The sequence below is a fragment of the Mesoplodon mirus genome (assembly GCF_964341445.2).
Source record: "Mesoplodon mirus genome assembly, chromosome: 9".
NCBI lineage: Eukaryota > Metazoa > Chordata > Mammalia > Artiodactyla > Ziphiidae > Mesoplodon > Mesoplodon mirus.
The window spans coordinates 72,921,733-73,051,985 of record NC_138985.1 but is presented as its reverse complement, the minus strand read 5'-3'; the positions used below and the strand labels follow the sequence as shown (position 1 = coordinate 73,051,985).

The following is a 130,253-nucleotide window of genomic DNA, read 5'->3' as shown; positions in this document are numbered from 1 at the left end:
ACTATGCATAATATTCTAAACGTAATTTTTACTCCTTACCACAATGCTGAATCCTCCCTCTTTTTCTTTCCCTCCTCCTTTTTTTTAAAAAAATTAATTTTTTAAAATTTATTTATTATTTTTGTCTGTGTTGGGTCTTTGTTGCTGCACGCTGGCTTTCTCTAGTCGCGGCGAGCAAGGACTACTCTTCGTTGTGGTGCGCAGGCTGCTCATTGCGGTGGCATCTCTTGTTGTGGAGCACGGGCTCTAGGTGCATAGGCTTCAGTAGTTGTGGCTCGCGGGCTCTAGAGCACAGGCTCAGTAGTTGTGGCACACGGGCTTAGTTGCTCCACGGCATGTGGGATCTTCCTGGACCAGGGCTCGAACCCATGTCCCCTGCATTGGCAGGCGGATTCTTAACCACTGCACCACCAGGGAACCACCCCCCTCCTTCTTCTTTATGTACAGGAATTCCTTGATTAAAGGAAACATAGAAATCAGGTTTGACTTACAGGACAATCCGAGGATGCTGGGTGAGTGCTGGTCACCCAGCAACCCTGAGCTTATTACAAGTAAAAATGATTTTTGTATATTTTATGCCTTTCTACCAATCTATTTGGAAGAAGCAGGTGAAAGTTTGCAATTTTAACAGAAAATGTTTACTTTAGAACAGAAGCTAGATTAAAAGATCAGCTGGGGCCCAGAACACACATATTTTTCCTGCAGATCCAGCCAAATGTGAGACCAGGGACTGGGCATAATTCATCAGAGCCAAACTATATTCTGCAGGCAGGCTGTATGGTACCCACATACCTTTGCAGTACTGTCTGCCTTCAATTGCAAACACAGCCAACCAACTCATCAGAGAAGGACTAGAGGGAAAGCCAAGGCTGGCACCTCTTGGTGCCAGAAGCCACCTGCACACAGCACGGTGTAGAGGAATAGCCAGAGCGCCCTGAAGCGAATTCCTTCTAGAAACCAGCCGTGGGGCTCATCCACCTCCAGCAAGGAGGAGCTATCTTCAGGAGGATGTGGAAGGTGGAGGCCCCACTTGCAGAGGGCTTGGGCAGTACCTTATTCTTGTCTGGTCCCCAGGGGCCACAACTGTCTGGTTAATACTGCATTGAATAGAAAGAACTGATTCCAGCCCCAGCTCCACTGGGAAGTTCCTGAGTGATCTTGGAAAGCGAGTTCTCTTAGAGCCTGCTGCACAGCAAATCCCTCCAAACTTAGTGGCATAAAACAAATGAGCATTTATTGTCTTTCACTGTTTGGGAGTTGATGGAGCCCAGCTAGGCGGCTTTTGGTCCTTCTACAATTACAGTCACACAGTGGCTGGGCTCCAGTTTTCTTGAACTCTGCTCCATTCATGTCTGGCAGCTGGTCTGGGGAGTCCTAAACAGCAGGGGGCTAGAACATCTGGGGCTCCTCAGGCATTTCTCCCTATCACAGTATGGTCTCTCCACATGGACTCTTCATCATGGTGGCTTCAGGGCAGCTGGACTTCTTACACGAAGGCCTGGGCTTCAGGGGTACTTGTCCCAGGAGAGTGGCAAGTGGACATCAATGGCCTTTTGTGACCCAGCCTCACAGGTCACACCTCATTGTTTTTGTGGAGGTGTGAAAAGTCATGTCTATGTTCCAGGGGAGGGGATATAGGTCCCTCTTCTTGAAGGCAAGAGTGTCAAAGAATTTACAGGTTTGCTTTGAAACCTCCATGGAGCCTGTGTTTCTTGACGTGTTGAATGGAAATAATACTGCTTCTTGGGCTAGATCTTTCTGGGGGGAATGGGAGGATAAAGAGGGCTAACGCGATGAACTCACAACCAAAGTCACCTAGCTGACCAGGTGTCAAGGAGCCAAAATGCCCCAGTGGAAGCCTCTAGATATCCTGGGAGAAGTGGCTCATTCTTCCCCCAGTGCCTGTCATTTGTTGTATCAAAAGGGAGAATTCTCAGCCAGGAGTGATTTGATCTTATACAATAAATATTGTGGCTTCTGGGACTTCTGTCCTGCAGTCTTGACCAGCTACAGGGTGCCCTGAAGTTTATCTCTGCAGGCTCAGCTGCAAGAATGTGATGTGTATGCTCAGCTGCAACAAAGTAATGTGTATGTTCCAAAGCCAGCTACTTTTCTTGCCCCCTTTTCCAGAAAGGCACTAAGCTGGGATGCCTGACACAAACTGCTGATGTCTAGTTTCATGTACCTTCCAGCTACCTTTTCCAACCCAGTCACATAAATATCTTCTGCTTAGGCCTATTTTCCAGGCTGGTGGTTCCCACCAATGGTGGTGTCACAACCCACCGGGGTGTTGCAGCAGCCTGTCAGCGATGGTGCAAGTCTTCTGTTACTAACAATAGAGTTCCCAAGTCTGCCAATGACTTATATTGAAAACAATATACAAATTAAAGAGAACTCAAGTTAATCCCCATGATATGCCACACTCACTTACCCTGAACACACTTTCTTGTGAAAGCCTGTAATTGTTGGATAGCCTTTATTTTGAAGGAAGCAATTTTTAGCTCTTAAAGGAAACCATAATTCACGGTGTCTGTCTTTTATGAATGTTCCACCACACAAGACAGCATAGACTCAAGAGTGAGGCAGAGTGGCCCCATCTGGGTTCATATCCCAGCTCCATCTCTAAGCAACTCTGACCTTGAGCAAGTTACCCAGCATCTCTGTGGTTTCTCCCCTTTAAACTGGGGATAATAAAAGTGTGCACCTTGTAGGTTGTTGTGAGGATTAAATGGTGTGTATAAAAGACATAGAACAGTGCCTGAGATCTGGCCAAGGCTAGTTTTATAGTGGCTACTATTATTTGTTATTATGGGCCTTTTCTTTCTTTCTTTCTTTCTTTCTTTTTTTTTTTTGCTGTATGCGGGCCTCTCACTGTTGTGGCCTCTCCCGTTGCGGAGCACAGGCTCCAGACGTGCAGGCTCAGCGGCCATGGCTCACAGGCCCAGCCGCTCCACGAGCCTTTTCTTTTTTTGAGGGTTTTCCTTGATGTTTTACAGTCATGTTGTTTTTGGGTGCAAAGAACAAATACATCATTACTGCTTTGCACCGTGCCTGCATATAAATACACAGGATGCCTCGGCCTGGATTTCTTTTGCTTTCAAGATACTTAAAATTTCTTGGCTGGCTCCAGAAATGTGTCTTGGGCTTGGGTAGCTCCAGGAAAAATGAGATTTGGCACGAGGATCTTTTCTCCCAAATACTTCATGACTCTCTTCACTGGCTTCTCATACTTGCACCTTGATTCATTGCTCCTTCCCTACATCCATCATTTTCAGGCTCTTTCTGTCTCTGGCTGGTCCGGGGTTAGGCGTAGGGGGAAGGGGAGATTCCTGCTCAGGTTTTCCAAGCTGTAGGAAAGCCGGGGCTGGGCTGAGGGGAGGAGCAGGAGTTAGGAGATGAACCCCTGGCTTTCCAGGTTGAATTTCCAAATACTTTTTCAACCAGTGCTGTGTACTACTGTGCTCTGCAGTTTTTGTTTTTGTTTTTTTGCGGTACGCGGGCCTCTCACTGTTGTGGCCCCTCCCGTTGCAGAGCACAGGCTCCGGACGTGCAGACCCAGCGGCCATGGCTCACGGGCCCAGCCGCTCGGCGGCATGTGGGATCTTCCCGGACCAGGGCACGAACCCGTATCCCCTGCATCAGCAGGCGGACTCTCAACCACTGCGCCACCAGGGAAGCCCCGTTGCTTGGATTTTAAATGCAGGAGCAAAGCCAGATTGAGGTGATGACAAGAAGCAGGATGGGGCCATTGGAGTGGGGCAGTGACATGGAGTAAGAATGCAGGTCACCAGAGATGAGGATATCAAGGAGCAGAGAGGTTCAGTGTTAGGTGCTCAAGTCATTTGCAGCAATAGTAGGAAGTGAGAGGACCGGGGCCCAGGGCTACCGTAAACGGTGGGGGGAGTGTTACCAGGTAGTCTGTAGAGGACAGCAACGATTGAAGGGTAGAGATGACAAGGGCTTCAGAGGAGCTTTCCAGAGGCAGAAAGGAGCTCCAGGGAAAGAAGGGGGTGGAGATATGAGGGAATGAACCTGTTACAGGAGAAAGGGCCTCTGAAAAGAGCCAAGAGGTACAGACCACTGAGATGAGCTGAGTGTATTAGGGATGGATTGTTGGCCTCAGGGAGCACAAGGTAAGGTTGGGTTGAGGAAGCAGCTTAGTGGGGAGAGGATAAATTGTGTGATACATCCAGGTGCTTACCCTGGAGAATGGGCTCGGAGGACTGACCATTCAATGTTCAAACGAATCAGTCCCCCACCTTATCTGCATCTGGCGGCCGGTGAGGGGGAGGCTCAGGCTATGAGTCAGCAAAAGCCCGCTGGATACCAGCAAGTCCCTGTTCACATTAGAGGCTAACAGTGGGATTCATTGGCTCCCAGTGTTCCTAAGGCCACGTGTGTGTGTGTGTGTGTGTGTGTGTGTGTGTGTTTGCGGGGCAGAGGTTCTCAGCCTCATTTGGCGAGGAGTCTGCTCAGGTGTAGATAGATTCGGGGGCTCTGAGACCCAGGATCCATGTCGGGGCACTCTAAGCATTTCATGCTCCAATCTCTTTAATCCCTTTATTTATTCCTCAAACTTACATTAGTTGTTTCTTCCCTTCCTCATTCCAAAAAGGATTTAAGATGTTCCTGTTAGCACTTACTATGGGCCAAGCACACAAGGGTTTCGGATATATGTTGCTCCCTCTCTATAACGTGTTTTCCAAGTTTCCTTCTGTTCAAAGATCTATCGTTCCAACAAGGCCTAGACAAGTTTCATCTCCTCCCTGAAAACTCGTCAGTCGTATCAGATGCGGTCTTTTCTCTTTGGAACTCTTTCAGTACTTGTGCTCTGAATTACATATTTCCCTACGCAATCATATTTTCTCCTAGCTTACCCTACCTCTCCATTGAAACTGTAAGACCTTTGGGGATAAGGACTTTATGTGAATTTTTTTTTTTTTTTCTTTTCAGTACGCGGGCCTCTCACTGTTGTGGCCTCTCCCGTTGCGGAGCACAGGCTCCAGACACGCAGGCTCAGCGGCCATGGCTCACGGGCCCAGCTGCTCCGCGGCGTGTGGGATCCTCCCGCTCCGGGGCACGAACCCGTGTCCCCTGCATCGTCAGGGGGACTCTCAACCACTGCGCCACCAGGGAAGCCCTATGTGAATTTTTAATGTCTCTGAAATCCACTAAGACACCAAGGACATAGTAAGCCCTCAGTAACTGCATTTTAGGGAGACAAGCCCCTCTGTAATGGAGTGTTTCTTGACAGTGCACTAGAACTAGGACTAATAATGAACTTTCTGAGTTTCTCAGGAACAGATATTGGAGCATGAACAGTTTAAATTACAAGGTCAGCTACCAGAAAGACAAGATAAAATTTGAAAAGCAATAAAGTGGCAATTTATATTTGTTCTCACCAGACACTAAATAAATATTCATTATAACACAGTGACAAGCTAATGTTGGGGCTTTGTGGAAAGTTGAATGTTATACAGATATACTTTGTTGCACTCATTTTAGGTTTCTGTGAAGTGTGCCTGGATTATGCAGGTTCCTCTCTTGATATGAGCAACTGCTGAGGGACCCAACTGTCAGAATCTAGAACTTGACCCCCAGACACTTTTGCAATAAACAGATCAAGTGACCTAGTTCAAGGAAATGAGAAACAGATGCCACAGTCAAGATCCTCCTTTTGCTGTCACTCTTGTGGGTAGGAGAGCGAGTGGGAGGAAAAGGCGGAAATTTGGAAGTTTTAATTAGGGCCTTGAAAATGCAAATGTAAAGAAATAAGGAAATTGGTTCCCGGCAGTCTTCCCTTGACCAAATTTTGCTTTTCATTGCCCATTTAACAATGTTTCCCTGGTCCCTATACTTTAATATCGCTAGGCTTTATTTTGGGGCATTTACTTGTCTTTATTATTTTATGTGCATTTCCTCTTTTTAATTTCCTATTTCTCCATCCCCAAAGCTTTTACAAAATTAGTTTTTTAATTTAAAATTTTTATTTCAAATGCCCAATATGTAGCTTTTAGTGAGAAAAGGATTGGGCTTGTATTCTGGTGACCAGACCAGGGATTCTTCATGAGTGGTTGCTCTGTAGGGTTTCTATCCTTGGAATTTGTCTGCTTTGATCCAGTATTTCTATAGTGTCACATAAGGAAGTACCTTTCTGGTACATCTGGAACTCCTGAAAAAAAGGCATTAAAGGTGACCAGTAATTGTAATACTTCAATCTGTATTCATTATAATCTTGAATTAATTTTTAGGATCATCTACACACATTTTTTTTTAAAACAGCTTTCAGTCCCCCCCCCCTTTCTCTCTCTCTCTTTAGCATCCACCACTATGTGGCAGCCCTTAGCCTAAAGATATGAATATGAATAAACTGCATTCTCTGCTCTTTTGGTCTCAGAGTTATAAAGACAAAATGAAATCTGGCACATAACTTTCATGGCTATTCCATTTTTTGCTCTACCACTCTCCCTGTGTGAAACATCCTCCTTTCTTGGGGGGAGGGGAGAGAGAAGTAAGAGCAGTTGCCTACTATTTTATCCAAGCTTAATGACCCATGAAATGGTCATCCTTTGTTAAGCAGGTGTGGGAAGCAGGAAACTTCAAGGGGAGGAGCAAGTGCTCAGACAGCTGAGAAACTTGAAGCTCAGAGCGTGTGGGTCTGGTCTAAACATCACACAGCTGTCCTTGCTCCTCAGCACTATATTCCTCTGCATCTTCACATCCATTCTGGACTGTCAGCTTCAGGCTTCGGGAGGACAGAAGACTTGCCACCCTCCATATACAGCATCCACTGCTTTGAACATTTATCGAGCAATTACTTTGATGGAAGTAATTGTTACATACCTTACATAGACCGTCTTACTTAATTTTTACTAATCTGTAGGGTAGATGTTTTTGTTACTCTTATTTTAGGGATGAGGAGACCGAGACTCAAAAAGGTCTGGTAACCTGGCCAAGGTCATAGGGTTGGTACACGTCAGAGCAAAGACTGGAATACGGGCCTATTGTCACCATGTGTTTTGACCAATATGCTAGACTGCCCCCACTTGGTCGCCAAGAAGAGAAGGGACTCCTCAGCACTGGTGGAACTGATCAAAACCCACTGGGTATGGCTTAAACAATAGGTGTTCCTCTTTCAATACAGTTCAACAAATTTTCACAGTCAGGCTCTGGGTTAGGCTCTGTGGGACAATATGAAGTTGAGTAGGAAAGCTTCTTTGTTTTCTAGAAATTCGAGACCATGGGAGAGGAGGGCTAGAACTAAGTAACTTTCAACTGCACTACAGAACACAGCATATTTAATCTTCATCTGATTATGTTATCTCCCGCATTCATTCACTCAATCACTCATTTATTTTTTCAACAAGTGTTTTCTCTGGCAAAATGGTACCAGTTGAATCCAAGAGGGAAACACACTGGATCCATCTGACACATAATTTCAGAATACAAGCATTCTGTAATATCACTTCAATAATTTTAAAAAACCAGTGTCTAAAAATAGTTGTTCCCTGTTCTGATGAAAGACAGGTGAAAATTCAAATTCACAAAATATAGAGTATGAGGGATTATTAATTAGCATGGCAAATTTTTTCCCTTTACAAAATAATTAATTGCCCTTAAAAAGGCATAATAGTGAATGGATGCCGATGTTAATTAACTTCCTTAAATAACGAAATCACTGGACAAAGAAACTTAAGGGCAAGGATCCACAGCCACGTGAAGCGCCTGGAATTACAATGGAGATAATCAGAACGATGTGGCTTGATTTACAAAATTGGGAATTAAGGACAACTTTTTGGAACAAGCCCACCGGACACCGCAAGGAAAGGAACTTAGTTATCCACGAGGCTGTAGGGTTTTGTGCAAAGAATGCAAGGGTGGGTGTGGGGGAGAAGGGTAACTGGGATCTGCCTGGTTTTCCCAATCTTCCTGGGCTTCCTTCAGTCATGCCTTCCGCTTGCTACGTGTAAGAAAATGCGTTTTCGACTAAGGTTTTGTATTTTAACAGCAAATAAAGTTTTTCTGCTTTCTTTCAAGCCACAAGGTTACAGCATTTAAAACTAACAGAACATACGATAATTTTTTCTTCTCGGTCCATTCAATTTTATCACCCTCAGCCTGGGCTCCTACCCTGGTTTTCGGTCTTACTGTCAGGCTGCACTCGGCAGCGCTCTAAACTGCAAGGCCACACATTGTGGAGTAACGTGACCCAGTGGCTCTACTTTGTTCTGCTCTTCTTCCAGCGGCAGCGCCACCGAGGCTCCCGAGCGCACGCACAGCGCCCCCCCGTGGTCATTCCCGAGCGTCTCCTCCCCGGTCCGGCCGTCCCCGCGACGAGCTGCTTGGGCCACGCGGGCTTTCCCGGGGTCCACTTGCAGCCTTAATCGGGTCCGAAACTTCGACCAGCGGCCCCTGCCCCGAGAGGGCCCTTTCTTCTTCCCGGCCGCTCCCAAAGGGAGGGACAGCCGCTCCCGGGAGGCGATCCGTGCCCTCGCCCTGGCTGAGTCCTGCGCGGCTCCCACGCAGGACCGGGGTCGCCGGGATGCCCCAGGTCGGCCCCCGCCCTCGCCGGAAGCCCGCGCGTGCGCGCTGGCTGTCCGGGAGCGCGCGTCCGGCGCGGAGGGGCGGGGGGGGAGCGGGACCGCGGCCGCTCACAGGGTGTCCCCGCCCCCGCCCCCGCCCCCCGGCGTTCCGCGGTCGCCGTGACAACCGGAGCAGCGGCAGCGGCGGCGGGGCGCGCGAGTCCGGCGCCGCCTCCCGGCCGCACCGCCAGGCAGGCAGCCGCTGCCAGGCCTTGCAGCTTTCCCCGCCTCCCCGCCGGCGGGGAGGGGCCGGCCCGCCCTCCGCCCGCCCGCCGGAGAGTGAGCGGCGCCGGGGCCGCCCCGCCAGCCCGCCGTTCCCCGGCCGCCGTCCGGGCGCGCGCAGCGAGCGGGCGCGACTATGCCAAGATGGTCCTGCAGGCACGGAACAAGCACCGGGAGGCGGCCCCCAAGCCGCCCCAGCCACCCCGTGCCTCGCAGTCGCCGCTGAGGGGGGCACCAGATGTCGGAGCCGGGGAGCCCGGGCCCGAGCGCGCGCCCCCGTCCCCTCGGCGCAAGGGCGCCGCGGGCAGGAAGGGGCCCCGCGCCGAGCCCGCCCCGCCGCTCGCCCGGGGCGGCCTCGGGGGGCGTTTGGCGGCCGGGCTGCGCGGGGCGCTGGGCCTGCGGCTCTCGGGGCGCGGCCGGACCTGGACAACGCTCCTGCTAGGTGAGCAGCCCAGCGCGCGGGCGCCGCCGGGACGCGGAACTTTGAGGCGCGGGCCCCCCTCTCCCTTTCCCCTCCGCTCTCCTCCGGCTTCCGTGCCGCCGAGCCCCGCCGGTCGGTCCCTGCCGGTTCGCAGCCCTCTCCGACTTTTCCTGGGACATCCTTATCTCTTCCTTCCGTCTCCCTCCCCTAGGCTCAGTCTTCCTCGCTCCCTTCCTACTTGCTCTCTGTCTCTGCTTTAAAAAAAAAAAAAAATGGCCCCGAGATCAACAGCTGCCCGGCCTGGCCGCGAATTGGCAGGTCTGCGCTAAAGAGATTGGACGCTGCTGATTGGCGCGGGCCGGCAGCCTTCCAGTTATCTCGCCTCCTGTCCGGGAGAATGGTTTGCTTTGGGTTGGAAGCGATTCCGCTGAACTCAAAGCAAGAGCACGTCCCCTGTTCTAGAAAGTTGCTAAACTTATAATTAAATTTTGGCGTGCTGTTTTTCTTCTTGGCTGCAGACACCGCCGATGGCACTTTGTGATTCCCTTCCGCACGTCACCTTCCCGGTTGTGTTGTGTTTTGGGCCCCCAAGCTGGGACCCTGCTGACCTGGGAAAGATTGGCATGGAGGGCTTCCCTTCATCCGCTGCCTTGACCTAACGGATGATATGTAATGTGCTGAAAAGAATAAAGTTGAAACATTCACATGTTGTGGACCGACTTCAGTTTTCCTTTGTTTTCTGATCGACATTCTGATAAGGCAAGTTATAGCAGTTTGGATAATAGGCCTAATTTTTCTAAGTCTAAGTCAGCAAGTAAAATGCTGTAACACTGCCTTTCCTATATAATGTCATTAATGGGCTTTGGCTACTGAATTATTTAACTCTTGGTCCTTTCAAATTCCTTTAGTGACCCCAAAGAATTTGGAGTTCAGTATAGACCAGGGAATAAAAAACAACAAATCGGCTTCCCCTGAGATCACAGCCACTCAATCATAAAAAGCCAGTCATCACCATGTGTGTGCGCCTGCACACACACACATTTTAATGGGCTCAGAAATGTTGATATTGCTTTTGGGGTACTTTTTTTTTTTTCTATTGTAGATTCAAGCCTAGCGAAATTCAGTATTTTCAGTACATTTCTCCTTTTTTTCAGTAGCGAGCTTGAAAAACCTTGCCAGTGTGCAGGTTAGTTAAATTCACCTTGGGGAGGCAGCATGGTACAGTGGATGAGACAGAGGCTCCTGATCCAGTTCACTGTGTTTAAGTTTGGTTTAAGTTTCAAGTTATTTCCTTGGCGAGCCTTGCCTTCTCTGTGACATGGGATTATCACCTGCCCTACTTACTCCAGGGCACATCCTGAGAAGCAGAACTAAAAGGAGTGGGTACTATATGGCTAGACACTTTGTATCTAAAACATTGAACAAGTTTTAGTTGCTATTAAACTAAAAGCACAAGCATAATATTGATTCGATATCTGGTGACAGAATGAAGTTGGATTTTTCTTGAATAGATAGCTACTATAAACATTAACCACTTTGTAGCAAAATATGGAACGGCATCACTCCTTCAGGGGGGTTACAGTAACAAATCATACAATAATATCTATTGCCATTTTCTTATGTGCATATCTTCTTTGCTTGTAATTTCATATCCTTTGAATCTTATATTGGATGGCTTATATTTGGATCTAGTAATGGTTCATACCTAAGTTTTGTATTAAGGTAACAGTGTGACACTTTACTTGACTCATCCCTTTGGGTATTGGAAAGAGGTACAGTGAAGGTGCTGTCCCACATTTTTGGATGTACTCTGGACACTGGCCATCAGATGGATGGAGGTTGGATGACCAGACCAAGGTCTAGAGACTTCTGTCCTTGCTAGCTGTTTACATGAGGACACGGGGCAGCTTGAAAGATGATTCTGGAGAATAACCACACCTGGAATGTTTGGTTCTTTCTCTGGATCTGTACTCTCAAAACCTGTAAAGAGGAGCAGAGTTTAGACATGTTTGAAAGCTGCCTCATTTTCACTCTTCGTCCCTCCCAGAATGAGTGAGAACTGAGCTGACGTGGTATGGTTTTTTAGTACAGGATTTTGCTATGACAAAAATTGTTTCATTTGTATTTTGGAAGAAATTTTACAACTTGAGGCTCCCTGATAGAAGCACACCTTTTAAAGAGAGGCTGACTAGGGGTCCCTAGTCCCTCATCTCCTCCACATGTGTGAAGCACTGATGGGGAACTCTCTACCTACCAGGATGGCCCTTTCCACTGTTGGGCAGTCTTAAGCCCTGTAAAAAAATCCATTTTAATAAACGTGTTTTTCTTTTTTTAGACATTATTTACCATTTAATGGTAACAGTCATAAAGAAGGTCTTTGAAATGTTTATTTTTAGATGTTTCAACCCAGTAGCTCCCTGTATCAGCCAGGGGAGGCAGTGGTGTAGTAAGAAGAACCATGACAGTGTTTTCCTAACTTTTTTGACCACAACCTGCAGAAAGCAACACAATTTATGTTAAACTGCTCACACTTCTGAAAATCCAACCCTGTATATTTATGCATGTGTCTCTCTTTCTGTCAAACTGTTTATGTCAGTGTCCTGGCAGGAAACAGATTTAACAAGTGGCCTGTTTTCAAAAGTGTGAGCAGGTTTAAGGAACCCACAAAGAACACTGAAGCACCCAGGGATTGTCACCAGTGGGAAGGTGCTACCACCTCTGGGCCTGAAGGGGAAAGGGAGCTTCCTCCGGAGCTGAACCCAAGGAGAGCTGTGGAGTGGGGGCAGGATCACCCAAGAAGAGTGACCCCAGACACTCTGCCCACCCTCCGATCTCCCACTGGTGCCTCTCACTGGCTGTCCAACGGGAAATCCTTAGGCAAGGGGCCCAGCTGAATCATTCTGTAGGGTCAGCCTCCTGGGGCTGGGAACAAGGCAGAGAAGGGAGGGAAACGGATTTGAAAAGGGAAATGGAGACTAAGAGCAGTATATGCATACATTTAAAATAAAAAGGTCATGCACTGTACTCACTCTATAATATACAGTGCGTTTTGATTTTCTGCTCTGTCCTTTTTTTTAAAAAAAAAATGCTGTTTATAAACCATTAAGCTGATTTCACAATCTAGTATTATGACCCACAGTTTGAAAACACTGCCTTAGAGGAACTGTTTTCTGATTCTGTACCTGTTTCAAACTCATTGGTGCCTGAGCAAAGCATTTAGCTTTTCTGAGCCTCAGTTTGTACACATGTAAAAATGGGAGACCTGGACTAGACTAGTGGTTCTCAACCTTAGCTGTATACTAGTGTCACCTGGAAACTTCAAAAAATCCCGAAAGCTAAGCCACACATCAGGCCAATTAAATGAGAATCTGGGGTGGGGTGAGGTGGAGGGAAGCATTAGTAGCTTTAAAGTCTGATGTTCTGCTTCCCTTTAGGAGCAGACTGTCTAGCATCACAGAGCTGACATTCCTACTTGACAGCAATCCCCGGAACTAAGTGTATCTACCCCTCCCCTCTTTTAAATGGGGACACAGCCCAGTTTGCCAAAGTTTCTCCTAATCTCTATTGTTTTCCCAAAACGGGCAGTGAGTTGCCATTTATCATCTGATATGTCTGTTATTTTAATTGGAGTAGCATTCACAGAGATGGTGAAGACTAGGGGTGTGGTGAGGGGACAGATTTAAGGGAAAAGATCAAGAATTCTGTCTTGGACATGTTACCTTTGAGACATTCGTGAGATGTCCAAGTAGAAATGTCAAGTAGGCAATGGGACATCAGAGAAGAGATCTGAGTGGGAACATAAAACAGGGAGTCATCAGCAAATGGGTGGTATTAAATTCATGGGAATTGATGATAGTATCTTCTCCTGATACGGGGTTTACTCTGTGCCAGCGTAGTTCTAAGTATTTTAGATTAACTGACTTATCTCAAATTCATTTAACTATTAAGTCAGTCCTCACCATGACACTGTGATTGTCATACCCATTTTACCAGATTGGGGACCTGAGGCACACAGATGTTAAGTAACTTGCCCAAGGTCACCCCTAGAATGTGGAAGGATCAGGACTTGAACCCAGGCAATGTGGCTCCAGAGTTCATGCTCTTAACTGCTATGCTTATATTTCATCTTCTCTAGGGTGAGTATAGCAAGAAGAGAAATGAAGCCCCAGGGTCCAGTTCAGAGAAACCTCAACATTTAGTGCTCAGTAGGCATTAGCTTTCTTGTTTCTTCCTTCTTCAGGGGAGATAAGGAAGAGAGGGATCATAACTAGAGATAAGGGAATAGAAGTGGAAAAAGAGCATATTGGGGTTGGCTTAATGGACAAGAAAAGCTGAGGAACCGAGAGGCACAAGGGCCACTGGCCATCTTGTGGGATGGCTTTCAAACAAACACTTAGACGCACCTGAGCACCAGCCCTGAGGGTGTGTTAATACATAGATGTTGGGCCAATACAGTTCCCTGAAAGCCAGTGAGTTGGATGGGTATTTGGGCTTTTAGAGAGTTTCCTCTGTTTAAAACCAGTTTTTTCTTTCTAAAGTACACTTCTGGTTAACTTTAAAGAATGTTTATAATCACTTAAATATATGTTATTATTAAAATATACAGTTAGGAGGGTTCTGAACATGTGATATTCATGAGAGCTCAAATAAATAACAAATGTGATAAGTTTAATTTGTGTAAATATAAGGATATATTACCAACTTGTGATTGATTTTTGGCCCATAATATGGCATCAATACTGAAAGCAGATAAAATTTTATTATCTACATGTGTGTATTTGGATGTTGCTAAAATTTGCACTATAGCTATTTTTGTAAGCTTTACACACTTTGTATGTAAGATTAGGCTATATTATAATGTCTCTTAAAGCTTATGTTAATGAGATATTTACATTATCATAGAGACTACAAGCCTGTGTGCTTGTTTCCAAATGGGGTAGCATAGGCTTTATAATTTATATGTTTAGTCTTAAATTCTTGTTTTGCTAGTTCATCTTTTACCATCAGATTATACTTTGCCCAAACCATTGGAACATTATTCTTCCAGGGAAGAGTCTGCTAGTTTTCTTTAGTTACCATTCTGATGATTACTAGTCATAAAAGTTAGTAAAAATTGCACCTCTTTCTAGGTCAGAACCTTTACATTACTGTTTAATCCCATAAAAAGCAGTCCTGTTTCATAGGAAAGATCAGTTCTCCATGGGTGATCTTTCATAATTCAAGAATCATTGAGTACGATTAAGTTTAAAAAGTGGAAGAATTAATTTTTGGAGTACATAAATCTACAACTATTGTAACTTTTATTTTTGTTTTAATACTAATTTTCATTTTCTCAGCATTATTACTGTCTTCCCCCCCACCCCCGAATGCATTTAAGAGCTCATATATCTTCATGTTTTCCTGGCATATTTATTTCCTCATATTTGACTTCCTTTCCAAAGTAACCAATTATCAAGTGTGTTTTTCAGTACTTTCACTACACGTAATTGATTCTTGGATGGCATTTTGTATTTTAATCATAGCAGCAAATGTTAACATAACAGCATAGTCACCAAAATCAGTCACAGAAGTTCTGAGTGATTCATTGTACTGACCAAGGACGGAGGTGATTTTATCTTCTAGTTTACAGTAGCACCAACTATATCTTAAAACACAGTTTATAAATCAGTTGGCCAATAACGTTTGAAAACTTGCCATCTTGACAGATTTTTAATTTGAGAATACTGTTATAATTGAGAAGAGTGAGGCTTTATTCGTATGTTGACGCCAACTCAAATTTGCCTAATATACTACTGCTCTGCATTGCATTTTCCTATTACTTCCTAACAGTAACCACTGCTTTTTGTAGTACAGCCTTTCAGTGCTGCAAATGTCACACCTCAGAATATTTTCCCCACGTTTTAATACTAATCATAAAGTACTTACATAACCAGCAGAGAGCTACTGTTTTCTACTGCGTTTAAAAGTTTTTAAAAAATAAGACCTGATTCCTCACTCTTCTCATCTTTGATCTTCATGGAGGTTTCATGGGAATCTAGAACTGAAAAGTTAACTCCTGGAATTTTATATGTGAGGAAACTAAAGTGGGCCAGGTGAATGGTCTGACGTCTCTAGTGAGTTCACTGGGTGAAGTTTGGGATTAAAGTTAAGGTATCTTGGCTTGTTAAGCACATCTGTCAAATCGTAGGTTTCAGATCTACAATCTAAGGCAACTGTCACAGATGCTTTAATGGGAAGATGATCTCATGTGTTCCAAGACCTGATAACTTTTTTAGCAAGAGCACTACTTTGGTGGCTTATGCTCATTTGGGGAATTGCTCTGATTGTTAAATCCTTATGGTCAACCTGTCAGTCTCCATTTTGTCTTTGCATAACCTTTTTTTGGAAACTACTAAATTCTGAATTGTTTTTGATTGTGTTAGTTGGTTGTTTAGCATTGTTACAAAAAAAAAACAGAATAAAATAGTAAAAAACAGTATCACAGTTTTCTTAATCATTTTAAAGCTAAGCAAAACATTGTGCTACCCAAGGGCAGTTTGCAATTTGGGGAGGATGCATAACCTTGAGAATCCATAACCATAGCCTTAAAACTTTAAATGGCTTATCGATTAATGAACTTGTTAAAATCTCTTGCTTAATAATATGCTGGGCCTGGGTGTATATTGTGTATATATGAATCTTTTTTTTTTTTTGTCTAGTGAAGAGATGCAGCTTCTACATTTTTTTCCATGAGATTTATTAAAGCTTTACAGTTTCACTATGATTGCTCAGGGGCATTTAATGAGCTAGCGTATTATTTCAGGTGTATATTTTATCTAGCTACTTGTTCTTTAAAAACTGAAAGGGAATTTTTTTTCAGTAAGGAGAAAGTTACTTTATGAAAATTGGTAATGTAGGTGGCTTTTTGATTTAGAAATATTTGTGTCCATTTTATGTGAGGATACGATTTTAAAAGGAAGTTAGAATTTATTGCTTTAAAAACCCATATGTTGGGTAATTGTATTAAGTATTGCCTGCTTTAATATATGTATATACATAAATATTTTAAATGTGAAAATTTTCTTTGTCTATTTCTTTGTTTAGAGGCCTAATTTTATACTGTTTGGGGTTGGTGATATACATTTTCCAGGTTCTGTTTTCATAATTTCCCTTCAAAATAAACCTTTGTCCTTGATTTTTAAATTATTTCTAAGAAGTTTCCTCCTTTATGTCAGTGTACCCTTTTGGTTAAATGTGCTTATTAACATTTTTTAATGCTTAAGCTTCCAATCAGAAGGGCACCAGAGGCATAGAACCCAGGCAATCCGTGAGGCCTTGGTTTATCCCAATCATGTGACCTTGGGTCTCATGGGAAAATAAGAGCCATTTTTGCCTCAAAAGGGCTCCTGGATCTTTTTGCTTAATATGTGAAAGTGCTCTGTGAACTGCAACTGATAAACAGTTGTTAGACTTATTCATTATAATGGAGAATTTCTTAATTTTTCCCTAACTGTTGTAAGGTATTATTTTGCTCAATGCCAAATATATGGAGGAGATTCAAATTAACTAAGGTCAACGTCACAAGCATTATTACATAGACCACTGTGAATTCTACCTAGGAGCTATATAGTTTCTTCCAATCGTGACGGAATTTTAAAGTAGCCCTACTTCTCACTTTGAGACTTAATGTCTCTATTAATAAATTGAGTGCATTCCTTTTTTCCCTATTGAAAAAACAAATTAAAAGAGTCAAACCTGCCAAGCCTTTTAGTTTGGGGAGCAGAAGGATCTAAAGGAAAACAGAAAATAACCATGGAGGCCCCTTGGAGAGTGTGAAGTCCTAAGTATTAGTAGTAGTAGTTGTAGCTATACAAGGTCATTACATGCTAGGAATAGAGATAACCAGGTGAAAACCCCTCATTTCATATTTGGTGAAAATGAGACTGAAGCTAAATAAGTCATATAAAATCTACGGAATATTTCTTCTTAAGAATGACTTTCTTACCATGGAAGGTAAAAAAGAATTCAATTCTTAATTTTTTTTTTCTTTTTTTGCGGTACGCGGGCCTCTCACTGTTGTGGCCTCTCCCAGGCTCCGGACGCACAGGCTCAGCGGCCATGGCTCACGGGCCCAGCCGCTCTGCGGCATGTGGGATCTTCCCGGACTGGGGCACGAACCCATGTCCCCTGCATCGGCAGGCGGACTCTTAACTGAGCCACCAGGGAAGCCCCGATTCTTAATTTTAATTATTTCCCTTTCTTAATCTTTATTTGCAGCTGTCAAGATTTTGACACTTTTTCCTTCAGAATATCTTTTGAATTTATATTTGCCTTTTCATAATAAAAATTGTTAAAAATGTAGATTTCCAAGCCCCAAGTGAGATCTGTTGAATCAGGAACTCTGAAAGTGGGGACCCAGGAATGCAGTCTTAACATGCCCCCCTCCCCCAGATCAGTGTTCTCATCCCTGGCTGCATGTGAGAATCATCCCCAGTGCTAGATATAGCAATGTTCAAATTTCCCTGGTGATTCCAGTGTGCTGTCAGTGTTGAGACATTGCCCTTAAAAGTGTTTATAAATCACTTGAGGGCTCAGAGGATTTGGGATGGGACCTGAGAGTCTGAATTATTAATAAGCTCCCAGGTGACCCAATTATTGCCGGAAAAACATGTGCAGTACAAAGCAGCGAATTCTTACATTAAATTTTGTGAACAGCTATGGAGATTTTGCTCCAGTCATTTCTGTACCAATGATAATTAACCTTGACCGTGTATCAGAATCGCTCAGGTATTAAAAAAAATCCCTGGAATTTCAGATTTAGGAGCCCTGGATTAATACTCAAACGTTTTATTTAGTGCCACGGACGATTCTAATGCAATCCCACGGTTTAGATCACCTTGGCTGTATATTGCTGCTTTATGATGTTCTCTCTGAAAGTTGCTCTTTCTCTTTATTGACTAGCTCCGTGCTTCTGAACCTTTTTTATATCATGGCACACATAGAAAATGATACCATTTGTGTGACATGAGCAAATGGTCTCTTCGAGGCGCAGGGTTACTGGCCCGTGGGGGACTCCGGTGGCTACCGTTCTTTGTTTGTTTGTTTGTTTGTTTGCGGTACGCGGGCCTCTCACTGTTGTGGCCTCTCCCGTTGCGGGGCACAGGCTCCGGACGCGCAGGCTCAGCGCCCAGCCGCTCTGCGGCATGTGGGATCTTCCCGGACCGGGGCACGAACCCGTGTCCCCTGCATCGGCAGGCGGACTCTCAACCACTGCGCTACCAGGGAAGCCCTACCGTTCTTGATACCACTGGTTGAGTGGCTCTGCCAAACTCCCCTCCTGGTGTTCCTAGAGCTCTGAGAGCCTGACACACTATATATATAGTGAGTGAGCCTTCAGTTAATGTCTCATTATTGTCAATATCATGTGTATTCTGTATCACCAGTATCAGTGATGGGAATTCTTTTGTGATGTTGGATCAGAGTCCACATACAGCCTTATTGTAACTGTCTTCTTTTCTGGCTACGCACCATAAATCCTCGCCTAAATTGTAATGAAGTCCTGTAATCCATCCCCCCTCTCCCCCCAATCCCACTTTAATAAGCCCTGTGCTGAGAGGGCCACTATTGATCTGCCTTCTCAGATTTCTTACAGTTCATAGACTTTGTGCTATTTGCTTGGGGGCCTAATGTGTTCTCTCATTATTTTATGCACCTAAATCTTCTCAAAGATTTTATCTTTAAGGGCCCAGATGCTGGCTACTATTGCTTTAATGTCCTCAGTTTCTAGGAAAATGTGTTGTGCATCTAGGAGGCATTTAGGTACTTGTTGGCTTTAAAGCCCTAGATAACACACAATCTAGGTGTAGAAAGAAGGAAGGGGCCAAGCCTGAGGTATACACGACCGTTTTCTCTTTCCCAAACTGGGTCCTAAAGAATGTCTTTTTACTTATTAGTTTACTACACAAAAACTGGGCTTTGATTTTTTCTAGGTACTGTAGACTAGAAACATGATTTCTTTCAATATATTAATTTTGTTATATCTGTTTTACCTTCACATAATGGGAACCCTTTGAGCAGTTTGGAATGCTTAGATATTGTCTTTAGATGTTTAGGTTTTGACTTAATTGAGTATATTCTCTAATTTCTCTCACATGGTGATAGTCATTTAACAGTTCAATCCAGTGAGGTACCAGGCACAATGCTAGAAGATGTAGATATTAAGATGAACTAAACACAAGCTCAACCTCAAGGCTTCGCATCCTAGCATAGGGAACTGTTTAGGTGCTCTAATATAAGTGTAATAGCTATGTTGGCAGGACAAGCTTCACAAAATGCCACATTTGAATTCCTTTGACTTTGAAGGATGAATTAGTAGGTTTCAGGCAGGAGCAAAGGCATAGCATCATTAAAACACTTGATAGGGACTTCCCTGGTGGCACAGTGGTTAAGAATCTACCTGCCAATGCAGGGGACGCGGGTTCGATCCCTGGTCCGGGAAGATCCCACATGCCGCAGAGCAACCAAGCCTGTTCGCCACAACTACTGAGCCCACGTGCCACAAGGACTGAAGCCTGCGCGTCTAGAGCCTGTGCTCTGCAAGAAGAGAAGCCCACGCACCTCAACGAAGAGTAGCCCCCACTCACCGCAACCAGAGAAAGCCCACATGCGTAGCAATGAAGACCCAACACAGCCAAAAACAAAATGAAACAAAACAAAAAAACACTTGTCATTTTAGGGGATCATTGCCCAGAAGACTCAATGCAGCCAAAAAGAAAACTAAACAAAACAAAAAACACTTGTCATTTTAGGGGATCATTGCCCAGTGCAGCCAAGCATGAAGGGTGTGTGGTGGGATTAACTGGAAAAAGGCCAGAATGTGGACTCCATGGTGTGAGCCATGGAAAGTCATGGGACTTTTTAGACAGGGGAAGGAGATGCTTAAGTCTACATTTAGAAACTGACTTCCTTCTCCAGGATGGATTGTTGGTGTGGAATAGGGAGACTACTTACTGGTGACTTCATCTTCTGGGAAGAAACTTTTAAACTCTGAACGGACCCTTGAGAGCAATTGTTAGTAATATTAAGAAGAGGTTGAGTGTGGAACTTGTCAAGGTTGATTTTAAAACCTTGTCCAGTGGATTTAAGAAGAGTTCTTAACTTCTTTTTATGTCATTTTGTTACTTGAGCATTAGGGAGGCCAAAACTGTGCAGAATGCTTTAAGTATGGATTGACCTCAATTTAGGAATAAGATGTATTTTTATATTTTGCAAGTCATTTTGGATTTACAATATATTTCTCTCTAAATATTGTTACGAGATGAGGTCATCAAATGCCTACAGATGGGAAGGGAGGCAGCTCTGTCACTGTGGAAAGAAACTGAGGCTTGGAATTAGAACTTCTGGGTCCAGGTTCTTGCTTTTGGGGAAATAACCTCTCAGAGGCCCAGTTTTTCATTTGTAAAATGGGAATAAATACAGGATTGTTGTGAGACTCAAATAAGAGGGCTTGTGAAGGTATTCTGTGAATTAAGTCAAGTACTAGTTATGAAGTACACGCGTAAGGGATTAAATGTAGGGTAGATGGGAAACTGTAGTCCTGGCTGCGGTTGCAGGAGGGTGGCTGGCAGGTTACCAGAGAGGGGCAAGGGGAGAAGCAGCCCACCCTGGCTTCACAGTTCCTGCTCTCCTGCCTCGAGGAGGAGGAAGAGAGAAAGGACAGTGGGTCTCCAACTTTAGCGTGCAGAAGACTCAGCTGAGGAATCTTAGGAAAGCAGATCGCGGGGCTCGACTTCCCAGCAATCCTAACTGGGTGGGTGGGAGGACTTCTGAGTCACCTGCTGGGGCGAGGCGACCTGGGGGAAGGTAGGAGGCTGGGAGAGTTGGTGAGAGAGGTCTGGGGGATCTGGTGCTGGTTGGAGAAGGGATGGGATCTAGGAGCCCTTGAGGACCGAGCAGAACAGCGTGGAAGGACCCCCTCCTCCATTTCTTTCCCCGTTCCTCCTGCCCTCTTTACTGCTGCAAAGCTCTGCGGGCCAGGCAAGGTCGAGGGGGGGAAGCAGGGGGCGTCCCTTCCCACTTTCCGAGCTGTGGCTGGAAGGAGGGGCGTCAGAGGGAGCAGAGCTGGGGCAGGACCTCGGGAACTCCACTGCGCTGGGTTGCAGACTGAGGATGGGAGGCTTAGGCAGCGGGCTGCGCGTAGGCGAGGGGTCTAATACGCACTGATCACTGGGACTCTATTTTAGAAAAAAAAAAAAAAACTATTATATGCACACGAGTGTGCGTGTGTGTGTGTGTAGCTATCCATCAATCAAAGTATATTCAACTCTGGTTTATTATGTGGACATGGTTTAGGCTTATTTAATTTCCCACCTTAATTATATGCATTAATTCAGCAAACATTTGAGTCTGGCTATGTGCTCAGCTTCTTGCTAAGTACTACTGTAGTAAAATTCAGTGAAACATTGTTTGTACCCTCAGGGAGTTACATTCTATTTTGTTTAAACAAGATTCTAATAACAGGAGAAGAATAATTTTCAGTGAAGAAGCAGCTCAAATTGCATAAGGCTGAAAATTGATATAATGTGACATAGAATCTTGTACAAAATTTCTTTAATCAGAAGGAGTGGCCAATTTAGTTTCAGAGTATTGGTAATTTGTGTGCTTCTAGCAAAACTTAAGAGCCTTTCAGGATTCTCAGCCACAGGATTGCAATCTTTTGAATTAGGTTACAAAGCAAATCTTCTTTCCTTGAACACCTTTTTCTTATAGAATAGTTTTGGATTTTTTGAAAGTTTTCTTTATCTTCTGATTTTTTTTTTTAATGCTGTATTTACCTCAGTACCTCAGAATAACAAGAATAGCATATGTGTTAAACTGGAAAAATTGGTTATCAATTTTGTGACACTCCCAAAAGACTATACACAGGATTGATAATCACTGGAATACATTTAGAGAAAATCATTTATAATCTTTTCTGTAGGCAAGAAGGCAAGAAAAGCTCTTTAGGGATACTTGAGGAAGTTTTTGTCATTTTATGTCTTTATGCTTAAATTATGCTCACAAGGCAGTATCTGCTTTACTTGCTGGGGCTTTCATTTTCAAATGACACATGCATATAATTTATCTCAGTTTTGAATAAATTAAAGTATAGCTCTACACTTATTAAAAAATTAATAGCTTCTGTATAACATACTGCCTTTATCAACAGATGAATTGTAACTTTTTTCTTTTGTCTTTAAAATAAAAAAAGAAAGAGGGAAGGGGAATAAGATACTTAGGGTAAGGAGGCTCTGGCCTTTGTGTCAGCCCCTCCCTCCTCCACAAGAGGCCACACAGTACAGGGATCTTAGGTCGGAATTCCTGCTTCCAACCTCCCTTTCTCTGTTTATCCACTTTGTTTCTTGGGCAAGTTCCTAAAGTTCTCTGGGAATCAACGTATTATCTGTATACCAGGGAAGTTTGGTACCTAACACATCAGATGGTTGTGAGGATTTATTGAGTTAGTTCAAGTAAAGCACTTAAAAATGCCTGGCAGGTAATAAGAATTCAAATGTTAGCTGCTTTATTACTATTATTAAATTGAAATGAACAAAGGACTTCAAAACATTGGGCAGATTATGAATCGACCCTGGAAACTATGAAAGAGGGTCATTCAAATGCCAAGAAATCCAAGAATTGTCTAGTGCTGCATGGATTGAATTAAAGGAAGGCACCAAAAGGCACTTTGTATCTTCCATCCTTCTGAGAAGTTGTAGTGTTCTGAGGAAGTAGAGAGATGATGATCTTGAGAATCCTAGGTATCGCTGCAGAATTGTGAAGGTCAAAGGCTAATTTAAAGGCATAATGTGAAATGCATTTCTGTTAAAGTCAGCAGAATACTGGATGCCCTCTTTTACCAGAATTACTTAGTATTATTCTAGAAGTTTATTATTATTGTCAGATGAGAAGAAGAAACTAATAGTAAAATTATAAAACATGAGCAAAGTTATCTTTTTAAAATATTTTTTTTAAATGGAGAGTTGAAGATGATAAACCAAAAAAAGAAAATAAAAGAATTAATAGTTTAGTAAATGAGCCCAAAAGAAATACATTACAAAATAAATACACTTCAAAAATAAATACATTAACAATATCCAGTAAAGTATAATGAAAACAAAATTTCATGGTTATTAGCAGGAACAAAAAGATGTTAAACTCCCAGGAAAGACTTAATAAGAAATACGAGTTAACTATGTATTATGTATTAGCTCTACTGATAGGATTTTTGTCGACGGCAGTTGAAAAGAGAGTTGAATAATTGAAGTTATATATCATGTTTATGGATACTAACATATACATATATATTATAAATATGTAGATTCTTCCCATATTAATTTATGAATGAACTCAAAATTATAATCTCTAAGGGATTACCAAAGTATAATGTGATAAGTCTTCAGTATGGTAAGGTGGTATTTACATTCTATGACAGAAGAATGATTTATTCAGCAACATGAGAGTTAGATCATTGAGAAAATAAAGCCCACATTTTATTATGGTGGTGTGAAGTCTTTAAAGGTAAAAACCAAAAAGGGAGTGGATAGTAGATTTGTCAATAAGAAAAAAAATCAAAATTTCAAAAGGTCAAAGTACCATGTACAAATAAATATCAAATGACAAACCTAGTTAAATATTTGTAGTTTCAGTGATCTGGAAAGAGTAAGTCTTTTTCTTTTGTAACCATTAGTATCTTCTAGGTAAAATGCATTTTTTAATTTTTAAAAATATAAATACTTCTTTAAAAATAAGACAATAAGATCTGAGCTGTTTGTCTTTCATTTCTAAGAGTACTTTATAGTTCATTTCCTTAGTAGTTATTTAATCAGAAGCCTGCAATACAGTAAATCTTGTGATACAAGGAAACTGAATGGTATTTTCTGGATTCATTTTAATGTGTTCTTTGTACTTGTACAGAAAGCAAACTATTGATCCTCATATGAGACTGGTTTTATTACTAGCTTGTTTTCTCTCTCTTTTCTATTTTCCTTCCCCCGCTCCATCTCCTTCTTCTTTTGTTTTAAATTTGTTTAAAAAATAGTAAAATGTATTATAGAAATTCAGATATTGCAGCATATATCGAAAGTGATAGTTCCCTCTTTTTGTCCGTCCCCAGTCCTGTTCCCTGAGGTCACCATATTTCTTTATTCTGTTGCCTCTCACCATTGGTTCTATTCGCTTTGCAGTTGAGTTTATGGAACTTTCCATCCGAGGGTTTCTTATGTAGTTGTTGGCAAATAATAGCTCTTCATTTATTTTGTTGAATGAGTGTATGAATGAAAATCATAGATATATGCTTAATTCTTTTATAATTCAGTCTACTGGTATTTTAAGCAGAGCCCTGGGACTTCTTTTGAAGAGTCCTTATTCTTTGCCCAGTCCCTAAGAGTTCAAGATTTACAGTTCCCAAACTTTACCATGATTATCTTTGTAATGCTTTTCTGTAGGGTGAAAACATTTTTTAATGCTAAAATAATAATTTACATTTCTTTTTTCTTGCAGCTGCCTTTGCAGCAGTGTTGCACTGGTAAGATTGTTTTTCTCCTATGTTATATCTTATGCAGATGTTTATAGCTTACCAAACAATTTCTCATATATATATGAATAATTTCAGTTTAAGGATGAATGTATATTATTACATGCAGCACACTAGTCTGAAAATGTAGTTTAATTGATAAATCAGAGCCAGAATAATGCAATTTTTTAATAAAAAAGATCTATTATTAAAGAGGTTATATTTGAGACTCTCCTTCCCTTAACATTAATACAGTGTTCATGTTGAGAGGAAGATTCATTCTTTTAATTTTCTGGATAGAAAGAAATATGAATTTCATAAATCAGACATTTCTGAAATGGTAACCCAATGACATTTATAGTTTAATCTATAATTTTATTTTACTTGGCTTAAAACATCATTATTCTGGTTCATTCTAATTTTAAAATCTAATTTGAATTAGATTTTAAAATTCTTATAGAGAGAAAGTTTAGTAGAAATGTGAGATATACTGAGTGGAAAAACAAATATGCATACCATTGTGTTTGAGTTTTATCACAAAATGAGCTGCAAATATATAGATTATTATTTTTTTTTTGCTTTTAGAGTTTCTTTTAAAATTATACTTAGTACAAGTTTCAACACTGTTGCTTTGTTACTCTTTTGTTTCACAGGAGCCATATCACACACCTCTTTGAAAATGATCGTCATTTTTCTCACCTCTCAACATTGGAAAGGGAGATGGCTTTTCGCACTGAAATGGTTAGTTTTCATGTAATATTTTATTATAGTAGTTTAGTAATCTAAACATTTTAAGCTTTTCATCCTGGAAGTTTTCAACAATGTTCCAAAGTAGGAGGAGTAGACAACTCCCCCTACCCATTCTCCCAGCTTCAACAACTGAGGACACATACCCATTTTTCTGTCATCTACATCTTCACACACCCATCTCTTTTTAAAGGAAACCTCAGATATCGTTTCACCTGTAAATATTTTTCGTATGTGTCTCAAAAGAAAGGACTTTTTTTTGTTAACCACAGTATCATTGTCACACTTGAAAATAATGAACAGCAATTACTTAATATCATCAAAGATCAACCAGTGTTTAAATGAACTGGGGGAATGGGCATTTAATAACCATAATTCCTCTGTAAAGAAGAACTTTCCCACGATACTTATTTGGTTTGTTTCTCTGAGGCACACTTCACAGGAAAGACAGGAAAATGCTTGATTCTTTCTTTTTATTACAACTTTTCAGAAAAATGAGTTGGTTCCCTAGCATCTCCTAGTGGTGACCAATGGAGTTCTGTTGGTACTCCTTTGGAATACCATTATGGCCTGATAGATTTTAACATATTTTTTAAACTTACCTGTCTTTAGCTGGTGAGAGCCCTTGCAGTTCTCTCTGTCTCCTTGCCATGACCTCACTAGTATTCTGTAGCTTCCTTACTTGATGGTACTACAAGACATTTTCTCTCCAGACCTGGAATCATCCAGTTTTCCAAGGCGCCGTGATTCCTTTCAGTAGCACGTGGTATTTAGAGACCGCAATTTTGGTTCTAGAGGTGTTCACTGATAATATTTTATATTAGATTGGCCATTGTGTCTAGGCCTTTTTAGTAAACAGAATTAGGAAACAGTTTTTTAAAAGGAGAAAATAAATTATTGATTTATATTTCTAAATTTAAATTTAGTTTTAGGTGGTTTTTACTTTTTTGATATTAAATTTGTATCTTTTCTGTTAGCTTGAGAATCTTGGTTTCAAATTACTTATACATGAGGAATAAAAGTATCAGAGATATTATTAAAAATGATTACTGAAAATAATTTAAAACTTTCTTGCAGTTCTTTTTGACTTTAGGATATATTCCATTAGGGGTGTACAGTAAAATTACTATTGATATATCTTAAAGTTGTTTGAAATCCTCTCCCAACTAGATAAATAATTAATTCTTCTTCTTCTTCTTCTTTTTTTTTTGCTATTTAGGCATGTAAAATTTTTTGTTTTTAAATTTTAATTATATAAGATATTTACATGGTTCCAAAATCAAACCTACAAGGTAGGTTGTAGTTTCCTGGGGCTCTCATAACAAAGTACAATAAACTAGGCACCTTAAAAGAGCAGAAGTTTATACTTTCACGGTTCTGGAGGCTAGAAGTCTGAAATCAAGGTGCTGGCTGTCCCATGATCTCTCTGAGACTCCTTCCTAGCTTCTCATGGTTCTGGCAATCCCTGGCTTGCATTGAAGGTACAGTCACTCCAATCTCTGCCTCTGTCTTCATGCAGCATTTTCCCTTATGTCTCTGTGTTTAAATTTCCCTGCTGTTATAAGGATACCAGTCATTTTGCATTTAGAGTCCACCTAATCCAGTATTACCTCATTTTATTTTGATTACATTTGCAAGGAACCTATTCCACATAGGTCACATTCACAGGTTTTAGTGAACATGAAATATTGGGGGACATTATTCAACCTAGTACAGTAGGAAGTATTTAAAAAAACAGTGATATGAGAGCTAAATGCCATGGTATCAAGAACCATTCTTTTCCTTTTCTGGATAGGCAAATCACTTTGATATTTATAAACCTTAAGGTGAGTTTAGAGTTTGATAGCTAATGGTACTGGCTACCAGGGGAGCTCTAGACAAAACTGTATAGCAGATGGAATTGGTTCATCTGTTTTGCCCTGTACTGCCACTTCTGCTCCCTCATAAGGCTTCTAGTACTTGCTTGTTTTTTGTCCCATGTAGTATTCCAACCTTGATATCTTTCCTAATTAGCATGTCAAAGTAAAAAATTATTTTCCTCAAAATGGGAGTACTACCACTGTCCCTCTCTTCCACCCTCAGAGCCCTGGTCCTGCAGGGTACTTACCTTATGCTGAGCTGAGAAGAAGGAAAATAGTCTGTAAAACTAGCTGGCATCTGAATGTAACTTATATGTAATACATCAGTGTGTAGCCTTCCTAATATATTTATATTTTTACATATAACTCTGGAGGAAAGGCGGCTGATAGTACCATTTTGAGGATTCAAATAAGCATTTAGGGGGAAACGTTTTTGGCCGAGGATGATTGCTTGGTTCATGGTAAACTTAGGTTCCATAGTAAACCACTCACTCATCCTGTTCATGAGATAGCCTTTACTAACACTTCAGTTAGTATGGGTTATAGGGGTTTCTTAAATGAAGTGTGCTGTCTGAGTTATATTACTTTTTATTTTATTTTTAATTTTTTTAATTTTTATTTTTTTTTGCGGTACACGGGCCTCTCACTGTTATGGCCTCTCCCATTGCGGAGCACAGGCTCCGGACGTGCAGGCTCAGCGGCTATGGCTCACGGGCCCAGCCACTCTGTGGCATGTGGGATCTTCCGGGACCAGGGCATGAACCCGTGTCCCCTGCATTGGCAGGCGGACTCTCAACCGCTGCACCACCAGGGAAGCCCTATATTACTTTTTAAATGTTGAAACTATTTTTGAAGCTATTTTTAGATCAATTGTTTCAATTAAGACAGGGTTATACTAAGATATGTAAGTTTTTGCAACCTGAGCATTTATTAGTGATCAGAAACCTGTGAAATTAATTGTAGCTGTTACTTTTTTGATTGCTTTATTTTTCAAAAACAGTATATTTATGATTTTTTGAGCTAATAAGAGGCATAGTTATTATGTACTTTCAATCATAACATGTGCTTATTTCAGGGACTATATTATTCCTACTTTAAGACTATTGTGGAAGCACCCTCATTTTTGGATGGAGTATGGATGATTATGAATGATAAGCTGACTGAATATCCCCTTGTTATTAATACATTAAAAAGGTTCAATCTTTACCCTGAGGTAAGATACTTTTTCAATTGTGATTTTTTTTTTTTTACTTTTTAAAGTATTACTTATATTAAATGCTGATTCTAAATCTAAGATGTAATTCAGTATATTAAATTTTTATCTTTTTTTAAAGAAAATGTGTATCTTTTCTTGGAAAGGAATATGGAAAAAAGATCATTATTAATTTTGGGGGTCTTTAACTGATTTTATGGGAATGATTAGTATGATTGCATGGTTTACAAAGTATGAAAACTGTCTAGATTTGGTATGTTTATAGGGATTATAGCAGAGGAGTGTCATTACTTGTACATGTCATTTGCCAAATAATGTTTCTTCCTTATCTGGGATTCTTCATTTAATTGAATGCACATTTCCCCTGTGGGAGTGGAAGAAAGGAGCTGAGATAGGAAGGCAGTGGTATCAGTAAACTTTGGCCTCTCCTTCACCATCCCTCCTTCATTTGATGCATCCCTAAACATTCTCCAGGACCAACCTGAGATGTAACTTCCTCAGTGACTCCTCCTTGAGGTTCTCCTGTTAAGTGCATGTCCCCTGGGCTCCCCCTTCTTAGCATGCTGATGCTGCTAGAAGGCGTACTGCCTAATGCCAGGGCCATGGTCTCTGTGGGATCTCAAGCCCGGGCTCAGTACCAGCACGAAGCAGGGCTTTTGGTCATTTCCCATTGAGTGAGTGGAGTCCCACTTCCAGATCAACTGAGTTAGCCTGATTGATTAGTAAGGCAATAGAGATAGAGGAGATAGAGACCAATAAATAATCACCAAAGTACTTATTGAGTACTTTCTATAACCATGTACACATTTACTTTTACAGCAATGGGATCACACAACACATAACATTTTTTTATAAGGGCTGAGCACAGGCTCCGGACGTGCAGGCTCAGCGGCCATAGCCCACGGGCCCAGCCGCTCCGCGGCATGTAGGATCTACCTGGACTGGGGCACGATCCCGTGTCCCCTGCCTCGGCAGGCGGACTCTCAACCACTGCGCCATCAGGGAAGCCCTGTCTTTTAAGAATATTTAAAACCATCTTCCTAAGTCATCTTTTCTTCAACAGCATCATGTTTTATGGCTGTATATACAATCTACCATTGTTTATTTAGTCCATCTTTTATGAAAACTTTGGTTGTTTTCAACTTTTAAAAGATCTAAAGCTGCAATAAGCATCCTTGAAGCGAAATCTTTACATATATTCTTATGTTGTTTTTTTTTTTTTTTTGCTGTACGCGGGCCTCTCACTGTTGTGGCCTCTCCCGTTGCGGAGCACAGGCTCCGGACGCACAGGCTCAGCGGCCATGGCTCACGGGCCCAGCCGCTCCGCGGCATATGGGATCCTCCCAGACCGGGGCACGAACCCGTATCCCCTGCATCGGCAGGCGGACTCTCAACCACTGCGCCACCAGGGAGGCCCCTTATGTTTTTTTAAACTATAAATATGTTGATGTGGAACTATTTAGTTCAACAGAATATATGCTTTAATGATTTTGGTACATGTTGCCAAACTGCTTTCTAGATAGGTTATATTCCCACTAGCAGTTTTTCTGAAAATGCTTGTTTCCCTGCGTCCTTGCTAATTTCATAGGCTGAAAAAAGTTAAGATCACATGAAGTATATTGTTCATTGCTGTATATATGTGTGTGTGTATATTTTATTCAATGCTATATCTTAAAATGCATTTTCACTTTTAAAAATAATTGCTTATTCATGTGCCCTTTGTCTATATTTTTATTGATATTTTATAAGAGCTCATTTATTATATGCAGGATGTTAATACTATGCTATATGATAAGATATTTTCTCCAGCTTTTTGTTGCCTTTTAGTTTTGAGAATGTATTTTTTCTGTTCAGATATCATATCTATGAAGCTTATAGATTTATGGTTTTTATTCATTCATATGTAAAAAATCTTCATTCTTAATTGTTATAATTACGTTTTTGAGATTTACATTTTTAATTTATCTGGAATTTGTTTGGATGCTCAGTGTTGGGGTAGGAATCTAACGTTATATTTTTTCAAAGTGGTCTTCTGTGTAACCTAACACTTGGATGAGTGGTCCGTCTTCTCCTGGCTTCTTTATTATATCCAGAATTATTATACATATATGCTTGCATCTGCTTTTGGACTTTGTGTTCAGTGTTACCTTAGGTTGAGGTCCTGGGAAAGAGGAGATCTGCACACAGGAAGTGTATAGGGGAAAGCCCTTGGGGGCAACATGTGAAGGGGGATGAAGGAAGTAGGAGGAGGAGGAGGAGAGCTGAGCTGTGATGCAGTCACAACAAAGGCCTCAGCCAATCCCCTGGGAAGCTCTGGAACTGGGATGACCCTGCAGAGTTCTCCTACCTGAGGCAAGGGCCCCCGGCCTTTATATCTCCCCCTGTTGAGTAGTTAGACATTGGATGCAGTTGCCCTTGGGAGGAGGTATGACCTTTAGTGAATTTACTCTCTTCAGCAGAGGGTAGCTCCCAGAGAGGGACTCAACTGGGAGCTGTTGGCCACCAACCCTCCCAGCTGCTAGGGGAATGAGTGCCTCAGCCTTGAAGGGGGATCTGGGTGGCACTCCACTGCCTCCACCATGGTTACTTTGATCTGTCTGGCTATTCTTGTGCCAGCATCACACTATTTAATTATGTAAGTAACAAATTTTGTTATCTGTTAGGACATTTTCTTCAGTTATCTCCTTTTTGTTATTTTTCCATATAATACATCACAGTAGACACTTGGGATTTTGCTTAGCATTGTGTTATGTTTGTGAATTAATTTGAGGAAGAATTCACATCTTGAAAAATTAGATCTATTCAGGAAGACAGAGTATCTTTCTATTTGTTCAACTCTTCCTTTATGTCCCTTAGTCGAGTTTTATAGCTTTTGAAAATTACAGATTTGCATATTTCTTGTTATATTTTATTCTTACCCATGAGAGGCCATGCACTGGTGAAGACTGACCAGTGAAGAATCTACACAGGGGATTGTGAAGGTGCTTTTACTAGATTTAAAGGGACCCAAGTGGATGGTACAGGAAGGGAAAGTTTGATAATTATCAAAATATCTCAAAAATATTCTAGTAAGGAAACTGTTGAGGATAATATTTTTTCTTATGGTGTCTCTCTTTTTTTAAAAAAATTAGGTAGTCTTAGCCAGCTGGTACAGGATTTATATCAAAATAATGGACTTGATTGGTATTCAAACCAAGATATGTTGGACAGTTACCAGAGGAGAAGGACTCAGCCCTATTGAAAGCTGTGAAGGCAAGTTTCTATGATATTGTCCAGTTGTCTGTTGCAGCATAATAAATTTCCTGCAAACTTAATGGTGTACAGCTTCTGCAAGTAGGGAATTTGGGCAGGGTATAAGATGGTTGGTTGGTTTCCACGATGTCAGAGGACTCTGCTAGACTCAAATGGCTGGGAAGACTGGAATTAACTTGGGGCTACTTCACTTACAGCCAGGATGTAAGTACCTGCATGGTACTTGTACCTGCAATGCTGGGCCCAGCTGAGACTCAACTGCGACACCTACATGTGCCCTTTTCATGTAACTTGGGCTTTTGTGTAGCATAGTACCTCAGGATAGTTAGGCTTTTCATGTGGTAACTCAGGGCTCTAAGTTGGATACTGCATGGTGTCTTCTATATGGCCTCTGCCATGGTCTATTGAAGCAGTCACAAGCCCAGCCAGACTCAAAAGCAGGGACATAGACCCCATATCTCTACAAGAGGAGTGTCCATGAATTTGCAGCCATGTTTTGAAATCACAGTAGCTACTACTCTGCTCTCATCTATGTTCCACACTGGTGTCATGTGTTCATATGGGAACCAAGGCAACCATTTAATATATATGGCAACCATTTTCAAAATAAGCACATTTTAATGTAAATTGCCAGACACATAATTTATAGTTAGAGCATGTTTTTTTCTTTTTTTTTAAAGGATTGGGAGATCCTGCTTGCTTTTATGTTGCTGTAATTTTTATTTTAAATGGACTAATGATGGCATTATTCTTCATATATGGCACATATTTAAGGTAAGACCATTCATTTTTAATATGTGTTTATAATATTATATACTAGAATAGTAAGAATAGTGAGATAATGATTGATTTATAGTTCAGTTTTATAACAGTGTCATTTCTAATATATCTATTTGTAGATACAAAATTATTTCCCATTTGAATGATTTCATCATTGGCATAGCTAGCCAAATTTAAAATAATTTAAAAGGTTTAAGTAGAGCAGGATGGGGATATTTGATAAATATTAAATATTCATAGGCATTTGTACATAAGCAGTATATACTGTTTACATAAAATATAAGGGAAAGAACCACTCATTATCAAATGGTGTTAATGACTATTTTGCTGATGTTAAATAGAAATATATTCTATACAGATATTTAATATCTGACCTCATTTACTTCATAGTTGAGCAACATTTCTCAAACTAAAAGATAGACAAATTTTCTGAGTTTTGTATTTCTGTTTCTTTTTTTTTTTTTGACCATTCCTTACATTACTTGCTTGAACTATTTTACCTTCAGAGTATCTTTAGAATTTTCTTTTTTACTTCTTACTGATTCTTTGTGGTACAGAAGTATAGCGTATGTATGTGATTTTCAGTTTGGGTTAATGAGTGTGAATCTGCTATTATTCTGTTATCTTCTTTGCTTTGGAAGTGTGGCATTCTTAGTTTAGTGCCTCAAAGAGTCTATTGCATCCTAGCTCAGTGTTTGAGTGTATAGCAGTTGCTTGATAAATATTTGTCAAATGAGGAAGCTATTAGAAGATCAACTCAAAATATATTTGCATAGAGATTTAAGATACTTAGAGCAAAGTCAGAAATATTAGCATCAAAGAAAGTTCTTTTAATTATGTAACTGGGGGAGACCGAAATGAAAACTCATGATTAAAAGATGATGTGAAAATTTTTGCTTTTGAAACAAGACACACAGAAATAACTTAACCAACAGTATCTGGTCATCAGGAGAGGAGGCTGACTTGAAGGAAAGCAAGGCCAGTGTGCTTTGTCTCATGAGAAGCCAAAGTTAGATGAGTTTGAGGGGATCTATTCATTTTGCTAAGTACTGCCGAGCTGTCTTATGGATAGCTTTATTACATTTGGGAAATTAGATTTTAAGTAAGAGAAGTTAAAACATGGAACATGGCATTATTACTAAATTGCTAATCTATAGTTATGCTGTTTTTTAATGGAAAGAATTTCTAAACATTTATTAAAGTAAACATTCAGTATCATTTTCATATAATGCTTGCTATAACAACTGTTTCAGAGGCTGAAGGCACAATATCTGCCACAGAGAATATGAGGTTCTAGTTTTGGTTGAGGGATTCTTGGTGTTTTGGGCCCTGGCCTGAGATTTTTTAGTCCGCAGACAGCAGTATGCTCCCTACATGTTCATTTGTTCAGTTGGCACATACAGTGCGTACCAAGTGGTCTCTTTGTGAGACTGTGTGTTTGGGTTCTAAGAGCATGGTGGTGGGGTGAGGTGCCAGATGGCAGTGGTGGTAGGCGTGTGTCAGTAGAAGATAGACAGCAAGGATAAAGTGCTTACAGTTCTGGAGGCAGGAGAAATTTGTTCTGTGTGGAGCAGTCGATTTAGCTCCGCCTTGGAGGGTCAGAGCATTTTGGATAGGTGGAGGAGAAAAGAATCCCAGGGAGAAGCAAAGGTGGAAAATCTGGGATATGGAGGGGTTAGCAAGCAGATCAGTTTTACTGGGACGCAGATGATTGAGGAGGCGTTGTGGAAGATTAAGATTGGAGAAATGAGTTGGGCTGGTTGATGAATGACCTTAATGCCAGGCTGGTTTGAAACCTCTTTCAAAGCAAGTGAAGGAAATCAGAAATTTGACCAATAGAGGAACAGGATTCAAGCTGAGCTATGATCTCATGTGACCCTTGACACCCACCTGCCCCCAAAGTCAGCCAGTGACTACTTCAGCACAGAATCTGTCAAATTGCAGGGCTTTACCTAGGGGATTTTAAAATCAATTTAGTGAGTTAGGCCCAGCAACTTTTTTACATGAAAAAGAAAAGAATACAAATGTAAAAAATAAAGTATACCATTATAAAATAGGTGTTATTTAGAGAAACTTCTGTTTGTTGCTTATTGTATATATGTGTGTAGACATACATGTGCTGAGTTGTGGTGTAAAGTCTAATTTCTTATTGTAGTTTTCGGATTAAAAAAAAAATCCATAGACCATTCACTGCTTAGGGTAGCAGGAGGGAGTGACTTTACCTTAAGAGGATTTGGGTCTTTCCAACTAGCTGTCTCTGGTTCTTCTCCCAGCTCTGAGGGCTGAATCCTGTTTGAGCTTCACCCACTTTACTGCTTTGTGCCCCAACTGGCCCCTTTGATGTTGTCCGACTCTTGTACCTGGTGGTCTACCTTTTGGGGCTGTGCTTGGATATAGAGACCCCATTAGTGTCACACATTTTCTTTTCTCTAAATAATGTCTTTAGTCCTGTCCAAACACATCCTAAACTATAGGATCATCCACCCATCCCCAAATGACACCCAGTTCTTGTGCATTGTGGAGCCACTTGTATTCTCTTGACTGTTGCACTGCACCCTGGGGGCCCAGGTGTGTAAATTATACTCCAGTAGTGACCCTGGTTTATAATATGTTGAATCAAGTCTTCTGTCACTTTTTCTATCAGTTTTTTTCATTGCATTTTTAAGTGTTCTTGACATGAGTATTTTTAGAAGTGTCCAATTAGAGGTAGTTCTTAATGTTTTCTTCCTTGATTGTTAGGTTTGTCACCCTTCTAATTTTATAAAGTGGGATAAAGCTGCAGACTTCTTAACATGTAGGTTAAGAATAAAGAGGAGGATATCTTCAATTGAGTTTAGAATCATTTTTATAAATTGTGTTTCTATTGAGAAATAAAAGTTGATATTTGTTTAGCAGATTAGAAATTTATAGGCAGATTGAGTATGATATTTTAAAATCCAGAAGTATATTTATTTTTAAACTATACACACACACACACACACACACACACACACACACACACACACACACACACACACACACACACACACACACACACACACACACACACACACACACACACGTTTTCTGAAGTCAAATAAGCCAGTTCATTTCACCGGAAATGGAAGTAGAAGGGAAAATAGAAGACATAGCCAAATGGTGAAATGGGGCTGGGCTGTCAACCTCTGACTTAAGGAGATGAAGTAAGATGTTTTTGCAAACGCAACCTATTTCTGATGTACCTTTTTGTCTGGAATTCTCAGGATTTTGATATTTCTTTAAAACACCTATTGTTGATTGTTTTCTAAAAGCTGTGTTGTGAAGACATAGTTACAGTTATTTATTTCATAAGATACCCTGGTTATTTCTCAGCCACAGACTAACAGTTTCTGGAGGCCAGTTTCTCAAGACCCTGCGTGTGCAAGTCTCTGTTCTGCCGGGGGGAGGGAACGTAGGAGAGTAGTTAGTAGGCTGTTAGGAAAGTCCCCATTGCTTCTTTTGAGGGGAATTCAATACATTCCTGAGGAGAGAAATCTCTTATTGATAAATGCAAGCTTTTCTTGTTGGACCTGAAGGGCAGATATCATGCAAGTAATATTAATCCTTTTGTTCTTTGTCATTCAGTTTGATTTTAGTATTATTCTGGAGTGTGGGATGCTTCTTCACCAGTCCACTGTGCATTGTTAAGTAAGAGTAGATTGGATGGTATGTATAGCTATTAATATTTACCCTGAAGCAGTGGTGTGCTGGTAAATGTTTAACAGCCAACTCTTGGGAAAAAATATACATGTACCTAAAATTTATTATAAATTTTATTGATATAAAAGATATGTACAGGGCTTCCCTGGTGGCGCAGGTTGAGAGTCCGCCTGCCGATGCAGGGGACGCGGGTTCGTGCCCCGGTCCGGGAAGATCCCACATGCCGTGGAGCAGCTGGGCCTGTGAACCATGTCCGCTGAGCCTGCGCGTCCGGAGCCTGTGCTCCGCAACGGGAGAGGCCACAACAGTGAGAGGCCCGCATACCGCAAAAAAAAAAAAAAAAAAGAAAGATGTGTACAAATAATAACAGAGTTTCTAAACAGGATTTTTTATTTCTTTTTGGAAATAGCTCACCAGAAATACTCTGACTAGCTCAAATAAAAGAAGGAGTGTGGTACTGGGATACAGAGGTCTTGTGGTATTAGGGACAGGAAACAAAGTATTTGGGCCTCATGAAAACTGAAAGTGGGAATTTGAAAGCCCTTTTAAACAAGGAGGACTGTCCTCTCCATATCAACTCTCTCTCCTTCCCTCCTTCTACTCCACGTGTTTCCTGTCTCTATTACTTCTGATAGAGGTGTCTGTCTGGGCATGTGTGTGTCCCAGAAGTACATGTATTTCCCCAGTTAATTGGTTTCGTCCTTTTGCCTTGCTTTGAAATTCAAAGGAAGTCAAAACAAACTTTGTTTTTTGAGGGTGAATATTTCTATTAGTGGAAAATTAATTTAGGACAGAATTAGTCCTGAAAGAGGGATGTCCATTTGAAGATGTGTTTTTGTTTTAAGGCTCATCCCCCTGTTGGTGTTATAGAGTTCGTCCCTACTTGCTACCACGTAGTTATTCTTTATTTGTTATTCTTTATTTGTCACCATCCTTCAGTCTGTCTATCTTGGTTCCTTCCCTTCTGCCAAGGAATATGTGCATCTGTTACCTTTCCCTCTCAAAGGACAAAATTGAGGCAAGATTTTTTAATTGGACTACCCCTTGGGTATCCTTGTCACCCCCAATCTAATCTTTAAAATTCCTGTTCCTTCCTCTACTGCAATCTGGTCTCACCAATGGTGAGGATGTGGTCCCATCCACCTGTACCACCTGCCCCTTTTACAGTGATTACCTGGCAGCCAGCCAAGCCATTCTTTTGTTTGGTTTTAATCTAAGGATGGTAAAATAATGCATAAAACCACTCAAGGTTTTCATGGAGAAGTGCTGTGAACAGCCTATAGGGACTCTGTTTCTGTCTTTTTGTGCTTAATTTTCTCTTTAGTCGCTCACTGATTATGGCTGCCACCATCTTTAGAGTTTCTACACCTCTCATAAAAACTGTAGCTGAAGGATGGACAAAAATTCCTTTCCCACAATTCTTTTTTTTAAATTAATTAATTAATTAACTAATTAATTAATTAATGGCTGTGTTGGGTCTTCGTTGCTGTGCGTGGGCGTTCTCTAGTTATGGTGAGCGGGGGCTACTCTTTGTTGTGGTGCGCAGGCTTCTCATTGCGGTGGCTTCTCTTGTGGAGCACGGGCTCTAGGCACGTGGGCTTCAGTAGTTGTGGCACGTGGGCTCAGTAATTGTCGCTCACAGGCTTAGTTGCTCCGTGGCATGTGGGATCTTCCTGGACCAGGACTCGAACCCATGTCCCCTGCATTGGCAGGTGGATTCTTAACCACTGTGCCACCAGGGAAGTCCCTCCCACAATTCTTAAGACGAGAAATAGAGTAGAATCATTAAAGCACCTAAGTTTGAGTATGATTTTTAGATCTTGTAATAGAATCTTTGAGCCCTTTTCCATTCACTGTTCTACTGCAGGGTGCCCAGAAAATACCCCCTTTTGGTTTTTAGGCTCTTTCAGCATGTAGCTCTCTGTTCTAGATCATCTGAGCAGATCTTTAGAAATCATTGAGCATTGAGTAGAGTTGATGACTGAGTCCACTTATACAGTCTGGTAACTCTCCAGGCCCTGCTGCCTACTTGCACACTTGCTTGTTGTCCTCCATGGAAAATACTTTTACTGAACGTTACTTTTGGGGTCTTAAAAGAAACAGCGATATGAAATTCCTTACTTTATGTTTCGCGCATCTCTGTGATTTGAGTACGTTACCTACTGTAGTACCCACTATCCTCGCTTAGAAAATTTTTTATGTGTGAAATGTGTGTCCTACCTGTGGAATTGTATAAAATATTTACATATATTTTTAAACAATAGTAAAGTGAACACCTGCGTACCCATCACTCAAATTAAGAAATGTCATTATTGGAAGCTTTCATTCACTTAAAATTCCTCCTTAATGCATTTTCTTCCCTTCTCCCAGGCCTCAGAGGAAATGGCATCCTAACTTTTGGTCTAAGTTTTTCCTTGCTTTTCTTTGTAATTTTACCACCTATGTATATATTCTTAAATATGGTATATTGTTTAGTTTTGAAAAACTGTGGGCATTGTTTTTTTAGTTTGACACATATAAGTTTACTCTTTTTTTTTTTTTTTTTTTTTTTTTGTGGTACGCGGGCCTCTCACTGTTGTGGCCTCTCCCGTTGTGGAGCACAGGCTCCGGACGCGCAGGCTCAGCGGCCATGGCTCACGGGCCCAGACGCTCCGCGGCATGTGGGATCTTCCCAGACCGGGGCACGAACCCGTGTCCCCTGCATCGGCAGGCGGACTCTCAACCACTGCGCCACCAGGGAAGCCCTACTCTTTTTAATATTACTATTTTTTAGGATCCTATTTTGCTCTGTTTATAGTACTCATATATGTGATTTTGTGATCCGTTAATTTTTCTTAGAATCATTTTGTTGACACATTACAAATTGAAATGAAAGGTAGCAGACTGTGTGTGGCATTTCAGTTTCCCTGAATGTGTATTTCTTTGATTGCACATCTCTCCCCAATTCATCCTCCTCCATATAGAAGTGTGCCCCATAGTTTTGGATGGTCTGACGATTGGTGATGTTTCCGTCTGTTTTTTGAAGTTTCTGTTTTAATGGCTTTTCAAGCCAAAATTAATAAAATATACTATTTTATTTCCTTTGGTGATGAATAAGAACATCTGTTTTAATGTTATCTGGAAGATTTTTATGGTTGTTTTACTCATAGCTCTTTGTCTGACAAATATCAACAGGTCCCCAAATAAGTTTATTGAACTACTTTTTTATTATATTCTACACCTGGGTAAGAGACTTATTAGTGTGTTTTTAAAGTTAATTGTCATTATTTTGTATGACCTTGGCTTATTGGCTTTTTGTGATAAAATGCAGCAGCAGTTTCTTACCCTGTCTGTCTCCATAACCCATCCATTCCTTTGTGCAGAGAAACCACTTTCACATCTTTGAAATCTCAGCAATTCTACCATGGAAACCAGTAGTCCATACTTATGTTATTATAACCAGGTAAATATTGCTCAGTGCTGAGTCAGGTAGGGTAATTAATTGTTTACGTGGTAACAGTTTCTTTCCTGTAGTTAATAATTGCCTATTATTTTGTTTTCCTTCGGTTTCTGTATACTGATTAACTCTAAACCAGAATTAAACTGTAAAACACTTAATTTATATGTTGCCAAACGTGTAAAATTCACCATTTCAGTTCTCCCACCCCTACTCCCTGGGGCCTCCCTCATAGAGTCCTCTGTCTTCTGGTTCCACACTAGACTGATCACTCTCTAGGCTTGCATGTTGGAACTTTATATTTTACTTTTTCACTTGATTGCTGATTTGACTGATTTTAGTATTTTATTTTTCCTCAGACTTTGTTCCACTGTCTTCTAAGATTCAATTTGGCTTTTCAAAATTAAGTTCTGTTTTGCCATCAATTCCTTTTGTACGTGGCTTTTTATCCCCCTCTGGCAGCTTTTGGGTTCTTCTTTTTCATGTCTTAAATAAAGGTCATGATGTGGTAGATTTTGTTTCATTCTTTTCATTGGATACCCTGTGGGTTCTGTTCATTTGGACATGTACATTCTTCTGTTCTGGGGAAAATTTTCTAGTATTATTCCTTGGATGACTTTCTCTTCTCCATTGTCTCTGTTTTTCTCAAAATCCTATTGTTTGGATATGGAACTCTTGGATTGAAATCTAATTTCTAGTTTTTTCCCTCCCTTATTTTATCTGTTATACTTTATTGTACTTTCTATGAGATTTCCAACTCTCCTAAAGAGTTTTTTTTTTTTTTTGAGGTATGCGGGCCTCTCACTGTTGTGGCCTCTCCCGTTGCGGAGCACAGGCTCCGGATGCGCAGGCTCAGTGGCCATGGCTCACGGGCCCAGCCGCTCCGCGACATATGGGATCCTCCCGGACCGGGGCACGAACCCGTATCCCCTGCATCGGCAGGCGGACTCTCAACCACTGCGCCACCAGGGAGGCCCTCCTAAAGAGTTTTGAGCTTGAAGTTTTCTTCTGCTTCTTGCATTGTCTCTTGACTGCAGGTGCCCCTTCAATTTGTATTTGTTTCTGTTTTTCACACTGAAAGCTTCCTCACAGCCTGGTGATCCTTAGCTTGACATTTATTTTTAAGAACGAGGTAGCTTGTAAAAGCCGGTTGGAAGGGTGTAAGGTGGATGGGACTTACCGACTAGTGGCTTTTATTATAGAATGAACAGGTCGGGATCATCTTGTAGCTTCTTCGTTTACCAGCCTCAGAAGCCTCTGTATACAGAGAGTGGAGGCACATTGGATTCCTAATCACTTCAGTGCAGAAGTGACACCAGGTACCCGTGACAATTGCCCACCCCCACCTCCTGTGGACACTTATGTGTGAGGGCTCAAGTGCACTCACCAAGGCAGGAAGCAGTATTCCCCGTCTCTCTTTTCCATTCCCTTTATTGCATTAAGGGAGCTTTTTGAGGAGAACTTTTAAATGATTTTCTTTATGACGGTCTCTACATTTAATGTTTGCTGCTCAGCGTCTCTGTGACCACTCGGATCTGTCCCTGACTCTCCTCCTCCTTTGAATATTTACCTTTCCCTACCTGTTTCTGCTAAGTTCTTCACTGCTTCTCAGCTTTTGTGAGAAAAGCCTGGCCACTCTTTTGTAGACATAGCTACTTATCGGAAAATGCCTTCCACACGAGGAACCAACCACTCACAGAGCACAAAGAAAATACAATTCTGGTTTTCTGTTTCTCTCTATTATCTTTGGCCATTGGAGTTTCATAGTGGCTTCTTTGATACCAGAATTTTTTTTAGAACTACTTTATTTCTAGATAGGTTCCAGAAGCCTTGAGGAACTGGAAGATTAGTCTGTATGTCAACCACCCCTTTAATTTTGCTTAATAACCCCCTTTCTATCCTGAAGTGAATAGTCATAATTAATATAACCAGTTTTCCAACTCTGTCTTCTCATGATCCAACCCAAGTCACCTATGAAGTGACTCAGTGTTTTTTTTTTAGGCTCTGTGGCAGAATAGACTAATTTTTTACATCAGTTTCTTACTCCTTCCCCGCCCTCCACCTGTTTTAAGGAAAAGTTGAATTTCTTATTCTGTATGCTAATTTCACTTCCATTGTTTTATTTGACATTTTTTTTGTTCTTCATTAATAAATCAAGCATTTACTGTTTATGCAGGCTGGATTTTTGGTTAAAAACGTGTCTTAAGTAGCCTGTGAATTGAACCAGCTCAAACTTTTCCAGCTCCACCTTTTTTTTTTTTTTTTTTTTTTTGGTTTTTTGAATGTTCTATTTACTTGGCATGCTAAGCACATCTTTAATCATTTGGTCTAACAGTTGTATACGAATATTTAAAAGATGTGTATTTCTCTTCAGCATGTCTAAATTGATGAAAGTTATTGGTTGAAAACATTGCTGTCTTTTCTACAAAATCTGCCCCCTTTTATGTAATTATCTCAGCAAATGACATTTTTTTCCATTTTTTTTTTAATTTAAAATTTTTGGCTGCGTTGGGTCTTTGTTGCTGTGCACTGGCTTTCTCTAGTTGCACAGGCTGGGGCTACTCTTGGTTGCGGTGTGTGGGCTTTTCATTGCGGTGGCTTCTCGTGGCGGAGCACGGGCTCTAGGTGCACAGGCTTCAGTAGTTGTGGCATGTGGGCTCAGTAGTTGTGGCTTGGGGGCTCTAGAGTGCAGACTCAGTAGTTGTGACACACGGGCTTAGTTGCTCAGCGGCATGTGGGATCTTCCTGGACCATGGATTGAACTCGTGTCCCCTGCATTGGCAGGCGGATTCTTAACCATTGCACCACCAGGGAAGTCCCTCAGCAAATGACACTTAACCACACTATTTGTTGTCCAAGTCTAACCCTGAGAAGATATCCATGACTATCCCCTTTAGTTACCTCTGAAATCCAAGTAGTCACAAAATCCCATTGGTTTCTTCCTTCAGAATATCTCTGGCGTCCTTGCACTTCTTTCTTTGTACCCTATCATTCTGCCTCCCCAGGACACCCTGACATTCTCCGTCTCTCTGGGACATCCCAGCATCTCTCTTACTAGGATACCATGGTATTCTCTCTCCCTAGGACTGCCTCAGCTCTGCCATCAGTCCTGTCCCCCACAAGGCTATTTGCACACTGTGGGACTGTGACAAGGACAGTGCAACTGGAGTACAGGTTTTGGGGAAGAAGGAAGAATAGTGAAAGGGGTCTGGAAGTGTATGCAGGACCAGATCCCACGTGGCATTTTAGACATGTTTAGGGGTTTGAGTTTCTTCCTGAGAACAATGGGATGCCAATGAAGGACTGAGTGGATAGTGTTAGTGTGATCGTGTTAATTTATTTTTAACGATGGCATGATGTAGAGAATACACTGTAGGAGGAGTGAGCCTGCATATAGTGAAGCTGTGCAGGAAGGTGCTGCCATTGTCCATGTGGAAGGGGATGGTGGCCTGAGCTAGTATAGTGGGGGTGGGATGGAGAGACGCGGACAGACTCCATGATATTTGGGAGGCAGAGTTCATGAGGCTTTGTGATTGAGTCGTTCTTTTTAAAATAATTTTAGGACAGCACAGGTTTGCACGTTGGTGTAATTTTCTCCAGTGGTGCTCAACAGAGGGTTAAGAAGCTAGGTGTGCCTGTGAGGAAGGAGAAAGCTGTGAATAGTGGGGAATGAGCTGGAGTGTTGGAAGATAACAGCCCTGAGGAGGGCAAGTGAAGAAATGAGCTGAGATGAGCAGGGTTTAATGAAGGGCTCAGGAGCAGTGTCTGGAAGTGACAATAGAGGTGGCTGCTCGCCTCACCTCCAGGTCTAGAGCCAATATAGGAGCATGACAGAGTGACTCTCACAGCAAGGTGAGGTTTCAAGGCAGGAGAAGGAAGCATCTGGGTAGAGGCTGACGCTGATGGGGAAGTTTTTCACCATGGAATGGAGGTCCCAGTAGCAATGACGTGAGATGTTGTATGTTTGACTGCAAGGTTCCCCCAAAATGAATGCCAACAGTCTTATGATTGAATAGTTTTTATGTTTTCACTTACTCTTCAGATACCTTTTGAATCTCTGCCCTAGGAGAGGCTCAGTATTAGGCACTCCAACAGCTGCAGTGATGTATCGAAAGTTCACAATCTGGTAAATAAAATATTCTTTTTCTTGGCCCTGGCAGACAAAGAGTTAAATTAAAGGCATTAATGATTTGCTTATAACAGACTGGCAGGACCAAGCTGAGAACTTTTCTCAGCCTTCCTGATTCTCATTCTCTTTCTCACCTTTACTTTCTCTTTCCTTAATGCTCCAAAATTTCCCTGCCTCTAAGTTTAAGGGAAGATGCTCAGCTCTCAGCCAGGCCTGGTGGGCTAGCAGGTGCTGAGGATTACATCTCAAACTTGAGACTGGAAATTCTCTTAATTGATTTCTTTCCAAAATATTCTCTCATATTCTCTTTCTTAAGCATTTACACAGCAAGACAACTCACTCCAAGGGTAATTTAATATCATTTTGAATTACTACTTTCGTTTTCTCTTTGAACTTTGTGTGTTTCATCATTCTTTGGTAAATAGAGGTAAAAACCTCTGGGATTAACACAGCCTACCAAAATGTGATGATTGGTTTGAATCTACTTCACTGAAAGGTTTGGGAAAGAAGAGAATTATAAAATTATTAAACGTTAGAACTGAAAAGTATTTTTAAGATCTTTTACATTCTCACCCCCTTATTTTATATCTAAGGAAATCAAGGCTCAAAAGATTAATGGGATGTATGAGTAAATGTGGTAAATGTTTGCCAAGCTCAGAATCCTTTCAAATTTGCACAGTAGGAACTTTCATATTTTCTGACAGGTGGTGGTTGGTAATATTGCAGAAGAAACCTTTTTTTTAACCACTAGGGAATGCTGAAATATCAACTGATCAACTGTAATGGAAAAAAAATCAATTTTAAGTATTCTGATTACTACATCTTTTCTGTTTAGCAAAATAAAACGACCTATGTGATAGTCATTAAGGATTGGAGGGTAGGAAGGTAAATGCTGGGAACACTATTTTGGATTTATTGCAAGTCGCATCATTTCCTAGTGATTGTAACTTAGAACATTCCTCGTAGATAAGCAAAGTTTATTCTCTCCTCCTGGCTATGCAGGGCCTGAATATACCAGAAAGTCTGCCTCCCTGCTTTATTAGTTAAGCAAAGCTGTCTATATAATCATGGAAGATGGCACCATAACCTATAGTATATTAGAACACTATATAATTTTGAGGTAAGGAAGACCTTCACAGACAGGAAATGCAGAAGAAATAAATTAAAATATTGACATTTTACTATGAAATTAACTACATAAAATTAAAATTTTTTTTCTGACAGAATACACTGTAAATTATATCAGAAGATTTTGTCACACATGACAGTAAAAAAATTTGTATCCCTAATCTTTAAATAGGGAAACAGAGAATCCAATAGGAAAACAGACAAGAATGTGAACATACAATTCACAGAAGAGTAAATGAAGAAAACAGAACAAAACAACCCACTAAAATGATGCTTTGTTGTAAAGCAACTATACTCCAATAAAAATTAATTAAAAAAAATTTTTTAAAGTAAAATGATGCCTTGTACAAATAGGCAGGAAGAACAAATCAAAATAACAGTGAGAAAAACATTTTCGCCCTTCCTACAGGCAAAATGTAAAAGGATCTGGGCATATTGGGTGCTGTGTTATAGAGATATGGACCCCTCATACATTGGTGAGGGTGTGGACTGGAATGGCTTCTCTGGAAAGTTCATGTTCTTTGACTTGGCAGTCTCACAAGTCTATTCAATAGAAATAAAGGCACCATTTTTTTTACATGTACAGCGATGTTATTTTAACATTTAAAAAATTATAGCAAGGAATTGAAAAACATTCGTATGACCAATAACAGGAAAAGGGCTGAAAAAATTGCAGTGTGTTTGTACTGTGCAATATTTGACATCTGTTACAATAAAAAGAATGCCTTGGGGCTTCCCTGGTGGCGCAGTGGTTGAGAGTCCGCCTGCCGATGCAGGGGACACGGGTTCATGCCCCGGTCTGGGAAGATCCCACATGCCGCGGAGCGGCTGGGCCCGTGAGCCATGGCTGCTGAGCCTGCGCATCCGGAGCCTGTGCTCCGCAACGGGAGAGGCCACAACAGTGAGAGGCCCTGCGTATCGCAAAAAAAAAAAAAAAAAAAAAAAAAGAATGCCTTGGGTTACAAGTATTGATTAGGAATAATCTTCATAATAGATTAATTAGAAAAGGAACATTTCTGAGAGATATTAACAGTACGATCACATTAAAATATATGTTTGTATGGTTATAGAGAAAGACTTGGAAGGATGGACACACACAAATGTTTTTACTGATTATCTTAGGTGAATAGGCTTGGGGGAGGGTTGCTAGGAGGAAACCAGTTTTTTAAATATATAGACCTCTGGACTTTTTGTCTTGTTAGAATATGTTCAAATTGTTAAAATATATTTATCTATTTAATATCTAATATTTAAACATCTAATTATTTATTTAAGCCCATAACTCATTCTTAAGCTTTCTAAAGTCTCATCACTTGCTCTGAGGGCCGGGGTTTGCCTATTTGCTGGTCTTCTGAAGTAGCCGTGCTGTGCCTCTGAGAGAACTGACTTCCGCTTCCTGGCCTGTACTACTTTTTAGCTCCTTTATCTGTCCCTCTTATTTCTGTGATCCATCACTTCACTACTGTCTGGCCAATATGCTGTTTCTTTGCCCCTTTATATTTCATTTATGCCAGTCCAGGTTAATATCAGTGGAGTAAAATCACACAGTCCTACCATTAGTGTCTCTATGAATTTGTGATCTTGAACATAAGTTGATCCCTTAAAGATGGCTCTACAGTCCTTCTGTTTTCCCTCCTTACCTCTCTCCTTAAATGCAAGTGGTATTTCAGATATCCCCTTCCCCCCTTTCCTCAAGCCTTTAGCCCTGCTACCTGTTCTCTTGAGCAGCAAGTGGCTCTGTGCCCTGACTCTAGGGAAAACAACAACTCTGTAAACTCCTTGCCACTAAACATGCAAACTTCACCTTCCTCTTGGCTGACTGGCCCCATGTGCTGGGGATCCCAGCCCTTCCTTTCTCCTTCTGGGGGTGATGCAGAGGGTGTATGTTCTTGCTACATGGATTATCCCTGCCATCTCATATATCTCTTCTGTGTTTCCTCATTCATACATCCTGAAGAATAAATATAATGGCCTAGAATACCTATGTCTGATTCTTTGTTACTTCTCTGTGTTATACACGTATTTGCTGGATGGATAGAAAGAAGGAAGAATATTTGGGTAAAATAACAAGAAAGCAGCATGAGCTAAAGAGAGTAAAAAGACCTCAATAGTAGAGATGAAAGAAACGATGGAACAAACCTAAAAACAGCCTTACTTTCACCTGCCCAAATCTTCTGGCCAGGGGAGGAGGAGAATGGGGATGTGTTTCACTCTTACCTGATCAAATGAAGGTTTAACTGTTAGGACTGCCAAACTATACCATTGTGGTTTCTTAGCTAGAGTTATAAGCCAGATTCTCATATTTTGATATTTGTGTTGTATTTCCCAATTTTTGGAAAACAAATGAACGATAAAACTTTATCTGTAAACTAGGTTTCCCAAGGATGTATAAAAGTAGCTTGGCTTTGGGAAATACTGAATTAATTAAATCTTTAATGTGCTAACATGCTTTGTGAATTTCCAAGAGCAGGATACAGTGTGATTTCCAGCTTTATGACCATTAAGCACTTTTCTGTACTTGCTCCCATCCCCTTTTCTGAATATATATTATATGCCAAGAAAAATACTTTGAGAAATGCTGAGGGACACAAATTAATATGTGTACTAAAGGATTAAAAAAAAAAGAAGAAAAAAAAAGGTCAGATTGCATGACGCACAGTAACATGACTATTAAGAATTTTTTATTTCTTGTCAGTTTGTGTTTTTCTGTACATTTTGAAGATAGAAAATGATTTTTTAAAATATAAAACTTGTTTTGACTAATGATACCTTAGAGGAAATAAGCTGTTTTGTAAATAAGTATAGTAGAGTTCTAGTGTGGCTAAAACTTCTTGTAGTACTGGCAGATTATCATGCTCTGTTATTTCAAGGTTTTATTAGGATTGACCTGCTTTCTGTTATTCAAGTTACGTTTTCTTATTCTCTTTTCCAGCGGCAGTCGATTAGGAGGCCTGGTTACAGTGTTGTGCTTCTTTTTCAATCATGGAGAGGTAGGTAGTCAACAAATATTTTCAAAACCTTTAGGGAATTTTACTTCTAGAAATAGGAGTTTCTTCTTTAGGTAGTCAGTCAAGTATTTTTTAAAATTTTAGGAGATTTTACTAATAGAAATATAAATTTCTTCCTTAATTTCTTTAAATGTAATCTATAGTAGCATTCTTTAAATGTTTGATCTTATTTTGATTCATTTTTTTAAACACTAGCACTTATCTTTAGTTAGCTTTTCATGACCATTATATCTTTTATGTGATACATCTCTTAGTGGCATGAAGAAATAGTGGGTCTGTGTTAATTGTATATATAATTTAACACTGTGTTTTAACTATGACTCAAATAAGCTAGCCATGTATCCATTAACTTCCTGTGTCGGGGTAACTTTTTGATATAGGAGCTATAGCGTATGTTTCTAGTTTAATGCATTTCTATTCAACTTTGATACACTTTTGAGTATCCTTTACAGAATATTTTATTGTATCTATAAATTTTCACATATCCAAGGGCTTTCCAAAGAGAACAGCATTGTAAAAAGCATAGACTCTGGATCCAGGTTACCTGTGTTCAAATCCTGGCTCTGCCATTTAGTGACTGAGTGACCTAGGCAAGCCATTTAATCTCACCTTAGTTTCCTCTTTGTAAATGGGCATAATGATGTTATCTATTTCATGGGATTATTGGGGAGATTAAATGAGTTCATATGGTAATGTGCCTAGAACAATGTTTGACACACAGTTACTGCTAAGTAATTATTAGTTTGTGTAATTGTTTATATTATTATAACTTATTTTAGATTAAATTTTAATATAAATTCAAGATGCCAGTGAAATCCTTCCACGAAATTAATTGTAGTTGTAAATGAATTTCTAGTAATATATCTCTGTCCAGTTTTCTTTCATGGTAAGTTTTGTATGAAGGGAAAGAAAAGAAAGGTCAGGTTGCTTTGTGTGAAGTAACTCATTCCTTTTATGTGTTTCTACACTGTGTCTACAGCATTTGAATATGCACATGTTACAAAGCTCTAAGAGTAGTCATGCAAAAACTTAACTGTAGACTCAAGGTTGAATTTTTTATTATTCAGTGGATTACTTATGGAAATTGAACTACCACATGCTTAGTATTTAGAATCACAGAAATTTAAAGCTTTATGGATTAGAGCATTTGACAAATGATTGCAATATGACATCAATTAATTGATCTGATCTGAATTTTGAGCAAAGAAAAAAAGAATTATTTGGCTCTTTTTGACTGTGGATGCTGCTCAGTGCTGTCGTTGGATCATAAACCTTTTGGAAGCACAGATCTGTGAGAATGACCTAAGAAATAGGAAATAACTGCTTAACAATGGAAGAAAGGAACATTGAGTGTTCACAATGAGATGCTGAGGGGAAAGGGACTGTTGAAAATTTTGAAGCCAAGGCACAGTTTTAAATACTACTGTCTCTTAAGCAGAAATGTCCTCAGTGTAAATTAGAGGTTATTAATTCCTGATCTTACATTTTTCTAATAATTTTGATACTCATGTAGCATGAACATCATTCTTGACAAAGTCTTTTCAGTTTTTAACAATGAAATTCAGACAATTCAGTTCATTTTTCAGGTTGAGAGGTGTTTTTTTTGATACTTTTCAACTACTTGGTACACTGAAACATGCTTAAGGAACACTTTCCATTTAGGAAAAGGTAAACTAAATGAGATTAGAATTAGAATTGTGGTTTTACTGAATTAGTCAAGTAGATAATTGTACTTATATCAGTAACTATAGCTTTAGAGTAGAAAAGTAACCATTTTGAGTCATGACATATTAAAATTTAGAACATAAACTGCAGTTTGGGGTAAAATAATCTTGAGACCTCAAGTAACTAAAAACTATTTTATTATAATTTTATATTTATTTTGGTTTTCAGATTGTACAATTTTCAGACCCTTGTTTTCTTCTGATTTTTAAAAATGTTGCCTAAAGTACATAGTTTTTATAAGGGGGGAAGCATCTACTCTGATAGTACCTATTCATGCATTTAGTGAACTTTTCCAGAGAGTCGGTGTTTGCTTCACGGGAATTTCTAGCCAGTTTCTAATTGGTACCCTTATTTCTTAGAAGAGTTATTTAAATCATGTGAGTGAGTGGTTTATGTGCCAAAAAATAGTTGTGAATTGTTACCTGCTTTTTTCTATTTCCATTATTTAGTTTGCTCTGTACTTGAGTCTGAGATAGTGTAAGATGTACTTTTTAAAATATTTTTTTCTCAGGTGATTTTACAAGGGAAAATATTTGCTTTAATAAAAGAACTGCAAATTATGTAGTGTAAATGATTAATCAAATTATTTAAAACAGAAATTAAAAACCTTCAAATCTGAAAAATGTGAAAACACAATAAAGGAGCTATTAATTGCTCATAGTAATGATCAATAATATTGAGGTTATATATTTCATAATAAAAATTATGCAGATGTTTTCACTTATCAAGCTCTTTAATTAAATGTTGATTCTGTCCCTGTTGAGAATTATTGCTAAGATGAAAGCTAACAATTTTGCTTAGCTTTTAAAGCATTTAGATGGGTACATTAAAAAAAAAACTAAATGCAATGTTTTTCTGCAATTTTTTTTTTTTTTTTTGTGGTACGTGGGCCTCTCACTGTTGTGGCCTCTTCTGTTGTGGAGCACAGGCTCCGGATGCGCAGGCACAACGACCATGGCTCACAGGCCACGCAGGCTCGGCGGCCATGGCTCACGGGCCTAGCCGCTCCGCGGCATGTGGGATCTTCCCGGACCAGGGCACGAACCCATGTCCCCTGCATCGGCAGGCGGTCTCTCAACCACTGAGCCACCAGGGAAGCCCTTTTCCTGCAATTTTTGACTGTTAATTTCTTTTCCTTCCTCCCTCCCTCCCTTCCTCCCTTCCTTGCTTTCCTTTCTAATGATGGTAAGGTTTTGGCCAGGATATTTATTCTGAGTCTTCTGTTTATTCAACTCAATTAAAACAACATATACTGAGGTCCTACTGTATGTCAGGACTTGTAGATGCTGGGGATGTGTCAGTTAGTAAAACAAAGACCCCTGTCCTTGTGGTTAATCATGTGAAGGTGGGACAATCTTCTGCTTAAGGTGGGGGAGTACTGGTTTATTTGGGGAGAAGCAAGGAGGCCATTGTGGAAGAGCAGAGAGTGGAAGGGATAAGGCCAACAGTGAAAGACGGGAGGTGGCATGTGGAAGGAGCTGATTCTGTAGTCTTTTCAGTCATTGTAAAGTTCATTTGGAGCACATGGAAAGGCCATGGAGGGTTACCTGCAGAAGAGGGACATGATTTAAATATTTTTTACATTAATTTGGACTATAGTGTAAGTGCAAGATGTGTTATTTATTCAGGCTATTGAGTGGTGTGCCTATTTGTGAAACTTACATTAACTCCAAAAGTCCAAAAACAGAGAGTGTGCTAGTCTTAGCTGGAAATGAATCTGTTGATGTAGATTTGAAAACTAGCTTCTAATGTAGTAGAAAACTAGCCTGCAATATCTTTCATGACCTGGCCCTTTCTGCATCTCACCACTCCAGGGCATTTTCTTTTTGCCTCAGTCCTGCTATCCTTCCTTCCTCTAGTTCCCAGAAATGACTGTTCCTTTTCCTTCCTCAGGGCCTTTGCACATGCTGTTTCCTAGCCCTGCATACTTCCCTCCCCCTGTATCTCCTAATCTGTGCCTAGGGCCTTTGCACATGCTGTTTCCTAGCCCTGCATACTTCCCTCCCCCTGTATCTCCTAATCTGTGCCTAGTTAACTCTTAGTCATCTTTAATAACTGGATGTTTTAGTTTGGGTTTCAGTGGTGTTCTTCATTTCTTCCTGCAGATCTGGGTTTCCATCTGGTATAATTTCTCTTTAGTCTTAAGAACTTTATTTAGCATTGTGGTGAAGATCTGCTGCCCATAAGTTCTCTTAGCTTTTGCCTTTCTAAAAACATCCTTATTTTGCCTTCATTTTTTTAAAGTATATTTTTGCTGGATAAGAATTCTGGATTGAAAGCTTTATCTTTCAGCACTTTGTGTCATTCTTTTGTATTCTGGCTTCCATTGTTTCATAAGTCATCTGTCACTCTTATTATTGTTGTCCTGAATGTAATGTGTATCTTCTTTGGTGGTTTGAAGCTTTGTTTTTTTTGTTGTTGTTTTTAAAATTAATTAATTAATTAATTATATTTTTGGCTGTGTTGGGTCTTCATTGCTGCATGCAGGCTTTCTTTCTCTAGTTGCCGTGAGCAGGGGGCTACTCTTCATTGTGGTGCGCGGGCTGCTCATTGCGGTGGCTTCTCTTGTTGTGGAGCATGGGCTCCAGGTGCACGGGCTTCAGTAGTTGTGGCTCGCGGGCTCTACAGCGCAGGCTCAGTAGTTGTGGCTCACAGGCTGAGTTGCTTCATGGCATGTGGGATTTTCCCTGGCTAGGGATCGAACCCGTGTCCCCTGCATTGGCAGGCGTATTCTTAACAACTGCGCCACCAGGGAAGTCCTTAAAGCTTTGTTTTTATATTTGATTTTTATTGGTTTGATGGTGATGAACTTAAATTTGGTCTTTTTTGTATGTATCCTGCTTAAGTTTCACTGAACATCTTTGTTCCATGGGTTTTTTGTGGTTTTTTTAAATCAGTTTTTGGAAACCTTTTAGCAAATATCTTTTCTTCAAATATTTTGTCCTCCCCATTCTCTCTCATTGTCTTTGAGGATTCTAATTCCATGTATGTTCAACTTTTAACGTTATCCCATAGGTTTTTGATACTCTCTTCATCTTTTCTTTTTTATTTTCATTTTTTCTCTCTTTGTCTCTATTTGGATATATTATTTTGCCATACCCCTGAGTTCATTGGTATTTTATTCTGATATTCAGTCTGCTTTAATGCCCATCCGGTGACTTGTTTATTTTAGATATTATAAATTTCAATTTTAGAATTTCATTGTTTTCCTGAGCTTCCATTTCTCTGTTGAAAGTTCTTGTCTGTTTACCCATTCTGTCCATCTTTTTCTGTAAATTTTTAAACCTAATTATTGTTATTTAAAGTCCTTGTCTGCTAATTCCAACATTCACGTTATCTGTGGATTTAACTAGTATTTACCTTTTGATTGTGGGTTATATTTTTGTATTTTGCATGTCTCATAGATTTCTCTTTTATGCAAGACATTTTGTATAAAAGAATGATAAAGCCTGAATTAGGTAATTGTTTTTGCTTGTTTTTTTCCCAGAGAGGGATTATCTTTTCCTGTGTCAGGTATGTAGGGTAAGGGCCTGAGCAATTTGATCCCACCATGAGTCTTGCTAAGCTGGGCAGGGCTGTGGTTTTAATTTGTTTTAGTTTACCTCCAGTTTCAAATGAATTAAGGAGATTTCTGCTCTGTGGCTCAGTCTCCAGTTTCCCAGATGCTCAGCCCAGGGCATGATCTCTTTGATCTTACCAACAATTGAATTTGGAGGGGGTGAAGTTTTAGCTTTTTAGTTTCAGTCCATCACTGGCTTCGACTTCAGCAAGTTCCTGGAAGCTAAGCACTGTGTGAGATTGTGACTTCTCTCTGCTTCCTCCCTGTTCTTCACCCAATCTGAATATCCAGTTAACTTAGTACTGTTTGTTGAAAAGACCATTCTTTTCCCATTGAATTGTGGTGCTTTTGTCATTAATCAAGTAACTGTAGATTTGTAGATTTGTTTTTAGACTCTCAAATCTGTTCTATTTTTCTATTTATCTTTAAGCCAGTATCACACTATCTTAAATATTGTAGCTTTAAAAGTTTGATATCTGGTAGTAAAAAGTCTCCAACTCTGTTCTCCGGTGTTGCTTTAGCTAGTCCAGGTTTTTGTATTTCCGTATAAATTTTAGAATCAGCTTGCCATGATTCCCCTTCCCCCAGTAGATTTACAACCTGCTAGGACTTTAGTTATGATTGCCTTGATCTCTAGATCAATTTAGGGAGAACTGACATTCTAAATATATCAGATCTTCCCATCTATAAACATACGTATTCTTTCATTTATATCAATCTTCTTCAATTTCTTTCAGCAATGTTTTATGTCTTGCAAATATTTTATTAGATTAATTCCTAACAAATGTGTGTGTGTGTGTATTTTTGGGGGGCAGGGGTACTGTTCCCTTTTGATATGTCCTCAGTGTTCTTTCAACACTTACTTTCTTGCACAAAAAGGTGTTTCAAGATCACCTCGTACTGTCTTGCCCCCAAATGTGGAAACAGCTATTTTCCAAGGAATCTTGGATCCTGTTAATGGAAAATGGTAACTAGAGACCACAAGTGGGGTGCTTGATGTGCTTATTACTGCTTGGATGCAATCACTTTTAGGTCCTTTTAGCAAAAATCATTAATTCATACTGATTCCTCCAATAATTCTAATCTAGTAATCTAGTAGTATAAACCCTGCCTTCTCCCACTCCATATTTGTATCTCCTCCCTTCCCACAATCTAAATGTATTTACTTACTTGCTTTAGTCTATAATATACACAAAATAGTTTTAGAATTAATGCACTACGATTACCAATAACAAACCTACTAAGTAAGGTTTAAGATTTCTTTGCTGTTCTTTTTTTCCCTAAGATTATATTCTACTAAGGGGGTACAGAGTTCAAAAATAAAACAGCTCAAAATATACCTAGATTATTTTTGCTTCTCTGTTGTTGCCATTTAATACAGTTAGAATCATTTGTTTCAGTTTATATTTATACTGCCTTTGTATCTTGACAAATACCTTCATACTGTATACAGAATTCTGATTATGTTGATAACCTTGAGAAGTTTAGTTTACAACCACATGGTAAAGGTGGTAGAGTTGATATTGATAACATCTTGTCAGCTTTTTATATTTTAAATAAGTAAGGAATGGTCAGGTTGCGTCATTGCTATAAAGGATAGAATCATGAAGATGTAATTTATTGCTTATCCAACAAAGCTGACTGATTTCACAGAAGTTCTATGCAAACTTTATGGTAGGATATGGTGATATCCTAGAAGTTCAGAGACAAAAAAGGTAAATGTTTCTTTTCATAGAACCAGTAGAAATTCTTTATTAAGATGGTAAAGCTTAATAATCGCAATTATACATCACTGAAACATTAATTTTCGTGTGAGCCAAAATTGTATTACAAATTCAAATTGTAACTGACTGGTTATTTGGGCAGCATGTCAGTACACGGTACAGAAAGAGACAAACTCCAAGAAAGCTACCTGACTTATTATCAAGGTGCAGTCCCATCAGCCTCACAAAGCCAAGCTAAGGGTCTACCTAAACAATGGGACTGCTCTAAGTAACATCAGATAGAAGATGTTCAAACGATAGCTGTTGCACCTAGCATTATTATGGTTGACATCTGGATAGTTGAATCCTTAAACCTACACCATTCTCAGAAAAAGAGTAGCCAAACCCATGGTGGTCAGAAATCTTTTTTGGAATTGCTTGTAAGTATAGTGTTTAAAGCAGTATTATAGCTAACATAGCAGTGCAGCAGTCAGAGGTGGGATAATTTGGTTTAAACCCAAACATTATGCCAACAAGTTACAACTGATCCTACAAAGGTTAACTCTAGTTAAAACTCTTGAACAAGCCTTAAACCTGATCTGTTTGATACTAACTGTAACTTATAAGTGACTAGTCAGTTCTATTCCTATTTTTAAATTGTGAAGAGAAATCAATTAGATTATGCTAGATCTCTAATAGTATAAGTAAACTATTTGAAAGTAGAGGTTGAGAAATGAAGCTGTTTATTGCTAAAATTCTTCATTTTTGATTCTTGAGTACATGATTTAAAAATTCAGCCTTCACCAAGCAGAAAATAGATTAAAAGCCTGTTGTCATCAATATCTAGGCAGTGTTATGTTGCAGTATTATTCAATGCTATGAAATGTGTGCTGAAAATTATTTAGTGGATGATGACAGTTAAAACGGTGTAAGATTTTCTTATTGAGTTTACTTTCACAATTAAAGAATTTCTTATTTGTCAGAGTATAGAATACATTTGTGTAACGCTTTTTGAATCAGTTCATGTGTGTATATTTCCTCCTTTCATTCTTAGATTTGAACCAATAAAGAGAACTATAGATTTTTATTTTCTATTTAAAATTATAGTTAAATAAAAAATATGTATTCGTTGAAACTTAAGGTATGATTAAAACAAATCTGTTTACTATTCTCATATTATATGGTGTCGTCTGGAACAGCAATTATGTTAGTACCAGATCTAGTAAAGCACCCTGTGTTTGTTATTGGAGAAACAATAAGAAGCACTTTCACATACATGTGAATTCATTCACTCTTAACTTTTTAGAAGGAGAAAACCTTGCTCTTTGTTACTAATTTATAATTGAGCCTTCTTATCCTTACTTTACAGAGGATGTAATCGAGTTTTAGCAAACTGAGTGATTCCTGCTATTAAGAGAAATGAATTTCTAAGAGATGACAACATAGTTGTATTTGGTAACAAAATAAATATGGGTGAACAGTCTGTATGAAGAAAGTTTTCAAATTGTGTATTACATAGTTTAAATATTTTCTTATTGGTTTTTGCATAGAGATTGGTAGCCTTATAAATTTTAGTCATATATCTCTACTGTCAATCATACTGAAATCTCTAGTTAATCTAATAAACTAACAGATTTTTTAATTTGTATTTCAGTAACAACAAATATACATTTTAAAAGACTTTTTCAATCTTTTCATATTCTCTTGTATGTACAGTTCTTTATAAATAGATATTTATGCTAATTTCATAGAGAATGGTGAGTTTTGGTAAAAAAAGAGGAATAAATTGGCTCAAACTTTCTATAGCAGTAGAAGAAATATCTAATAGTCTGAGGTAGAGCTAAAATAAAGGAAGGACTTATTTCCACTGTGGTCTTTGTAATACTATATAGTCTCTAAAGTAGCCCTGCTTGACGTGAAAGATGTAATGGTTTCTTCTAGTGTGACTAGCTTAGTAGTAGTAATATCAAATTGTTTACATTTAATCCAGTGCAGTTTTCTTTAAACTGAAAGGTGGACTTATTAATATATTTAGTATATATGCAGAAACATGATGGAGTCTCATACTGGGATACTACATTATTTAATTAAGTCTAAAGTAAGCTTTTCTGAAAGGTTGATACTTAACTATTTTAGGACTTTTGTGATTTTATTTGATCCCCTGTGCCGCTTTTAAATATTTTGCAGCCCAGGGTGGCTTGGGCAAAGAAGAAGTAAAAACAAAAATGGAGTGCTCCTTTTAAGCAGCATTGTCAATAAAAATACTAACAGTGATGACCACAGGGAGTTTTGAAATATTGGTTATGGATAGTTTTGCTGAAATTCACGTGAAAGAAGACAAACTATAGTTCATTTTCAAAACCAATTCAAATGTAGTGCTTTTACTTTTGGCAGAACATTTTCTGGCTGGTGCTTTCCCTACTTTCCTTTTAGGCTACAGTTGAAGTTTTTTAGGACTTCGTTGTTGACAATTCATGATGTTCCTGTTGCTCAAGATCTTATGCCATGTGTATCTTCCAGTTTTGTTGTTGGTAGAAAAGTTAGTAGCTTGTTTTCCAGCACACCATTAAGTTGTAGAAAAAACTTCATAGCAGCTTTCGCTTGGTGTTTCTTACTCAACAATTTTAGCAAAGATACCATACACTATGAATTTTTTTTCAGTGTACCCGTGTGATGTGGACACCTCCTCTCCGCGAAAGCTTCTCGTATCCATTCCTTGTACTTCAGATGCTGCTTGTGACTCATATTCTCAGGTAACTTTGTCTTATCTTTAGTAGTTGTTGTTTGTTTGTTTTGCATTGAATAACTTAAGCTAGAATTTTTTTAAACTTCTAGTATAAAAAGTAATAAAATAATTAAGTTGATGCAGTTGCTAGGTTGAATTCATAAAGGGGTTTTAAGAGTATAACTTCAGGGGCTTCCCAGATGGCGCAGCGGTTGAGAGTCCGCCTGCCGATGCAGGGGACATGGGTTCGTGCCCCGGTCCAGGAAGATCCCACATGCCGTGGAGCGGCTGGGCCCGTGAGCCATGGCCGCTGAGCCTGCGTGTCCGGAGCCTGTGCTCCACAACGGGAGAGGCCACAACAGTGAGAGGCCCGTGTACCGCAAAAAAAAAATGAGTATAACTTCAAAATATTTACTACCCAAAACATTTTCTTGATCTGCCTTTTAGTCTTCTTTCCTTTAATTAGTGGTCCATGGGTACTGCTCGAGGAGCAGCAAATCTGCTTCCACTTCTTCTGCCATCTCTACTTTCCCAAGCCATTTTCTGCCACCACAGCAGCCTCCCAAAAATAGAAAGAAGAGGGAAAGCTGGTGGCAGTAGAGTGTATTCCGTAAGCTATTGCCCTTGAAAGCAAAGAACGGTTCATAGAATAGGTGTGGTCAGGTACATTCATACATGTAGTTCTTCTTTCTGTGTTTGTTTAGCATCCCTGAGAATTGGGATAGTAGGGGTAGAAAGAAACCACATGAGTAGACAAAGATATGCTAGGATAATTCCTGCTAGAAACTCAGGATTGGATTGAGCCCTCCCATGTTTCTCACTACAAGAGTGGAGAGAGTTGGACCGAGAACATTTCCCTCTCCTCGTTATTGACAGATATTGAATTTAGATTGATGCTACCTTGTTTCAGACGGTGAAGGTAAAACAAAACGGGGTCTATGAAAGAACAGAACAAAGCATGATGAAAATCTGAAGATGACCCAGACTGAGAACTCCTTTCAGTGATCTGCAGAGTTCAGGAGAACTGGTTGAAGTCTGTTACATCAAACCCTTTGAATGATCTATTTCCCGTGATGATCTCAACAGGAACAGAGCCATTACATGGCTTTGTCCCTTATGTAGGGTTTTTAGACCAGCCTTTCACAGAATGTGGGATGGGTGGCAGCTTTTGTATTAGCTTTTAAAGTCTCTGCAACTCCAGCCTGATTGCTGTCCCTTAAGTTCCTCTTTTATTATGAAAATTAGAACTTCTTTAACATCTTCACATCAGATGAACTCTGAATTCATAACCTTTAGTTCTGGGGCACTTTGATAGAGGTTTCCTTCTCAAATACTTCAGGAGGAAGTGTTGTGCCGTATGAGTGTCTGATTCATCACTGCACATGCTGTGTTTCCACATCTGCGTTCTTGATCTTGGCTTTTTTCTCCAATACAATACAATACTGTATTCTCCAATACAGTATTTTCTCCAATACAGTGGACTGCCCATCAGTCTCTACTTTCTGCTTTTCTTCTACCTCTGCTTCTGTCTTAAATCCAGTGATGGCAAACTTTTGATTCTTCTCATATTCCCTTGCTGATGTGCTGTGATCTGAGCAGCTGTGTACGGTGCTGCTCCACCTGCTAAGTGTTGCTTCCTTTAATCCATCCCAAGGGGTGTACTGTAGAAGGTTCTGCTACTTTGCTATTGCTGCTGTAACAAATCACCACAAACAGATTGATCATGTTACATCTTACAGTTCTGTAACACAGAAATCCTAAGATAGGGGTGTCGGCAGGGCTGCACTTCTTCTGGAGAGTCTAAGGAAGAACCAGTTTTCTTGCCTTTTTTAGTTTCTAGAGGACTGCTTGCATTCCTTGACCTGTGGCCCCCTCTATCTTCAAAGCTAGCAATGGTGGATTGAGTTCTTAGCAGTCATTTTACTCCAACCTTCTTCTTTGACTTTAAGGACCCTTGTGATTACATTGGGCCCCCCTGGATAATCCAGGATAATCTCCCTATTTGAAGGTCAGCTGATTGGTAACCTTAATTCCCCTTTGCCATGTAGTGGGCCTCTTTGGAGGCTATTATTCTACTGACCACAGTGGAGCTACTCCAACTCCTGTTTCTTGGCTTCAGGGACTGCTTTCTGTTAGGTTCTTTTGTCTTGTTTGTCAGGTGCTTTTGTGGTAAGCTCTTTATGTTTTCTTTAACCTCCTAATCATTGTCATTTCAGCCTCATCCACCTCCTCATTCTTGTCTTTACTTTTGGTTTTTATAAAAAAGTGTTAGGTAAGGGAATTTCCTTCCTTCAAGGGCTTTTATCATTCTCCTTGTTTTTCTCTAGTTGACCTCTTCCTTCTGCTTTCTTGGCAACTGCAGTCCTTTTTGCTGGGGAAAAGCACATCCTCCTTTCCTAGAGTTGTGGTAAACTTCTTACCTTTCTTCTGAAGGATGACAGTCTCATTTCTAGTGGTCATTTAAGTCTTCTGATATTTCATCTTTATTACTGAATTTTCTCTCTTTGGCAGAGCAGCCATTTCCTCTAGTTCTCGGTTTCCACCTAGAGTTGACATCTCATGATGTGGGGCGGTGGAGAGGTGAATGCCTTGAGTGAGCCAGGAAGAAGCTGAGCAATGTTCATGTGGGCTGCAGGTACTAAGGATACTGTTATAAAGCTAGAATAGACTTTTCCTAATGCTAAACATCGTTTACAAATAAGGTTAGAAAGATATTTTATCCTAACACATTGGTTTTGTCCAATTTTGAATTTTAAGTATTTTTAGAAATTCAGTTTTGTATAAATCACCTAATACCAGCCACAGTGAAGATGTTAGGCATGTTGTGGGCTTCACACTGGCTCACTGACTTAAGAGAAAAGTACTTCTTAAAACTAGCATGAGAGATAAAAGCACCTCACCCTCCTAAAAATCCCTTGCATACAAGTCAGGACCAAAGCAAAGCCTCTGGATGTGACTCCAGAGGGCCTCTGCCATTGACTCTTTTCTGTGTCCTACCTGTGCAGGACCCAACTTTTATCCCATATCCTCCACAAAACCTCCCTCAGCTGCTCAGCCTGTATCCTGAATACTTGCTTGCTTGTCTGCAGAATACTTAGCACTTAGAATCTGCTACTTCTGTGATTTTTTTCATAGACATCGTTTGTCTCTCCAAATGAATCTATTGAATGCAGCTTTAAATATGTTTGGTTATGAATTCACCAAAATATAGTTTGAAAAATCTCAGTGGATACACTGACCTAGGTGCTGTCTCTCTCCTTGGAAAGCTTTGTTTTTTACAGTTATATTGGGGATTTACTTTTCCTAGGAAATTGTTGTAATTGAGTGTCAGGAGGTATAATTTCTAATCCATTGGTTCATTTTATATCTGGTTTATGTTCTAACCAGCTCATGTTTAGAGATTCTAATTTGCAGTGGTTTGGAGCCATGCTAGAATATTTTCTGGTTAAACTTACTTATTTTATCTTTTTAAGGGCTACAAAACTTTATAGAGGAAGCCTGATTGCACTCTGCATTTCCAATGTATTTTTTATGCTTCCATGGCAGTTTGCTCAGTTTGTACTTCTTACTCAGGTAAGGTGCTTATATTTTTAAAATGAATTAAGCTTAGTGAGCTTGATTATGAGAACTCATTTGTCTAAAATTATAGAACTGAGATGTTACATGATTCTAAGTCCTAAAAAGTTTTTTTAGTCCATATTTTGAAAGAAATTTCAGGATAGGGAAATATATGATTTATTTATTAATGGGTGTTAATTATTTACTTAATAGTAGAATGCATTTATTGAACTCAAGTTTATAAGAATGCTTATCTTTTTTCTTCAATATTAGTTTGCTTAAAAGAGAACTAGTGTTATAACATTAAGTATTTCTCTTAAGGAGACTGTAGTATTTATCTTAAGTAAAATGTTTTTGTGAATAATAGTGGACTTTCTTACACATAGGATAAATACACATAGGATAACAAAGGAAAAATAGCTAAACAATTTATGTTTTATATAACTCCCTTACCAGCCTGTAATATATTTATCATCTTTCCACGTACTCTTGTCTGTCTCTTTCCCTTCAAATAGAGGTCTATAAAGCAAGGTAAAGGTCGCTTGTTGAGAGAGGGAGTAAAATGTGTGCTCATTTCTCCCTGCCACCACTGTTTCTACTTCTTTCTTTTTTTTTTTTTTTTTTTTTTTTTTTTCTTTTTTTTTTTGCGGTATGCGGGCCTCTCACTGTTGTGGCCTCTCCCGTTGCGGAGCACAGGCTCCGGATGCGCAGGCCCAGCGGCCATGGCTCACGGGCCCAGCCGCTCCGCGGCACATGGGATCCTCCCAGACCGGGGCACGAACCCGTATCCCCTGCATCGGCAGGCGGACTCTCAACCACTGCGCCACGAGGGAGGCCCTCTACTTCTTTCTTATACTGGCCATATTCATGTTCATATAAAGCAGTATAAGAGTTGCTTTTTAACGTTCTTTGAGATGTCTTGCTTGAGAAATGAAGTCAGACCTGGATTTGTGTCCTAACTCTATTCACTGGCTGCTTGAGTTGGACAAACTGCATAACTTTTCTTAGTTTCAGTTTTCTCATTTATGAAGTGGAGAAAATGAGAGACCCTACTGTATTGGGTTGTGTTTAGGATCAGATGGGGTCATGTATGTAAGAGTCTTAACACATTACCTGCTACTTAAGACATCAAGTTAGCTGCTTCTATCATTTTTTTTTTAAGAGGCTCTATTTGTACTTCATTCTTTCTTTGATCTTATCTTTTAGACTCCTTTGTCTTCTTTAGTTTGAGGACATTTTAAATGTTTCTGGTTTAAAATGTCCCTGAGGGTCGCTCCTTAAGATTCTACCCTGTAGGCCTGCGGTGTATTGCTTAGCCCCTGGAGTGGAAAGGGAGAGGTCCTATCCTTTCACTTACTGGAGATGGCCTGCTTTTTGTTTTTGTTTTTGTTTTTTTGGTGGGGGAGGGGGAGGAACTGGGGGGAGGTGCATGGAGTGAGGGTAGGCAGCACTGTGCTCCTCTGTCGGGCTTACATTGGATAACAACACACTTCTCCACAGTTATTGTGTCATATCTGTCACCCTTCAGCAGTGCCATGTTCCCCATGGGGAAATCTGGGTCAAGGGAGACCTTGTTTTTCTTACTACTAGGAAAATTTGTTGTAGATTACCGGAGACAAAAAACTTGATGAATGGAACTTAAGTTACCTGTTTAAGTTTCAGCTGTTTTGCCATTTGTTTAAACCATATTTGTGTAGTAGGAGAAGCGTGGAATTTAATTTGAATTGCTTTTTCCATGAAGAAACGTAGAGAGTCATTGTTTGACATAATACCTCTCTATACTTTACTGAGGTAAATTATTTAATCAATTAATTCATATAATCAATTAATGCATATAAATAACTCCAGTACTCTTAGAATTCTTGGTAAATACATACACAGTTTTCTTCAAAACTGTTAAAAAAGTTAAAAATACCTTTGTAGTGAAAGTACTTCTAGCTTGAAATTTGATAAATTTGATTATGCCCAACACTTGAATATTTGTATAAATGAAAGAAAACACTAATGGAGATACTCGTAAAGACTGACTAACAAGCAGAACTCAGTGTATTTTTACACACACACACACATTATATAATTATTTTTTAGTTTAATGTACCTTCCCCAATTATGTATTGTCACATGTTATAATTAAATTTTTATACTTTTTGATTGAGCAAGGCACTTTGTAATTGTACATGTTGGCAGTAGAGTCACTCTGACATTAAAAGGAGTATTGTTTGGATAATCCATAAAGTAGATAATTTACATGGTTAATTGAGAGAGATGTGAACGGAAGAGAAAAATCAACTGATATGTGCTATATTAATATATTGACCATAATAAATAATAAATTAGCAGGTAAGAGGGAAACTAAAGAACTTACTTTCAATACAAATATAAATTTGAGGCAAAATAAAGATAATCTTTTCTTAATTTTTTAATCTATTCATTATATATATAATTTTAATTTTTAATATAACTTCTTTTTAAATTTCAGATTGCATCATTATTTGCAGTATATGTTGTGGGATACATTGATATATGCAAGTTACAGAAGATCATTTATATGCACATGGTAATGGTTTTTAAATTTTTTTTCCCATTTACCTTGACCTTAAAACAAACTCCTGATTAGTATTTTATTTATTCATGGTTGCAACTAGTTTTGACATAATTCCATAACTAAAACAAGTATTATTCAAAAACTGTGGTATAATTAACAGACCTTGTTTTAAATAGGCCGCCCATAAAATTTAATTATCTGATTTGAGTTTGTGCCCAGCTTACACATTATCAGTAAAAGAGGTAATTCGTGAAAGAGAAACATGGAATGGTATATTATCCAGGAGCCTTCTGTTAAAATGAAGTGGAATATTCATTTGTTGAGCACAAACTATCCAGGCATGTGGGACATATCAGTGAATAAAACTGCAACGATCCCAGCATATATGTGGATTATATCCTAAAAGAGTGGAGGAAGAAGACAGAGGATAAATAATAAACATAGTAAATGGGTAAATTATATAGTATGTTAGAAGGTGGTAAGGGCTATGGAAAAGGACAAGTCATGGTACCCCAAGGAGGTCAGGCTGGCCAAGTGTCAAGGGATGGGAGATTGAGGTGTCACATGAGGAGGTCAGAGGAGGTCTTATTGAGAAGGGGGTAGTGGAGCAAAGATTGGAAGGAGGAGAGGGAGTCAGCTAAGTAGATGTCATGGAGAAGAATATTCTAGCTTGATGAAATAGCCAGGGCAAAGGTCTTAAGGCTGGATGGTTGATTTTGATGAATATTGATTTTTAAAAACATTTGTCTTCTCTGTCATTAGTTCTTACAATTTTGATATTTTCTTTTTCCTATAATTTTAATGTAATTACAGCATGCTGTTGTTTTGTGCTGGTCTCAGCCTATCAATAACAATGTTGTGGTTGGACAGGCACTTGTGGTTCTTATGATTGCAAGATGCCCTTCAGCAATAACTGTCAGGAAACTTTGAATAAAACTAAGGTTTATTACTTACAGGACCTGGAAATTACACAGCACACCTGGGACCACACAGTTAGGTCGTGGGGTGTAGGGGGAGGCATGGGAGAGTTAGGGAACAAGCATGCCCTGGAGTTCTGCCTTTATGGGGGTCCAGGATGGGGGCCTAGGATTTTGAGGGCTCATTTTGTGTGTGTGTGTGAATTTAAAACATACGAGTGGGAATTTAAATCACAGGAAGAGAAAAAACTGTCCCAAAGGTCAGTTGTTGAAATTAACCAAGATCTCTAAAACAAAGGAACCTCAGTGGGGGCAGGTGGCCTGACCCTTTATCTAGTCATGTGGCTGGTAATATGTTTATTCAAGAGATATCCATGTTTGGAGTGGATCGCAATAAAAGCTTTAAGTCAGACACTTGTATTACAAAGAAGAAAAAATCCCCAACTGTCAGGGTTTATACTACAGCCATATATTTTTTTATTCTCTAATAATTGATACATATAAATAGGACATTTATAACATATAGAGAAGTTATGAACAGAGTTCTAAAATGAACAACCATGAGCCTACCCTCCAATTGAAAAATGGAACCATCATTACTTTGAAGCCCTTGTGTGTCCTGAACACATCCCCTCACTTCTCTTGGAGATAACCACTATCCTGACTTTTAAAATTATAATTAACTTGCTTTCCTTTATGACTTTACCATCTACTTATTCCTAAATAATATATTTTTATTATTAAATATTAGTATTGTTTTTAAGGTTTATAAAATGGTATCCTTTTTGTGAGACATAAGTTTTCACTCAGATTTTTGAAATTTGTATGTTGCTGGAGTTCAGACATTTTCTTTGCTTTATGTTTTGCATTGTATAAATAAAGCATGATATATTTATCCATATTCTTGTTGAAAGACATTTAGGTGTTTTCCTTTTACGTATAATGGTGTACATTCTTACACATACCTCCTGGGGAATATATATTGAGTTTCTCTAGGGTATTTACATAGTAGTAGAATTTTTAGGTGGTAAATTAAATACATGTTCAACTTCACAATTTAATGTTGCATTGTTTTTCAAAAATGATTAGACTACTTTGAACAGTAACGTGTAACACTTCTTGTTATCCTATATCTTTTTTTATTTTGTCAATTTGGAGAGTATAAAATGGTATCTTATGGCCTTAATTTACATTTTCTCTGGTTTTCAATAAAGTTGAACATCTTTTCGTATGTTTATGGGCCCTTTGTGTTTCCTTTTTTGTGTCACTCCTATTCAGATTTTTCATCAATTTTTCTCTTATGTCCAAGGAAAAAATGGCATCTGTTTTATTCACTGCAATGTAATCCACTATTTTCATTATTTGCTTTGATGCTTGAATTGTTCCCGATTTGGCTGGCTACTTCCTGCTGGCTTCTTTGTTCTTTTAACATGTCCTCATTATGCTTTGAACACTTTTTCAAAGAAATTAATAAAGGCTCAGCTTCATCAAATGCTTTTTTGCATCTGTCTAGATGATCCTCTGTATTTTTCCCTCTTTAATATGTTACTGTGGTGAATTACATTAATTGATTTTTTACATTAAGAAACCATGCTTTTCTGGACTAAACAATTTTTATACTAATTATATTGCTGGATTCATTTGCTATTATTTTGTTAGTGTTTTAAATCTCTGCTCATGAATGGTATTGGACAGTACTTATCCTTTTTTAGACTTGAGTTTTTTTCCCCAAACTGTTTAATATGTTTTTTTTACATAACAATAAAAATTCAAGTAATTGTTAAGCATTTAGAGTCTGTCAATCACACAGTCACATAGGCAACTATCAATGAGAACTTTGACTCAAAGTTATAGTTATAAAAGTACTAACATTACACAGGTTTAGTTTGTAGTAGAACCTATCCTGGGTAAATGATATACGCTTTATGATGTCACTTACTGACTATGGAACTAGTTACTTATTATCCATAGTTGCTTTATAATCTCCTAAATCCCTATAGTTAAAAAGGAAAAAAATATGGAATTGTTTCTAAAAATTTTTTCCATTTTTTTATTGTGATAAAATACACATAAAATTTACTGTCTTAAGCATTTTAAATTTACATATCAATGATGTTAAGTACATTCTTATTGCTGTGCAAACATCACCACCGTCTATCTCCACAAGTCTTTTCATCTTGCAAATATGAAAATCTATACCCTATAGAGTTATAACTCCCTATTCTCCTTCCTCCCCCCAAGCCCTGGAAACCCTCATTCTGCTTCCTCTGTCTATGCTTTTAACTACTCTAAGTACCTCATATAAGTGGAATCATGCATTATTTGTCTTTTCCAGAATAGGTTACTTCGCCTGGCATAATGTTCTCAAGATCCATCCATGTTGATGCAAATGGCAGGGGCTTCCTTCTTTTTTATAGTTGAATACTGTTTTATTGTGTATATATACCACATTTTCAATATCCATTCATCCATGGATAGAAACTTAGCCTGTTTCCATGTCTTGGCTGTTGTGACTAATGCTGCAATGAACATGGGAGTGCAGACATATCTTTGATATCCTGTTTTTGTTTCTTTTGGGTATATACCCAGAGGTGGATTTGCTGGATCATATGGTATTTCTATTTTTAATTTCTTTTGAATTTTATTTATTTTTTTATACAGCAGGTTCTTATTAGTCATCCATTTTATACACATCAGTGTATACATGTCAATCCCAATCTCCCAATTCATCCACCCCCCCACCCACGGCTTTCCCCCTTGGTGTCCATATGTTTGTTCTCTACATCTGTGTCTCTATTTCTGCCCTGCAGATTTCTCAAGGAGCTTCCATACTGTTTTCATAGTGTACCAATTTACATTCCCACCAACAGTGGGAAAAAGGGTTCCCTTTTCTCCACATCCTCACTAATACTTATCTCTTGGCTTTTTGATAAAGGTCTTTCTAACTGGTGTGAGGTGATGTCTCATTGTGGTTTTGATTTGCATTTACTAATAATTAGTGATATCGAGCACCTTTTCATGTACCTGTTGGTCATTTGTATGTCTTCCTTGGAAAAACCATCAATTCAGGTCTTCTGCCCATTTTTTAATCAGATTATTTTTGGGTTTTTTGCCACTGAGTTGTAAGAGTTCCTTGTATGTGTTGGATATTAACTGTAGCTGGTATATAGTTTGCAAATATTTTCTCCCATTCTGTAGGTTGCTTCTTCTTATCATTGATTGTTTCTTTAGCTGCGCAGAAGCTTTTTAGGTTGGCTCCACTTGCTGTGATTTTGCTTTCATTGTCTGTTTTTAAACTCATGCAGGACTGTTTGCATTAGGGCTGGTTTATGAGGGATGGGTAGCTGCTGGTGAGCTAACAGCTAAAATTTACTGAAATTGACTACAATTTCCCATCTAGGGGTTCTCCTGGAAGTTGCAAGTTTTGATAGATGCCCGAGTTCCAAAATACTTCCATCAGATAGTTTGCCAAGTTGCATTTGTTGTCTAGGTGGGGAGACAGATTCCTAGTGCTCCCTATACTGCCATTTCCCCAGAATCCTCCAGCTACACTTGCCTGATTTTGATACCAGATTTATTCTAGCCCCATAGAATTAATTGTGTTTCTACTTTCTCTGTCTGTGGTAGATTTTTTGTAAGATTGGAAGGAATATTCCCTGAAAGTTTGGCAGAGCTTGCCTGTTAAACTATATGGACCTGTTATTTTTTTTTTTGTGGACAGATTTTAAATTAGTGATCTAAGTTGTTTAATGATAATAGGACAATTTAGATTTTTTCTTGAGTCATTTTTTAGCACTTTTATGTTGTTAGGGATTTTCCCATTTTCTCAGTTTTAAAATTAACTGACATGAAGTTGTTCACAGTGTGTTCTTATTTTTTTTAATCTGCTAAAATATAGATATTCAAAAAAGATATAGATACTAAAATAACTTGTAATATCTCTCTTTCATTATGTACCTTCTAAGTTCTCAATTTTCTCAGTATAGTACTCCTCAAATTTTATTCTTCACATTTAAATTAACTGATGTTTTTGAGCACCAGTTGTTTGTCAAACATTTCCTAGTCCCTTAGCATACAACAGTGGTAAAAACAATTTAAAAAATCTCTTCCCTCGTGGAGCTTATATTCTAGTGTACGTAGACAGAAATAAATCAGATATATAAACAGTATGTTAAATGGGAGTAAACAATATTATGGAAAACAAAGCAGACAAGGAGAGTGAGCAGGCAAGGAGAGTGGGATTTACTGAGTAGGTAGGGGAGGTGGTAATTTAAAGGAGTGGGAAAAGAAGGCCTCACTGAGAAGGTTACATGGGGTTAGATAAGGGAGCATCCATTAGGTTAAAAGAAGCAGCAAGCATAAGTGCTCTGAGGTGTTCTAGAATCTGCAAAGTGTGGCTGGATTGAGTGAGAAGGGAAAGGGTCATTAGAAATGAGGTCCCAGAGGTTAGTGGGCAGACTCTATAGGGTCGTGTAAGTCTTTGAAAGGTCTTTGGTTTTTCCTTGAAGTGAGAATCAAAGCCCTTAGAGGGTTCGAGCAGAGAAGTTACCAGAGTTGGGAATGGAGGTTGTGCATATTGTCCTTTATATCTGATCTGTGACTAAAGCAGTAATGTTAAGACAGCCTAGGAAGAACATCAGTTTCCTAACATTATCAATAGGAATGGTTCATAAAACCCTGCAGCTCTATCCTGATGCTGCATGGCACTTATCTTGTGTGGTCCTAAATTGGTTCGTGTAAAATAGTTCTACTTCCTCAAGAGGTACCACTGACAATGTTGCAGATGCTGCAGTTGCCCTTCAAACCAGATGTGTATTTAACTCTGTGTTATATAACTGCTGGTTCCTTTAGCCAAGATGCCAAGTCCAACTTTTTTTTTTCTCCAATTAATCACATCCTGGGATTGATTATAAATCCAGTATTGCATGTCTTGTGTGTAACTGTTCTAAAGAATCTTATTTTATGTACCATATGTATCAGAATAGTGTACATTGCCATGTAATGTAAAAAAGAAAAATCGACATAAATAATGCAGCCAACTATCTAAGTGTTATACCAACTAAAACAATAAATAAACCTTGAACAGTAGAAAAAAAAAAGCTGGGGAAATGGACCCCAAGTATCTCTCCAGACCCTTGACACATCCTTTCTTAATACTACCTTATATTTCTCTTGAATACCCTTAACAGTGCTTTGCCTGATTCTTGGTCATGAATCTATTTATTCAAAGTGATGATATTTTGCTAGTTTCTGCCAAAATTGATTGGGAAAATTTTAAAGTTGGTTTTAAATTGTGGCACTTAAGGAAAAAGGCTATTGTTATAAAATTTTGAGAATTTGGTTCCTTACCCATTTGAGATAGGCTGGCACCTGCTATCTTCTACTGGAGTGCTTGCACCTGGACATAGGCTGGCACCTGGTATCTTCTACTGGAGTGCTTGCACCTGGACGAAAGTCTCCATTGAGCAATAAGATACAAAGAAACTATAAGTGACTAAAATAACTACACCATGCACAGTTGGAGCAATTATGAGCAACAGGATACAAAAAGGCCAGAAATAAACTACAAGTTTCTGAGGTGCTGGGAGCAAAAAGCAGGGTACTGCACATGATTCCTGCACATAGCACCTCCAAGGGCATGGGCAGACCACCTAAGTTAGGCCTCCTGCCCAGCCCATGGTCCACCCCCATTGTTACCCCATGTAAGGATCCAAGCAGCTCTTCTCCGGGAGTGGGCAAGGGTAGCTTTTTCTCACTTTCGCTCCCTTGTGCTGCAACATGAGCCCTGATTAAGCATTGCCTGAAATTCTCATCTGGCCTCTTATCAATTTCTATTGGTTAAAGGGTCCAAGGACCCGGGCAGTTAACAGTTAGTAAGCATATAAGAAAAAAATAACATGACAGTAAATTTATTCCAAGAATGCAGGATTGGCTTATTATTAGAAATTATGTTAACATAATTTATCTCATTAATAGATTTTAAAAAGATCAACAATGTGATCATTTCCTTTGATATTGTAATGGCATTTGATAAAGGTCAACATCTGTTTCTGATTTTTAAGATCTTAAATGAAAATAGGTGGATATTTCACTGAACTTTTAATACATACATATACTTTAAACCAAAAGCTAGTATCACACAAAATGATGAATCAGTAGAACTCTTCCCATTAATGCCAGAAACTTGACAAATATGCCTACTGCCACTCTTAACATTGTTGCATAAATATTAACTAATAAAATTGACTAAAAAATAAGAGTTTCAAAAATAGGAAATAAGATGTAAAAGTATCATTGTAAGTATGCTTTTGAATACTTAAAAAACCCAAATTAATGAACTGATTACTACTAGAAACAATGAAAGTTTATATTCATTTATGCATATTTAATGTAACTTTTCTAAATATAAAAAATCAAAATATGAAAAGATTTCTGATACAATAGCAAAACAAGTAATATACTTTGAAATAAACTTAATATGCAGGATCTATATAAAGAAAACTTTGTACTTCTACTGATGTACAAGAAGACTTAAAGAAATGGAAACAGGAAATTCCCTGGTGGTTCAGTTGTTAGGACTCTGTGCTTCCACTGCAGGGGGCACGGGTTCAATCCCTGGTCTGGGAAATAAGAACCTGCAAGCCGTGTGGTGTGGCCAAAAAAAAAAAAGGAAATGGAAACAGCATGTATTATTTTCAGATGTAAAGATTCAATATTGGACAGATGTAACTAAAATATAATGTAATGTACATTTGTAGAATAAGGTAATTCTAATAAAAATATCAATTTTTGAAACTTAGGCTGATTATAAAATTCATATGGAAATTTATATATGTGGATCAAAAATAAAACTTCCAGAAGAAAACATGGATTATTTTATTTTTAAAGGCTTTCTAATAATGGAGTTAAATCCTGAAGACTTAGAGGAAATGAATGAAAAACTGACTAACATAAAAATGTAGAAAGCAACTACAATAGAGAAATACTACAAAGAAAGATAAAAATGAACTGGGAAAATATTTATAATATGTTTGCTTGGTAAGGAGCTATGCTCTATCATATATGAAGAGAGTGCTTAAGGAAAATACCAAAGCCCAATAGAAAAATGGGCACTAGGAATAGACAATTCATACACACACAAAACAATATAAGCAGTAAATAGAAGAAAAGATGCTATCTCACCCACTAGTAAAAGAATGGAACAATGAAACAATGAGGCAACATTTTTTTTTTGGATTAGATTGGCAAATATTTGAAAGAATAATACACGGTGTTGGCAGGAGTGCGTATCAGCAGGAACTCTCATGCCCTATTGGTGGAGAGTACAGTGTTTTGTATGGCAATTTGTCAGTATTTTCTCAAATTTTAAAATATGAGTATTGTTGATTCATTTATTCCATGATAGTAATTTATCCCATAAATGTGTTGACATGTACATAAGATACATAAAATACGGGTGTTTTTCATAGCGGTGTTTGTAATAGGAAAAACAAAACTAACAACAAAACTGGAAAGCACTTAAGTTTTCAGAAGTAGTCAGGACTGGTTAAATAAGTTATAGTACATCTCTAGAGTGGAGTACTTTTTTCAGTTACTCAACAGAATGAGTTAGATTGGTTTGAATTGATAGGTAAAGCTCTTTGAAACAAACTAAGAATAAAAGCAAGCAATAGCATAGCTTCTGGGCCAAGTTTCCATTTGTGGTTTTAAAAAATTATAAAGTGGGGACTTCCCTGGTGGCGCAGTGGTTAAGAATCCACCTGCTGATGCAGGGGACACGGGTTCGAGCCCTGGTCCAGGAAGATTCCCACATGCCACAGAGCAACTAAGCCCATGTGCCACGACTACTGAGCCTGTGCTCTAGAACCCGGGAGCCACAACTACTGAGCCCACGTGCCACAACTACTGAAGCCTGCGCACCTGGAGCCCATGCTCCACAACAAGAGAAGCTACCACAATGAGAAGCCTGCGCACCGCAACTAAGAGTAGCCCCCGCTCGACACAACTAGAGAAAGCCCATGCACAGTAACGAAGACCCAACACAACCAAAAATAAATAAAATCTATTCTTTAAAAAAAAATTATAAACTGGAATTTGTACATGTGAATGTCTATAAAGATGCACAGAAAATTGTTGTTGGTGGTGATCTCTGGGGTTTTGAAGTGTGGCATAGAATTCGGGCTGTTTTCCTTGTATATTCTCTTTTGAACAGTTTGAATTTTGTTTATCATGGGCATGTGCAATTTTCAGAATAAAATCATTTTTTTTGTTTTCTGTGTATTAATTATATTTTTCTTGGATTTTTCCAGATTTCTCTTGCACTTTGTTTTGTTTTGATGTTTGGAAACTCAATGTTATTAACTTCTTATTATGCTTCCTCTTTGGTAATTATTTGGGTAAGTGTTCCTTAAGTAAATATCTGTTTTTGAAACTAATGGTTTACCAGTTTCTTTATCACTGGCTTGAGATTTGTGAGGGATTTTCTACAAGAACTGTTTCAAGTGTCTTACTGAATACATCTATATGTGATAATGTGTTTAAGTTCTCATTTCCAAAGAAACACAACAAAAGTTAATACTGGAAAACATAGTGCTTTGCTTCACAGTCCCAATCTGTCCTTTCCTCATCTTTTCTGTCACCTAACTTTTGGTCCTAGAGTTCATTTTAAAATGGTTTTTATGCTTTCCTCTTTTTCTTGTCTCCTCCCCTCTTTTCAGTGTTTATCCTATTCCTGCTCCACTTTCTGACCCCCTTTCCTCCCTCTGGCATCTCAAGCAGTCTCTCCTTGTTCCACTGTGATCAGAGGCTTAAGGCCTTGTATTTTTAGTTTTTTCCCCTCGTGTCTATTTGTATGAATTATTCAGATAGTTTAAATCAGGTGATGATTCAGTAATATTTTACTAGATCACTACCAAGAACAGATTTAGATTATGGGGAGACTGTCTTATAGAATTAGAGCAAAAGGTAAAAGGTTATCTAACTCCTTCTGCCACTTTTGGCAGGATGACTTTCTAAATATAAGTCTCTCTAAATTTAAGGACTTCCAGAGGTGGTTACTCCTTTTTTTTTTTTTTTTTTTTTTGCCAGTGGGTTTCTCCATTACAATGTTTTGCAAACCTAAGAGGAAAAAAATTATTCCTTATATTTAACATGCATGTGCTTTAGTATTAGGCTGGTTTTTTGAAGATGAAAGCACAGTGCACTGCCTTAACTGAAATGTTTTCTACTTCTTGAATAACCATTTAAGTAACTCAGATCATTTTGTCTTTCTTGATTTCTAGAACCCATTAACAGATTTGGAATCTGCTATTTCTTTGTCTGATTTTACAAGTAATATTTATTTAAGATCCCATTTCCCAGGAGTATACCTCTTCCCGATCTGGGCCACCACCCTTTTCAGGTTGTGTGACTTGAGTATACTTAGGCACAGAAATTAGCAGTTAGCATGTGGTGATGCTGTGCTTTCAACAATGACAAAAAACAAAAACAAAAACCCAGTAACTGAGTTGCTGTGCTGTGAGATTAGTGATAGTTCTTACAGTCATGAATTTTGTTTGTAATTAGGAAATGTGTCAATGGACTCAATTCTATATTTAAATGTGTACATGGGGAAGTCCTGCTATTACTCAGAGTAAAATACATGACTCTTGTTACTTTTGTACAGTACACAAATACATTGAATGGAAGATTTCCTATCAGTAAATCTAATCATAAGTACATTTTGCAGGAAATTTCTCTTCAGGTCTATTGAGCACCTACAGTGTGTCAGGTTTCCTACTAGGTGCTTGACACTGAGGTGTGTCTTAGGTATGGATTAAGCATTATGCATATTTCACGTATTTTGGTGTATAAAAGTAAATGATGGCAACAGGTACAGAATATAGCATGTTTTTGCATATTTAACTATAAACACACATTTGCCTGTTTTTATTTCTGGTTATCACTTTGAAACCTTAATTGTAACACATTTTGTGTTCTCAGATATTCAGAAACTTCTGAAAAGATTTAATTTGGGTTCATGTATTTATGTTTTGATCTCTAAGCATATTTTTGCCAGGTTTGAAGTAGATTTAGATCTGTATTGGGAGTCTATTATGTACCTGGAAAGAAATAAGATTTGATAGGAGAAGTATTTAGTTGATCTGTTAAAAACTCATTTGTAGTTTTTTCAAGGAGTTAGTAATATTTAACTTAAGAAAAATCTTATAACTATAAGACACCTGTCTAAAATTCTGAAATTATTATATACTTTTTGGTTCTTAGGTAAATCAGAACCAGTCATAGAAATCAGTCATAGAAATTTATGTATGGAGATTCTGTTTTCAACTTTACAAAGTGACTAACTGACCTAAAATACTCTGGATAAAACAGGGCTTCTTGAAATCAAATGAGCCTGTGGTGATTCTATGTGAAACACTGAAAGTGTGCTGAATTTTAGATTCTTGAGAGTCTTATTATTTAGAAGTATTTTTTTGGTACCTGAATTTGTGTCTGTAAGTATTAACTGTATGCTATGTTATTTTCTGCATGCAGGGTTTACTGGCAATGAAACCATGTTTCCTGAAAGTAAATGTATCTGAACTTAGTTTATGGGTAAGAATCAATCTATTTGAATGTATATGTTTTTCCTTCTCTAAAATATATCATTGGTTTTATGTTTTACTTTCAAGGAACTATCCTATATAATGCAGAGGATCTAACAGTTTTATAACATATTAGGGCTCAATTTTAATGTGCCAAATTGCTCTTTTCGTGAAGCAAGTTAAGATTAATATTGGATAGGTAGTTAAAGAATTTCAGTTTTATGTATTACCCATGCTTTTTCTGAGGAGCAGTGCATGTGTAAGAAACTGTTAGTAGAAGGGGAATATAACTGCAATTGCTGTATAAATCTCCTATAAAATATATTCATTTTGACAACAAGATTGTGTATATTTTTCTTTTTGGTGATAGCCCCTTGATTTTGGAGTAACATTCTTTATTTTAATTTAAGGTGCATTTTTTTTGGCATTTTCTCTTGGATATAGAGATAATTACTTCACGTGTGATTATGTGACATGTACATAAGATTTATTTTTTTCTTCCTAGGCTATGTCTGTGCAATGGCTATAGTTTTGTTTTGCTATATTTTTCTTTTGTAGGTTATCCAAGGATGTTTTTGGTTATTTGGAACTGTCATACTCAAGTATTTGACATCTAAAATCTTTGGCATTGCAGATGATGTAAGTGTATTTTTGCTTAAACTTGGAAGACTTGAAATAAATCAAACAGGCTAAGAATGAATTACTGGAGTTGTTAAAATGCCACTATTTAAGCCAAATTCTAAGGTGAAGTCTATTCACCTGTTATTTTATCTATTTACTATAATAGAGAGTAAATATGACTATGTCTATAGTCTGTTCTCCAAAATTAATTTCTTGACATAACTCTCATATTTTATTGGTCTTTCTGTATCACAAAGATTTTAAAATTTTAAAGTAAGAAAGCTCTAGAGACTTAAGCTCAAATTTTAAGGCCTCTACAGTCATTTTTCTCTGGTTTCTTTATAATCCCCTTTTGTAACAGATAAAGATGCCAGCTTCAGAGACTCTTAAAGAATAGATCATATAACTTATTCTCTTTTTCTTCCAGTTTTCTAGTCAATGCTTGTGAAAGGTTTGTAGGTAATTTAATCCAAGTTAGTCTTATTAAGAGACATTTTTATTATTGTTATTGGTTTTGCTTTTTTTTGGTATTTGGGTAGGAGAGAAAATAAAATGAGAAGAATTCTGCTTTATAACTGTAAAGATTCACTCGATCTATAATTTTGTCTTGCCTATTTTATTTTGATGTTTTGGTAAGCACATTAATTAAATTAAAAGAGAGAGCAGGACACCAACCAACATGGAGAGAGTAAAGTAAGCCACATATTTTTTTCTGTAATTTATTTTAATTGATGGTCTTTCTTCCTTCTGTAATAGATTAAGGTTGTGGTTTTGAAACTGAGTTCTGTGAAGTTCTGGGACTTCAAGGACTCTTTGGTGGGGTCCATCTACTTCTCAGTCCCCCTGCCAGCCCCTCTTCACCCAGGATAGTCTTGCTTTAATCTCTTACATAGTGGACATTTATACATGTTTTCATATGAACAAAGGAATTGTTTGCTTAAAAAAGATTGAAAACAATGGGCTATTAAAGGGGTGGTCTACAACCTGTGAAAGATATTTTAAAAGTTTAAAAGTATAGTCTAAAATGCATTTATTTATTCATTCATTCAATGTACCTGCTATGTGCCTGGTAGTAGAATGCATCCTAGAGATACAGAACTGAATAAGACATGGTCTAGTGGGAGATACGGACAATTTCTGGCAACTATAATACAGTGTAATGAAAGCTCCGATAAAAATAAGTAGAGTGGGACTTCCCTGGTGGTCCAGTGGTTAAGACTCCGTGCTTCCACTTCAGGGGGGCACAGGTTCTACCCCTGGTCAGGGAACTAAAGATCCTGCATGCCACATGGCATGGCCAAAAATAAAATAAAATAAAAATATAAAATAAAAATTAAAAATTCAAAATGTATTTTTTAAAAATTCATTAAAGAAAATAAGTATAGAGTACTGCAGGAATACACAGGAAGAATCAGGGAAGGCTCCTAGAAGTCAACTGTGAAGATGAGCACTAAGTGGTGATTGAGTCAGCCAGGATGTAGAGAATGAGCAGGAAGAAAAGGGAAAGAGCCCAAGTCCTGGGTTTATGGAATCTGTCTACTCACTGGGGGAAGACAAGCCGGTTAAAGTATTAATTCAGGTTAAAGTGACTATTGTCATTTCTGTCATAGCCTGATGTTGCAGCAGGGCCAAAAAAAAAAAAAAATGCTGTAAAAAGTTATTTCCAAATCAGAAATAAGTTAGTTGCAGCTTTAGTATTTCTAGAAATCTGTTAACATTGATCAAGGACATCAGCTCATAAATTCTTAATTTTAACATTGGTCAAAGGAAGAGAATGGCAAGGCCACATGGCTCTTGAGAAGCATTTCCACTCACCCTTATCTGTTAATTAGACACACACTTCCTGTCCTTTAGGAACCCAGCGAGGCATTTCTCGGTCTATCCTGGATTTCCCATCCTTGCTCCTGTCAACATTTTTCGTGGTAAAATCCTGATGTTGTATACCAGGGAAGCTCAGTACTAAGTGCCCCAAGGTTTTTATTGGGGGCTGGTAACATAGGCATCCTCTGCCTAGCACGTTATCAAAATTCCAAACTCCCAGAAAGAATGTAGGTGTTCAGTATAAGCCACTATTATCATTTAGGGTGATGGGAGCCTTCCGGAATTCAAGTTCCCTGATGCCAGCTAAGGGTCAACCTTGCAAGCAGGTTTTTCAAAGGATCCCCTTCAGACCTACTATGTTAACTCTCATCTGAACAGCAAGTTTGTCTCATCTTTTCCTTTCTGCCATGCCCACCTTGGATCTCCCATGAATATGCATACCACCTCCCAGTCAGTCATAGATTTGTAGAGAGCTTGGGCTCTCTTGGATCCCCCAGCATCTGTGGACAACTTTCCAGTGCACCAGGGATGTGAGAACTTGTCTCCCGTCATTGATTGTCTCCTTTTCAGAATCTCTGTAAAATGTCTAGCTAGTCTGCCAGTCTACTGTTCACCAAACGAGTACTGTAACCCTAAGCTGGCAGAGCTGTGAACTTCTGCCTTTCACTTCCTTCTGAGTTTGCTGCTTTTACTGATGGTGCATAGATTTTTTGCTCTCTGCCCCCAAACAAGTCAGCTCCTTGCAGTGGCAAAGGTTCTGCTTTTCATGGCCAACCCCACCCGGGTAGGACCGTTGGGCTGACCAAGCTGGGGGAAGCAGAGGTGATGTAATGATGGGTGGGAGCGGCCAAAGCAACAATGCCACAGACTCCCACTATTTCCACCCAGAGCTCATCAGTTTTTTGGGGGTTTTTTGGCTGCATAGGGTCTTCGTTGCTCTGCGTGGGCTTTCTCTAGTTAATGGCAAGCAGGGACTACTCGTTGCGGTGTGCGGGCTTCTCATTGTGGTGGCTTCTCTTGTTGCGGAGCATGGGCTCTAGGCACGTGGACTTCAGTAGTTGCAGCATGCGGGCTCAATAGTTGTGGCACGTGGGCCCTAGAGCATGCAGGCTTCAGTACTTGTGGCACATAGGCTCAGTGGTTGTGGTTTGCAGGCTCTAGAGGCCAGGCTCAGTAGTTGTGGCGGCGCTCCACGGCATGTGGGATCTTCCCAGACCAGGGCTCAAACCCGTGTCCCCTGCATTGGCAGGCGGATTCTTAACCACTGCGCCACCTGGGAAGTCCCTCATCAGTTTTTTTGTGAATGCATGTTTCTCCATTTGTTTTCCTTTTGATTAATTACTTGATCCTAATGTGGTTTTTGACAGTTTTGTCCAATTTCATAGTTGTTATTGAAAGGGGATTTACTAACTTCTTCCTCTGCCATATCTGGAAGTCCCCATATTCATTGATTTTTGCGTGTTGATCCAGCCTTATATTTCTCAGATAACCTCACTTGTTTACAATGTATTAGTTTTTCTAAATATTGCTGGATTTGGTTGGCTAATATTTTTAAGGACTTTTGCTGATATTTATGGGGATATTAGTCTGTAGTTTTATTTTCTTGTAATGTTTTTACCTGGTTTTAGTTTCAAGGTAATGCAGCCTTCCAGAATTATTGGGAAATGTTCAATCTCCTATTTTTAATGAGAATTTATAAGAATTGATATTATGTCTTCCTTAAAGGTTTGTTAGAATTTGACAGTGAAGCCCTCAGGATCTGGAGTTTTGTTCATGGGAGATTTTTCTGTTGCAAATCCACTTTCTGTAGGAATCTATTGGTGTTTTATGTCTTTAGAGGAAACTCACCCATTTCATATATATCATCAAATGAAAAAAATTATTGTAGAATTCAGTTAGCGAAAAATTCTTATTGAAATTTTTTGCATATATGTGAATTGTCTTTTGTGTTCTTTAATTTTCCTTATTTGGATTTGGAATCAATATAATATTAATCTATAAAGACCTGCTTTTTATTTTTTTGCTATTTTTTCTACTTTCTATTTATTATATTAATATTTTCAAAGTACCACTCCTTTAAAGTCTTCCTCGGTTTTCTTGTATTTCTCTTTGTAATTGAGTTCTGTCACCCTCATTTCTTTTCTTCTCATTTCTCTGGGATTGTTCTGTAGCATTTTCTGATGGTTGAGTGAAAGTGCTTGGCTCTTGTTTTCACCTCTCTTATTTTCTGATAAATGCATTTTAAATCTGTAAATTTTCCTCTAAGTAGTACTTTTTTGTGTGTCTTACAAATTAACTATTTTGCGACTTTCTTTTTAACCTAAAAAGTTTTATGTTATTCAGTTTCTAGCTGAAAGGATTTTTAAAGCCATTCCTAGTTACCATTTTCCAATTTTGCTGCATTTATGATTAGAAAAAAATAATTTGCATTATATAAATTCATTGAGATTTATTGTGGCATAGGATGTGAACATTAAAAAAATTTTTACTTGTGTTTGAGGGTAACATATAGTCTCTCTTTGTGAAGTTTGTATTCTCTGTTTGTGAGCTTATTAATATTCAGATTTTATGTTAACATTTATCTGCTTTTTCTACTTTAGAGGGAAATATTTAACATTTCCAATGAACATTGTCAACTTTTTCTTCCTACAGAGTTTTTCAGTTGTTCTTCTATACACTTTGAATCTATACTGCTAATTGCAAATATTATATGTTCATGATATGTATAACCTTGCTTTGCTGTTTGTTTTATCAGCATATAATGTCATTTTGTTGTCTTTTTTCATATATTTTTGTTTGAATTTAGTTTTGTGAGACATTACAGTAGCTAACCCAGATTTCTTTGGTTCATTTTATCTGGTATATCTTGTTCTCTTTGTCTGTTTTCAACCTTTCTGCATACTTTTAACTTTGTCTTTTGTAGACAATATGATATTGAATTTTTCCCCTTAAATCCAACTTGAGCATCTGTCCTTTAGTTAGTGAATTTAACCTTTTTACGTTTATGGCAGTTATGATTATATTAGGACTTACTTCTTTCATTTTATTTGAGATTATCCAAACATTTTACTTTCTTTTTAGATTCTTTTCCTTTTCAGTGGATAGGTAGTTTGTGTATGCTATTTTACACCTATGTACTCTCCCTCCTATTGATCTCTTAAACTTATCAGAATACATTTCTTCCCCAGGAGACAGAGCATTTGAGATTCTTCAGCATATCCCACCACCCTTTATAGTTCCTACTCACTCCCTGACCCCCTACTTCATTTAGGTATCGTTTAGGGTTTTAGTCATGATGTATTTCAGTTATAATTTGTCCCCTTCTCTATGGTTCTTGCTCTTCTTGCTCTTTTAGACAATAATGAATTGAAAGTTTGGCAAATGTTTTCTCATTTGTTAAATGAAAACAATTCCAGCTTCCTCACATGGCTTCTTGTGGGAAGTAAGTTAGGTGATATAAGTGTGAGCACTTGGTGACATGTGAAGAATTACACAGTTGCTGATTGTGAGGCAAAAGGTGTGTTTTATTCCAAGGCCTGCCCATTTTCTACTTCTTTCAAAAAGTCTTTTCCAACCCCTTTTCAGAAATCTGAATTAACGTTTGCTTTGCTTTGCTCTATCACACGTTGTCCCTTTGTGATTGACAGATGCCTGTGTGTGTTACCAAGCCTACTGGATACTGTGTAGTGTATTTCACCAGGTTTAACACCTTGAGCAGGGAAAACCCAAGGATAAAAGCCTTTGGAATGTTGATGATGGAGCGTGGACGGCAGGGTGTTGTTGGAACTATCACTTGTCAGCAGTAGAAGGGAGACTGTGAAGTTGGAGGGTCCAGAAGTAGCCAGGTGTGGGAACAGCAAGCTCTGTCATGCAGTGGAAACTATTTTTAGGTGCTATTAAGATTAAAATGCATTATTACAATATATGGCATAATCTAATGGTACCTCCCTTTATTCCTTACTAGGCTCATATTGGCAACTTATTAACATCAAAATTCTTCAGTTACAAGGATTTTGACACTTTATTGTATACCTGTGCAGCGGAGTTTGATTTTATGGAGAAGGAGGTAAGATGTGATTTCTCCTTTCTTTCCTTAGGTTTTGGTCCATTCATTTTTCATAAAGGGTGCTCCTGTTATTCAGATTCTTACCTCTGTGCTCTTATCTCAGTTTGAAGGAAAAGGAAAACCTGGCAGCTTAAAGGAAGATATTCCTATTTACATTAATACAGCTTCCTGAAATATATGGTCTTTTCTTATTTTGATAATTTAGAAACATGCATTCAGTCTAGCAATAGTTTTTAGGATGAGTAAACACAGAGGCATTTCAAGTTGCCTCTTTTTAGGGATAGCATTAGTTCAGTGAAGCTCTCAAGCTTTTAAGTTTCCACTCACTTTGTAGTTGTTTGTTTGAATGATCTCATAGCTTTGAAATATCATTCAGTATAAGTTCTTCATTCCAACAACATTTTGTTTCTAAAACTGTGTTCAGGTGTTTAGAAGGAAACCAGAGAGTAGTTTAGTGGATAGTGAGACAGAAGTCTGCGATATTACTTGATGTTCTTGAACAAGTGACTCTCATTCTTTGAGTTGTAGCTTACTAGTTTCTGGTAGTATGCTACAGATAGATATTGTGAGGACAAAAGGAGATACATAGGAAAGTACTTTGATATTTTAAGATATTTTATATTAAATACCATTTTGCAATACTTTATGAGCTAGTTTGGTTCAACAGACATGTGTATATATATGTCTTTTTTTCACACCACCCATGTGGACCCAATTTATGATGATATTTTATTATCTGTCAGACATTTTTCTTCAAAGCTGTGTGTGTGTATATATATGGAAGTGGCCAACAGTCCTCTGTTGACACATTCATTTTCCCCGATCCCCACTGGGTTAGCCCATGTCCTAAATTACAGACCAGTGGAGGAGAGTGCACCACACAGCAGACTTTTACCAACTAGACATTCTGAGTTGAGCATGTCCTGCAGATGTACTGTTTACTCCAGTGACCTATCAGTCTTCATTTCCTGTGTTCTGGCAAATGGTTTTGACACATAATGGCTGATAAAAAGTGTACAAATGATAGTGTTGAACCTGCTGAAAGAAACTAAGGAAAAGTATCTTGCAAGGCTTTAAAATGCATGCTTATAGCAGATCAAGACTCTTTCAAGGAGGTGGTAAAGGAAGTAGAGTATAGAAATCAACAGAGAAATTAGGACTCAGTGGAAATCCTTTAACATTATTGAGGATATACACGCTGTTGCAACCTGAGAGTATGAACCATCAGTTATGTGATAAAAGAAATTGTTTATTGAGGCATAAGATGCCTTCAGTCAATTTGAAGAAAATGGTAAAGCTGTGTCCAGCCTGCCATTCCTCATTTCCATAGGTACCTTCACAGGGATGATGCTATAGAGACAGAGCACGGTGCCAGTTCAGAGAGGGCATCTCTTGTATGGTATGTCCATATAGTGGGGAAGAGGGAACAATTTAACATGATATCATACCGATATGGAAAGACACTTAAGATGTATAATGGGATGAGCAAAATGGTCCGATCTTATTGGCCTATAATTAGCACACATAGAATAAAGTGTAAGAGACCAAAATTTTAACAGTGGTTTTTTTGGTGGAGAGATAATCAGTGATTAACTTTTTTTATAATTTGCGTCTTCTAAATTTTCTATAATAATCATATTTTAATTGTATTGTGCTACTAAAAAAAAAAGTTAAAACAGTGAGGGGGATCTTTGCTTTTTAGATATGAAAATGGAAAGCAATAGTATTTAAAGTACAAAGATACCAAAACAGGAACATTATGACCAAAAACGGACAATGCTGGATAGACCCATGTGTAGGTACTTAACTGTGTTTATGTGTATGTACTTAGTATAAAGTGAAGAGAGCACCACATAATATATCAATAAATGGTTAAAAGATGCATTATTTCATGAATATTATTTGAAAAATTGAATTGGGGTGGGGAGTCAGGTTAAAGCCTTGTATCATATCATACACCAAACTTCATTTCAGTTAATGTGTTAAATATAAATGAAGCCTGAAAAATTAATTTGAGAAAAATTTCAATAAATATTAACTTCATTATTAATGAGCATAATACAAGTGCAAAACATATATGAGAACGATTAATAGATTTGTCTGCATGTAACTTAAAACATCTGTACATTAAATATTACAAAAATTAAAAAGGAAATGACTAACTGGGATGATTCTTGCAATAAATATAATAAATGAAACTAGAGGTTAATATAATTAGTATAGGAGCTTGTTCAAATCAATAAAAAAAAGTTACCAAGGGCTCTCACCCTTTCCCAGCACCAAAAACACATCCCCCCCGCCCACATATGCAGAAATGAGCAAATGTGAACATACAATCCATCCGGGAGGAAATGCTCATAACTGATTAAAATGTGAAATTCATTGTCTCCTTTATTTTTTCTCCATTTTCTAGTTTTCACAATGAGCATATGTAACTTTTATGCTTAGAATAAAATCAACAATTACAAGAAATATTAAAATAAAAGAACTTACAGTTCTAATAGGACACACACACACGTGCATACATCTCTCACTGTGTGGTTTGCATTTGTTCTGTGCATACCCTCTCTCTGGTGTATCTTTTGGCATTGAGGAAGTTTTATAATTTTGTTTCCTTTATATTAATACTTGTATATATTAACCTTAGTCCCTTCTATCGGTTTCCTCCTGAGAGTTATACTGGACTTAGCTAGTTGTTTCTTGCCCCATGCCTATTCCCACCCATTTCTAGTTTATTGTAATACTATAATCAGGGAGATTATTTTACTTCTTATATACTCTCCCCCTCTTACACCATTTTTATGAGTCCCATTGTATCTTCATTGTCAGCACGTATAACCTCTCATACTCTTCTGTCACCTTTATATCCCCATCATTGTCGTAGTTCTGTAGATCATTGTTTTTATTGTACACTATGAGTTGTAGGATCGAAGAACACATTCCTTGGCTGTGTGAAGATTACTCTCCAGTGGATTCCTCAGGAAGGGCTCATGGGAGCAGTAATCCCTGAATTTTTACATGCTCAAAATATTTTATCAATAGCTTTTATGTGTGAAGGTCAGTTTGGCTAGATACAAAATCTTTGGCTCACCTATCTTTCCTTGAGAATCCTAAATAAATTACTCTACTATATTCTGGTCTAAAGTGTTGCTATGAAAATCTGATGCTAATATGATTTTCTTTTTTAAAGAAATATTTAAAAAACACCTTTTAAATAAACTTTTGGAATATAATGTTAAAATTGTTTGAACTCCTTATTAAATTTTGTTAAATACTTTTAACACAATTTTGACATACTTCCTTTTTAAACTAAACATCTGTATCTTACTACTTTTCTTATATTTATTGTTAACTGTTACTAGCAAATGTCTAACTTTTAAAATAATAAAATAGTTTTAGGGGACTTCCTTGGTGGTCCAGTGGTTAAGACTCTGCGCTTCCACTGCAGGGGGCATGGGTTTGATCCCTGGTTGGGGAACTAAAATTCCACATGCCATGCAGTGTGGCCAAAAAAGTAAATAAAATTTGAAAGTATAGATCTATAAAAAAAATAGTTTTAGTTATGACTTTTGTGTAGGTTAAAACATAACTTAAAAATTACAAAATAGAAATATATTTAATAACATGCAAATGTTTATAAAGGTAAATAGTAAAATGAAAACATAAAAATTCTCTTTTTAATGGAATTTCTAACTCATGAAGAATGCATGTTATATAATGAATTATGAAAATTACTTGTCTAATACAGAATAGTGAGAAAATTGGACTAAGGAGAGGGAAATCAGAAAATGCTACTTACTGTATACTTTGTAGAATTAAAATGTACCAGCATTTTTAATATGGTTGAAGCTAGATTTCTCTTTATAAACATATTGGGGAAAGCACACATCATTTTACTTAATGATGTAAGATTATTTTTCTGAGGGAAAGTGTTGGTAATAAGCAAATCAATTGCAATTTAGAAATTTCAAGCCCACGATTGTTTAAGACTGTGATCTCAAATTATCGAGAGTTGTATAGAATTACAATGTGTGGGGCTTTTTTAGTAAAAAAAATTTTTCTGTAGTTTTTTATCTGTTACCAAAGAAAACGTAAAAATGTTTTTATTCCTCTTATAAACATTAGTCATTATTGTGTGTGTGTGTGTGTGTGTGTGTATCTGGAGATCATGGTTATGATTTTTATCCCAGATAAAATGCACAGTAAAAGCTCATGCCATTTAAAGGAGTTCTGCTGACCCTAGGTGAATAATAAGTTATGCTCTCTAGTTAGAAAAGTAGTGTGCAAAAGTGAACAGTAGTCTTTCTAGTCATGTTTTACTCTTACAAGTGTTTGGGAACTGTATTTGTTAGTGTTTTCAACTCAACATTTTGGGGAAGTTCGTTTCTCTGGAAATGCATCTTCATTTTTACGATGGAAGTCAGTGGGTAGATTGGACCCTAGATGGGTGAATGCTTATGTTTCTTTACTAACATGTTTTAAAATTCACTTGGATCATGATTTGAAATTTCATTTGAAATAATCTTTTCTTCTAACGAAACATCTCTTTGAATTTCAGACTCCACTGAGGTATACAAAGACATTATTGCTTCCAGTTGTTCTTGTCGTGTTTATTGCAATCATTAGAAAGGTAGGTCTATCACTTAAGAGCACATTCTCATAATAGAACATTTTCTTATTTCTTCATTTCTTGTGTAGTTACATATACTAGGCTACATGTTAATCTAATACAATATTTTATATAGATTTATTGAAACACATTCTGTATTTTCTTACTAATAGCCTTTGATGAACATTTATAAGCCTTAAAAACATTGTGCTAGTTGTCAGTATAAAGTAGACCTATGGAAAGGATGCTCAAGTTTTGATAGTCATGTATTTTGTAAGATAGGATCAGAGGAACCATATTGACGCAGATACAGTTGTTTTTGCTTATGTAAATTATTACTGATTCACTTTTAACTTTTATGTAATATTTCTTTAGAATATTTAATATATGCCATTCTAAGTCATTTGTGCACTATTAACTTCTGGATAGAGTTTATTATTAATCAAAAGGAAAAAATAGAATATTAACAGTGTATTACTAAGCTTGATAAAATAGACTCCCAACTTGACTTTGATAATGAAATTTTAAGTCCAGGGAGGTTCCAATCTTCAGTAAAGAGTGATGTAATAGTCCCTCTTTTTTTCTTTTAAGAGTTGGTGAACTCTGTAACTACAGGTGTTTTAAGAGAATGAATTGGGGTTAGTCTGTAATCAAAATGATAGACCCTAAAAGTTTTCTGATTTGTAGCTATCATTTTTGTGTTACTACAGTGTCATATATTTGTAGAATATTCTGTACTATAATTATTATTTACATCATATATTTATAATCTCCCAAAACATTGCATATACCTTATTTCAATTGGTTCTTCAACAGCATTGTGGGGTACACAGATATTATTATTTCCATTTTGACAAATGCAAAATTGTAAGGTCAGAGAGGTTATTACCAGCCTCACATCATGTCCATTAAAAAAGCAAGGGAAGAGTGAGAATCAGACTGTACCTTTACCCCCCCTCATTGAGTGTTGTATAGTATTCAGCTTTGTAGTCTCACAGCCCTTTTTAAATCTTGTCAGTTTATGGTTAGTCAATTTCTGCTGTATGCCAGGCTCTGTGTTCTTTGCTTTCTTTGCTTTCTTTATGTGGGTGGGCACCCAGTAGGTAAAAAAAAAAAAAATACTAGATGTTGGCAATCCAGAATGTATTAAAAAGATAGCAACCTGGATGGCTAGAGATGATGAAAATGACTAGATTGGGGTCAAAGAAAGTGGGATGTTTGATGTAAAGGAGAAAGACTTAAATGGAAAGAGGATAATTCTTTTCAAAGACTTAAAAGGCTACCACTTGGAAATAAGATTATACTCATTTTGGCTCCTTAATATTATGGCCAATTCTAGGAGTTAGGGCTTTTGACCAGCATTGATCTGGACTGATGAGGAAAGTGTTATAGGTTTAATCAGCAGCTAGGTGGTTCTTCCAAGGGCTGAATTAAAACCTATCAGGCAGTGTCACAGAGGACATCCACATTGGGGACAGGATTTCAGATGAGATGACTTCCCAGTGACTGCTAAATATGAAAGCACAGTGTTTAGTTAGTTGTGCTTAATCTCTGAGCCAGTTCTCCAGTTATGTGTGTGTATAATTAAGGAGAGGCATTGCCAACAACCTGGGCATGGTGGAATTCACTTAAAGGTGAATGGGAAGCCAAAAGGTCAAGTTTCAAGACCCTTCTTAGTTGTTGTCCACCTTTAGGGAGATCACTTAATCCTTCTGAGCCTGTTGCTCATTTTTAAAATGAGGATAATAAAACTTATCTGAACAGGGTTGGATATAGATATGATGAAGTACTGTACAAATGTAAGATTTTGTTGTTGTAATTACTATTTTCTGAATTACTTCTTATCTCCATACTTTTGTATTTTTAAGTAAATAAAAGTTTGAAAGTTTAGAAGATACATTATTTGAAATTTTCTTTTTCCCAATACAGCTGTTATAAAATGTTTAAAAATCTATTTGCAGATTATTAGTGACATGTGGGGTATCTTAACTAAACAACAAACACATATAAGGTAAATATGCCATTAATGATTTTGTTGCCTCCTCTGTTTATTAAGTAGTTATTTATGGTATATTAATTTTATAGTTACATGTTGTACACTCAACATTTGTTAATTGGTGTTTCGATTGTTGCCATCCCCCTTCTCCGCTTTTCTCATTATTCCCCATTTGTGTAGAGCTCAGCACATCACTTGTTCATTCCCCAAATCCCATCCAGTATGAGCTGACTGTAGCCCTATACTAATCTATACTTGAAGGATGCAGCTTTGTGCTTCAGTTTGGCAGGGAAAACAAATTACTCTGTTGATGGTTTTAGGACCAATGGACAGCTTTTTGAGAGAAGAGCAGGGAAATGTAAAAGTGGACCCATACCTCATTTTTACATAAAATAAATTCCAGATGGAGCAAAGATTTAAATATAGAAAAAAAATGAAACTCATAAATGAACCAAGAGATTATTTTTATAATTTTAGGGTTAGAGACGCCTTTTTAAGTATGACATAAAGCCTATAAGCTAGAAAGAAAGATTGACAAGGTTGACCAGATAAATTCTTTGGTTTGGTAAAATACTGTAAGCACTGTTCAAAGAAAAATACAACTTGGAGAAAATAGTTGCAAATTATAACAAGGCCCTAATGACCATCATACATAAAGAACTGCTATAAATTAATAAGAAAAATACTAAAAACCCATTTGAAAAATGAGTGAAAGACTCAAATGGGCAATTGAGAAAAAAAAAAATTCCCATTTTCCCTTTTCTGCTACACTAATGTTCCACAGATCTCCTTTCTGCTCTTTGACCATGACAAGTAGTTTCCTGCCTCTGCAATTTTGCAGTGGTTGTACCCTAAGTCCGTAATTGTGCCTCCTGCTTTCCGCAGCCTGGCTTGGCGTGACTCACTCCTTTAATCCTTGCTTAAATGCCACCTCCTTCAAGAAGGCTTTCCTGACCATCTTTTCTGAGTAGATCCCTTGTCTCCTTCCTTGTTATTCTCCGCCATCACACCTTTTTTCTTTCTCGGCATTTGTCACCATGTGTGCTTACATACTGATGTGTTGCCTGTAGCTCCTGAAGGGCGATGGGGTCATTTCTGTTCAGTTCAGTGGTTTATATGCAGTGCCTGGCACATAGGAAAGAATAGTAGTTGAGTGAGTAAAGACTTATGCATGACTTACAGATACATGAAAAAGTGCTCCATCCCATGGTAAAGATAAAAGTGAAAGCCTTTTTACTTATCGAGTTTGTAAAAATTAATAATACCCAGTGCTTGCAAGCGTGGGAGGAAGTGGGTGGTAGGGCAGTTAGGCAATACAAGCAAAACATACAGTGGGCCTGTTCTTTAACTGCAGTTTCACCAGTGCAAACGTGTCCCCTAGAAGTGCTCACGGAAATGCAGAGGTAATGGTACAGAGATGCCCACTGTGGTGGTGTATGTAATGTGGAAAATGAGAACAACCAAAATATCCACTAGTGCGGGATTGATTTACTTATGACCCAGTCATAAAGTGGAATTTCTTTATGGAAATATTTCATTGTACATCCTTGAATTAAAAAATTACAAGACATATAATAAATGATGATTACACTTTTGTTTAAAATATAAAGATTTTGTATGTGTCTTTGTACATAGGAGGGATATGGAAGGATAAAACTTGTAACTGTTAGGAGCATGGGATTAGAGGATGGAGCAAAGGAAGTTTTAATTCTAATTTCATTCTTTTGTGGGATTTTTGGGGGAGTAGAGATTATTGAATTTGTGTGTCTATATATTTTCTTTTATAACACACAGCCTTATCTATTGTTCTTTCACCTCCAACCAGTGAAAAATTATTGCATGCACTCTTGAGACAATCCTTGTTGTCGTTTAGAAACAATTTACTGTAACTGTGCCCTTACTTCTACCTGATGCCTTTGAGGGCCGGGGAAAAGAAAAAAGCTTCTGGTATGTAAATGCCAAAATTTCTCTTCAATTGAGATGAAGTTTTTTTAAGAGCTCAGAAAGGGGCTACCGTTATAACTATAGTATGCACCTCTGGAAGAGAAGGGTGGAACTTTTCACAGAAACAAAACAGTCTTTTCAATAATAACTCAACTATAGAAGTAACTATAGAAAAGCACTGAGCTTCACAGGGCTCTCAATTCAGGTAGAATCAGAGCTTTTTGGAAAGGAGAATGGCACATCGACATTTCATTTTGCATAAGTACCAAAGTCATATGCCAATGTAAAAAGGGGAGAGGTAGGACATACATTTTAATTCTCAAGGTGTGAGTATCAGTATCTCCTTTATTCAGGGAGCTAGGGCGTAAAGTAGGATAGAGACAGCATGATGAAGTAGAAAATATATTGACTCTGAAACCAGTCAATATATAGACCTGGCTTCACCTCTTACTACCTCTGTAACCTGTTTTCCTTAGCTGTCAGTTAGGATAATAAATAGTTGTAAGATCAGAGTTAATGGGATGTAATGATCATATTAACATTTTAGGTGCTTGGTAAATGGTAACTGATAATTTTTACTTGGCATGAAAGAAGAATAAAGGAGGATCCATTTCACTTCCTTCATTTGCCCAGTAATTTTACTATTTGCTAACACATCAATATATTTGAAAGCAAGTCCGCAAATCAGCTTGTGTGCTACCTAGATTGTGTGCTACCTATTCAATTAACCTACCTTAGGGTAGGTAGGTCCCCTACCTACTTAGGGGTTAATTGAATCATTTGCTCATTCATTCAAAAAAAAAAGATTGAACTCTATGTGCTAGGCATTGTTTTCTAGGTCTTGGAAATATATCAGTGTTTAGGACAGAGAAGGTATGTGTTATCAAGTGGCACATTTGTGTCTCTGATCCAGACTTCTCCCTTGAGCTTCAGATTTATACATACGATTCCTTGTTTGTCATTTCTACTTGGGTGTGTAATGAGAATCTCAAATTTTGTGAACACAACACTGAGCCTCAGAATGTGCTTCCGTGTCAGTACCCTTCTCCTGGATCTCCCTCATCTCATTCTCCTCCTCGCTCTCTCTTCTCCCTAATCATGCCCTCTTTGTTAGCCTATCAGGGAGCCTGCTACCATGGGCTTTGCCATGTGTTCTCTCTGCCTGAAGTGCTCTTCTTCCCGGAGGGATCCTCAGGCTCAAACTCTCAGCTCCTTCAGGCTATGCTCAGATGTCACTCAGTTGGTGACCACACTGATAATATATGCCATCCCAGTCACCCAGCACTCCCTGCATCTTTTACCCTGTTTCCTTTTTTCCCCCACAGTATTTATCGCCATGTGATGTATGTTTATTTGCTTTTTGTTTATCTCCTTCAACTTAAATGTAAACTCTGTGAGGGCACGGATTTTTTTCCATCTTGTTTACTGCTCAGGGCTCGATGAAATTGAGTGGATGGATGGATTTGTACCTGGTCCTCCTGAAGGGTTCATTTTAGTTAGGAGAGACATATGATAATCAAATAAACCAATAAGTGAAAACTGTGTTTTCTGTGAGAAGATAAAACAGGGAAATGGAGTGGGAGTGATCAAGGTAAGGGGCACTGAATATGGGAGTCAAAGGCGGCTCTCTGATGTTTTAAGGCATAAAATTAGTCTAGTATGACTGGAGCACAGTGATCAAGAGGGAACCTGGTAGAAGATGAGTTTCCAGGATGGGAGGTGGGGAACCAGATTAGGAGGACTGTGTGTAGCATGGTAAGGATTTGAGAGTTTACTTTAATTACAGAAAACCCCATAGCTGATTGGTAAACTTTAAGTAAGGGAGTGGCATGTCTGGATTCCCATTTTCAAAAGGTTGCTCTCACTGCTGTGATGAGACTCAACACGGGGTCGGGGTGTGGGGAAGGGGACCGAAGTGAGATGTGGGGAGGATATATGGGCCTATAAAGATGCATCCTTTCTTAGGAAATTAAAACTGTCAAGCAAAGGTAAAGCTGGCATTATGTGGCTATTTTTATATTCCAGAGCTGCTGCTGAAAAAAAATCTTGTGTGTGGCTTCTTAAATTGTCTCTAAAGCAGCTAGAATTTACAGCGGAGCTGAGGGACTGCTGGGGACAGGAAGTAGGGGTACGGGACTGTGAGGGCTGCAGAATTTCTCTTCACTCCCTGCTTTGCCAGATTATATTACCAATGAGGCATCTGATACACACAGCCAGCGAGCCTTGTTGGCCTAATAAATATCCGTATAGTCAGGTATGTGGGATATGCAAAATAAACTGTTTTAAAAGACTGTAGCACCAATTTGGGTTTATAACTTTCAGTTATCTTGATTTACATGTATGTGTCCTGAGGGAGTATTACAGAAGTTGTAAAACTCATATTTGTAAGATAAAAATGCGCATGATTGAAGTAAGTGCTTCAGTAGTGATTCAATGATAGTATTTCTTTTTCCATTTCAGAAAACACCAATTTGATCATGGAGAGGTAAAGACTTAATATTACCAAAATTTGTCTTGTTTTAATGTTTGTATATATTCGGATTTTTCTTTCTAGTTCCATTTTCTAACTTTATTGGTAAGTCACTAATCATCTTCAAAATAGGCCTGTATGTGTTTTTATGAGAATACGACAAACATGACCATTCATTTGTTAGAGCAATTAGGTAGGAAACTCATTTGGTCGGCTCTGATCATCCTCAAGGTAATAGCAGTTCATTGCTGGAGACCATTTAGACACGTATGCAGAGTGTCTTTCGCATGATTAGGGATCACTTTTCTCTCTGCTCACCTTGCCCTGAGGCCTCAGATGTGACTGGTTGCTGTTCTCATCTCCTGGTGATTCAGCCTGGTTTTTTTTTTTAATTGAGGTATAATTGACATATAATATTATATTAGTTTCGTGTACAACATAATGACTAGAATTTGTATATATTGTGGAATGATCACCATGATAAGTCTAGTTAACATCCGTTACCATACATAGTTACTCAAATTTTTTTTCTTTTTTTTCTTGTGAAGAGGACTTTTTAAGATCTACTCTCTCAGCATGGTGACTGTAATTCATGATACTGTATTTCATATTTCCATCTGGTTCAGAAATGTGGGCTTTATTAACCCTAGGCTTGATTCTGAGTAGAATTATAGGACCACTTCCCTTAGGGACTTTATAATTTTAGCCCTCTAATAAAAGGGACAAGTTTGAAAGTGAATTTTAAGACTTTCAGAAATCAAAATATTATATTAAATATTATTAAATATTATTTCAGAAATCAAAATATTGTTACTAAGAAGAAGTACCCTTTTCTATATATTCACCAATTTAACAATATATTCTTAAACTTCACAAATAGTAGGAGTAAAAATACTTTCTCTTTCTTTCAGCTGGTTTATCATGCATTGCAACTGTTAGCATATACAGTTCTTGGTGTTTTAATTATGAGACTAAAACTCTTTTTGACGCCACACATGTGCGTTATGGCTTCCTTGATCTGCTCAAGACAGGTGAGATGATTGTTATGTTGGCATTATAGCTGCTGTGATAATTTTACCCCAGCCTTTGTTATTGAGTGGCCCTAAAATAATATTAAATTACCCAAAGTTCTTTAAATTGTTTATAATTAAAGTTCTTCATGGTTTTGTACTAACCTTTCCTAAGGGGTAAGGGCCAAAGCAGATCCCTTATCCTTTTAACTTCTAAAATAGTCCTTGGTATACAACAAACACTCATTCAGTGCAGGCTGAATTCATGAATGATAACTACAGATGTTGATAGAAAGCAATGATCGCACAGGGGCCCACACTCAGGACTCTGCACCTAGACTGATGCTCTGCTGTTGCTGTTTTGAACTTCTTAAAAAATGTCAGACAAGGAACCCACATTTTTTTTGTCTTTTGGCTGCACCACGTGGCATGTGGGATCTTAGTTCTTGACCAGGGATTGAACCCGTGCCCCCTGCAGTGGAAGCATGGAGTCTTAACCACTGGACTACCAGAAAAGTCCCAAGGAACCCACATTTTTATTTTGCACCGAGTCTGGCAAATTATGTAGGTAGGCCTGGCCTTACCCGAATCTGGAAGTAGAGCAAGTTGACGGAAGAGTTTCTTAAATCACGTCCCGCCTATATTAGGCTAATGGTAGAATTGTTTTGATCCCTCAGGTTATTGTTTCTGGAACTTCTCCTTAGAAGTATTAGTCCTGTATCTGGGATTCTAGCAGAGACTGTATTCTTCTCTGGGAAGTTGGATGCAGGCTGGTTTGTACTAACAGTTGTCAATGTATTCTTAATTTGGTTTCAGCTATTTGGATGGCTCTTTTGCAAAGTACATCCTGGTGCTGTTGTTTTTGCTGTGTTAGCAGCCATGTCAATACAAGGTTCAGCAAATCTGCAAACCCAGTGGAATATTGTAGGGGAGTTCAGCAATTTGCCGCAAGAAGAACTTATAGAGTGGATTAAATATAGCACTAAACCAGGTAAAAAAAAAGGTCATATTATTTAGCTCTGGTTTTCCCTACAGTTTTATGTATAACTGCACAGTCCTCAACCCAAGTTACTTCCAATGGTTTTACTTCCAGGAAAACTGTGGTTTTCCCTACAGTTTTATGTGCAACTGCACAATCCTCAACCCAAGTTACTTTCAATCTTTCTAAGCAATCCTGCTTCTAGATTATCCAGAAAGAGACAGATGTCAGTCTTGCTTATGTAGTTTGCAAAGGAAATGTTACATGTATTTTCTTAGTAATTTATTTCTCTATTTTACATAAATTCTAATTTTTTTCAAAGTATATCCAAAGTTTTGCATGGCATAATTTAAAATAATTTATGTTATGCTTATTTTCCTAATTAATTTTTAATCTTAGCCCTTCACATTCCTTCTTGAAATGAACTCATGGAATGTGATATTTTATTCATGTATAGAAAGAGAGGTTTTTGTTGTCATCTGAGTATCAAGTGACTGAATATTAAATCATCTTCCAGAACTCCTAGGTGCTATAAAACTTCCCTAGTCAACTTGTTACTTCTTTCCTAGAAGCAGGAAAAGACATTAAAAACAAACAAAAGAAATGGAAATCCTCAATGATGAGACATATGATGAGGCTTTATCTTCCAAGGAAAATAGTTTATCCAGGCTTGGTTGCTGACCACCATTTTATTAGCTACCTGACTTCATTCCGGTTCTGTCATTGAATCTTTATCATGATTCAGGCCTCAGCTTTTTCACCTGGGAAGTAACTGAGTTGACCAGAAGGAGACGCCTTGTCATGCTCACCAGGTGTCTTCCTAAGACCTTCCTTCCTGCTTTGCAGATGCAGTGTTTGCAGGTGCCATGCCCACAATGGCAAGTGTTAAACTCTCCGCACTTCGGCCCATTGTGAATCATCCACATTATGAAGATGCAGGTTTGAGGTTAGTACACAAATATCACATTGTTGGAAACAAATTTTTCTTACAAATAGTGAGGGAACCAGCAAAATAATGAGAAGTGTTTCAAAAGGATATGGTGGGGCTTCCCTGGTGGCACAGTGGTTGAGAGTCCGCCTGCCGATGCAGGGGACACGGGTTCGTGCCCTGGTCTGGGAAGATCCCACATGCCGCGGAGCGGCTGGGCCCGTGAGCCATGGCCGCTGAGCCTGCACGTCCGGAGCCTGTGCTCCGCAACGGGAGAGGCCACAACAGTGAGAGGCCCGCGTACCACAAAAGGAAAAAAAAAAAAAAAGGATATCGTGAACTGGGGTTTATAGAGTTTGGGGACAAAGAATGCTGAAATAAGATGGCTAAGTTCAATACAAACTGTTAAGGCCCCATAGGACAATAAAACTACAGTCTTTGGGGTTATCTTCTCTCCTAGGCAGTAAAAAGAAATCACCCCATGTCTGTTTTATACAGGTTACAGGGCTCCAAACACCCAGGTCCTTATTATTTATCATCACCTTTAAGTTCCCCAGAAGATTCACTAGCCTATAGTTTTTATTAAGGTTTTCTTATAGGCTATTTTTCTTGAATTCTGAGGAGTCAGTTGAGATGGAATCCCATTCAAACAGGGTTTTTTCTGATTTTCACCAATATAGCCTACTAGAATGATCTTGTTTTGGGGGGTTTTTTTACTAATTTTTCGTAAGTTAGAGTGTTGTGTTCTCTTTGTAAAGGAAATAGATTTAATTTTCATGCAATTTCTAGGTTGATCAGCTAGTCATTTCCTAAGTGACTGGTGAATCCTTATTAATATTTTGTGTAACAGCAAGACATACCTTTTATAAGTAAAAAGCTTTTTCATTAAAAAATCAATTTTAGCAAACTAATTTCCAGAGCAATTGTGTTGAATAAGTTTTGTTTTTTGTATTTTGTTTTTTTTTTTTAAATTAGGAATAAAATGGAGAGCCATTTAATGCTAATTGTTTGTTCTCAAAGTTAGGACTGTTATACCTTTAAAGTAGTCCTATAGTTGTGTCTGTGTAGCTAATACTCTTATTTGTGATAGAGTGATGGAGAATTTAAAACAAAAACAAGCACTCAAACAAACCAAAAGACTAAGTTTGGAAATGAGGAGATTAATTAAACTGAACTTTTTCTCTCAGGACTCTTGTGCTACCTGTGCTTTTCTCGATTGACCTCCCCAATGCCCCTTAGCAGGAACTCCTGTGAAGAATGTTCCCTTGATGTGATTCTTCTGTAGAGTCTTTCTTCTAGTTCCATTCAGTGCTTTTGTCCGAATAGGTTGATTGCATTCTTTTGATCTTGAAAATCTTCTGCCTAATTATTTTTCTTTAGAGCCAGAACGAAAATAGTATATTCAATGTATAGTCGAAAAGCAGCTGAAGAAGTGAAGCGAGAATTGATAAAGTTACAGGTGAATTACTACGTTCTGGAAGAGTCCTGGTGTATAAGAAGATCCAAGTGAGTACTCAATACAGTATTTTATATTCAGAAGACATTAAAGTTAATTCAGTCTCGTGGCAAGTGCTTTACTAGTTGTATGTGTCAGATGTATATAATAGCAAAATATAAGCAGAAAAAACTTTTTTGATAATTATTTGGAGTTTTTTCTTTTCTAGTCATTTTATTTTATTTTATTTTATTTTATTTTTTTTGCGGTATGCGGGCCTCTCACTGTTGTGGCCTCTCCCGTTGCGGAGCACAGGCTCCGGACGCGCAGGCCCAGCGGCCATGGCTCACGGGCCCAGCCGCTCCGCGGCATATGGGATCCTCCCAGACCGGGGCACGAACCCGTATCCCCTGCATCGGCAGGCGGACTCTCAACCACTGCGCCACCAGGGAGGCCCTTTTCTAGTCATTTTAAACATCTATTTATTTTATAATGATTTACATGTGCACATTACCTTAAAGGTATTGGCACTTATTGATAATTTCACAAATTGTTCATATTTGCCTTTGATGTTTTTTTGAGAAACTTTTATTTAAAGTTGGATGTATTTTCTTTCAAAAGACTTGTGGAGTCTGAAACCAAATAATGGAGAGTCTCATTATAAAGAAGTCAGGCAGCTTTGTCCATACAACATCTCTGCACCATACCATATCCTGTGATAGATGGGACCCCTCCCCCACCGCCAGCATCAACTCAGAGTGAACTTCTTTCTTTCTGTTTTGCATCTTATTTGAGTGGGAAAATAATTAACCTTACGGTGACCCGTATTCTCTTGGCTTTATAGTTTTAAAAAGTATCTATTTCCACAGCGAAGTTCACTAAGCAGAGTAGAGCAATAAGAGTAAGATTTTAAAAGCAAATGTGAATTCTAAAGTTGACTATTTAGAAATGTTACACTTGGGTGACTAGACAGCAGATGATAGCTTGCTATTAAAATATCAGAGCGTTCACCCCATGAGGAATAGAGAAAGAAATAGTTTTATCAGAAATCAAGGATATTTTATGGAATACTATTATTTTTAAAATTCTCACTACTCTTTAAGTAAACAGAAGTCTCCAGGAGATTGCTGTATCTGTGGCTTAATCATACTCATTTACCATGTATTTCAACAACACACAAGGGTGTTAAGATGAAATGATTAAATATTGACTTAGGAGTAAAAATAGTTCTGTGACACAGTACCTATCAAGCATTGCCCACAAGGAAACTCAAATAAATTTTTATTGTTGAATGATTTTCCATTGAATATGTCACAGGTGATTTGAATTTAATCAGGATCTACAGAAAATGTTATTGAGTCATAATTTAGAAAACGCTTTAAGTCTTTATGAACGTAAGAATATATGTGAAACTTATATACATAACCTTTAACTTTGTTATATAAATTTAGGACAAAAAGTCATAAGCATCTCTCATAACAATTTGATGAAGACACTGTAATAAATGAATGGTGGGCTGACATTTGCAGTCAGAAGGACTCAGTTTTTTGGCAGAGATTTCCACCAGCACTGGGATCTTCTTTACTGACTTAGGGTTTACTCTCCAACTCTCCAGTTCAGTGATGCCAGCCTGAAACACCTGTAGGTTACTGGAACATAAAAATTATTTCATGACCTTTTTTCCCCAAGCTAATGATGAATCTTGATTCAAGGTTCTTCATTTTTTCCTAGACTCCTGCATAGTGTTTTGAATATGTGGAAATTGCAGAGGCTAAGGTGCTTCATTCTGAAAAGAAAAAAGGGACTTCCCTGGTGGCGCAGTGGTTAAGAATCCGCCTGCCAGTGCAGGGGACATGGGTTCAATCCCTGGTCCGGGAGGATCCACATGCCATGGAGCAACTAAGCCCATTGATGTTGATGGAGCTAAGATGTTGATGGGGCTCCTTGGGTTTGCATAGTTGTAGTAGTCTCATGTTCTGATGGGCAGAGCACTGGTTTTTGTACACAGGAAAGGATCAAAAGACAAATTCAGGAAGTACGGCAATAAATCTTGCACACTAAACAAAGTCAGCAGTAAATTAACTGGCTTCTGATCATCTCCATTTAGAGCTCACTTACAGGCATTAAGACTGAGAGTCGAGAGGGGTGGTGTGTGCCATCTTCCCCCACCCTGGACCTTGACTTGCCCTTGTTGTATTCGTTGCAGCAGGAGTGGGGAGGGAGGAAGCTGAAGAAGTAGCTTCCTCTCATCTGGTTTCCCTGCACAGTTACTGAAAGAACACTATCTACTACAGGATTATAAGTCTCAGGAAATCTTAGACAGGTGCACTCTGCTTAAAGCTGGAGGCAAAACACAGCTGTGCTTTCTGTCCTGACAGGGAAGCAGGTGGAGGGTTCAGACAGAAGAGGAAAGGGAGGAAGGACTAATACTTAGCACATACCTTTGCAGTAGGAAGAACTGAGTTTCTGGCCAGAGAGCTCTCTACCAGAATCGGGATCTCTTTTATTCCCTTGGCCCTCACTCTCCAATTCTGTCTGTTATGCCAACCTGAGACAGCTGTATGTTACTGGAAAAGAAAGATATGGCAGAACAGGGGGAGCAAATGGGGAATTCAAATAGGAGAAGAGGGACTAATATCTATCTGGAGCTTAAACTGTGCTTGGCACCTTGGTGGGCACTGTATTTATGTGCTCTCACAAAGTGGCTTAATTGTATGCTTGATTATTCCTTAAATACTTGATACCGTGTGTTCAAATACAAGTAGGAAAATATACTCAAATGCAAGTTGTAGATGAGTTTTTAATTAACTCCTTTTTTATTCTCAGTTCTCTGCTCTCTTTCTCATTAATTCCCATAATAGAGTTGACATAAAATTAAAATATGTGAATTCAGAAGAAAATTATTCAGATTTTCACTAATGCCATTTTAAAGATGTAGCTGGCTGACCTGGGGAAACTTCAGAAAACTCAGAAAAGGACTAAAGGATGTTAGAGCTCACAAAGGCAGCTCTTTGCCCTCTTATTTTCCTGAAAGCAATTGAACTCAGTAGCTGGTACTTCATGTATGTTTTACTCTCTACTGTCATTGGCCTGCAGTGTAATAATGGCTTGGCCTTAGTATGTGTGAGAAAATTAAAACGTAGAAAATCCAAGTTCAGTCATATTTTCGTACATTGATAGAATCTAGTGTTGGCAAGGGTGTGCAAAAAAGTGTGCACTGAACACTTTGCAGGAACACTCACTGGTAATACCTTTTTGGGAGATAATTTGATAGAAACAAAGTGAAAATTGTATAGCCTTTTGACATAGTGATAGTGCTGCTTCTAGAAGTTTAGCTTACAGAAAAATATGGGCATAAAATTGTTTATATCAGTATTGTTTTATAATGACAAAATGAGAAACAATTAAAATATCCATCCATAAAAGAGTGGTTAAATAATACATAGAAGTACTAGCATCTATGAAAAAGAATAAAGTAGGTCTTTATGAAATGCAACAGTGACCACTTTTTATTGCTAAGTGAGGAGCCCCAGATTAATCTTGTTTTTGTAAAAGCAACCCAGGAGCATCTGTGAATATAAATATGTCTGTGCCTATGTTTTTGTGTGCTTGTATGTCTGAACGTGAATAAAAAAGGTCTGGCAGAATGTATGCTGGATTGTTTATAGAAGCCACCTCTGAGAAACGGTGTTGGAGGTGACAGTGACTTTCACTTATTTATTTTGATAGATTTATATTTTGACACTTTTTGGGTGATGGTTACCTTTAAATTAAAAATGTTATTGAAAAGGAGAAAGCATGTGCATTCCTGTCTAGTGCTTGCCTCGTGGTGGGGAGCAGGGGAGTGGGACTACCATTGGAAATAAAAGGGACTTGTTGGAAATGTTTTTTTCTCTTATAAAGAAAAGTGAAACAACTATGACAAAACATAAGCTGTTGCAAATCTCTATAATTTGTCCTTGATTTTTCTGTTTTTTAATATTTAAAAAAACATAAACATTGTGAAATTCCTTTCACCTTTTTTGTTTTTATTGATATTTGGAAGAGTCCAGGCCAGTTGTCTTGAAAGAATGTCCCACATTTGGATTTGTCTAATTTATTCCACATGATTAGATTCAGTTTGACAAAATTTGGCAAGAATGGTACATAGAAAGTTTGTACTTTCCATTATGTCACTTTGGTAGGTACCTGTCACATTGTTCTATTATTGGTGATGCTAAGTTTGATCACTTGATTAAAGAATGTTCCCCAATTCTCTCCATTTTAAGGAGACAAATCTCCTTTATAATCAATAGCCTTTCACCAGGTAGTTCTTGCATCCACTTCTTATAATTCCCTGAATCAGTTATTACATTGGTGATTATAAAATAGTTAGGTAATATAGATTTGAAAGTAATATATCAGTTACTGATTAGGTGATCTTTGATGTTACTATTGTAATTGTTTTGGGGCACCATGTACTGTACCCATATAAGATGGCAAACTTGATGGTTGTGTGTGTCCTGACTGTTCTACCAACCAGCCATTCCCCCCATCTCTCTCCCTCTCCTTGGGCCTCCCTATTCCCTGAGACACAGGCCAATTAATAACCTTTCAGTGGCCTCTAAGTGTTCAAGTGAAAGAGTTGCATGTCTCTCACTTTAAATCAAAAGTTAGAAATGATTAAGTTTAGTAAGGAAGGCATGTCAAAAGCCAAGATTGGCCAAAAGCTAGGTCTCTTGTGCCAAACAGTTAGCCACATTGTGAATGCAAAGGAAAAGTTCTTGAAAGAAATTAAAAGTGCTACTCCAACGAATACATGAACGATAAGAAAGTGAAACAGCCTTATTGCTGATATGGAGAAAGTTTTAGTGGTCTGGATGGAAGATCAGACCAGTCACAACATTCCCTTAACCCAAAGCCTAATTCAGAGCAAGGCCCTGACTCTCTTCAGTTCTATGAAGGCTGAGAAGGTAAGGAAGCTACAGAAAAAAAGTGTGAAACTATAGAGTTTGGTTCATGAGGTTTAAGGAAAGAAGCCGTCTCCATAACATCAAAGCACAAGGTGAAGTGGCAAGTGCTGATGTAGAAGCTGCAGCAAGTTATCCAGAAGATCTAGCCAAGATCATTAATGAAGGTGGCTACCCTAAACAACAGATTTTCAATGATGAAATAGCCTTCTATTGGAAGAAGATGCCATCTAGAACTTTCATAGCTAGAGAGGACAAGTCAATGCCTGGCTTCAAAGCTTCAAAGAACAGGCTCTTTATTAGAGGGTAAAGCAGCTGATGACTTGAAGTTGAAGCCAGTGCTCCATTTATCATTCTGAAAATCCTAGAGCCCTTATGAATTATGCTAAACCTGTTTTGCCTGTGCTCTATAAATGGAACAACAGAGCCTGGATGACAGCACAACTGTTTATTTACAAATGGTTTACTGATTTTGTTAAGCCTGCTGTTGAGATCTACTGCTCGGAAAAAAAAGATTCATTTCAAAATATGACTGCTCATTGACAATGCACCTGGTCACCCAAGAGCTCTGATGGATGTACAACAAGATTAATGTTGTTTTCATGCCTGCTAATGCAACATCCATTCTGCAGCCCATGGATCAAGAGTGATTTCCATTTCCAAGTCTTATAATTTAAGAAATATACTTTATAAGACTATAGCTGCCATAGCTAGTGATTCCTCTGATGGATCTGGGCAAAGTCAATTGAAAACCTTTTTGGAAAGGATCCACCATTCTAGATACCATTAAGAACCTTTGTGATTCATGGGAAGAGCTCAAAGTCTCAACATTAGCAGGAGCTTGGAAGAAGCTGATTCCAGCCCTCAGGATGACTTTGAGGGGTTCAAGACTTCAGTGGAGGAAGTAACTGCAGATGTGGTAGAAATAGCAAGACAACTAGAAGTAGAAGTGGAGCCTGAAGATGTGACTGAATTGCTGCAATCTCATGATAAAACTAATGGATGAGGAGTTACTTCTTATGCATAAGCAAAGAAAGTAAGTTTTTGAGATGGAATCTACTCCTGGTGAATATTGTTAAAATGACAACAAAGGACTTAGAATATTATATAAACTCAGTTGATAAAGCAGCAGCAGGGTTTGAGAGTACTGATTCCAATTTTGAAGGAAATTCTACTGTGGGTAAAATGCTGTCAAACAGCATTGCATGCTATAGAGAAATCATTCATGAAAGGAAAAGTCCATGAAGGGGGCAAACTTCATTATTGTCTTATTTTAAGAAATTGCCACGGCCACCCCCGCTGTCTGCAACCATCACCCTGATCAATCAGTAGCCATCAACATCAAAGCAAGGCCCCCCGCCAGCAAAAAGATTCTGAAGCCTTATCACTGAAGGCTCAGTGATGGTTAACGTTATTTTAGCAATAAAGAATTTTTAAGTTAAGGTATGTAATTCTATTGCACATTTAATAGACTTCAATATAAACATAAATTTTATATGCACTTGGAAACTAAAAAATTCATGTAACTCACTTTTATTGCAATGTTTGCTTTATTGTGGTGGTCTGGAACCAAACCCGCGAACCAAACCTCTCTCGGAGGTACGCCTGTATAATGTTCTGTGTCAGTATATTACCTCTGACTATGTGCTTGATACAGTCTCTCCCTTAATCCCTTATGTCATGGGTACTTCCTGTTTTACAAATGTGGAGGGAGACTGAGTGAACTACCCAACACCAAATTCTTGGTAAGTAGCTGAGGCAGAATTCAACTGAGATTTCTTACCCTACCACCTGAATTCATGTATATTACATGTCTTTTCTTTATAGTTACCTTCGCTGTGTTCACCTTGTTCTCAAGAGGATTTATGGTAGCTTACATAAATATAAATAACTATGATATGATTTTTTTTAAAAAAACTAAGTAGAAAAAAATGACATGAGAGCAGGAACATAAAAAGTGTGTTCCTTTATCTGCCATTATATAATGTACATTGATTTTTAATCTGCACATTAATTTTTCTAGGCCTGGTTGCAGTATGCCTGAAATCTGGGATGTAGAAGATCCTGCTAACGCTGGAAAACCTCCCTTATGTAACCTCTTAGTAAAGGAATCCAAGCCTCACTTCACCACTGTATTCCAGAATAGTGTTTACAAAGTCTTAGAAGTTATAGAGGAATGACCGCTGCCTACAGAGAAGTCCACCAGTAATGGTTTTCATGTTTTGCTAATAACTCATGCCTTGTTTTTAATTCAAATCCCCAAAACTTTTATAAGTAACTGTTTTCAAATGAAAAACGTCTTATTTGGTCAATTTGAATGTCCTTCTGATTGTAAAAATACTTATACGTTTATCAGTTGGTTACTATTTCAATGCACCCCTTAAAATTTGCTATGCAAATGAGTATATGCTTGTACTTGACTTAAATATTTGTCCTAAAGTGAGCAAAGCTACCTGTATAAAAAATATGATGGGTCTTGACAAGGGTGATATGAAAATATAGTCACTTACTAACTGTTTAGGGGCTCATTTTACAGTTCATGGACTATTGATGCCACTTGCTTTTTTCTCTGCGTTTTGCTGTTGTCTTTTGAACATTTCAGCGATTATTGTAAGTTCCTCAGTTAAGTCAGCCCCTGTCATCAACTTCAGTAAGAATAGATGGGGCAGACATGGGTATTTGCTATGTAGAACTCTGTTTGTTTCCCTTCTTCACATTCTTTTGTTTTCTGTTGCTCTCCTTAATGAAGCATTTCCTGCCTGTTAGTAATCCAAGCTCTTGGACCTAGTCCTTAAGACCAAATTCCTGTTAACTACCAACCATGTGGCATTAGTGTGTGTGCGTCCGTCTGTCTGTCTCTCTCTTTCTCAATATTCTTTGTCAAATAAGTGCTATTTACACATTTAGTTGCTTATCAAGTACTTATTCTTGGTTTAAAAAATTTAATGACAATTGTGTATTTTTAGTATTATTCATTTTTAGTATTGTTCAAATGTTTATATTTTAATAACTTTAAACCACTTAAAATTTTTCATGTATAATTGTAGTCTTAAGAAAACTATTTTGAACAACCACAAATATAATGCATCTAGAAACTAATGTATATTTGAGTAGACATAATTTATAGTGGAACAGTAGACTGTAGTATGTGGTAATTTTTCTTTTACTATTAAGATACAATAAAATATGACTAATTTTTTTGTCAAATAAGTAAATGAATAATGATAAGTGAATGGAGTTTTTATATTTTACTTTTAAAATTGCCTGTCTTTAATAAGACGAAGCCTTAAACCTTATGTTATAATTTTGTTTCCAAAAAGCATCATTTCAGTATGAGGAATGAATATATTCAGCCTTCCTCTTTGTTTATTTTTCTTTCCTGTTTATTTTTATTTGGAAAATTTTCCAACCTGCTTTAAATTCCTAGTATGAATTTTTGTTTCTTAGAAGTTAATTTGTGTGAAATGAGATTCTTCAAAACAGTGAATCCTCATAGTTTTGAGAAATGGTTTTAAGATTTAACGTTCTAAGCAAACCATGACTCTGGTGGACTACACGTTTAATTACAGTGTTCTCTTTATTAACCACAGGCAGATTAACCTCATTGTGGATTGTCCTTGAGACCTGAGTCCTCAGGGATGGTTTCCGGTGCCCACTCCGGGGAGCCAGTGAAGAGCTGTTCTCTTTCTGCCTTCTCACCAGAGCCCAAGGACAAGCCTGGTCTGGGGGAGGCACTAGCTTGCTTAGAGCAGACAGCTGCCGAGACAGCCTGGGCTGAGGATTGTGCAGCCCCCAGCCTGCCCCAGAGCCCGCCTCTCCCAGGGAGCCTCCTTCCAGCGGAGATTGTCAGTGTCTTCAGGTGCCTGCCCCTCTTTCTCACTTACCGGGTGACTTATTTCTTGGTCTTTTGCCAGTCAGAAAACAAGGAAGCATCTGGGGAGTTGTGGATTAGGAGTAGAATTTGAGCAATGATGAAGCAAATGCAGAAAAATGGCAAGTGGGCACTTGAGGTCGAGGAGGATGAGAGACATCATGGTTAGGAAAAGCGGAAGTGTGTGCTCTGCTTTATTTGCCATTGTTTCTCTCATAAATATGTTTTGTACATCCAGCAGTTACAATTTTTTAAAAAAAAATTTTACTTTTAAAGTTATTCTCTATTCTTCCCACCTTTCAGTAATTCCTTTCCCAGTAAGTTCACATGTAATTATTTGAAATTCTATATAGGAAAAACATTAAAATACTGTTATAACTGTTTCATATGCTGGGAAAAGATAAAAGTAATCAAATTAGTTTTGTTTTTTTTTTTCCAGAAGACTCCTTTTGTAACAGTATTTATTGATGTAACTCCACCAGCAAACCATGAGTATATTTTAGGCCAGTCAGTTTAGAACGGAGGCCTTGGGCTACACTGCACACTCAGCCTTGGTCACATCTGGTAGCAGCTGGTGCTGTAGATTATTAATATCTTTTATGGCAGCACAGAGTAGTGGTAGGTTTGATATACATGACAAAATAGTATTAAAGCTCAGTATTTTATGCATTTTTAGCGTTTAAAAATATTTTGCTTTAGTGTGAGGAAGGTTAAGATGGGCAAGGAAGTGATAAAATAGCTATTTCTATGACATAAAAACAAAGTTGGGGCAGTATTTCTATAAAAAGATAAGCCTCTAAAAGTGCTTAGCAGAAACAGCGTAGTATTAAAATAGAACAATGATATTAAGGAGAAAATGAAAGGATGTATCAGAAATAAAGTGATAATGCATAGGGGAATTGTATTTTTATGAATTTTATGCCAGTTTACATGTATTATATATGTTAAATAAAAAAGATCATGAAAAATATAGAAAGTGTTTTTTTGATTGTTATTTTCATTTCCTCCTTGGCTGTGGACATGTTCAGCCTCATTCTGTAGTCAGATAACCATGAACTGGTTTGTGACAGATTGCAGTCCTGAATAAATGGGAAGGGTTAAAGATCCATGAAACTACTTAGTCCTCTCTATCGGTGGTGGTATAGGTGTTGAGGTTCCCCATACTCTTCTTATATTTATGGCATTATACACTAACATTACTTTATCATTTCCATGAAGGGACACAATCATTCTTTAAAGCCATATTTTGAGGATAATTCCAGAATTGCTGAAACTTTTTTTTCATACATTAGATCTAAACCACAGTTTGGTCTCATGACATTTCCTAAATTATAGTTCCTTGTATTTGCCTGATATAAGCATCAACTTAGTTTTTGTTTGTTTGTTTGTTTTGTTTTTAATCTGCTTTGAGGAAAGACAGTTTAGCTTAATTCATGCCTATATAATTAATTTTTTTACACAGTAACACCTTCATTCTCTGACATGTTTGAGGTCAGTTATTCTCAAATATAGTGTGCATCAGAATCACCTAGAGGGCTTGTTAAAACACAGATTGCTGCACCCCGCCACAGAGGTTTCTGATTCAGTTGGCCTAAGGTGGTGCTATATCTGAATGATTGTGTCCCCAAAATTTATATGTTGAAATCCTAATCCCCAAGGAGATGATATTAGGAGGTGGGACACTTGGGGGTGATCAGGTCATGAGGATGGAGCTCTCATGAATAAGATTAGTGCCCTTATAAAAGAGGCCCAAGAAAACTCCCTTTCCTCCTCCACCATGTGAGATCACAGCTACAAGGTGCAATCTATAAGCTATGAAGTGGGCTCCCACCAGATGCTGAATCAGCTGGCACCTTGATCTTAGACTTCCACACTCCAGAACTGTAAGAAATAAATTTCTGTTCTTAATAAGGTACCCAGTTTGTGGTATTTTGTTATAGTAGCCCCAAAGTAGTAAGGCAGGTAGGGCCCCCGAATTTGCATTCTAACCAGTTCTCAGATAATGCTGATGATGTTCCTGCAGGGATTGTTCTTGAGAAAAGTGGCTCTAATGGATGGGAAGAGACTATCTGGAATCCTGGCCTCTAGAGGGTGCTCCATTCCTGACAGCACTTATCCCACCAGGACAGGCTAGAGGGTCCCTATATTGGGAACTGAATTTTAAGGAGTCCTTTCTTTGTCTCTTAGGGACCGTGCTTCAACGGAACTTGCAAGGAACAAAGAATAGATAAGGTGATTTTTAACCAAGAACAGATAAGGTAATTTTTAACCAGACACTAATACAGCTCACTTGCATTGTGTTTTCTGAATAGGTGGTATTGGTCATTTAAGTATTTTGAACTTGTACACTAGACTGGGCTTAGACTTGTTTCTTTTCAGTTCAGAGATGGAAAAAGAGTGAAATCATTTGAGATCAAATTTACTTGTAAAATTACTTTGCCTAAAAGAAAATAGATATATTCAGTGATGTGTGTGGATTTTAAAACTTCATTTTCCACTTTATTACTTTTGTTTGGCTCCAAAAATCCTTAGTCTTCTCCCTCTATTAGGGAGCAGTTAAGGATCAGCTCTGGTTCACAGATCACCTGTTTCTCTCTTCTGCCTTCCCTTTCTCCTTCCCCCAACTAGACCTTTCTAATTTAAATCAGTAAAATTGTTCCTTGTGCAGAAAAAGAGGAGGTGCTTTTGAACTTCATTACATTCTTGATCTTTATTTCACAGTACTGTATCAGTACAAATACATTTTTACATTCAAATTTAAAAAGGACATTAAGATATAGAAAAGTCTTGAAAACTCTTTCTTCTTACCTTTCCTTCCATGAGAGAGATTTTAAAATTCTGAATGAATGTGAGAGTTGAAGACTTTTTCTCTTAAGATTTTGAGTCATTGTAGTGTAATTAAAAGGTAGATTTTTTTTTTTTTGCAAAGAGATTAAGATAGTATTGATATTGGCTCTGCTTTCAGAGCAATGCTTTCTGTACTTCTAAATCTAACCCAAAGTTCTAATTAAGTAATGAGTTGTCAAAATGACTTTCAAATAAATGGTAGCACTATCAAGTATTCTGTTTATGCAGCATGTGCATTTAAATTCAGCATAATATAATTTCATTGATTTTTTAAAAGTAGCTGGACTTTTTTTCCCTGTATGCAGATTTAATACCTTGAAAGAAAGTTGAATGTAGCAGAATTATGCTCATTCAGTTGTTATGCTGATTGCTTTTAAAGCTTTAGTACTTACCCATTTCTAAAAAAACAGAAAGTGAAAATAAAAAATGACCATTTCTAAGAAGATTTGGCATCAGGCCATGAAAACTGATTTTTTTAAAATGGTGCCTGAAGGCCAGCTCTTCAGCTCAGCTTTATGGACACAGCTAACATCTCTGGTTCTGCCCCGCTGGGTGATGATGCCCCCCTCTGGTCTTCATTCTTGGTATCTGCTTATTAACCAGAGTCCAGATTCAGAGGCCTCCCTCTTGCCCTAGAACATCCTCTTCCTAGGAGGTGCAGTTCGGTTATTCACTCCAAATCTATGATGAATTTGGCTTTTTCTAACAAAGACTCTTTATGGCAGTCGTCCTCATACTTGTCTGTACATTGTAAATAATTTGCAAAGCTTTGAAAATACTGAAGTCTTTCCCTCACCTCCACAGATTGAGATTTAATCAGTGTGGGGTGTGTCCTAAGATTTGGAACTTTAAAAAAATGCCCAAGTGACATTTTAGAACCAGGCCTCTCTGCCTTACGTCTGTATGTCCACCCTTTGCATATCTCTGCCCAATTGAATTAGAAATGGTAAGCAAGTTTCTCTCACACAGTCTCCTTTATTAATAATGATTGACTCTTTCTACTTTATGAATAATGGAATGTAGTGTTGAGTAGACTCTCTAAGGAAAGAATTCTGTGTTTGGTTAGAGATGAGTGCCATGGTGGCTGTGGGCGGTGGGAGAGTGGCAGCATAAGTATGTATATGTATAAACACTGATTTGAGTGCCAGCGAGAAATGGGGATATAGCAGCCAACAAACAAAAAACAAAAAGGAATAAAAAGAGACTAATTTAAAAATCACTTTGACAATTTAATATTAGTTGTGGAGAATCAGGTTTCTGCTCTTTGCTGATTTTTTTTCTTTTTCGTGGAATATGCTTTCTTGATCAGTTTTCATTTCAAGATACAACTCAACTCAAATGTCACCTCCTCTGTGAAGCCTTCCCTGACTGCCTCTCCTTTGGCTGAGTTAACTGCTCCTACTGTCCACACTCCTATAACCCCTAAATTCTGCACATTTAACATGACTTTTTCTACTGCATTGTGTCCTGTTAGACAGAACCTATGTCTTACTCCATTCCGAATCCACAGTGCCTCCTAGCACCGTGCCTAGCAAGTGGTAACACTTAATGATTTTTTAAATAAACCATACTTTATTCAACAATGCAGTCAATTCCATTGTAGATGGCACTAAAATTTTTTTAAAAACTAAAAGAAATGGAAGATTATGTATTCCAACTGTGGAGATGAAATAATAAGGAAACGCAGTATCTCCAGATTAGATTAAGAGAAAAATGTCCCTGATAAACAGCTAAACAGAAATGAACCTCACAACATATCCTAGCTACCTTGATACATTCAGAAATGGCTGGTAATCAAAAAACTACTGGGAAGCAATATGGCAAAGATGGATATGTCTGTCTCCAAAGGAAGGATTCTCTTTGGCCTAGTTTGGGTTGTGTGGCCCAGGATACTATGATGGCTGGTCCTAGGATACTATGATGGCCAGTCCTGGGCACATTCACTGCTGGTCAGGAAGCAGGGAACTCTGATTAGGAATTTAGTTCAAGTCTGGGAGGAGGGGATTCCCAAAGGATGGGGAGAGACTCACGTTGTCACTAGATGAGGATGTTAGACAAAACAGATGACAGCAGTCATACAATTAATACTACCATAATTGAGACAACTAAATTAGAATCCTGGATCCATTCTTTACAAACTTTTTAAGGTAAGACATGTTTATTTATTTGAGAATCAGTCTTCTTACTTTTAAAAAGGATATGCCTCCAAGGGTGGTAATTAAAAACAAGAGAAGTAGACAAATTCACAAACACAGCAGGAAATTTTAACATACCTGTCTTAGAAATTGATGTAATAAGCAGGCAAAAAGGTCAGTAAGGATATACATGATTTGAGTAATAAAATAATCTTGATGTAATGGTCATATATAGAACAACTACACTGAACAAATGAAAAATACACATTCTGTTCTAACATGTGGGATGTTTTCAAGAACTGACAAAGCATGAACTCCAGGGAGGCATACATTTTTTATCCATTTTTTTCACTGATGTAACCTAGAACAGTACCTGGCATATATGTGTGCTCAATATTTGTTGAATGAAAAAAATTGATCCTATGGGGGGCCAAATAGTGATTCTTGAAAAAAATTAATGATTAAAACCCCTTAATGTGAGAAATCAATACAAAATATAAAAAACAGTTTTAAATACTCCATGAATCAAAGAAGAATCTTATGATGAAAATTTGAGGAAAAAAATAGAACAATGGTATACTACAAACTACTTGAGGGATATAATTAAAGCAAATCTAGAAATTTGCTTTTTTCCTATTTAGTCTAAAATGCACATATTAAACTAAAAATGAATTCAAATGTCAATGTCAGAAATGTAGACAAAGAACAGCAGAATACTCCCTCCCCAAACTGAAGGAAATAACGAGCAGAACTTGATGAAATAGAAAACAGTGATATCAAAGCCAAAGTTGGTTATTTGAAATAATTCATAATTGAGAGAAAATAATAAGGCATAAAAATTAGGAATGACAAATTACAGAAGCTGCAGAGAGTAGGTGGAGGAGATATTATGAAAAACTTTGTCAATAAATTTGAACACTTAGATAAATGGTTAAATTCCTAGAAAAATATAACTAGTCCAAAAAGAAATAGAAATTAGGAATAATCTTATCCCTAGCAAAGAAATTGAATTAATAATATTTTAAGATCTCCCCTCAAAGAAAACAACAAATCCAGAGAGTTTTGCAGACCTCTTCTACTAAACATTCAAGATACCGATTATATCAATTTTGTACAAACACCCAGAGAATAGGAGATAAGAGAACTCCAGTTTTTTGGCAACTGTAACATTAAGCAACAACAGCAGAGTAGGATTAATGCAGTATAGGAAAATTACAGGTCTATTACATTCATGAGCAAAGATGTAAACAAGAACCAAGAATGAATTGAACATAAGTTGTAAAAATACTAGCTTACCTCAAATTGACCTATATTTTAATCAACATACCAATAGGGCTTTTTATAGAGCTTGACAAGCTGAATGTAAAATTTTTATGGATGAATAATCAAGACAAATCTGAAGAAGAACATGAAAGGACATTTTTGCCTACCATCTAGAAATATTTATCACAACAGCAGTAAAAGTATCGGCACAGGGATATGGAAATTGACTAATAGAATAATAGCTCAAAATAAACGTGCATATATTTAATAAGTGAAGCTGACAATTGGTTATATGGAAAACAAATTGTTTCCCTACCTCACATCACCCATAAAAATAAAATTCCAGATAGATGAAGACCTAAATATGAGAGATAATACTATAAAATCTAGAATACAATATAGGATAATATCTTTATGTCCTCAAGGAGAATTTCCTCAAAGAAGAAGTTCCTAAAATCCCAAAACAATAACTTCTTTTTTTTAATTTTAGTTATTTTTGGTTGCATTGGGTCTTCGTTGCCGTGTGCGGGCTTTCTCTACTTGTGGCGAGCAGGGACTACTCTTGGTTGCGGTGTGTGGTCTTCTCATTGCGGTGGCTTCTCTTGCTGCAGAGCGTGGGCTCTAGGCATGTGGGCTTCAGTAGTTGCAACGTGCGGGCTCTAGGGTGCGCGGGCTTCAGTAGTTGTGGCACACAAGTTTAGTTGCTCCACGGCATGTGGGATCTTCCCGGACCAGGGCTTGAACCTATGTCCCCTGCATTGGCAGGCAGATTCTTAACCACTGCACCAACAGGGAAGTCCAAAACACTGACTTTAAAGGAAAGGAGCGATCAATTCACTATGTTATGGTTAATAACTTCTATTCACTAAAAGACATGAAGAGAGTGAAGCAAGCCATGATGTGTAGAAGATATATGCAACTTGTCTACCTGACAAAAGATTAGTATACAGAATAAAGAACTCCTACAAAGAGTAAAAAAATGAAAAGAAAAATTGGCCAAAAACATGGCATTTCCTGAAAAAGAAATGCAAATGGCTCATAATCTTTAAAAAAATCCAACCTATTCATAATCAGACAAATGCAAAATGCAACCGCAGTGACAACATTTATAACTTGCAACATTGGTTAAAATTTTAATGTACTAGGAAAAGGGTGGCACGGGTGGGACAACACCAAGTCTTTTTCCTTCCCAGTAGAGGGTAATCATTTTGGAAATAAATGGCATTTCCTGATAAATCTGAGATTATACATACTAAGACCCAACTTCTCCATGCCTTAGATTTATACCCCAGAAAAATTCCTACACGTGCATCAGGATACATGCCTAAGAAGTTTACTGCCAAGTGTTCATAACAGCAGAAAATCATGCACATGTGTCTAGAGTAAATAGAATGGATAAAGACATTGAAGTATAGTCATCCAGCAATATCCTATTGAATATATAAAACTAAAACAGCTTTAGGCAACAACGTGGATGACTCCTGGGGAAATACTGTTAAGCCAAAAAACAAAAACTAATTTCCAGAAGAATTCATGTGATGTGAGTTCATTTAGAGAAAGTTCAATAACATGTAAAGTTAAACAACACATTTTTAAGGGATTAAAACATGGTAAAATATGAAGAAAAACAAGTAAATTATAAGTAAAATTAGATTAGTGACTGTCTCTCAGAGGATGGAAGGCACAAAGGGGTCTTCAAAGTTGAAGTGTATGTGTTCTTCTTTGAAATTGGGTAGTGGGTACATGGATGTGATTCTACTATAATTATTTATACTTTATGCATATTTTATAATTATTCTTCAACAAATATTCAATATTGAAAAAACAAATAGACACTCTCAGATACTAATACACATGAAAAGAAGAGCCCATCATAGGTGTGGCAGGTGGTTGAGAGAAAATCCTCAATTTCTCTGGCAATCACAATTTGTAAATAGTGTTTCCCTTGGTGCCTGGCATACCATTGGCCCTCAGTTCAATATGAAGGGAACAGAGGGAGGAGGGAAACAGGTGTCTCATTTAAAAGGCCAGCAGCAACCATTTAGGATGATAAAATCTGTTACTGAACTCAGGTCCAGCTGCTCACTGCTCAAAAATCAATACCCCAGAGGCAGTTGGTGGTGGAAAGGAAAGTTGCTTTTAATCAAAAAGCCAGCGATCTGGGAAGAAGGCAGACCTGTGTCCCCCAAAACCAGCTCTGAAGATTCTGCTCAGCCATGAAAGTTTTAAAGGGAAAAGGGGAAGGAATCTCAGTTAACAATTGAGATATGGGGTCAGAGGAGTCGCCACCCCACCCCTCCACCCGTTGTGTGCAGGCTCCTCGACTTCTTGTGATCTTCCTCTAGATGCTATCTTGTTCAAACAGTTTGTTCACACAGTTTGTTCTCAAGATTACTGAAGGTGAAGCTAGGGAAGAGATCTGGTCATCTGTTAATTACTTATTCTTCATTTCTACTTCTTTGATCTACGGAAAGAACCAACAGGCTAGGCAACGTATTGTGTGATCAGAAGATTTGAAAAGTGTGCTAGGGCTGGAGATGAGCAGAGCACGGGAGTGCCTGAAACCAAGTTTAGTTACAATATAGCTTTGCTAAAGTGACAAGACAGTAACACAATCATAGTAGGGGACTTTAACACCCCCCATTCACCAATAGACAGATCATCCAAAATGAGAATAAATAAGGAAACACTAGCTTTAAATGACACATTAAACAAAGTGGACTTAATTGATATTTATAGGACATTCCATCCAAAAACAACAGAATACACTTTCTTCTCAAGTGCTCATGGAACATTCTCCAGGTTAGACATATCTTTGGTCACAAATCAAGCCTTGGTAAATTTAAGAAAATTGAAATCGTTTCAAGTATCTTTTCCGACTGCAATGCTATGAGATTAGATATCATCTACAGGAAAAAAATGTAAAAAATACTAACACATGGAGGCTAAACAATACGCCACTAAATAACCCAGAGAGCACTGAAGAAATCAGAGGAAATCAAAAAATTCCTATAAACAAATGACAATGAAAACACGATGACCCAAAACCTATGGGATGCAGCAAAAGCAGTTTGAAAAGGGAAGTTTATACCAGTACAGTCCTACCTCAAGAAACAAGAAAAATCTCAGATAAACAACCTAACCTTACACCTAAAGCAATTAGATAAAAAAAAACAAAAAAAAAAACCCCAAAGTTAGTGGAAGGAAAGAAATAGTAAAGATCAGATGAGAAATAAATGAAAAGGAAATGAAGGAAACAATAACAAAGATCAATAAAACTAAAAGCTGGTTCTTTGAGAAGATAAACAAAATTGACAAACCACTAGCCAGATTCATCAAGAAAAAAAGGGAGAAGACTCAAATCAACAGAATTAGAGATGAAAAAGGAGAAGTAACAACTGACCCTGCAGAAATACAAAGAATCGTGAGGGATTACTACAAGCAACTATATGCCAAATGGACAAATTCTTAGAAAAGCACAACCTTTTGAGACTGAACCAGGAAGAAATAAAACATATAAACAGACCAATCATAAGCATAGAAATTGAAACTGTGATTAGAAATCTTCCAACAAACAAAAGCGCAGGACAGATGAATTCCATCAAACATTTAGAGGAGAGCTAATGCCGATACTGCTCAAACTCTTCCAAAATATAGCAGAGGGAGGACACTCCCAAACTCATTCTACGAGGCCACCGTCACCCTGATACCAAAACCAGAAAAAGATGTCACAAAAAAAGAAAACTATAGACCAATATCACTGATGAACATAGATGCAAAAATCCTCAACAAAATACTAGCAAACAGAATACAACAGCACATTAAAAGGATCATACACCATGATCCAGTGGGGTTTATCCCAGGAATGCAATGATTCTTCAATATACACAAATCAAAGAATGTGATACACCACATAAACAAATTGAAGGATAAAAACCATATGATAATCATAATAGATGCAGAAAAAGCTTTTGACAGAATACAACACCAATATATGATAAAAATTCTCTAGGAAGTAGGCATAGAGGGAACTTACCTCAACATTATAAAGGCCATATATGACAAACCCACAGCCAACATCATTCTCAATGGTGAAAAATTGAAACCATTTCCTCTAAAATCAGGAATAAGACAAGGATGCCCACTCTCACCACTGTTATTCAACATAGTTTTGGAAGTTTTAGCCACAGCAATCAGGGAAGAAAAAGAAATAAAAGGAATCCAAATCACAAAAGAAGAAGTAAAGCTGTCACTGTTTGCAGATGACATGATACTATACATAGAGAATCCTAAAGATGCCATCAGAAAACTACTAGAGCTAATCAATGAACTTGGTAAAGTAGCAGGATACAAAATTAATGCACAGAAATCTCTTGCATTCCTATACACTAATGATGAAAAATCTTAAAGAGAAATGAAGGAAACACTCCCATTTACCATTGCAACAAAAAGAATAAAATACCTAGGAATAAACCTACCTAACGAGACAAAAGACCTGTATGCAGAAAACTATAAGACACTGATGAAAGAAATTAAACATGATATAGATGGAGAGATATACCATGTTCTTGGATTGGAAGAATCAATATTGTGAAAATGACTATGCTGCCCAAAGCAATCTACAGATTCATTGCAATCCCTATCAAACTACCAATGGCATTTTTCACAGAACTAGAACAAAAAATTTTACAATTTGTATGGAAACACAAAAGACCCTGAATAACTAAAGCAATTTTGAGAAAGAAAAACGGAGCTGGAGGAATCAGGCTCCCTGACTTCAGACTATACTACAAAGCTACAGTGATCAAGACAGTATGGTACTGGCACAAAAACAGAAATATAGATCAATGGAACAGGATAGAAAGCCCAGAGATAAACCCACACACATATGGTCACCTTATCTTTGATAAAGGAGGCAAGAATATACAATGGAGAAAAGACAGCCTCTTCAATAAGTGGTGCTGGGAAAATTTGACAGCTACATGTAAAAGAATGAAATTAGAACACAATACACAAAAATAAACTCAAAATGGATTAAAGACTTAAATGTAAGGCCAGACACTATAAAACTCTTAGAGGTAAACATAGGAAGAACACTCTTTGACATAAATTACAGCAAGATCCTTTTGACCCACCTCCTAGAGAAATGGAAATAAAAAGAAAAATAAATAATTGGAACCTAATGAAACTTAAAAGCTTTTGCACAGCAAAGGAAACAAGACAAAACAGACAACCCTCAGAATGGGAGAAAATATTTGCAAACGAAGCTAATGACAAAGGATTAATCTCCAAAATATACAAGCAGCTCATGCAGCTCAATATCAAAAATACAAACACCCCAATCCAAAAATGGGCAGAAGATCTAAATAGACATTTCTCCAAAGAAGATATACAGATTGCCAACAAACACATGAAAGGATGCTCAACATCACTAATCATTAGAGAAATGCCAATCAAAATTACAATGTATCACCTCACACCGGTCAGAATGGCCATTAATGGCCAAAAATCTACAAACAATAGATGCTGGAGAGGGTGTGGAGAAAAAGGAACCCTCTTGCACTGTTGGTGGGAATGTACATTGATACAGCCACTATGGAGAACAGCATGGACGTTCCTTAAAAAACTAAAAATAGAACTACCATATGACCCAGCAATCCCACTACTGGGCATATACCCTGAGAAAACCATAATTCATTAAAAGTCATGTACCACAATGTTCATTGCAGCACTATTTACAATAGCCAGGACATGGAAGCAACCTAAGTGTCCATCGACAGATGAATGGATAAAGATGTGGCACATATATACAATGGAATATTGCTCAGCCATTTAAAGAAACGAAATTGAGTTATTTGTAGTGAGGTGGATGGACCTAGAGTCTGTCATACAGAGTGAAGTAAGTCAGAAAGAGAAAAATACCGTATGCTAACACATATATATGGAATCCAAAAAAAAGACGTAGAGAATGGATTTGAGGACATGGCGAGGGGGAGGGGGAAGCTGGGACAAAGTGAGAGAGTGGCATGGACATATATACACTACCAAATGTAAAATAGATAGCTAGTGGGAAGCAGCCACCATAGCACAGGGAGATCAGCTTGGTGCTTTGTGACCACCTAGTGCAGTGGGATAGGGAGGGCAGGAGGGAGACGCAAGAGGGAGGGGATACGGGGATATATGTATACATATAGCTGATTCACTTTGTTATAAAGCAGAAACTAACACAACATTGTAAAGCAGTTATACTCCAATAAGGATGTTAAAAAATAATCATATAAAAAAATGTGACAAAGCAAAGGGGGTTTCCTGCTGAGGGTGGTTACAGTACCTGTAAAACAACTGCATCAGACAGTGGGTCTGTGACTCCACTGTCCTAATTCTTAACTGCTTAAGCCTACTTTTTTTTGACTCAGGGAGGTGTGGGAGATTTCAGCTTATCTACAAACAAGAGACAGGAGACATGGAGCGGTCTTTGTATTGTACTTGGGGCTGGGGGCGCAGGGTTCTGCTGGGTTCCAAAACCACAGGCTGTTAGAAGAAAGTGTTTGCTGGCAAGGTTGAAGTCAACATCTTTTTATAAATGGAGAAGCTGAGGCTGTGAGAGGGGAAGTGACTTGCCCAAGTTTGGGCTAGTACTCAGTAGTAAAGCTGAAATTAGAAAGTTGCTCCCCAGGACCTAGCCCGAGGCACCCCATTCACCTTGGTGTGGTAGGAAGAACATGGCCTTGGCCTTAGGAACACAGTTAATGGGGTTGGAATCTAGACTCTGACACTCAGCTCTACAAGCACCGAGTCAGTTACATCTGGAAAGCCCAATTTCCCCCTGGGTAAAATGGGGATAAGAAATAATGCCAGTCTCACATGGCTGTTATGTAGATTACATGAGGTATTATATGTAAAAGTTTTGTAGTCAGAATGTAATAAATGCCAGTTCCCTCCTTTGCCTCCTACCCATGATGGCAGTGGATGAGGAGGCTGAAATGATGTGGCCTCGTCAGCCCCCCACACCCAGGCAGGAAGGCACCAAACCACACTGGAGAGTGAAAGAGACTCCTGTGTGCACTGGCACACACAGGGCACATTGGGGTTTCTAGTTAAGTGTGTCTTGGTGCCCCTTGCTTCGTGTTTTTGATACTCATACAGAATTTATTTCTGGTTCCAGGTGACTAAACATTCACTTTGCCTGTGTGCAAATGATTATTGTGGTTCCCTGTTTACTCCAGACACAAAGACCTTTTGTTATCACCAAAAGATCCCTATGGTAACAGAAGAATCATGCTGAGCAAAGATTTCTGCCAAGAATCAATTTCCTGAAGTCAGGAGGCCTTATCATTCATAGTCTGTGTGCAAAGCTTTTTTTTTTTTATTATCGATTTCTCCCTTCACCCAGCCTCCCGTTGCTTGCTGTTTCCCCCTGACTTTTGGAATCTTACCCTGGGTGATAAAGAATTGGCGAGACACTCCCTACCCAAGGAGGTGCTATGCAAAGCCAACTCAGCCCAGCGCTGGGACCTTTTAGCTTGGCGGGGAGCACAGGTGTGGCAGGCTGGGGGGCTTTGTGGTGCCCCCAAAGGGCCACTGGGAGGTTGGCTGAAGGTCCTCAGGAAATGTTTACTTGAGGCAGATCTGGGTCACATTTTAGCTATGTGATCTCAGGCAAACTATTTAACTTCTGAGTATCTGGAGAATATTCTCCATGACAGAAATTGTAGGATTTAGTTTCATTTTTTGTTGCAGTTTAACATACATATATTGAGTACCTGCTGTATGCCAGGCACTGGGAAATCATCATAGAATAAATAAGTCACGCTCCCTGCTATCAAGGAGAGCCAGAATTAAGTTCAGGGACGTGCAAGTTTTATCCCAAGCACACTGGTTAGGAGCACATGTGCTGCTGAGGGTCAGAGCAGGACATGCAGCCTGGCTTTGCCATTCTCTGGAAAAGGCTAAGGGATCTTAGGCAACACATTAACCTTTGTAAATTTCTGTTTTCAAGTCCATAAAATAGGAATAATGATTCTTCATAGCCTGGGTGTGAGGTTTAAATGAGATCTAATTTTTGTGACCAAGTTACTGCCAGCTCTCTGTGCTCAATCTTCCATTTAACATAAGAAAAAAATGATCTAGGGATCTCATCCCACCTGCTGTTTTTTCACCCCGATGGCCTGTCAATCACACCAGCATCTTCTTTCATCTTCTTTCCTATCTCTGTTCTCTCCTCCTCACCCTGAACTGAGCAGGCAGCTGCTCTTTTCCTTTAAGCCCCCTGGACACGGCTGGCCAGACACCAGAGCCACCACATCACACACTTCCCCTGAGGTCTGGGGTGAAGGGAGGGCCTGGGTGCTGCTGCTGCCATTGTGCTCCCATTAAGACCTCGGGAAATGTTTCACTGGCTAGGCTTCCTCCCTTGGCCCTGCCCTCTGCCGGGCTGCTGGACGCTGTCCTTGCTCGTTTCACTCTCCTTCCTCCTCTGGTCAACAGCCCCCGACTTCCAGCCACTAGTGAGCCCCCTCTGGTCAAATCCTAAGTTCCCCTTCATTACACAGAGCAATTTATCTCCTCATTGCCTAACCCTTTTTTTAAAAAATTGTGGTAAGAACACTTAACATGAGATCTGCCTTCCTAACAAATTTTAAGAGTACAATAGAGTATTGTTAACAGTAAGGCACAATGTTGTACAGCAGAGCTCTAGAACTTTTTCATCTTGCTTAAGTGAAACTTTATACCTGTTGGTTAGTAATTCCCCATCTCCCCCTCCCACAAGCCCATGGCAACCACCATTCTATTCTTTGCTTCTATGAGTTTGACTATTTTAGGTAACTGATATAAGTGGAATCATGCAGTATTGGGCCTGACTGGTTTATTTCACTTAGCATAATGTCTTCAAGGTCCATCTATGTTGTCACATATAGCAGGATTTCCTCCTTTTTAAAAAGGCCAAATAATATTCCGTGGTATGTATATACCACATTTTCTAAATCCATTCATTTGCTGATAGACATTTAGGTTGTTTCCACAAGTTGGTTATTATGAACGCAGCGAACATGGCAGTGCTAATATCTCTTTGAGATCCTGATTTCAATTCTTTTCTCTAACCTTCTTATCTAGGTTATCTATTCCCAGGGGGCTTCTCATTCATAACCAAACATTTCTGTTAGGTTGTTTTTCCCAACCAGAGGATCAGGGATCTCTTTGAAAAGAATTCCCTATCAAGCTTAAATAGCAGACACCTTAAAAACATTCTCCCTCTGGGACTTCCTTGGTGGCGCAGTGGTTAAGAATCCACCTGCCAGTGCAGGGGACATAGGTTCGATCCCTGGTCCGGGAAGATCCTACATGCCGCAGAGCAGCTAAGCCCGTGCGCCACAACTACTGAGCCCACGTGCCACAACTACTGAAGCCTACATGCCCTAGAGCCCATGCTCTGAAACAAGAGAAGCCACCACAATGAGAAGCCCTCACGGTGCAACGAAGAGTAGCCCCTGCTCGCCGCAACTAGAGAAAGCCCATGAGCAACAATGAAGACCTGACGCAGCCAAAAATAAATAAATAAAATAAAATAAGTTATAAACAAAAAAATTCTCCCTCCATTTCCCTTCCCTTAATCATAGTGCCAAGCACAGATGAGCAAATCAGGGTGGAACTGATCACTAACCATTCTTAATACTGAAAACCTCTGAGGTTTTCTTTTTGTGCTTTTCCTCCCAGATGTCTCTCCAACCCCCACCCAGAATAATTTTTTGCTGTTCCTCTTTGCTGTTCATTGAGAGTAGGAATAATTCATCCAAACATAAGGAGAGGGAAAAAAAGCTTTGTGGGGGAAGGGAGGAGAAAATCAATCTCCTGTCAAAATAGTCTGGCTCCCACATCTGCCCCTTTCACTCAGCCTTTGCTTAAAGTGGGCCTGGCTGGTTGAGATGGGATGGGCCGGGAGCTCTGCTCAGCACAGCATCTGTCACTCCCTGCAGAGCTAGGGATGCCTTCTGAGATGAACAGGAAAATGACTAAGTGATGACAGAGAAATGGCTGCTAATTCCAAGTAGAATTGCCACCTTGGAGAACGCACAGCATTGCCTTTTCACATGGTATTTTCACAACGACCTTGCACTCCCTGCAGAAGCTTATGATCTGAAAATTTGATTCCTGTCCAAATGCCCAGACATCCACTGACTCCTAGAGTTGTAGAGTTTTATGCTGGGAAAAATCCTTTTGAGTGAAAGGCAAAGTTATAAGCTGTGAAATTGGTTTTGGAAGTGTTACCGAACCAAACCTGGGTCCACTTGCTTGCATAATAAAGCCAATCTACTGACACTGGGTTGTGGTGAAAGAAAGTGCAGCATTTATCATAAGGTGCCAGATGAGAAGTCCAGGACAACTCATGCTCAAAAAACCCGAGCTCCTCGAGGGGTTTCAGGGAGGTATTTTTAAAGGCAAAGTGAGGGAGGGGAGTTGCAGGGTATGTGATCAGCTTGCGCACGGTTGTCTGATTGGTTGGTGGTGAGGTAACAGGGTGGTGTCACAGGGGTTAGGTTCTCAGTCCTCAGGTACCAGTAGGCCTGGGGGCTATGTGCTCCCTCATTTTCAAGTGGTTTACTTCTTCCACTTGGCAGAGGTTTTAGCATCTGTAAAACAACTCAGGAAATGTGCATCAGATACTGTTATCTAGGTACTTCAGAGAGGAACTAAAGCAGAGGATATGGGGGAGGGGTCTGTCCCAGGAAGGCCCCGTAGGATCCTGCTTGGTTATAGAAGGATAGGAAATTCCTAAGGAAAGTTTCAAGAATTCCAAGGTTTCTGAGTGAATGCTGAGGAAAGAACACTGGACTTATTCTGGAAGACTTAAGTGTTAGTTTCCACTTTGACACTAACATTTTGTGTGTTATTGGGCAAATTACTTCTCTGAACTTTTTCTCACCTATAAAATGAGGATGTTGAATGGGAACAATAATTTTCAAATTGTGTTCCTAGGGTCCTATGTGTCAATAAGTTGGGGAGATGCTGGAATAAATGACTTAGAATACTTTAGTAATGACCTTCTCAGAACCTTTAATATGCCAATATGCACAATGACTTTCCAGGACAAGGATAACCTGCAAGTTCTCATAAGCAATTAAAAGCCCTTTAGTGGAGGAGGTGGCAGTCAAGCCACTTATGACTTTATTGGTACTAAATGAAACTTGTTCTGGACACTTAGTTACACAGTTCAAGAAGGTGGAGAGGGCTTCCCTGGTGGCGCAGTGGTTGAGAATCTGCCTGCTGATGCAGGGGACACGGGTTCAAGCCCTGGTCTGGGAAGATCCCACATGCCGCAGAGCAACTAGGCCCGTGAGCCACAACTACTGAGCCTGCGCGTCTGGAGCCTGTGCTCTGCAACGAGAGAGGCTGCGATAGTGAGAGGCCCGCGCACCGCGATGAAGAGTGGCCCCCGCTTGCCACAACTAGAGAAAAGCCCTCGCTGCACAGAAATGAAGACCCAACACAGCCATAAATAAATAAATAAATAAATAAATTTAAAAACCAAAATCCTATTAAAAAAAAAAAAATAATAAGGTGGAGAGAAGCTAGAGGAGTGTAAAGAAGAGCAGCACAAGTCCTGAAGGTAAAGAAAGTGAGTCCCATGAGAATAAAAATCAATGGAAATGAGGATGTGAAGTTAGAAGGAGAGATGGATAAAAGGCAATTTGACTGATATTCACTTATATGAAGGGCTTTAAAGAAGAGTTGGAGGTCATGGAGGACCAATTAAAGGTAGAATGACTTGAAATTTAAATAATAAGAAAAAAAATCTTACATGTTTGCTCAGTTCCATGTTTGCTCTTCATGCCTTTGTGTAGCTCAGGATTTCCACCTGGTATCATTTTCCTTCTACAGGAAGGACTTCCTTCACATTTCCTGTGGTGCAGGTCTGCTGGTGAGGTATTCTTTCAGCTTCTGTATGACCGAAATGGTCTTATTTTGCCTTTGTTTTGAAATATAGTTTTACAGAGTGAAGAATTCTAGGTAGACAGTTTTTTCTTTCAGTACTTTAAAGATGTTGCTCCATCGCCTTCCTGCTTTCACCATCTCCAGGAAGAAATTTGCTGTAATTGTTATTTTTATTCCTCCATATGTAGTATGTCAGTATTCTCTGGATGCTTTTTAAATTTGCCTTTTCTCACTTGCTTCTTAGCAATTTGATTGGGATGGGTCTTGGTATAGTTTTCTTCATGTTTCTTGACCTTGGGCTTCATTGAGCTTTCTTTGATCCATGGGTTTATAGTAGTCATCAAATTTGGAAATTTTAAGCCATTAGTTCTTCAAATAAATTTTCTGTCCATACCCCTTTCTCTGTTGTCTCTTTTGGAGACTCCAGCTACTTACATTTTAGGCTGCCTGTATTTGTCCTGCAGCTTACCGATTTTGGGGGGCGGGCAGGAGGGAGGGATTCTTTTTACTCTCTGTGTTTCATTTCAGATGGTTTCTATTGCTGTGCCTTTAAGTTCACTAATCTTCCTCCCTGAAATGTCTAATCTACTGTGAATACCATTCAGTGTACTTTACATCTTAGACATTATAGTTTCCATGCCCTGAATTTCTATGTGGGTCTTTAAAAAATATTTCCATGTCTCTCCAGAACTTTTGAGCATATTGGGTAAAATACATTTTAATAAATGATTTAATGTCCTTCTCTGCTTGTTCTACTATCTATGTTAGTTTGGGGTCAGTTTCTATTGATAGATTAATCTTCTCATCATGGGTCATGATTTCTTCTTTGCATATCTGAAAATCTTTGATTATGCCAAACATTGTGAATTTTATCCTGTTTGGTGCTGATTATTTTTATATTCCTATAAATATCCTTGAACTTTGTTCTGTGATGCAATTAAGTTACTTTGAAACAGATCTTATATGTCTTGCTTTTATGATTTTTTTAGGTGAGTTCAGAGCTGTGCTCAGTCTAGGACCATTTATTCTCTACTACACTATTTTCCTGGGTACTCTACCCAATGTGTATGAATTATGTGTTGTTCTCTCTGGCTTGTAGAAACAGTCACTATTCACAGTCCTGTGTGAGCACTGGGCACTGTTCTCTAATCCTTCAAGATGGTTTGCCCTCAGCATTGGGTAGTTTCCTTAAGTGCATATGCTTACTAGTACTGTGCTGAATACCCAGGGAACCTCTACAGATCACCCTCTGAGCAATTCTCTCCTTTTTGGTACTCTGTCTTGCAAGCTCAAGCTCCCTTCACCTCCCCAGACTCTCAGTTCAGGGAGTCCATGATCCTCTTTCTGGCGTCCCCCTTCATAGGCTGCAGACTGTAAACTCTCTCAAGGCTGTAATCTGAGGCAAGTCTAGGGCTCACCTCATTAGTTCGCTATCTCTGGGATCACTGTCCTTCATTGCCTAATATCCAGTGACTTAAAAATCTTTTTTTCATATATTATGTCTTTGTTGTTATTTCAGTAGGAGAGTAAATCCAGTTCCTTTTACTCTGTCTCAGGTAGAAGCAAAAGTCTTTAACTTAAAATTGTAGCCGAAAGTTTAAGTTCAACATAAGCAAATGTTTTTTTCTATCACTATTAGGGAAAAAATCATAGAGATAGGAGACTCAGGGATATTTTGGAGTCCTCGTCTTGGAGGCCTTAATAAAGGGGACAGAATGTGAGGGCAATCTGACTGTGACATCTGTCACCCCACTGATCACGAGGGTTGATTTGGCTGATCTGGCTGGCTAGGCAGGTGTCCCCTTCCTCCCTCACTGCTCCACAAGCATCCCTCCCAAAGCTGCACACTTAGTTGAAGAGGACAACCTTCACTTATAGAGGTGAACCAGCCTTTAGTCAAGGCTACATGAGTAGCTGCTAGAACCTCCAATCAAGCTCTGCAGGATGACGTAGGGTAGTCAAGCTTCCAAGATTGCAGACACATCCAAATGTGGTGCTGCATGTGGCAGTCTGCCTTTCTTTAAAAAATAAAATAAATAAAGTGGACAAATGGCATTAGTAATGGATGGTTATTTATTAAGGTTTCTCTCTGATGTATGTGACAGAAAATAAATTCCAACCTTCAGCAAAAAGAGTCATTTATTGGCTTAATACTTTTCCGGGAAGTCCAAGGAGTTGGGCCAAGCACATCTGTCATTCAAGATATGAATGGCCATTCTAGATCCACACCTTTCCTTAACTCGAGGGCCAATGCAGAGAGAATAATCCTCTCCCCAGCAGAAGTAATCTGAATGGCCATTTAAGTCATGTGAACACTGCCAGATTAATTATTGTTTCTCGAGAAATGATTTAAATTACTCTCTGGTTGTTTAGTTTGGATCTTGTTTCTCAGCATCTCCACACTCCCCTCCAACCCTACCCATCCCCATGATTGACAGTTTTATTAGAATTACATGCAGTGGGGGAGGGAGGGAGTGGGTAGTCAAAATTTTACCTGTGAAACATGAGAGAGCTATATAAGATGATCTTACAAGGTTTCCACCTACTCTAAAAATTCATGATTGTAAGGATCAAAATGAATATAGAAAAGATTTGAAAAATATCAATTATAGGGCTTCAGACAACACACAGTAAATTGATTCCCTTCTTAGGAAGCATTTCTTAAGGTTTTATTTTTCTGAATTTTTTTAATAGACATATAGTTGATTTACAATGTTGTGTTGATTTCTGCTGTACAGCAGAGTGACTCAGTTATACACATATATACGTTCTTTTTTTATATTCTCTTCCATTGTGGTTTATCACAGGATACTGAATATAGTTCCCTGTGCCATACAGTAAGACCTTTTTGTTTATCCTGTTTTTCTGATTTTTTTTAAGTAATGCATGCTTATAACTGAAAACTTGCAAAATTGAGAAAATCTCACTGCCCAAAGAAGACCCCTGATAGCATTTCAGCATATATCCAAATTGTTAAAGAACTTGATTGATTTGAATTAAAAGAAGGCATACCTGAATAAAGTCTGTTGCTAAGTCTCCTGATATTTCATGCTTACAGAACAAGTTGAATACCAAATCTTGGCATTTATGCTCCTAGTAACAGTGAGCAGATTTTTCAATTAATTATGGCATGTATGCACTTTTGAAAGTCTTATTCCTTTAATCACTTACTAGTTGCTGCTCTACGTTGTGTGGATATTCAATAAAAATGCACATCATTAATGTCCAGTCACTGCTGCTCTATCCTGCATTACAAAACTTCACTGTGATACACAGCTTATCTTGACATATTTCTGAAAGGTCTTTATATAAATAGCAATGGTGAGATATGGGTTGGATGGAACCCATGGTTAATTTTGTGCTCCTTCTGCTCATTCATTCCTGCATTCATCATTCATTTACTCATTTATTCAACAAATTTTTATTGAATTCCTACTATATTCCAGGCACTTACAGGGTAGAAGAGAAATAAATGTGAACAAAACACACATGGTTCCTTTCCTCTCATAGTTGGAAGTTTAATGGGAGATATGGAAAAAAATAAACAAGTCAATGAAATAATTACAAACTGTGATAGCGCTATAAAGGAAGCAAACAGTGTTGAGATTTATAAAATTTAGACCAGACAAGGTTCTTTTCTCTTCAAACCATCCATAGCTCTGCATTGCTTATATAATGCAGCCAAACTCCTCAGCATGACATTCCAGGTTCTTTATAATATGGCCCCTACCTGATATTCCCAGCTTCCTTTGCCCCCAATACTCAGACACGTGTAAATATTCAGCACTCCCTGGACATGTATGTAATGCCAAGGAGCTCAGATTTTGACTTGCTAATACTGGTAAAGAACCTTGCAGTAGTTCCAGGTGAGGCGGTGACACAAGCTCAGACAATGTATACTTTGGATGGTAACTGCAGAGTGGAGTGTGCAGGAGGACCTGGTCAGGTGGATGCATGAGGATCTGTTAGGAAACATCAGCAGGGCTTCAGCAACAGGATGCCATAACCTGAAGTGTCAGTGGGAGTGACAGATCTACAAGATACTGAAGTGATCCATTCTCTAGGACCTGGCTGTGAGGGCCAGGAGAAGGAGAGAGCAAATGACTCCCAGCCTCCTGGCCTTGAAGAGTTTGGCAAGCTGCCAGCTGAGGCAGTAGAAGTAGCAGTAAAATGGTGTTAAGGTAGTAATACTACCTTAATCAATATATAGATTCTTCCAGAGAAACTCAGAAATAATTTCTTCCTCTGGGGCTCACCAGAGTCTTACAGAAAAAGTACCCAGACTTCTTGCCGGTGGTGTTCTGACATCAGAAGACATGGCAAGAAACGTTATTTCATAAGCCTCTAACCTGGGGTCTCACAAGGGTGGTCTATAGGCTGAATCTGTCTTACAGACCAATGAGCTGTCTTTTTGAAACATAGGAAGTTCCCCCCTGAAATTTCTGATTTCCAGCTTCTCTTAATTAAAAATGAGATCTGCTAAAATGTTCATGACACCGATTGGCTGGAACTGAGAGGTGACTCTCCTTTCAAAGATGTCTTCTGCCCCTCAAGTTCACCGGGGCCCCCACCACTCCCTACAGCAGATTGAGAAGTCCTCCGTGACTGTTCTGTATAAGGGCTCTTGTGCAGTGCTTGCAGGGACACGTGTGAGACCATGGGGCACACAGGTGAGGTCATAAACACAGTCATCCTTCTCTGGTTCAGAAGGCTTGGATCTTCCCCCACACCGCCCCTCCAGGTGCCTGGCCCTGGAGTGCCCCGCGCCGTGGCTGCTCTCCCCACTCCTGAGTCTCTCCCCCAACAGCATGTGCCCTGATGGGATCAAACCCAACACTCTGCCCTGTAGCAAGGAGTCCTGCAGGTGAACTGCAGCCTATCTATTATTTAAGCACTGTTGGCAATAACACTTTCAGTGATATTAATAGGAACAACTATAAAGCACTTAGTCTAGATATACGACTCCTTCAATGCACCTCAGGGTAGACATTATTATTCCCAGGCTACAGATGTGGAAACAGAGGTACAGAGAAATACCTCGCACAGGGTTACACCATGGGTGATTAGGGAGAGAGGAGAATCCAGGTTAAATCCTTAGCACCTACCCTTGAAAAATTTCTTGACAGATTATGTATTTTTAAATAAAATTATTCCTCTTACATCTATTTTTTTAAACCTTAGTATTATGCATGTTTGGAATTATCTTTAAACAGCCACATCTATCTGGAATTGCTGATTAACTCTAGATAGTGGGCCGTATGCTTTCCCGTCCTGCCTCTTTGTGCACGTGTTTCTCCTGCTTGGGTTGTGGTCCCCTCCTCCTCCTCCTCTTCGCCCATGTGAATCTCTACTCTGGAAGCTTCCAGTAGCAATTTGCATATGCCTCTTTAAAAATTTGTTTAATTAATTTTATTTTTTTACTGAAGTATAGTTGATTCACAATGTTGTGTTCTTTCAGGTGTACAGCAGAGTGATTCAGATATATATATACATATATGATCCCTCTCTCTCTCTCTCTCTATATATATATATATATATATATGTATATGTATATGTTCTTTTTCAGATTCTTTTCCCTTGTAGGTTATTAGAAAATATTGGGTATTGTTCCCTGTGCTGTATAGTAGGTCCTTATTGGTTATCTATTTTACATACAGTAGTGTGTATATGTTAATCCCAACTTCATAATTTATCCCTCCCTCCCCCCACCACCTTTCCCCTTTGGTAACTATGAGTTTGTTTTCTATGTCTGTGGGTCTATTTCTGTTTTGCATATCAGTTAAGTTGTATCATTTTTTTAGATTCCACATATAAGCAGTATCATATGATATTTTTCTTTCTCTGTCTGACTTACTTCGCTTTGTATGATAATCTCCAGGTCCATCCATGTTGCTGCATATGCCTCTTATAGGTGACATGGGCACATTTTCTGAGGCAGTCTTGATTTCAAATATTTGGTCCTATTGTTATACTTTCTCACAGCTTGTGTCCAGACCATGGATTCTTGATTCAAAATATATGACCATGGTGTGTGTACAGTCCTTTTAATCTCTACTGAGAGTTTGGCTTTTTTTAATTG

The 130,253-nt window shown here is 38.5% G+C and overlaps 1 protein-coding gene across 3 annotated transcripts; it reads left to right on the top strand.

The window, feature by feature from the left end:
- The first annotated feature begins 8,859 nt into the window (after positions 1-8,859).
- Positions 8,860-106,960, top strand: DPY19L1 (dpy-19 like C-mannosyltransferase 1). Of its 3 annotated transcripts, none has more exons than XM_082631681.1 (23): positions 8,860-9,246; positions 24,742-24,766; positions 25,408-25,495; positions 28,436-28,573; positions 31,705-31,825; positions 32,506-32,599; positions 47,909-47,966; positions 57,633-57,724; positions 61,170-61,269; positions 63,734-63,811; positions 73,026-73,112; positions 75,250-75,309; positions 75,858-75,938; positions 81,706-81,807; positions 86,366-86,437; positions 88,378-88,427; positions 92,817-92,841; positions 93,738-93,857; positions 94,653-94,827; positions 95,662-95,761; positions 97,124-97,249; positions 104,151-104,332; positions 105,718-106,960. In XM_082631681.1, exons 1-22 carry the CDS (start codon positions 8,949-8,951, stop codon positions 104,305-104,307), a joined length of 2,247 nt encoding a protein of 748 aa, XP_082487807.1. In that variant the 5' UTR covers positions 8,860-8,948; the 3' UTR covers positions 104,308-104,332; positions 105,718-106,960. The 3 variants fall into 3 exon arrangements, with proteins under 3 accessions (XP_082487807.1, XP_082487808.1, XP_082487806.1); XM_082631682.1 differs by having other exon boundaries at positions 104,151-104,338; XM_082631680.1 differs by having other exon boundaries at positions 104,151-106,960.
- Positions 106,961-130,253: the final 23,293 nt, after the last annotated feature.

Bases quoted from the DNA above. Each gene is read 5' to 3' on its own strand.
- DPY19L1 (XM_082631681.1), top strand. From the start codon at position 8,949: ATGGTCCTGCAGGCACGGAACAAGCACCGGGAGGCGGCCCCCAAGCCG. The intron at 61,270-63,733 runs GTAAGGTGCTTA...TTTAAATTTCAG, and splicing joins AGTTTGTACTTCTTACTCAG to ATTGCATCATTATTTGCAGT. The intron at 92,842-93,737 runs GTAAAGACTTAA...TCTTTCTTTCAG, and splicing joins ACCAATTTGATCATGGAGAG to CTGGTTTATCATGCATTGCA.